General features: G+C 41.1%; 1 protein-coding gene across 1 annotated transcript; it reads right to left on the reverse strand.

The window, feature by feature from the left end:
• Nucleotides 1-17,266: 17,266 nt before the first annotated feature.
• EDARADD (EDAR associated via death domain) lies at nt 17,267-85,356 on the reverse strand. The gene is made up of 6 exons (XM_004432394.3): nt 85,206-85,356; nt 76,436-76,494; nt 66,597-66,636; nt 52,015-52,073; nt 29,742-29,787; nt 17,267-17,976 (listed from the first exon to the last, which is right to left on the reverse strand). The coding sequence occupies exons 1-6, from the start codon at nt 85,234-85,236 to the stop codon at nt 17,594-17,596; spliced, it is 618 nt and encodes a 205-aa protein (XP_004432451.1). The 5' UTR covers nt 85,237-85,356; the 3' UTR covers nt 17,267-17,593.
• Nucleotides 85,357-144,179: the final 58,823 nt, after the last annotated feature.

Genomic DNA, 144,179 nt, shown 5'->3' on the forward strand with positions numbered 1-144,179 from the left:
TAAGGCTAATTTCTTGTAGATCTTTTTTTCTGTGTGTGTCCAGTTTTTTTCCTAATCGTAAATACAAAATCTACACAAGAAAAGACGTTTCATTTTAGCCTCTGATTCACGGGGGTCTTAATAAATTTGATGGATCATGAAGAATGTGTATGTGACAGTGAAAAGCTTCGAAGGACACTGACTGCTGAGTTGTGCAAGTGCTTTCCAGCAGCAGAAACGAAACTTTTAAATCTGAATGATTAGGCAAGAAATCATCTTGGTTTGACAACCACAAACACTCAGGAACCCCGTGTCTCTCATGTTATCTGCATATCATCACTCTTTTAATCTATGGAATAAATTCATTGAAAAAACTATTAATATAGTCGTGGAAAACTGTTAATGGCCCAGGTCACACTGTGATCTAGGTGTTGGGAAAATTTTTGTGGGGCTTTTAGAAGAACGAGTCATGAAAATAATTACCCAGGTAATTTAGCACAGGAGCTGGAATTTGAGACCACCAGCTGTCTTTGCTTCTTATTCTTCCTTGTCTATTATTTAATATCCAACGTTGTTAACACACCCATTTTGTAGGCACTGGGGAAAGAGATACACTAAGAGCTATAATCACCACTCAGAATTGGAGCCATTCAAGTTGTGAATAGGGCCAAACTTCTGCCTGCCGCCGGTTTGGTCCTGAGAGCTGTACCTCATGGCAGAGTCCCAAGTAGACCCTAACTAGCACCTTCAGGGAGAAGAGGCCCTGGCCATAGGTGAACAGGAAGCTGGCCCGTTTCTAGGAACAGAGCCATCTATTTGTATAGGACCCCAGGTGAAGTTTTAAGGGCAATTTGACCTTGAGCACTTCAGGTGGTTAGTGCATTAGTTTAACCACTGCACTTACTCATAATGGTCAGACAATTCAAGATCAGGTATATCTGATCTTGAGCAACTACTAAGAGAGACAGCCCAATCCCCCTTGAGAATTCTTCAAGAATGAACCCCAAAGATTTTAGAAACAGAACTGTGTATGACCACGAGTTCAGGCATTTAAAGCTGGATTCATTTAGAAACAGTATTTTGAAAGAAGTGAAGACAATGGACCTTAATATCAAATACAACGCCAAATGCCCAGGTGTCTTCTTCCTGTAAATTTCCGCCACCCCTCATGACAAGCTGTAGGAAGATGGGAAATAGAGTGATTTTATTATACAACCCTCTGACAATGGGCAGACTGCCTGCCAGGACTGACCCCTGACAGCAGCAGAAAGGGGCAGGGAGAAGCTGAGAGACTGGGCGTATCAAGGCACCCAGCAGGTACATTTAAAGAGGGCACTTAACCAGTCCTTTGGGCCTGGAGCCAAGCAGCATGGGCCTTCTGTGTTGTTTTAGTGCAGTGAACACTGGATTTAACTATTTGGGAGTTTTCCTCTGCGAACCATCTGTGTACCACAGAGGTCAAAAGAACCCCAGCTTCCCAGTCACCCCCCTGGACCCCACCCTATAAACTCACACTCTTCTTTCTGGAATGCCACCCTGAGATGAAGTAACATATTGCTTTAAAAGACAGAAGACGGATGGCTGAATGGATAAAGAAGTTGTGGTACACACACACACACACACACACACACACACAATGGAATATTATTTAGCCTTAAAAAATGAGGAAATCCTAGGGGCCGGCCCAGTGGCACAGCGGTTCAACTCTTGCATTCCACCACTTCGGTGGCCTGGGTTTCGCTGGTTGGGATCCTGGGAGCAGACGTACTCACCGCTCATCAAGCCATGCTGAGGTGGCGTCCCACATAGAAGAGCTACAACTCTACAACTATGATACATAACTATGTACTGGGGCTTTGGGGAGAAAAAAGAGAAAGAGGAAGACTGGCAACAGATGTTAACACAGGGCCAATCTTCCTCAAAAAAAAAAAAAAAGAGGAAATCCTGCCATTTGTGACAACATGGGTGGACCTATAGGGCATTATGCTAAGTGAAATAAGTCAGAGAGAGAAAGACAAATACTGTATTATCTCACTTATATGTGGAATCTAAAAAAAAAAAACAAACACAGAAAAAGAGATCAGATTATTTGTGGTTACTAGAAGCTGGAGGATGGGGGGGACGGCAGGTAAGAGGGAGGGGGAATTGGAGGAAGGTGGTCAAACTTCCAGTTATAAGATAAATAAGTACTAGGGATGTAATGAACAACATGATGTCTATAGCTAACACTGCTCTGTGATATATAGGAGAGTCGTTAAGAAAGTAGATCCTAAAGAGTTCTCACCACAAGGAAAAAATTTTTTTCTTTTTCTTTTTCTTGTGTCTATATGAGATGATGGATGCTAACTGAATTTACTGTGGTAATCATTTCTCAATATATGTAAGTCAAACCATTATGCTGTACACCTTAAACTTCCACAGTGTTGAATGTCAATTATATCTCAATAAAACTGGAAAAAAAATTTTTAAAAAGAGACGGTTAAACTCAGCTAATACTTCAAATTTATGTGCCCTTCCAACTTCCTTTGGGAATGCATATTTAAAGTTAAGACACATTTGTTTGAGATCTTAGCCCTTCAGAGATGATTTGTATTTGGAGGTGTTTGGGTGAAAATTGTAATTTGGGGTTTTTTACTATTCCTAGTAATCCATCTCTGCTAGAAGACAAAGCTGCACAGTTCATAAAATTAATCAAGGAATCTTCCTCTGTAGGTAAACTAGTTTTTTCCCAAGTTAGTGCAGCATGTGTTCCTCATAGCTACACACTTACCATTTCTTTTTGGTCTATCTAAACATGTTGGCAAGATTATACAATGAGTGTATATGCATAGTAAGATAATTATTTACCCAGTCCCAAAACAGAGTACTATGGCACAGAGGCCTTAACAACTAGGGAGGCAGTCATTTAATTCTCTATCACAGCAGACCCATATTCTAGCCAGTCTATTGGGGGGATATCATGTCCAAATATTTAAGATCATTTCTGGCTGTTTAGTTTAGAATTATTGGCTTTGCCAGCTGAGTACCTTGCCAAGAGATATACTAGTAAGCCTAGCAAAATGACTGGCTCCATCCTACACGCTAGTGCAGCTGTGGAGCTCCACGGCATCCTCTAAAAGGCACTGTATTCCTCTCCCACCTTCATTCATCTCTGCTAATCTTGAAATGAATGTTTTTATTTCATCAAAGGAAAATTCAGTGCCCGGCCTGAGGATCTTGATTTTTTACATCAATTTGCAGTTGATTTTTGTGTGGCTCATGCCTGCTCCTCTCTTTAAATGAGCGAGGTAAGCCTGTGGCCTCTCCGCTCATTAACGCGCACACTTTCCTGGGGAATTTGGTTGGGTGCCATCGATGCAAAGACATTTAATCACAATTGTGCATTTAATTGGATGTACAATTCTTGTTCTGCCCATGAGGCCTGAGGGAGCCTTCAGACATTTTTAACCTTGGATAAGCTTCTTGTTTCATTCAAGTAGCAAGTCCAAGGGCTACTGTCTGTTGTAAGGGAGTTTTTGTAGTTATTGCTTTTTTTTTTCCCCCAAAGCCCCAGTAGATAGTTGTATGTCATAGTTGCACAGCCTTCTAGTTGCTGTATGTGGGACGCAGCCTCAGCATGGCCGGAGAAGCGGTGCCTCGGTGTGCGCTCGGGATCCGAACCCGGGCCGCCAGCAGCGGAGCGCGCGCACTTAACCGCTAAGCCATGGGGCCGGCCCTATTGCTTTGTTTTTAATGAAATCATTTTTAGCGTGCATGTTTAGTACAAAGTCAGTGCACTGTCATCATAGAAACAATAACAAACAAAAAAAACACTAAAAATACCTATCATCCCACATACCCAGGGCCACCACAAAGAATGAACATCTTCATATGCCAATAAAGATACTGTACTTTTTCTGCTACATCATTTTTTTATTTGTAGAATTCTATGAATGAATACAACTTTGCAGAGTTTTTTAAAAATCATCTTTTCTAATAATCTAGGTCTTGTAAATATTTAATCTGAACTTTTTAATATGTGTAATGTAGGACTAATCTGGTCTTAGAAAAATCAAATAATCAGGTCAGTATTTAAGGGTCCTTAAAAGCAATTCCAGATGTCCACCACAGAAGTACTACAGCCCTAGTTGGTGGAGGTATGTGTGAAAAATACATGATTTGTTCTTTAAAATTTCTGTTTCAATGGATAATTTGATTATATAAAATTTACATTATATAAATTCATTATCAATGCAGTTTTTTTATTTTTAGAAGCAACTCCTCTCTTCAAAACAACTGTATGAAATCGAGTACCTGTTTAAGAACTTTTTTTTTTTTGTGAGGAAGATCAGCCCTGAGCTAACATCCATGCCAATCCTCCTCTTTTTGCTGAGGAAGACTGGCCCTGAGCTAACAACTATTGCCAATCCTCCTCCTTTTTTTCCCTTTTTCTCCCCAAAGCCCCAGTAGATAGTTGTATGTCATAGCTGCCCATCCTTCTAGTTGCTGTATGTGGGACGGGGCCTCAGCATGGCCGGAGAAGCGGTGCGTCAGCGCGCACTCGGGATCTGAACCTGGGCTGCCAGCAGCGGAGCGTGTGCACTCAACCGCTAAGCCACGGGCCGGCCCCTGTTTAAGAACTTTTAATGTGACTGGCCAGGCAACAAAAATTTCAGACCATGTCCATGGGCAACTCTAACTCCTGAAGGCCCCCTTGACTCCCAGTGTCTTCGTCCCCACACGGCTGTTGTGCTTGGCACTTTTGCTGTTCCTGCTCTGGGATTTTGCTAAGTGTTGTGGGAGTGCAGGGGGTCGGGGCTGGCCCTGAGGAGCTGGCTGCGTGAAAGGAAACCCCAATCAAAGCAAACCATTCCTTTGACCTGAAGATTCTGCCATAAAGCAGTCTGGCTAAAGTGATCTCAGGATATAAGGGATTAACACGTGCTAACGGATCGTATCTGGGTATTCAGCGAGTCTTCTCCCTGGTAAGCTAGGGTCCACTGTTCACCTCCTTTTTTTCCCTCAAAGCCCCAAAGGCTGAACCTGTTTTCTTTGCTTTCCTAAATCGGCTGCCATCTACACCACCTACACCACAATCCCCTTGGACACAGTGGAACGGAATGCGACTGGTCCTGTCCTGCCCCTAGCTTTCCTGCCACCCCACACTCCCACCTACCTGTCTCTCCTTCCGTCTCCCCTCCCTCCCTCCCTCCTTCCTTACTACCCTCCTTCCTTCCTTCCCTTCTAGATTTTACAGATTTCACTCTGGGGAAACAGGGCTTTTGAAAAATAACAAGAGTGAAATTATAGAAGTTCCAGGAATCTTATGACTTCTTCATGATAGTCATTTCTGAACATCCAGAAATGAAACTGTGTTTCTTCACTTTCTGTCCTTAGGTTGTTTTGAAAGCACGGCAGGGGTTCAGCACAGAGCCTCTGGAACCAGATGCGTGGGTTGGGATCCTGATTCCACCACCTACTAGTTGCATGACCTTAGGCAAGCAACTTAACCATTCTGGGCCTCAGTTTTTTCATCTATAAAAGGGGGATAAGAAGAGTACTTACCTCATAGGGCTGTGAGGACTAAATGAGTTAACACATGTAACATATATAAACATGTAGTAAATGCTATCTAAGTACATTAGCTATTATTACTTTTAAAATTCTGGAAATCTCACATCCTTTTTGGTTTGAGGAATTATTTAAGTGCCACAGTACTTAGATCTCAGAGGTATTCCAGGATATCTCCACAGTAACAGAAAATAAGAATAGGTTACAACTTGACTTAATATTTACCATATTCTATCTAGGTCTTTCCTTGCAAAATAAAATAGCCTAAGAGAGCAATACCAATGGGGGTGGCAGGAAGTGGAAATATGTTTTCTGACTCAATTCATACAACACAGGTAGCTGCTAACCCGACCCGTTATGGAGACTTGGGAGGAGTGGTTAGGCCAGCTCCAGGAACAGACCCTAGATTCTCCCAGTAAAAGAAGGTCTTATACTTTAAATAGTCTTGGCATTTAACCTCTAGTGATGTTCCGAATAAGTATTTTTTCATCCTTGTGCCAGTCATTCTATATTGTGATATGGCGAATGAAAAAAAAGAACTTCACGTGAGAGGGTCTTAGAACCAGTTTGTTATCTAACTAACAAACAGGTAGCGCACTCTCAAAAGATTATTGAAATTCAGCTCTATAGATCTACCATTTGGGTTTCTGACTCGGCAGAGCTAAGAAGAGTATTCCTGCTCTCATTCAACCTTGTAAAGTGTTCTTTTTCTGATTAAGGCATCTTTATTGTAGACACTTGCGAGTTATAGCTTTGATGATTCCCTGGGTGATTCTCTGCCCTAAGCCCTCGATAATTTGTTTACTGTGGTAGAGTTGATATTTCCTAAAAGTATTCTGGGTTCAGTCAAACATGTTGACATGCTTTGATGGTTAACTTTATGTGGCAACTTGACTGGGCCAAGGGGTGCTCAAACATTATTCTGAGTGTGTCTGTAACCGTGTTTTTGGATGAGATTAACATTTGAATTGGTAGACTGAGTAAGCAGATTGTTCTCCCTAATGTGGGTGGGCCTCATACAATCAGTTGAAGATCTGAATAGACCTAAAGGCTGACCCTCCCACAAATGAAAGGGAACTCTTGCTGCCTGACAACCTTGAGCTGGGACATTGGTCTTTTCTTGCCTTCAGACTCGAACTGAAACATCAGCTCTTCTTGGGTATTGAGACTGCTGGCTTTCAAACTGGAATTTAATACCATCAACTCTCCTGGGTCTCCAGCTGGCAGATTCACCCAGCAGATCTTGAGATGTGTCAGTCTCCATAATTGTATGAGCCAATTCCTTATAATAAATCTCTTTCTATAGGTATATACACATTCTGTTGGTTCTATTTCTCTGAAGAACCCTAACTAAAACACATGCATTTTGAAAATTGACTCTTTGTTAGCTATGATGGGAAAAATCTGGCCCAGTAGGCCAGAAGCTCCTTGATCCAGCACTTAGGGGGAAGAGATGGGCCTGAGAGGGCCAGCAGTGCTGGCGTGGGCTGCCCTGGACCCTGGGCACACTGGTTAGAAGGCAGGGCCGTGTCTCACTAGTTTCTCAGGGCCTGGCACAGTGCTTGCACAATAGCATTATTTGTTCAATGAAGAAGCTTTCAGAAACCTTCCAGTGAATACCTCCCCCCATGAGAAAGCTTTCTAATTCAATATTTAAGTGTTAACTTGGAGCAAAATATCATCTGCATAGTCACCCTGTTTGTTAAGAGCTAAATTGTCTTTGCCAAGAACAGGTAAGACAATGTCCATTATGTATTTTTCTGACTGGTGTGTAAAGGACTTTTGTTTTCATGAATGGAAGTAAAATTAGACCCCTCAAGGACCTGAACAGAATATTGCTTCCAGCTACCAAGAGTGTGTTTGACTTGGACCGAGTTTTTAAATTAAGTTTTAAGCTGAGTTTTTAAATTGTAATTAGGCTAGAGTGACAATGAGGCTTCATCACTATGGCGTGAATAAAGTCACTATATGTGTGTTCAGGACAAACATATATCACGCCCCTGGAAAGAGTGACAACAGTCTCCTTCACTTATAGGGACACTCACTCTATTTGGCTACACGTGGGAGGGTGGGGGAGCGCAGGGGAAGCATATCAAGGAATTGAAGCAAGGTAGTAACTTGACTTGATTTTGACTTTGGATCGCTGTAGCAGATGTACGAGGGATGACGTGTGAAGGGGGTGGTGAGGCGTAAAAGGAAACAGGGGGTGGGAGGCCAATTATGATCATGGCAATGGACTAGGCAAGAGAAGATGAGGCCCTAGGCTGGCCTGGGCAGTAGGGACTGAGGCAGTGTCAACAGGACTGATCAATAGAATGGGGTCATGAACGAGAGCAACGCAAAGCTTGAATTCCCAGTTTCTTACTGGAGTAAAAGGAACTCTTCACTGAGATGAGTAATTTAGGGGGAAGAGCAGATATTGGGCAGGATCTGCTGTCTGCTGTTTTTGATGTATTGTGTTTGAAGCACCTGGACCTTGTTCAATGGAAGGTTGCATATACGTATAGGAGGCGGAAGAGGGGATCAGGGCTAAGAAATAAAACCATGGGTCCCCAGCACAGAGGTGGAAATTGAAGCCAGGGAGATTGCGTATAACATGAGAAGGACAGGGAACGAAAAAGACAATGCTGAGGGCTGCCAACATTTAATGAGACAGGTGAGGAGGAGGCTATAAAGGAGATGAAAAATAAAAAATCAGAGAAGTAGAAAAGAACCAAGAGAGAATGGAGTCTCAGAAGCCAAGGGAGGGATGAGTTTTAATATGAAATGTAGCAGAAAGAAAATTTTCCCTGGCTCCTCGCTTTCAACTGCACACAGGAGGCCCTCAGCACTCCCTGAGTCCTCTCCAGCCAGAAATGGTTTCCTGGGAGTCCTTGGGGGCATCACACCTGTGCTTTTCTCCCATGGAATTCCCAGGCCTCTCTGGATAAGGCATTTCTCCCCTGAGCATGGTGGACTCTTCCAGCCACATGGTGGTGGCTCCACGGTACCTGGGGGTCAAGGGCACTGCTCTTTCCCACTCTGCCATTTGTGGCCCTTTTCTGCCACTGGCCATCCTGAGCAGCCAGGGTGCCACAGCTTCATGGAGATGTGTGACAGAGTGAGTGAGCATGGTTCTCTCTCCTTTGGGTCTCAGTTTGTTAGAAGCGTGTTATTTCTCGGAAGGATATCAAAGTTTGGGGCATCCATCGGGGGAAGATTCAAGAAACACCCACCACAGTGTGCTTAAAATCCCTACTTCCTTCCGAGGAGTATGTGTTGGTTCCTTAAGAGTTTGTTTTGCCTGGTTCCTTTGCTCAGAATGTGCTCTCTCTTAGGAGGCCCATGCAAATGTGACTTCTGTGGGAGGACCTATCCAGTTCCCCTGACACACCTCCATCCACCTACAGTAGCCATGGTTTGAGTTCAGTCTCAGTAGCTCCTTGGATCCCGAGCAACCATTCTCTGTTGGGTCTATCATGCCATTTTGTCAACCAATTTGAACCTCACCAGTGGACACTAGAGGCCATGCGTGGAGAAAGGTGAGCTCTCTTCTACATAAGGGATATGGATGGGTTATGGATAAGGGGATGGCAGCAGTAATTAGAAGGTCATTCTTCACCTCTGCCAGACACTTTCCTTGGAGTCAGACTTCAGCAAGTCACAGGATACATTGGGAAATTAAGAGTTCCAGACAGAAAGGGCAGACAACTCTTTCAAGAAGCTAGGCAGTGAAGGAAAAGAGAAAGATAAGACGGTAGGTAGCCATAGACAATCATAAAGTTGAACTTTGGGGCCTTTTTTAAGGTGGGAGAAATTTGAATGGAAGACAAATATCATCATAATTTATTTTTTGCCTTCAATTTATGCTCCCTCTGTTTACACGGTCCAGTTGGTTCTCTTATGTTTTTATTTATTGAATCCACACCAAACATATAATGATTTTCAGTAACTTGTACAAATCCAACAGCTACAGCCCTGATCACTTTGGCCTTGTCAGTGTTTTGTCCTGTCCTGGGAGGGGGAAGGACCGAGGGACCAGCAGGAGAAGGTGTTTGGATGGATGGTGGCATTGCGAGCAGGGTCCTCAGCTTTACAGAACTTCTAAGGAAGAGGATCTTCAGCCCTGAGTAAAGACAAGGAGAGAGAAGTGGAGAAGAGGGCTCCAGAGTGCTTTCATCATCTTAGCTGTTACCAAAGAGAAGGATGACATATCAGAGCGCTTTCATCATCTTAGCTGTTACCAAGGAGATGGGTGACACATTGGCTAGTCGGGCTCACAGAGCACAGTCTTCACTGGCTGACAGGGCTAGCCTCTCTCTCACCTTCCCCCTTTCTGCCTTCTCCTCCACTCCCCGCAGCTGCCGACTCCTGTCTCTAAGCTGGGAGCTGCTGTTTCTGCCTCACTTTCTCCTGTGGGGACAGCTTTGATTATTTTTTAAGCTGTTTTTTTTCCAGTTGGGATACAAGTCACATAACATAAATTTCACCATATTAACCATTTTAAAGTGTCCGATTCAGTCGCTTTTAGTATACTCACAATGTTGTGCAACCATCACCCCATCTAATTCCAGAACATTTTTGCTTTGATGTTTTAAGCCTAGAAGATGAAGGGAAGGGGATGAACTTCATCAAAATAAACAAGAGTTCCCAGTGTACCAGAGGCATTCATGGTTGGGTAAACAAATCCTTTCATTTTTTATTTTCTATTTATAAACTTTTTCCTCCTCAAGGGCCATGCAATTATAAAGAAAGGCTTTGCTTTACTTAGAGTCTTTCTTCACTAGCTCCATTTCATTCATTCAAGCATACTTAGAATCTCTTCTATCCAGTTAGTGCTGATGATGCAGAGATGAATAACCGAACAAGGCCCCTGTCCTCCAGGGTTTGCAGCCTGGCAGGGATGACATAAGTTATTACTATTGTGATTAGTGCTGTGGGGGTAAATAATAGGAAGACAACCAAATCTGGGAGGCAGGTGCAATTTCTCTGAGAAGGGTATTCAGGGGGAGACCTGGGGGCTGCATAGGATGAGCTAGGGAAGGCCAGTGTGTCCAGGTCTGAGTGTAGCTGGGCTGTGGACAGGGGCAGAGGAAGCAGCACGTGGTGAAGCCTTGGGCAGGAAAGAGAATGATGGCCATGGGGATCTAGAAGTCCAGTGTGGCTGAAGCATCAGGAGCTGTGGGAGAGTGGAGCAAGATGATGCTAAGTGGGGGGTGGAGGCAAGTCACACAGGGCCTTGTAGGCCATATTGAGGATTTGGGACTTTATCTTCAAAATGGGAACCCATTTAAGGGGTTAATGTGGGGATGACAGGATCCACCAGCTATATGGAGACCAGCTGGGAGGCCATTCTAGGGTGAGAAAGGGTGGCTGCTTGGGTTAGGATGGTGGTCACGAGAATGGAGAGGAGGAAAGAGATTTAAGTGACATTTGGGAGATAGAATAGAAGGAGAGGAAGGTCTTAAGGATGACTTCAGCAACAAGGTGGATGGTAAGGTAGGAAACTCTGGTGAGAAACAAGTTTGGGAGGAAGGATCATGGATTCAGTTTAGGACAGGTTGAGTTTGAGGTGTCTGTGAAGCATCCATGTGGAGACGTCAAGTTGATAATTTGGGATGTCTGGCAGAAGCCTGGACCAGAGATACAAAGTTAGGAGAGGTGGAAAGTAACCATGAAATCTCCCTTTGTGTACAGATATTACAGCATCTGAAGCACTTTATTAGATTGATTATTAATCCATCTTTCTTCCTACTTCAGTGATTCTCAATTTTGTTCTGCCCATTCCTGGACAGTGATTCTCCCTAGTCTATAGGCTCCTTGAGGGTAGGAAGGTGTTGCTTATTTTTGCATCCCCGTTGTCCAGGACACATTTTAGAAACTCACTAGGTTTCTGATTGATGACTGACCAACAGAACACATGAATCAATGATTGTGTTGGAATCTACATAAAAGCACCAATTAGAGATAGTGGTTGACAAAAATCTTTAATTTTTAAGCACCTATTATTATAGTTAAAAATAATCTTTATTTATTTATAAGAAAAATATAAAGTCATACAGGAGATCAAAATGAAGACAGCTTAAAAAGTACAGCACAAAGATATATAAACATAGAATATCACAAAAACTCAGTCATTTAAGAGCATTGCCTTGGGGCTGGCCTGGTGGCATGGTTAAGTACATGCGCTCTGCTTCGGCAGCCTGGGGTTCATGGGTTCGGATCCCGGGCGTGGACCTATGTACTGCTTATCAAGCCATGCTGTGGCAGGCGTCCCACATATAAAGTAGAGGAAGATAGGCACAGATGTTAGCCCAGGGCCAATCTTCCTCAGCAAAAAGAGAAGGATTGGCAACAGATGTTAGCTCAGGGCTAATCTTCCTCACCAAAAAAAAAAAAAAAAAAAGTATTGCCTTCATCAGCTGAAGAAATGTCCTCCATGAAGCTTCCGAGGACCTGCCTCAAAGGAAAATGGTCACTGGCTGTCACATAAAACAGAAGAGCATGGCTCAGTTCTGCAAGTCATGAGAAGCTACCCTGATACATTTCCAAGAGGGCTGATAAACTCAATCATTTCGAGTTGCACTGTCGGCTGCTTTGATCTCTTCAATTCAACTGTGGAGTTGATTTCTAGGAGGCATCCTCAGCTAAACACGGCCACAGGAAGAAAGAGAACAGGCTTTCCTCTGCTGTGAGTTTTCCTCTAGGTGGTGAGGACCACCAGGGGTGGTACCCACTCGCCCAGAGGCTCCAGCAGGCCAAGCACCTGGCTTAGCATCATGGCCATGATCCTCTCTAAACACAAGGGAAGCAAGACTTGCCCCTGTCCATTTATGACCAAGTGCGCGGGGTTCAGAAGGTGGAGTTTGAATTCCCAAGTAGGAAATCATGGAGCAAACAGGGTGAACGTTTCTCATCATTTCCTTGGCGTATGTAGTTATGTATGTTTCAGTTACAAGGGCAGAAAACAGTGTTAACATTATCAGGGCCAAAGTGTCATTAAATATGAAAGACAATCCAACAAATTGCTTCTGCATGTGTAAGTGAAAATAGAAGCAGGATGTCAGCCCACAGCTGGGAGAGAGAAGGCCATGGGCATACAGAGGAAATCTGATTTGAGAAATGAGTGAATGGCTCTAAAATAAGCAACACAGAGCAGAAACATGAACCCAAAGGAGAGGAGAATTACAGAACAGGGAGGGCAGAATTAGAAAAGTGTTATAAGGAGGATAGTCTTGGCTCAAAACTAAAGGAAACAGATTTATCCATCTAAAAAAGAAAGGAAAGGGAAAGAAAATCTGCCAGACTTTAGTTATTAATATTGTATTTAAAAGAACATGTGTTTATATTACATATTTTAGAGGAAGAGGACAGTCTAGTGCTTCTGGCTGCTGTCCACATAACGAGGGAGCTCAGTCCCTCTGCCTTTTTACGTGAAAGCCACTGTTCCTCACGATGGTGAAGACGGAACATCACTACACTGAAAGGGAGAGAGACCAAATGTCCACAAATGGCTCACCCTAACTCTACATGGAGGAAAAGTCCTACCGAGTGTTAAAAATAATTCCCAGAGTATGGAACTCTGAATGACGGGGTGAGGTAATGAGGGGCACCTTCAGGGGACTGGCATCCTCATCTCAATTATGCTGGCCTCATTCTGCTAGTCTTTGTCAATTTGTAAAAGAACTGCACTCTTCCTATCTTTTAGCGGGACTACGTGTTCTAACGTAGGGTTCTAACACACAACCAATAATTAATAGAAGGTTGGTCCTACGCTGCTCTTAGCTAAGCCATGAAGGATGTGTGTGTAGATTTTATACTCCAGCAGAGGGCAGTACCACATAAAAATTACCATTAAGGAAAAACTGAGGTCCAATTACCCCAAATTTTCTATAGTATTGAATAATTATTTAGTGCCCACAAAAATGGGTGACTCGTTCACATGGGTTATCTTGAATATCAATGAGCAATCCTGGCAATCAATCTAAGCTCTAACAATTTTATTTTATTTTATTTCTCACTGAGGAAGATTCATCTTGAGCTAACATCTGCTGCCAATCTTCCTCTATTTTGTATGTGGGTGGCTGCCATAGCATGGCCACTGATGAGTGGTGTAGGTCTGTGCCCAGGAACTGAACCTGGGCCACCAAAGCAGAGTGCACTGAACTTAACGACTAGGCCACTGGGGCTGGCCCAAGCCCTAACTATTTTAAATAAGGTGTGCTTTATTTGAGTCTCCCTCCTCTTACATGAGTCTTTCTCCGTGTAGGTGTGTGTGTCCTGGGTGTGTGGGGTGGCTAATGCAGCTTTACTTCCCATTCTCTTTAGTCTAGTAATTTTTTACTGCAAGCAGATAAAATGCATCTTACGTAGAGCCTCATCATGTAACATTGCAGGTGAGAGTTTTGTTTAAAAGAGTATGTCGTGGAACTTAGCTAAAGAGATTTCCTCCTTCTAATTGCAAAAGGCCCTCATCATAAGCAGTTTAGTTCATTGTGTGGTTAATTTAACTCGGATCCCTACAGACTGCATAATGAGCAAAGCTCTTACGTATTAATGAATTTAAATTTTAACAATTATTTGATCAATTAGTCATAAAGTAAGTTCCTTCCTTTCCACTCTCCCCTTTGTAAAGTATCAGCATATTTATTCTATTATGGTATTTATCTGCTACAGATTAACTTTAAAGATAATTATTTTGGGTTATTACACAATGAAGTTATAGTTCTATTTCAGTTGAGAATTACACTTTGATATTTCTGTATGTAACACAGATAAAAGCCATCCTACAATTAGTCATTAGAATCTGAATGAACTTTAATTAAAAAAACTTTTGGTTAAATTTCTCTCTGCTAATATTATACTCCTAATAATTAAAACTTTTCACAAGGTAAATGCCAATAGATACAGATGTCAATATGTGCAAATAATGGTAGAGTCAAATTAAAACAGCACATTTATATCAACTCTCTATTTTAAAAAATCCCTTCCCCTCTGGCACTTCCCTCATGCAATTACAATAGGAATCCTAAGCTTTCACAGCCAGTGGTGAAAATTATTAGCAATCATGACTTTGGAAATAATGATGCCAAATGGAGAGATGAGTGGGCGGTGCTCTGTGATCACAAGGTTTTCCTGTAATTCCTGAATTTAAACATAAAGGAGGACACTTGGCCCTGCCCATATCTGAGCCACCTGAATTCTGTCTTAACCTTTTGGATCCAACTCAAAGGTAACTTCAGCTAACACTTATGAACAATGGCCATGTTCAAGATATATATGATGATAACTTCAGTTTAAAGTCAGTTTTGAGATCAAAATTTTGGGTTTGGAATTTTGGAAACATGTCCCATAGCAGCAGTGCCAATAGGAAGCAGTGTGCCCAAGCCAGCCCACAAAAAGCTTTTAATTCAGAAATTTGTGAAGTATCTGACAGCTCTATAGACCCTAATCACCATGTTTAACAGTATTTCCATGAGAAAATTTTCATCACATTTTCCAGATTTTAAATCTGGGATATTAGGAACTTGGTTTTACTTTTCATTTGCAGCTGTGGCCCTACTGGAGGGAGTTAGAGGCCCACCTCCCTCAGCTGCTGTTCCAAGCCACGGAGAGTGGCCTGTGGCCTGCTGTGGCTTTCAATCGAGCAGGGCCTTCACTGAGCCGGGAACTAGGGGGAAGACCAGGGAAGTGCGTGGGGCAGCAGGGGAGGGAGGGGAGGGCAGTGGGGTGGGTGTTATTTCCATCCCCTCCTCCCTCAGCTTGCCCTTTCTTTTTGCTGCTCCTCTGCCCCTTGTCAATCAGAGGTGGAGGGAGTCTCAGGAAATAAGGGAAACCTTCCCAACCTCCCTCGGTGGGAATGATGGCTGGGAGTAGGGGTGGAGGTACCACCTGTTCTTTCCTGACCCTGTTTGGGGAGGTCGAGGCCTAGAGGTGGTGGGAGGAAGGAGCAGGCTGAGGAAGGGGAGCAGACAGGGGTTTCCCCCTCCCCCACCTCCGTCTCCCCTCTCCTACTTCCTCTGCGTGGTCACAGACCCTGAAGGCTGCTGTTGAGTTGAGGTGACAAGTCTGCCTGGGTGGAGATGAGAGAGGGGACTGTGAAAGGAAAGGAGTGGAGGGAGTTCCCCAGCAGCATGGGGAGGGAAGGGACTTTCTGGTGACACCTGGCCAGGCAGCAGTTGGTGGACATCTGTCAGGCTGGGACCCATTCCTTATATCCAAGGGGGTGCAGGATACAAGCAGTGATGAGCATCCAACTGCTGGGGGTCTGGGACCACAAAACACCCAATAATCACACCCCTTAGTTCCATTTCCCTAAAACGTCAACAATCAATGCCAGAAGCTCGTCTATATTTTCCCACAGTAAATTTGGGACAACATATGAGGACGTGCCCCATGTCATTTAATGAGAACATGGTACATAAAATCAAATTACTAGAAGATTAGAGCCCCCTGACAAGGGCCTGGAATGTGGCTGACAATAAATATTTAACAACCACCTCATTCAACATCAATTTGCAAAAGAATCTATTTTTTAAAATCTCTACATTTTATTACTGCCTGTTACTTTAAATAAATCTTGTGATAAACCTGACATTTATCTGATAAATCTGACAAGGGAAGATGAGCTGGGTGTGATTAACACTGAATCAGAAGTGTGAATAAGTCTCTACAGTAGACTGTGCTAGTTTAGAGTTTACTTTTGCTGGTGAAGCTGACTTTATATATTAGCAACCCCAGAAAATCCACTGTAACCATTAGTGGAAAAAAATGGTGGTGTTTTAGAAAATAATTTTGAGTTGATCCTAATCTTTCTTGTACTCCAATCAATACTGTTCACCATTTTTGCTTGTTTTAATCAGGGATTTATACAGAATTCTCCCAAATTGAACAAAGTGCCCTAACCTTCTAAACCCATAGCCAAAACCAAATAGCACTTTTATGAAATTGTCAAGCAAACCAAGGCTCTGCCTTCTATCTCTTTTTTCCCCCCAAAAAACTAGAAAAATATGATCTCTCCAATAACCAACTCTCCTATCGCCACACTCTTCCTCCCCCTAAACCATCAAATAAGAACATTACATATTCTTCGGATCCAATTTTTCACTTGGTTTAAAAATTTTTTTAAATTTGGATTTTAGTGCATATCTTCCCTCCCAGCATCACCCTTAAAGATTCCCCCTTCTTGGCTAACCTGCTGTATAATGTTATTGGGCCCTGATTTAAGCTGGGACAATAGGTACTAGAGGTGGTCACACTGCACCTTTGGGCCAGCTGATTTTTATCTATTTCGTAACCGAGCTTCATCTCAGGGGCAAAACCCTCAGCCTTGTACAAAATATGTCAAAGTAAATTTTAAATTAACTTTTAAAAAGTCATGGGTAACACAGGGCATTTTGAGCACTCTTTGTCAAACACCTTACCCATGGTCCTTATCACTCTACTAATTCCTGTCCTCCCAATATCCATCGGTTTATTTCTTTCAAAAATACTTCAGCAAATGACATTTTTGATAGTGCAGTTTATAACGTATTTGAATTAAAAAGATGGCACATATGTTCTGAAGGGTATCACCACATAATACCAGTATCCTCTAATTCACCTAACAAAAAAAGTAACAAACAGACCAAACAGGGTTAACTTCTCCCTATCGTTTTCTTCTAAGCTGTGGGAGTGCTGTTGATCTTGAAGGGTCTTAGGGATGATGATTGTCTGGGGCCATCAACAATCTTAGTTCCTATTTCAGTCTTCAGCAGTATTTAAGGAAGAAGATAATTTTATTTTCATCATGGCACGAATCCATTCTGATGATAGGCTTTGGCCCTGGTCTTTATACGAGCCTACAAAACATGTTTCCCAGTTCTAGATTCAAATATTAAATTAAAACAGATGTGCAAAACTAAACAAATGAATATCCACCACCAAAACATAACCTACCCCTCCACAAAACCACCAGCTTTGGGGAAAACCAATGTCCACTGTTCCATATCCTTATCCTAAACTCTTAAAAAAGAACAGATTCACATTCCTCCTTAACCTGTGGTTGTTTCCATGTCTGAAGAGGCCAACAAGAAGGAGCAGAGGTCTAGAAGTTCCTGGCGTGGTCTCCACGGCCCCTCTTGGGCCACTCCTCGTCCACCCACCTGCGCAGGACCCTCTCCACGTCGGCCCTGTGGTAGAGCCTGCAGAGCTCCATCAGCTGGCCCACCGACCTCTGACTGTTCCGGAGCAAGAACTCCAAGGTGGGGCTCTGGGGCCTCTGCTCCAGGAAACACAGTTCATCATAGGGCATGCCCCATTTGCTTGCAAAATTCCTCCAGTTTTTGACTGTTGGGTGACATGGATCCAGCTTTATTCTGATCACATCTAGTAAGTCCTGATCATTGAGCAAGTCACTTATGGTGGGGGCCCGGAGCGAGCAGGAGGAACAAGGACAGTTCTCCTTGCAGGACTTGTCCTTGCCTATATCTGCAGGAACAAACAGTACAATCCACATGTCAGCAAAAGGCCTAAGACACACGTTCATCTCTTCCGTCCTTTATTTTCCTGCTGCATCGTCAATAGCATCAGTGTAAGCATAACACAGAGTACCTTATGGAGGAAGATTTCAGGATCGTCATTTCTATATACTCACACAATAATGTGTTGTTCTTGATAGCCAAAGACGGTTGCTTAGCTGGAAGCAGCAGCAAGATTTTATAAGACCAGTTTCTCTCTCTTTCTGAGACTCTCTCTGTCTTACAAATGTGCATTTGTGAGACTGCTGGCCAGAAGGAGGGCTCCGAGGAGCAGAGCTCTCTCTGTGGGCAGACCACCAGTCCAGTGGGGGTCAGACTCGGCTGACCCACGAGTAAACCAGCCCATACTTGCCTGCACCTCAACCCTTACCCCTTCCAAGTTACAAGTCAGCCCCGACAGCTTTTTAATGCCAAACATAGCATGTTAGGGTATAAAGGATTGCACAACTCTTTAAAAGGTCTTAAAAAAAACATACTAAAAACTGGAATATCCACTCCATACACATATTTGAAAATGAGTGATAATTGATAATGCCAGAAAACTTACTTTTTAAATTTACAGCCATCTTATCATTCCTTTGCCTTTATCTGTGTTTTCTTCACTCATGGGGCTGCCTTTGAAGTGAAGCCAACACCCTGAGGTGTGTACAGTGGGATGGATGAGTGGGAGGCTTTTGAGCTGAGCCTCACCAAGAAGAGCAGCCACAGCCCAGAGGAAGGGCAGCATTCTTACAACCCGCTTAGTACCGGGAAGCGTGTTAGCAGGAGGATGAATTTAGCAGCTAAGAGGTTTTGTCAGTCATTTATAATAGAATTGTAAGCAGTATCTACACAGCATGACAACCTCAGTGACTTAGATTCCACAACAGCACTGGGTCTCCTGATCCCTCTGACTAGGGATTTTAACAGTCAAAGGCTACGCTAGACATCACTGGCTTAGAAAATTCTGGGAGGTTGTGATGGCCTTTATTACACTAAGCTGTGGACTTTCCAATTAGGAAAGTAAAGAATTTGGAAAAAGGGAGTCACTTTGGTGATTGTAAGGTTGAGAACCAGCAATTTTGAGGCAAGTACAAATGATGACAAGAGCCATGGAAATTATGTCCATACTCTTTGACCTACTAATATAGCTCCTGGGAATCCAGCCAAAGGAGAGAATCTAAAAATGTACATACATGAAAATTATTAGTCTTTTTTATATTATCCATATTTTAAACACCTTAAGTGTCAAAATTATGGGACTAGTGAAATAAATTATGGTACTACTTGATGGAATATTGTTTAAATAATTTTGAAGGCTAGGTAGCAACCTAGAAAATGCTTATTCCATAGGGTTAAGTCAAAAATGCAAGATAAAAGGAATGTATGTACTCTACGATTAGAACTATGTGAAAACTCTAAACATTACTACAGAAGGAAATGCACAAAAATAATAACAGCTATTGTGTTAATATGGTAGGACTATGTTTCTATTTTCCAAATTTTCTCTATTGCTGTTATATTTCTGTGATAACTAAAACAATGTATTACATTAACAAATATATTGTTTAGCTTAACACAGAGAAGACTTATCAAAAACCATCCCTCCTCTTTGCCAAGCTTCACTTATGCCTTTGAGCCTACCCCTTCCTACCTTCTCTGTGATTTGTTTCATCAAACATCTCCTTTCTTTCCCCTCATCTCCACCACCCATCTCTTTGATTCTCTTTCCTTTATCTACAAAAATATGTCTAGGGCTCCTCGATCATAAAAAATAAGAACCTCCTCTGGTTTCATAACTTGCCGAAGCCATTTTTCTCTTACACTTCTTTTATCCACTGTTAAAATTTTAGAAGGAGAATTCAAAACCTGCTGTCTCCAATCCCTCACCATGTTCTTAATCTTCATCTTTGGCTTCAAGCAGCATGTGACCCAGCCTAGTTCCTGCCAAACCTTGTGGAGACTGGACCCAGTTCCCTGCACCCCAACTGCTGGCCAGAGTCCAGCTCTGCTTGAGCAGGAAAATCCAGATCAGAGAAGCAGATCCCCACCTGACTTTGAGGATCACCAGGACCTCCTATTGCTGCTAATGCCCCCATCACACTAGCTCCCCTTGGATACGGCTGCCTCCAGAACTGGACCCAAGACTCTTTTGCCCTTTGGACACTGTATATAGCATTGCAGGCTGTGTCCTCTCTGAAGGTTCCTTCTGACAGCCAAACCCCATATCAACAGAACATCCCACCATGTCTCAGCCACATCCCTTCCCTTGTCTGCCTGACATGCTGAGATCCCAGCCTGTCTCATCGCTGAGTCCTTGGGAGTTATAAGAAGGTGCTCCAGTTCTGTTCTTAGCCCTAAACTTTCCCCTTCCACATTCTCTCCCTTTGGTCATCTCCTCCACTCCCAACAACCTCTACAAGGCTCTCCCACTAGAATGGAAGGCCCTTTCTTACTGCATCCGCAGGACCCAGCACTGCCCTTTCCTACATACTAAGCATACAGTAAATGCTTAGCCAGTGTTTATTGAATGAGTGAGTGAATAAATGAATGATTAAACCTGCCCATTCTCCTGTGTTCCAGAACCGACTACTGGAAAGCTCCTCTTGATGTCCAGGTGACATCTCCAACTCAGTGGACCTAAAACAGGACTTAAATTTCTCCCCCTATGCACCAAAAGCACCTCAACTCCCCTATTGACACTTGCAGTTCCCTGGCGTCCTTACAGACTTTTTCACCACGTCCATCCAGTTACAATGTCGCAGCCTCCACTGGAAGCTCTCTGTGTTACTACTCCTGTCTCGTTCCCCATGACTTCCTTAATATAACCTGTGCTCCAGACAATCTAGACTATTCCATTCCCTGAATAGACAACCTGAATTTTCGTTTTTTTAAGCTTAATTAAATTAAAAGAAAAACTAATATAAGCTCAGTGTAGAAAATTTAGAAATTATATATGATTATGGATTTTGTATAAACTATTGAACATTTAGGATTTTCCCAAATTTTCATGATTATGAGTAACAATTCCATGCAGACCCTTGCATGTGTATTTGGCCCCATCTTTAATCATCTCACCAATAATGGGATTATTAGGCCCAGGTATGAGCATTCTAAGGCTATCAATGCATATGCCCAAAATTGCTTTCCAGAAATAAAGGCTGTACCAATTGATACTCCAACCAGAGTGTGTCGTGATGGTGCTTATCCCACTTCACCTTTTGTCAGTGCCAAGTATTAGTTTTAAAAAATCCTTGTCAATTTCATAGGTGGAGAAAGTATACCTTCTATTTTTCTACCTCCGTGCTTTTTCTGGTGTTTTCTCTCTGATCAGTTTTCTCTCTTCTTTCCTTCTCCCTCTTCCTGAACTTCCTCTATTAAAATTCCCTTCCTCTACCAAATTTCATCCATCCTATAAAACCCGCCTCAGAGCCACCTCTTCCATGAAGTCTTCCAGGCTCCTGCCTGGAATGTCGTCTCACTTGGAACCCCATCATTTTGTTTGCATCTCCTGACTCTGCCCAGCAGTGAGACATTCTGTATGGTTTTCTTGCTCCTCATTATACCTCAAATGCCCTGAGAACAGACTCATATCCTTCTGCAGTGTGTTCCATATCTTAGAGTTTTAAAATGTTGAATTACATTTCTATGTAATATAGGGGAAGTTATTCTTCAGCAACAGTAACAATGGTGTATAAAGAAGACTTTAGCTGCACGGTGGGACAGAAGTTGATTTATCTAAAAAAAGAACTTTCTAATGGTGAAGGTGGTTTCTCACTAAAAGAGGGGTATAAGGGAAATTTTGCAATTTTCTTTGCCCTGATTTAAAGATAGGGTCAAATTAACAATATTCTGCCAAGTGGAAAAGAAAGCAGGTCACCAAAGAATAGGCATAATTCAGTTTTTGTAAAAACAAATAATACAGTCATTCATATCCATGTAAAGTATATTATATACACATTCATAGGCATAGAGAAAAATCTGGAATTATGTATAACAAAAATGTTAACAATAGATATTTCCTAATTTTCTATAATTATTGTGTTTATTAGGATACTTAAAAAATTTTTAAATATCACAGAAATATAAAGTAGGCCATAACCTCTAAGTCCAGAATTAAACGTCTGAAGGTCCTCTCTATGTTACTTCTGTAAGATTCAGTATTGGCAATGTTTTCTCCTTTAGTGTCAAGAAGAAGAATAAAAAGATCAGTAAGGTTTCTGTGAAGCTCCTTGAAACCTTCTAGTGTATGAGAAGGTTTTATTTCTTTGAACAATTACATTGACCATTTACCAGTTTGTTTTAAAAATAAATGATGTGCCAAAAACCTATTGATGTGTTCCTTTGTATTTGCAATGACACAAATGACAAACCATTTACTGAAGTGGAATCTACACGAACTGCCAACACTAGTGAATTTAAAGCTGCCTTTTAGAATCATAAACTATAATTAGCTCTCTGGGGGACTTAAGCAGGAAAATATGTTTTTTTCCTATCAGATACATTTTGTCCTGCCATCCTTTAAACACCTGTCACGCAACAGTACACATAAAGGATGGACTGTGCCATGCCTTGGGGAAGAAACAATTGTGGGGAGAGAGAGACTTAGGACCAAAGAAATTTTCATCAGAAATGGGGGAAAAATGGGATTATTATTTGATGCCTTTCAAATGACAAGCACAACCTTGCTGTACAGTAGAAACTCAAAAATTGTTTGCTAAATGAATGAATGAATGAGAACTGTGCTTTGTCCTCAGGACAAATCGGGGTAGATTTGTTATTATTGTTTAATGAATTTTAGAACCTGAAGAGAGAATTAATAGTAAAGGAAAGAGAATGTTGCTGGTGTCTGCTGGCAGTAAACAGATTTTGGTGGAAAACAGTATAGAATTGGTCTTAAAATACAAAAAGATGGATCAATTCTAGATTTGGGGAAGAAAGGAGAGGGTTATTGAAAACAAAGAAGGTAATTATGAATGAAAATTCACTTAGATTCTCTAATAATTAGGGTCCCCACTTGCCATATTTTGACACTTGACCTGTATATTTTCCACTGATGCAAAGCAAGAATGGAACCCACCGTTAATTTATGATGACTTCTTATTTTAGAGGCCAAAACTCTGGAAGGACTTGCTCTCTGTAACTTTAGTTTGAGTGGTCACATGAACTAAGGAAGAATTTATCAGAGGAGGAAGGGCCAGATTTCTCAGTGGGTTTTCATCCTCACAATAACTCATTTATCAAGTGCCTAGTGTGTAACCAGCCCTGCACTGAATCCTTTACACGCATAATCCTGAATCATGCCGATTCTGGATCTGTATCAGATGGGCCTCATAAAATCCCAGTGCTCCAACTTCCTAGAGCTTGACTTCTCAAGGCATTTAACATCTATGGACTTCAGATTCCTCATCTATAAGATGGAGATGATAATAATTCCTATAGCTCATGAGTTAAATGAGATAAGTGATGTGAAAGCATTTTTGTCAAATCTTATGTAAATGCTATTTAAAGATGTTAGGCTTTACATTTATTTTTTTAAGGAGACAGGAAGAAAGAATCTCCACATAGTCTGGTCTCTGCTGACATCTCCCAGCTCACCTCCTTCTCTACTGCTCTTCGCTGCCCACACTTGTCCCTAGAACACTAAGCTCAGCCCTGCCTCAGGACATTTGCACCAGCTAGTTCTTCTCCCTGCAGTCCCCTTTCCTCAGATCTCCACATGGCTGGCTCCTTTGCATTACTTAGGTCTTGGTGCACCTTCTTAGCTAATGCAGCGCCCTCCCTCTGCCAGGCAAAATCCCATTACCCTCATTTATTTTCCTCAAGGCACCTACCACCCTATGTACTTACTTATTTATGTTTATTGCCTGTCACTCCCAACTAGTATATAAGCTCCTAGAAGAAACGGACTTTGATGTCTGATGTCACCACTTCATTCCAGGCATGCAGTAGGCATTCGAGAATATTTGTTGAGTAAATCAAATCAATGAAGAGTGTGACATAGAGAAATAGTCAAATTAGAAACCTCTGGGCAGCCTATGAAGAGGTATGTAGACATTTTCAAATCAACTGAAACATTTTTAGTGCTGAATATATACAAGGCAGAAGAAAGATTACTGAAGATTACCAGTTGCTATGGAGAAGGAGTACCCTGTGTATCACAGAAATTAACGACAAGAGCTTTAGAGGCATGCCAACTGACTGTCAATCCCGGTTAACACTGTGCAGGTGTGCAGCTTGGCAGGTTCTCGAGCTTGCTAAGCCCGTGTCCTCACTCCCAGTGCAGGCAGAGCAATACCTATCTCATAAGGCTGTTGAGAGGATTAAATGAGACCGTCCGTTAAAGCCTCCTCCTAGCACGTGGTAAACACGCAACAAAGAATTAGTAGCTGTAGCTGAGGGATCATAACCAACAGCCTTTTTTAAAGCAGTGGTTCTCAACTTGAGCCACACCCAAGAGGTGCGGGAGAGATGAAACTCTTCCCACGTCCCCTGCAGAAGATTTACAAAATCCTCATGTCTGGTCCTACCCAAAATCCTTATTTAATTGGTCTGGGGTGCAGGCAGGACGTGGGAATTTTTAAAAGCTCTCCTGGGAATTCTAATGTGCAGCCATGGGTGAAAACCATTGCCTTAAAGACATCTACAGAGTCAGTTCTTAGTCAGAAGGGCCTGCGAAAGTTAGATTCTGGAATTACAGCTGCTTGTCTTTGAGAGATAGCATGTCTGTTTGGTGATAAAGAGTCTGTGGATAGATAATAATATTTCCCCACACTCACAAGCTGATGAATGGATCTTTCTGTGGGGAGTTTTCTGCCCCTCACCCCTACTCTTCATCCTCTCTCACACACATTTTACATTATACTTTAAGGAAGAGTTCAGGAAGCAAGCATTTCATCAACAAAGTATGTCTATGTCATTTAAAAGAATTGTAAGAAACAGTTCATGTCCAATGGTGCAGTGTCTAATCCTTAAATTCGGGGCTGGCAGTTTATAAAACACTCAATTTACAGTTAATTAATTAACAGTTAATTGTAAACTGGAACAAGATTCAGAATTCACAAAGGTCATGATTAGCTAAGCCTAGAAGATGGCTCCAGTCAGGATGTTGGCAGTGGATCACAGATTGACTTAATGTGTCTCCCTGCAGGGGAGGTGCCGTCTTAGCCACTTTATCTCCCGCACTCCGGTTTCGAGAGCTATAAGCACAGGGTCTTTCCCTCCAATGCGCTCGGTGCCACTGTTAGCCCTCAGATTGTTTATAATAATGCTCCCAGATAACTGGGGCTTGAGTTAGTTCAAATAACTAAATAGTAAACATTTTCTTTTTTTTTTTATAATTTTATTTATTTATTTTTTTCCCCCAAAGCCCCAGTAGATAGTTGTATGTCATAGCTGCACATCCTTCTAGTTGCTTATGTGAGACGCGGCCTCAGCATGGCCGGAGCAGTGCGTCGGTGCGTGCCTGGGATCCGAACCCAGGCCGCCAGCAGCGGAGCGCGTGCACCCAACCGCTAAGCCACGGGGCCGGCCCTAAATAGTAAACATTTTCATCGGCAACTTTGCAGATAGCAAAATATTGTGGTTCTGAAATAAAATAACTCTATCCAGGTGTCTATAAATTATCAGATTTGGAGCCTGCAAAACACCAACAAGTGTCGATGTAGAGTCAAATACTTCTGCAGTTATGTTTATTAAGGGTATAAATTCATGCTTTTTTCTGTGTGTGGTTTCCAGTGTGGTTGGAAAGAAATATATTTAAAATGCCAGTTTATGGCTTTGATAAATCACTGGGGTGCGCACATACCACATTATTCGTCAGAGGTAGGTAGTGATATGCTATGAGCTGGAAAGTGATGAAGACTTATTTTTATCTACTAAAAACTGACCCAAGGGCTTTTGGTGGGCGTTTGATCTCTTAACCAAAGGGAAAAACAATATGATTTCATTTTCTCTCTCTAAAATACCCTTCGATCCAGGAGACATGGAGTTGGCGGCAGCACCGGGGAGTCTCACTGACAAATTGGATGGATCTAGTAAATCACACTGGGCTTCAATTTTGTCATCAAACAATATTGGAGTGTGGAAGGCATGTGAAAAAATGAAATAAACTCTTACGTAAGAAAGGACTCAGATTAAAATTCAGCATAGAATTTTATGTGAATTTGAATTCTGAAATTATGTGACAATATATTAACAAAGTATCATTTTATGGACCTAATTCGAGAAAAATGAAAATCCTATTTTACATTCATTTCTATGGGGAAATTAGATTTAGATTAGGCAAGTGCTGAATTATTCGAGGTCGTCAGAAAGTCATCCTTGAAAAACCGGCAACTGCTGAGAACAGGTGCAGAAAGTGTCACGGTCCGTGTGATATCTACCACCACTAGAAGCAAATACAAGAGGTTTTTATTTTCCAATTTGGGGAATTTTCTTTCTTATAACTGAGCCTTATTTCTTTAACGCCCAAAAGTCTTCATTTTGAAAATTTGTATAAAAACACTGTAAAACTTCAATGTCTCCTTTAACAGGGTAAACTGAACGTCGTTTGTTGTTGTTTTAATCCAGGGCATCACTATGAAGATCTTCTTCTTTCTCGTGCTCTGCCCCAGGGCTGTTTGCTTCTGTGTGCAACGGTTCCACAAAGGGGGCATTGCTTTTTCAGTGGTAGCTGACTTTGAATTGTATTCTTTTTCTTTCCTTGATTACAAACTGTCAGCTGTCACTTCTCACTCCTGTCTCGTGCCTCCTTTTATCGCAGTACCCTCCACCCTCCTATTTTAACCAGCTATAAACTGGATCACAGATAACTAAGGTTTTCAAATTATGAGAATTAAATAAAAAGCCAGGCTCTGAGTTAAGGTCAGAAGGCCTTATCCAGGGAAAGTAGCAAGCTTTTGTGATAGGTATTTCAGCGGCTCAGAGACTGACTTTTGTGGGAGTGGGGCTGACTGATTTTTGGCTTTGTTTCAGCTTAAGACACTGAGAGAAGTCTGACCTTCGCCTCCTTGTAGGACACCCAAGCATTCAATGGGTGTACTACAGAGGTGATGCATTTGACCAGTAAAGAGGCAGCCTGGTGTGGCGGTTGGCAGTGAGCTCGGGGCCAGGCCAGGGGCTTGAACCCCACTTAGGGCCTGTGTGACAGAGCACCAGCCTTGAGACCCAGCACTGCTTCCATCACATCTACCTGGGGAAGAAAATAATTGGACCTATGCATAGAGTTGTCATGAACACTTTACGTTTGTAAAGTACTTGGAAGCAGGCCTGGTATTCACAGTAAATGCTAAATTAGTGTTTGTAAATAAAACAATAAAATAAATCTTTCTTAAATTGCTACTCTCATTCAAAGACCAACTATGCAGATCTGCTTTTGCCAGTTCATCCAAGAGCAAAGCCATCAAGTCTATGCCTCTCATTTACTTATTAAAAAAAAAACCCTAAAAACTCAACCAACCAAACACCTGAACACTCCTGCATGCAGAGCACCATGCTAGCGCTGAAGATGCCAACTTCAACAGCACAGTCCCTGCTCTCAATAACATTACCGCTATCACTGTGAAAAGTTTTCTCTTTGAGAGTCTTCCATTTTATTTTGACATAGGTAAAATTTTTAGAGATAATCCAAAACTTGAAGAAAGTTAATCTATTAATAATGACCTTAACACTTAAGAATCCCTGAACGGTTTATAGATATTCCTAAACAACTTCCTTTTTTTTTTTTTTTTAGGAGGAAGATCAGCTCTGAGCTAACATCCATGCCAATCCTCCCCTTTTTGCTGAGGAAGACCAGCCCTGAGCTAACATCTATTGTCAATCCTCCTGTTTTTTTTTTTCCCCTTTTCTCCCCAAAGCCCCAGTAGACAGTTGTACCACATAGTTGCACATCCTTCTAGTTGCTGTACGTGGGATGCCACCTCAGCATGGCCGGACAAGCGGTGCGTCGGTGCGCGCCCGGGATCCAAACCCGGGCCACCAGTAGCGGAGCGCAGCGCACTCAACCACTAAGCCACGGGGCCGGCCCCGCTAACCAACTTACTTTATTCATTTTCATTTTAGCTGCCATTTCACATTAGTGTGTGGGGTGTCAGTCTTTAAAAAGTTCAAATATAGGTTTTTTTTTCCCTATTAAAAAGAAATACGTGCTTGTCACAGAAAATCTGAAAATTCAGATGAGCATATGCAAGAAAAAATTCATGCTCTTACCACCCAGGTCAATCACAGTTAGCCTTTCAGAGATTCTTTTGCTTATTTTACTATGCATTGTATGTATCTGCCTATATCTGATCATTTGTTATATATACATTTGTATATACAGATTAAAGTTTTGGGCATGGGGGAGATTTTTCTGATACCTAATCATGTTTTAAAATTTTTAAATTTTAGAAAATTTATTTCTCAATTTAAAATTTTTTTAAATTTTGAAATTTTTAAAATATAGGAGAGTGGAAAGAAAATAAAAATTGCCTCTGCTTGTTGCCAATATGCTTTCCCTCCTCCATGTCACCCAGCTAGGTGCTTCTAATTTGAGCCTGGGTCCACTGCAGCATTTGTGGACAAGGGATAATTATCAGCCTCTGGTAGGAGTGGTGTGTGGTCCAAGGAAGGTGAGTTCCAAAGGGGTGTCCGGATGGGACCCTGGACATTGGGCCTGTCCCACGAAACCTGGTGGGAAGGCTCCACTGGAAGTTCATCTCACCAAATCTCTCTAATCACAGCAAGGTGGTGGCTGAGCTGGAACCAGAATCCCAACTTCTGTCTCCCAGAGCTGCACTTCTGCCACATGGCCTCCTTAAAGAGCCTGGCACACAGTGCGTCCTTCATTAATCAAAACATGTTGAACGAAAAAAATTACCTAGAATCTACCACCCAGAGATAACTGTTGCTAGCATCATGTTTCTAAGGGAAAAAAAGAGTTGGTTATGCACTGCATGTTCTGATTTTCAGAATGCTTACCTGGGCACAGTCTGGGAGTGATGACAGATTATCCCAAGGGTCTTATGGGTCCCCCCACCCCACTCCTTTAAGAAGAAAGAAAGAAAGAAACCCTGATGACTCAGTGCATTCAATATATGTTTTAAAAGATGTAGAAAATGTTGGTGAGGTTTTTTGTTTTTTAATTATTATTTTGGTAACTTATTTTAATGCTCATTCCATATTTTCCCCATGATTGATTAATAAGAAATCTAAACATTGCCAAAGGTTCTGTCTCACAATAAAAAAAGGGGAGGGGGAGACAAACTTTAATGTTTCTTTGGTTAAACACACTAAAAGCAGAAAAGGGTGGGGAATAGCACATGGCTAATGTCAGGAGGGGCACAGAGAGGGAGTGGAGGCAGTGGACGGCTGAGCTGGCCCTCCCCACGCTCTTGGGTTTGCCTAAGTCCCACTGCTCTCTTCCACCTGGCGGAGTTCTCCACCAACCCTGTGGCTCCCAGAACTCAGAGAGAGGTGGGGTGTGCTCGGTTCTGACCAAGCCTAAACCTGCCCAATTCAGGACTCTGCTGTGCCCCTCACAGGTAGAGAAGGGTTAACTCAGAGACAATGCTCTTTGAAGGCTTTCGTGAAATCTTGTAAGATTTCCTTGCAGTTCACCACGGCATGTGGTTGGGAAGTTTCTCTAGTTGTAATATACATTTTGAAAGTTAATGATAAACACATTCTCCAATTACCTTTAATTTAGCCACACTAGCTATCACTGCAGCCCAGAAATCGTTAGAGTCAATCATTTACCTGAAAGGGGATCTCCAGTACTGTCTGGAAAGCCATTTTCTTCTCCCTAAAAACCAAAAAGCAACCGTCATTAAAATCATACCCATTAGCGAACAGAGATAGTATCAATTTTCCAATTTAGTTAAATTTCCACCCAAATCTGGGCGGGGCAATGGATCTTAAGAATGGTATTTTAATGGGTAGTGAACTATACAGCTCCCTCTAGAAGGGCAGGAGCTTTGTCCATTTGTTCCCTGTGCTGGGTCCTCAGCACCCGGCACACGGAAAACACTCAACAAAAGTCTATTAAATGAATTACTGTCCCTATTTTTTAAAAAAATGTATCAATGCACACTACAATGTGCTATTGTTTTATTTTTATTTCACATTATGGATTATTTTCCTTATTTTATTCCCATGGATTATTCCTTATTTTATACTTTTTGTTGGGCTTGTTGTTTGTCTGTCTAGGTTACAATTCTTTCCTTTATCTACTATACTTTTTAAGTATATACTACAAAGCAGCAAAGAGAAACTGTTAAAAAAGCAGTGTCCAAATCTCTTGAGAGGTAATCGTGTTTCAGCACATCTGACTAGGGTTCTATTTTTACAGCCAAGACCATGCTATGGGATATGCCACGTGGAGGGATTTACTCTGATCTTCTTGGAGGGTGTGTGTGCGTGTGCGTGCGTGTGCGTGCGTGTGCGTGCGTGTGGGCGAGCATTTTCAATAAAGTCAGCAGAAGAGACTAGCCCCAGGATATGTTTGTTTATATTCCCTCCATCTTTATACAACTAAAACCTCTCTCTAGCTCACATCACCCGCTCCATCCACAGAACTGCAGAAGCAGCGCTGGAGTTCAGGGTCGAGCTGCACTCATAATCCCGGGCGCCTCACTTCCCAGTGCTGGTCTCTGATTCCTCGTTTGTACATGGAGGTGCTGAGAGATTAGCTTACCTCTAAGGTGCTCTACATCCTCAGATCTCTGAGAGTTTCACCCTTAAAGACGTGCTAACTCCCTGGTGTCAAACATTTTAAACAGTCTTTTTCTCTTCATCTTCTAGAAGCCTTTCTCCTTGCTCCTGGCTCATAAATCCCCATGTCTCAGCAGTGTACACACATTTGTCTAATTACAAGCCTCATTTTTTTTTCCACACAAGAAGCATTCCTATGTCTTACCAGCTAGATTTTTCCTCCTCACTAGTCTAAATATTTCTAGCTTCTGTTTGAGTCTCGTTCCTCACCGCTGTCCTTACCGGAACAAAAGCAACTTGCACACCATATGTATACATAGTTTGTAAGAGTTACAGGAAGTCTCTGAAAGGACACAAATTCTTCTACGCAACTTTGTACTTTTACAAGGCTAAACCCAGAAGCTCCGGGATGTTAGGGCCACTATGCACTAGTCGCCAGGTCATGCAGGGACCTGCCTTTTTACATCTGCATGACTCCAGCAGGATCGGATAGGCCTGCTCTTTTATCAACATGGTCACGGTTCTGCTCACTGAATTGGAAACTTGCCGGAGGAAACAGAAACAGGACCTTCAGGCAGGGTTAAGAGACATGAATGTTAAAACTTGACAGATTTTGTGGTTCAATTGAGGTCCCTGCTAAATCACGAACTTTCCTTTAAGTAAGGACTACATTACACAGCATATTTGACTTGATTTCTCATAATCTGGAGAAAATTTGACCAAAGTCAATATCTGGCCAGAATCAGCCCCCTGATGTGGACAAGGGACAGGACTCAGAATCACTTGTGAAGGGGGATGAAGATAGAATTTAGCTTAATATCTATGACCTTTTGTTCTTGCTCTGATTATTATATTATGCTACTTTTTAGGTTAGTTTTCTGAGTGAAATGAGAAAAGACTCATTTTTGTGTTTTTTAGGGTCTTACTGAAACCACATTCATGTCTACATTCAACACCTCTTTATTGAGCAAGCTAATACATCAAGACCCCATGTTGGAACCTATATACAAAAATAAAAGGACCTGACCCCTGATCTCAAGGCCTGCCTGCCGATATGCTGGGGAAATAGACAGGCACACGAATAATTAAAATACAAGGCAGAAGATGGTGAGTCCGTTAGGGAGGCAGAGATAAAGTCAGAGGGGAGAAGTTTCTCCCAACAGAAAAACCAGTGGAGGTTTCTTTGAATCAGAGACATTTGGGATGAGCCTTGCTGAGGATTTGGAGAGTGGGGACTTAGGGGGAAAGGGCATTTAGCCAGAGTTCCACGTGAGTTGGCAAGGAAATGGAAAATCATGGGGCCCCTGTAGGGTATTTTGTCTTAAGCAAAGGCAATGAAAGGGGAACTAGAGGGAGATGAGACGGGAAAAAAGAACTGAGGCGGATTGAGGCCTGAAAGCTTGTCTAAGGAGCTGGACTTCATATTGTAGATCATGGAGAGTCATTAAAGGACTCTCCTCAGAAGCAGGGCACTCTCAGAGCTGTCTAGGATTAGAGCAGCTGGAGTGTAGGTATCCGCGGTGGTCAGGGAGGGCGTGGAGGCCAGGTGACTGGCGTGGGGGAGCATGACTGACTCGTGGGCAAGGATCAAGGAGACCCCAAACCACTTGCCTAGGAGAGGAAGGGATAAAGCTGGAGCCACTGCAGAGATACAGCCATTAGGGGGATGAGTGAAAGGAGGCGAAATGAAGAGCAAGTTGTGAGGAGGTGACGGATAAGACGATGCGACGTCCGTGGCAGTTGAACACATGGTACTAGTCCTTGGAGAGGCCAGGGCCGGAGAGGGAAATATGGACGTTGAAGTGATTATAGAAGAAGAGAGAGGCTGTGGAGAGCAAGATGTGAGGTCACAACCTTGAGGAGTATCCGAACACCTGCGATTCGGTGGCAAGGGAGAAAATGAGAAAAGGAAGCAGAGAAGGGGGCTTGGAGAGGAGGGGAGAGAAGCAGGAGGTGACAGCACCAAGAGTTGCAGAATGGTCAGGGGCTCTGAGGGCCACGTGGAGACAAGATTTGGTGAGGAGATAAGTGGTGATTTCTGAAAGGACTTCTAGCAGAGTGGTGGAAGCCAAAGCTAGCTTCTACCAGGTGGGCAGTGAGGACATGGAGGTGGCCAGAGCACACATGTGCGGCTGTGTCCGCTTGAAATGCTCCCCTCACCCAGCCCTTCTATCTGCTTACTCTTTTTTATCTTTGAGGCCTCGGCGGAGACCCCACTTCCTCTAGGAAGGCTTCTGCAAACTCCCAGTCTGGAGTAAGTGCCCTGGGGGCTCCCATGGCATCCTCTATGTGCCACCCGACAGGGCGCTTGTTACATTGAGCGTAGAGGTTTGAAGAATCTCTCTTCTGCACGAGACACCAGACTACGAGGCAAAGGGTCTCGCCCATGTTGCACCATGGTGATTAGCACATCTGAGACAGATAACACCTAATATCTGCAGAGGGGAGGCCAAGTGGGAGGTAGGGAGGAAAGAAGACTGAAATATAGCATGGAGTCAATGTTTTCCAGATAAGGGGAAGGACTGCATTCTTCACAATGCTTTCCTTACCCCTCCCTCATTCCCTCTGACCCTGCTCTTTGGCCTCATCTCCTTGGTAACCAGTTGTGTGGCCTCCACCTCCATTCCATCCTTCGGGTCTCACCCGGATTCCTGTCCACTTAGTCATTGTCAAGCATCTTAGTGATATGTTTAAAAACACCCTAGGTTTGTCCATCAGCTGTGGGCCCCTTGCCAGTCCTTAGCTCTGCATGAACTCCACTCTACCAGTCTTGCTCTAAACCGCTGAGTGTTGCTGGGGAAAAAGAAGTGACAGACCTCACACATTCATGAGATTTGATCTCAGCTGGGCCCAGCAGCAACGTGGTCACTCTTGGTTTCCCTTCTAATTGTCCTACTTAAGGCCCTATTGGGTCCTACTCCAAACCTTTTCCACTCTGCTGAAGGCCTCATACCCATTCATGCCCCTTATCCCCTGAGACATAGGTAGGACCAACATATTTGCCCCCATTCTTCCCCTTCATTCCCATCTCCAAAGAGATGGTGTCTTTCCATCTTCAAGGCTGATCTTTTATCCTTGAATTATGGTTCTGTGCAGATTTTTTTTTGTTTTTTTTTGCTGAGGAAGATTTGCCCTGAGCTAACATCTGTGCCAATCCTCCTCTATTTTTTTGTATGTGGGACACCACCACAGCATGGCTGGTGAGTGGAGTAGGTCTGCACCTGGGATCCAAATCTGCGAACCCAGGCCACCGAAGCAGAACGTGAACTTTAACCACTCGGCCACAGGGCCGGGCCCTCTGTGCAGATATTTTTAATGGCACTTACTGCAAAGGGTGGGGCATGTCTTATTAGTCTTTATATCACTAGCAGTGAGCTCAGATGCTCTGTTCAAAAAATGTTAATGGGGGCCGGCCCAGTGGCGCAAGCGGTTAAGTGCGCGCGCTCTGCTGCGGTGGCCCGGGGTTTGCTGGTTCGGAACCCCGGGCACGCACCGATGCACCACTTGTCAGGCCATGCTGTGGTGGCGTCCCATATAAAGTGGAGGAAGATGGATGTTAGCCCAGGGCCAGTCATCCTCAGCAAAAAAGGGGAGGATTGGCAGATGTTAGCTCAGGGCTGATCTTCCTCACAAAAAAAAAAAAAAAAACAAATGTTAATGGAGGTTCAATGAACTCAGAATCCCCGCAAGGTGGCCTCTTGCTACAACATGAGATTTGCCTCCAGGACCAGATCAGCCCTGAGGAGTGGTCTGACATGGGCAAGGGAGCAGAGGCCCAGCTCATGGACAAGACACGGGATACAAAGGATGAGGCAAGTTCTCTGATGGTTCTGGAAGCAGTTGGTGTGGGAATTTCCAAGAGAAAGATGTGGGCTCCACTCAGATATCAGAGGGCTGAGACACACCAGTAGGGAATGCGGGCAGATGACACCCAGGGCCAGTACCCATCCTCAGGAGGGAAGCTGGTAGTGGGAATCTAACATAAGCACAGTTCTAGGAACTGGAGTCCAGGGGCCTGGGGGAGCTGTGACTTGGGCATGGAGGCCCAGCCCTGTGACGTCCCTACGACACTGGGTCCGGGTCTGAGGGAATGAATGGTGTTCAGCCTCACAAGCCACAGCTTGATCACTCGCTGCTCCATTAAAACTGACCCAGGAACACAGAGGACAGCGTTGGGGGGCTCAGAGCATCAGTGGGCTTAGCTGTCAGCAACCTAGGAGAGCAGGAGAAATGAGACAGGGGCTTAAAATGATCCCCTTCCAGCCCCTCCCTCGAACGTCTGTCCCTCTCCCTCCAGGGGATCCTATCCCTGGGCCTTGAAGCACATACAGGTCTCCCTTATTCTAAGCCAACTCTTGAAACCAACCCCGCCATCTGCCCCCTTCTTTTTTCCCTTATTCCTTCCCGATTTCCCAATGACTGACTTCTGCTGAGTGCACACTATGTGCCAGGCAAATGACCCTGTATTGGGTTAGCTCATTTACTCCTCCAAATGCTGAGGAGCTAAGAACTATCATCGTAGAAATGAGAAACACTGCAGATATCTGTTCAAAGGCCTTGTTTTAATTTTGAATGAAGTTCAAGTATAAAGTGTTGGTTTTGTGGAAGAGAATAGTTTCTGTGTATGGTTGAGTCTGTATGCCAAAAGAGACAGCTGTAGATAAGAAAAAAGATGGAAACAACCCACATGTCCATTGACAGATGAATGAATTAACAAAACGTGGAATACTACTCAGCCTTAAAAAGGAAGGAAATTCTGATACTTGCTACAACTTGGACGAACCTTGAGGACATTATGCTTAGTGAAATAAGTGAGACACAAAAAGACAAATATTGCATGATTCAATTTATATGAGGTACCTAAAGGAGTCAAATTAAAGAGACAGAAAGTAAAATCCTGATTGGGTACAGTGAGTGGGGTGAGGGGAGAAAGTGGAGTTAGTGTTTAATGGGTACAGAGTTTCAGTTAGGGAAGATGAAAAAGTTCTGGAGATGGATAACAGTGACCGTTGCACAACAATGTGTATATACTTAATGCCACTGACCTGTACAGTTAAAAACGGTCAAGATGGTAAATATTATTATATGTGTTTTACCACAATAAAAAAATTTTTTTAATCTCCTTAGAAAATGTGAAGGTACTGCAAAATTGAGCACCAATATTTCATATATTCAAGTAGGCTAAAGAAAACTCCCATTTTGTAAAACCTTCTCATTGTAAATACGAGGGAATTACCTGATATTTGGACAAATGTATTAACTGTTGGCAAGAATTCTTTGAGCAGAAAGAACGTTGGCTGGGTTACCCTAATTTTGCTCTTTGGTTAGTTTATTAACTGGTAGTCAGGCCCCATTTCTGCTTCGGCAGCTGCAAGCACTGGGTGCTGAAGAAGAGCTATCTCGGGAGATTTGTACCTGGTGATTTCACACCAAGCTCCGAGCACCAGAGACCCTGGGGCCAGGAAAACACCCCAGGGAAAGTTCCCAACTCAGAGATGAATGTGTCTCCACATGCAGTCCATACGGGGACGGACTGAAGGGCCCAAGACGCTGACAGATTGACGAGGAATGTTCTAACCAGTACCTAGAGGCTAGTTTTCTGTGAAACACACTCTTCTGGACTATCTAGTTCCATATAAGGGGAGGATAACTCAGTGGGAAAGCACACGATAGGTTGGTTAACCTGATTATAGCCTAAGTCTGACTGGAAACCACCATGAAGATCAAAACCAAGTTATCCTTGCTTATCTGGTGACAGCAACCTAAACTACAGGCAAAGAGCCTGAGAAGAAATGCCTCCCATGCAAATGACTTACACACTTGAGGTACCAGTTTGTCAAATTACTTAAATAGCTTCTTCAGGAGAACAACCAATGCTAAAGCTCAATCTCTCTGCTTTCAGAAAATATTTTAGTAATTGGTTTGAAAATATGATTTTAAATGCTTAAGTGTGCAACAGTCATAGGGCTTAAATAGCATGGATTTAGCTATTATAGCATAGATGTTCCAAACTCTCTCCCATCACATGGCAAGTGAAGCTCGAGTAGCTTTTAGTGGTGTGAATTCCCAAGACAGATCCCGCATGTGCATCACTCTTCTGAATGCGTTCATCAATTGTCCACTTCTAAACTTTAGGACTAGACTATGAGTCTCCTGTTGGATTTTCCTAAAGCAATTTACACTCAGTTCTTTTTCTGAAAATTAATTACTATTATTGTAATAACTATTTACACTTACTTTTACTTTTTATTGACGTATAATATACATATGGAAAACTGGACATATCTATTTGTTTGAAAGTATATTCCAGAAACTGGCTTTTAGAAATTCATTTAATTTAGGATACATTTATCAAGCACCTATGCAGTGTAAGGGACCATTCTAGGCCTGGAATATGGAGACAAAGGAGACATGCCCCTGCTGCCTTGAGGTACAAAGATGTGTGTAATACTGACACCACAAGGAATAACGTGTTAGAAAGGCACAGACAGAGGCCAAGGGAGCACAAAGTTGGGCAAGAATTCAAATGAGACCTCAGGAAACAGGGCAAGTTTCATGGAGGATGAAAGAACTAAATATGGAAGCACGGAAATTTGAAATAAATGTTACGGTGCTTTGCTAGGATTAGAACGAACCTGTGGGTTTATGTACATTTAGTTCTTTCTTCTCTTCAATGAGTTTTCTATCCAATTACAAGAAGACCTGCTACTTCTGGAGTTGAAGTGGGGGTCAAGGACGATAGTAGCTGTTCCATGACTTCGAGGCCAGGCAGGTTGAGGTGTAATTTCATACCTTTGCTATGGTTTCAAAGATGAAAGAGGGAGGGATTTTCCCTTTGTGTGTGAAGTAGAGTTGATTCTTGTTCAGAATATCATGAGGTGTTTGACAGGAGATTATGGTTTGCATGTGCAAATGCAAGTAGACCACGAGGCTTTGGATATTAGAGAGAGGCAGGGAGGTTTTGCCTGTATTCCTTACATTCACAAATCCTAGGCTGTGGGATACAAGTGACGCCGGGGCACGGACCAATCGAAGGCTGTGAGATGAGGAAGTGCATTCATAAACTCCTCATTTCAGTCTATAACTTTCCTGTGGTGCATAATTATGTGTGGGCTAAAGAAAGACCACTCGGTTTCAAGTGCCAATATATGAAAAGTTTGTCGAGCCTAAATACCATCTAAATGTTTGAATGATTTATTCCACTAGTTTTTTTTTTTAATTTGAAAAAACACCAAAAACACACAGAAAATAAAAAGTATTCAAAATCATACTGTTTTTTAAAAAGCAACAAGAGATGATGTAAAAATCTTTTTCTCTCAATATCTCATCCCATCTCCCTTCCCAGAGGTTACTGGTTATAATCTGGTGCACATCCTTCCTGATTCCTTAGTCATAGCCACATTTACAACCTATACAGACAGAGAGATTTTAAGCTCTAAACCATATTAGTCTACAACTTGCTTTATTTGTTTAATAATATATTATGGATATCTTTTAAGGTCATTTGTCTCTTCTCTTTTTAATGGTTTAATTGTATTACACCGTGTCAAAGTACCAAAATTGATTCAACCAGTTCCTACTCATAGGCGTGAAAGTTATCTGCAACTCTTTTCTATTTCAAACACACTCTGCTATGATTTCTGTAGTATCAAGTGCTTAAAGTGGGATTGCTGGATCAATGAGTAACAGCAGCTGCCAAACCATTTCCTGAAAGCTGTATCGACTCACACTCTGAACTGTGAGTGAGGGCGGCTGCACCCTGACACCCACACCAACTGGAAGTTTAAGTGAAATTCTAACCCACTTATGAAGTTCAAAGGCATTACAGTTAATAGGGCACTGAATGATAATGAGAATAGAAGCCCTTAAGTCAAACAATTAGAGCAGATAAAATAAAGGACTGTACAATTTAATGATTAATAAACAAACCTCTTATGCTGTTCTTAGGGAAGTAATTCCCGAGTGCTAGAAAGCAGGCATTTTTGCCCTTTGGCTTGTACATGTGTTACCATAGACATTTTGACTTATCCCAAAGTAGAAATAAGTCAAACATATAGACGTTAATAGGCAACATCAAATTAGACTACTATGATTTTTCTCTTAAAATTTCATTTCTGGGAAGTTCATCATAAAAAAAGTACTCAAATCTCTGAAATGATGTCTGTGGTTGAATTTATAGTGGGAACAGGGAAATTACATTTCATCATTTTCTTCAGCAGTCAAAAACAGAGAATGCAGGTGGTCCTGATTTACCCACACCCAGGGCTTGGCAAGGCAGGTTCCACCAAAAATCAGCAAGAGTATCACGGGAATGCCTGATGAGTGGGGGCTGTTGAGAACTAAGCTTACGGGCAGAGGAAGTTAGGAAGGGGAAGAAAGAAGAGACAAGGTTGGATCCGAGAGGGCAACTTCAGAATCTGAGGGGGAGGGGGTTTGTGCCCAGTGATAATGTGCTACGAGATGTGACTGTTCCCCTGGATGGCATGAGCACAGAAGGAAGAGGGTCATTGGAAGATCATCATCCAGGATAAATAAATTTATTCTAGAAAAAGTAAGATGACACAACTTAAGGAAGTTAAGTAGAATCAGACTGTTATCTGTTTTAGGCAAAATTGTCTAGGGTATCAAAAACAGAAAGAAAAGATCTATGGCTTTTAAAGACCCTAATCAAATTCACCTGGTATTACTCACTTATTTTTAACTTTCTAATGGTTAGTGTATCCATCCATCTATTCTAATGTGGCACCCTCCATCACCCTACTAGAGGTGAGATGGTCAATGCTACAGACTGATGGGAAGGTGGACAAATGAGGAAGAACAGAGGGAGCAGGGAGAGGGAGGAGCACAAGACCAAGGGAGATTAGTGATACTTAAATTCACGGAATGGAACAGGTGACTTCCATTCTAATGAAACCAACCCCTTGTAATCCCTTCTCCCTCCTTTAAATGCCCAGACAGCTCTGTATCAGAACCCTCTCACAGCCTGTTTCAAGGAAGAGCAGTCTGTGATGACTGATAGATAGTGACTGCAAGGCTGAAGTGAGTCCCTCTCACCAGAGTTAAAATTACCAAGTAAAGGCTCTAGGCAAAGTTTTCTAGTTCTACCTGGTAGCACTGGTTCCTCATTCTTTAAACTTCATCTCAGGGATGAAGTAAGGAACTACCAAGTATTTCCTAGAAGCAGAACTATCTGATTTTCCCTTAGAGAAAAAACTAAAGGACTCACCAATCTATTAAACAGATCTTGTTGGAGCTTGAAAAGATTGTTGCATGTCAAGCAGGGCAGGTAGGGGCCTGCTGGGCTGACTCACACAGATATCATCTACAGCAAGTGCTGGTTGGGTCCATTCCCTGTTATTATAAGGCATGTAATTGCTTCGGGTGTGTAGATAGTCTGCTGGGCCGGCTGCTCTGCCAAGGCAAGGAGGCTGTTGGATGGGATTTGCCGACTACCTCTGAGTCCAATTTAAAGAAAAGAGCAACCCCTCCATTTAGCAATTTTACTCAGGTAGCTTTTACCCACGCTAGTCTGCCAGACTGGTCTCATTTAGAACTGTGGACAAGCCTTAAATCTCTCGAGATTAGGTAGGGCAAGAGGCCCAGCAGCACCTGGTAATACCAACCGCTACTCACTCAGAATGCTGGGCACTGGGGGTGGGGAGGGGGAGTGGTGCTGGACAACAAACACCCAGTTGTTGTCCCAGCTCAGCCACTCCTCTACTGTCTCAGGTCCCCTCTGGGAAACAAGGGGCTGACCAACATGATTTCTACAGTCCCCTTAAGCTCTAAAGATGCCAAGTTGTCAACCTGGGCATCTGGGCCCAGACCTGCTTTCTAAATTGTCAGGATTAGCAATGCCAAGCCACCTCTTTGATTTAGCGCCGACTGGCACCGAGATAAGGCGTGACAGACAGGGACCAGTGTATGCCAGAATGGCAGGGCATGCAGGGGAGCTGGGAGGAAGGTGAGAATCCAGAGATCTGAAAGGAAGGCACAGACAGTATGTGAGGGATCAAGGCCACAGGGGAGAGACCCCCCTAAGATACAAAATATGTGTCCATGGAAATAAAAGACTCCTGTTTCTTTGGTGAATAAACAAGATACAAAATTAGACACAATTTCTTGGGCTGCTACTTTAGCATCAATCATTAACTAAGAGAGTTGTCTGGCTTACAGTGGACTGAGAACTTTAGCCCTGGCCACGATACTGTACTTTGTGTAAACTATCAACAGACCAGCATGCTTGGAGTTCCATGGCTTAAAAACTGAGTGTGTGCCCCTTGCCCACCATTTACTTTGAGTAACATAATGTAGAGCTTTATTTTTGAAAGACTTGTTTAATTTCAAAGAAATCAATTCACTGTTGATAGGCTTTCAACAAATAAAACTGCATATTCTTTTTATTTGGTAGCATTTATCACCAGGAATTGACTTTGAGCTCTTAGAGCTTGCTGAGTGGAAGAACCCTCTGGCAGTCTGGCCTCTTAGGTCTAGTCTGTAAATACAGATGTAAACGCAGTCTAAGGAAATATATAACCTTACACGGGGGAAGGGAGAGGTGTGGAGTGACACTCAGACGTTCACCACAGCAGTATTTAGAACAGCCAAATAGTTGAAACAATCTCCAACTCCCGTAATAGGGAAGCTCTTAAGTAACTCTATGGCATAGAATATTATAGGATATGAGATGGGATGTTTTCCTAGTGTCTTAAGAGTTTTGACTGGGGCCCCAAGCTGAGGACAATGGTATGCACACATTCCACAGAGAGCTGCCAGGTAAACCACAAAGGACCAGCTAAGAGTGGCCCAAAATAGTGGTATGAGCCCACCTTCAGCTTATACAAGAAGGAGAGATTTCTTCGAAAGAATTGGTGGAAGAAGTGAGAGCTGTGGCTGCTTCCCTTCCTCTGCCCATAAGGAGGAAGGGGCGGCTCTCTGTCCCACCCAAGCCAAGTAAGGGGGGCTTGAAGATCACCACTTGTTGGGGGTGCTTGCCAGAAGGGAGAGACCAGCCTCTCACTCCTCAGCCGGATGCCTGTTGATCTGTAGGTACCCACAGCCCCAACCCTTCTGCCACTAGGAGACCCTAACCTGTGTGTATGAGGAAGCTAGAAGCTAGCTGGGGCTGTCCCTCAAGGTGGGACAGTGGGGCAAGTTTTCCATGGCCAAGTGGACCAAAGCCATTGTCAAAGGACCCTGCCCAAGGTAAGAGGTACATGATGTACCACTAGGGGAGAAGGAGCTGGGTTAGCCGTTGGGGGCAGATGTAAACACTTAGCTGGGAGCGCTCTGCCCAGATCAGGTAACTGCACAGTGTTGAATTCACTAGCTGGGGAAGGGGAGGAAACCAGGTCCACATGGTCCTCTTCTGGGGCTCAACATTTCAGACCAGGCCTCAGTTGGAGGTGAAGAGAGGAGCTTTGAACTGGATGAGAGATTTAAGTACTGTATGGAGTTCATTTCATTTAAATATAATACTAACCAGGTATTTACTGAGCATCTATTGTGTACTAGGAGACTGGTATTATTACACCTGTTTTACAGAGGTGGAAACTGACTGGGAGAGGTTAGGTAACTAGTTCAAGGTGACACAGCTAGATGGCAGAGCTAGGGGCCTAGTAGGTCTGTCTAGCTTCAAAGCCCCTGGTGAGGCTGGTATCAGCTAGAAGCATGGATTCTGGAGTCAGACTGCCTGGGTGGTTCAAATCTTGGCTCTACTACTCAATAGCTGTGTGATCTTAAACAAAGGATTTAACCTCTCTGTGCCTCAGTGTGCATCTGTAAAATGGGCATAATAATAGTACATCTTGCATAGAGTCATTTTGAAAATTAAAGGAACTCATACAGGTAAGTGCTTGGAACAAAACTTTGCCTTAAAAATGTGAACTATAATTATTATTCTTTTGATTACATCAAATTAACTCCTTCTACAAAATGCTTATGATACTATATTAAGTGAAAAGGAAAACATTACATTGTCTATACAGTATGATTATAACTATATAAAAAATGATTACACTCATGCAAAGCAAAAAAAAGAGGAAATAATACTTCCTGCCTCTTCTTTTAATAAGCACATTACTTTTACTATGGAAAAGTAATCATTTAACAGAAATAATTTTTTATTCCTAGCTCAACAGTTACATTTAACATTTTAAAATAAATAATCAATGCCTATCATATCTAAGGCATTGTGATTTGGCAAAGGGTGAGTAAACATACAGCCATATGCCAGACAGGGGGGTAGAACCAAAGAAAATGCATAGGAAGAGACGTAAGTGTAACCTATACAGACAGAATGAATGGCAAAACGAAATCATAACAGCTGAGGTTGGTTAGTTGGGAAAGCTCTGGCATTCTGCTTAGAGGAGAATGTAAACAATCTGGTGTGTGTTTTCTGACACAGATTAACTGCCACACACACAATACCCCGGATGCCAGGGGTTATGGATCCATCTATCCACTCATTAAATGCTGACTAGGTGTTACCTTCCAAGATAAACAATGCAATATAACCAACACCAAATCATCGCATGCTGTTATGGGTTGAATTGTGTCCCCCTAAAATTCATATGTTGGAGTCCTAACCTCAGTACCTCAGAAGGTGACCTCATTGGGAAATAAGGTCTTCAAAGAGGTAATCAAGTTAAAAGGAGGTCATCAGGGTGCACCCAATCCAATATGACTGGCGTCCTTATAAAAAGGGGAAATCTGGACACAGATACCCACACAGGGAAAAAGCCATATGAAGAGGCAGAGATCAGGGTGATGCTTCTATAAGCCAAGCAATGCCAAATAGTGCCAGCAAACCGCCACAAGCTGGCGTAGAGGCATGGAGCAGATTCTGCTTCACAACCCTTAAAAGGAGCCAACTCGGACAACACCTTGATCTTGGACTTCTGGCCTCCAGACTGCGAGACCATAAATTTCTGTTTAAGCCACTCAGTCTGTGGTACTTTGTCACGGCAGCCCTAGGAAACTAATACACATGTGATATGTTCATTACCTCTGAGAAGGAAAAAAATCTCTCTGGGCCTCTGTTTTCATACCTACAAAGTGAGAAATGGACCAAATGGATGGACCAAATGACACAGCCTCTTCCACCTCTAACGTCCTGAAAGTCTGCATAATCTCTGTATCAGAACGCACATTAGTTAAGCGAAGAACAAATCTAAAATCGCCCAAACTCTTACTCAGAAATACACTGCATTTCCCAATGTGTGTTCCTTGGATTACTGGGCCTAAGAGATGAAGAATGGGTTTTGGGTGTCAAAGAATCCTCTCTCCCGTGCTCTTTACCAGCAGCTGGGACTGTCCCCTTGTGCCTGCTCTGACCATGCGGGGAAGGGAATGACTCCAGGATTGGGCCCACCCAGGCTGCCCCAATTCTACTTCAGCTAACTGGTCCACAGCTAGCAGCAGGCAGGAGCAGCCTGCAGGTGTGCCAAATGAAGAGTTAATGCTGTGGACATGTCCGGATTCCTCTACCCTGTGGACTCATGGTGTAACCCAGCCTTCTTCTCTCTGGCGGCACAGTAAGTCCTGGGACATTTACTAAATACCAATGCTTGGAGCCTACCCCAGACCACTTCAGCTAGAATCTCTGGGGAATGGGACCCAGGCATTGGTATTTTATAAAAGTTGTCCAAATGATTCTAATGTGCAGTCAGGGCCCAGAACCATTGTTCTAATCAGATCACAGGCGGACACTCATAACTTTTAGTAAGAAAATTTAAATTTGTTTTCTGTGGGTCACTAATAGCTGCTTTCTATGTTTTTTTTTTTTTTCCTGAGGAAGATTAGCCCTGAGCTAACATGTGTGCCAATCCTCCTCTATTTCACGTGTGGGTCGCTGCCACAGCATGGCTGACGAGCGGTGTAGATCCAAGCCAGGGATTCGAACCTGTGAACCCGGGCTGCGGAAGCAGAATGTGCCAAACTTAACCACTAGGCCATGGGGCTGGCCCCTCCATGTTTTTAAAATCTGTCCTCAAAGATTCTCATTACTGCGTACAGTGCCAGATCATATAGCAGCCACCTGATGAGTGCAGGACCCCTGTCCCTTTCCAGGGCCGACGTCTGAAGCACCTTCTATGTGCAAAGTGATGTGCCAGGCTCATGGATTACCCAAAAACGGTCCAGAAGGGTAGGGTGGTGAGAGGATTATGGCAGATGAAGGACAAGAGGTACATTTGTGACTAATCCCACAATAACTTCCACTGTAGATTTATGTTAACATAGACTAAAATGATTCATACATAAACCTTGCTGTGCAATAGGTGAATTTAACCCACGGCCAGACACTTTATCCCTCCTATACAACGATTTTATTTAGGGGGAGGGAGTAGGATGTGTCAGAATCACCTGTGAGGCTTTTAGAAACTTCTCCTGGGTTTGGGAAGGTTCTGGTCTTCCTCTTGCTGTTCTGGAAGCTCAGAGCTCCTGCAACCTGCTCCCATTTCCTTCCTTCTACCTCGCCGGCCTCTCTTCTCAATGATGACCAGCAGGATGGTCTCACTAATGAATCTCCACTCTCTCTCCTCCCCTACAAATAACAGGACTAACCCAGTGCAGGAGAGAGTCCTGGAGAATCCCTGGGAGCCCAGTCTTGGGGCTCGTGTGCCTGGTTGAGTCCCACAGTCAGTGCCTTGAGCTGTTTCTGTTCCCTGTATGTGTGTCTTGCCAGCTCAGCTCCTCTGTGGGTTTCAGGAGGGAGGAACCTGGCCTTGTGTCCTCTGCAAACCACACGGACACACCACAGCCTGTGCAGCGGAAGAGGCAAGGCTGTTTGAAGCTGAATTAGCACAAGCTCTTCATTTCTGGGGACTCTCCACATCTACCACTTTTACTGCTTTCTTCAACACTTTCCAAAAACACATCATGTGCTCTGATACCCTGAACACCACATGGTTTGTTTCCAATTCCCTATTACAAATGGCAGCTCCCACCAGTCTTGGCTCTCCCCATTCCCCCCACCCCCGTTTTATTTCTCTCCACAGCACTATTACCATCAGAAACGCTCTATATTGTATACATTTGTTCATGGTTAGTCTTATTTATTCGCTACACACCCACAAAGCATTTATGATGTACTTCATGACATTTTAAGAGCTTAAAAAAGATTAACTCACTTTTTTTCCCCACTGCCTAGATAAGCTATTTTCCTATTTGTGACAGTGGCCCCACCATGCACCACTGGTCACCAGTTGGGATTCTCTGAAGCAGATCTTCAACCTTTCCCTCCTTTTCAGTCCCAAATCCTGTCAGACACTGAATCGTTTTCATGTGTCCTTCAAATATGTTGTTATTGTTTGGTTCTTGTTTTGTTTTGTTTTCAAACATTGTTAGAGGTTGAATTGTGTCCCCCAAAAGAGATACGTTGGAGTCCTAACCTCTAGTACCTCAGAATATGGCTGTATTTGGAGACAGACTCTTTACAGAGGTAACCAAGTTAAAATGAGGTCATGAGGTGGGTCCTAATCCAAAATGAATGGTGTCCTTATGAAAAGGGGAAATTTGGAGACAGACAGGCACACACAGAGAGAAGATGATAAAAAGAGACACAGGGAGATGACAGCCATCTACAAGCCAAGGAGTGAGGCCTGGAACAGACTCTATCTCACAGCCCTCAGAAGGAACCAACTCTGCCGACACCTTGATCTCAGACTTCCAGGCTCCAGAACTGGGAGACGATAAATTTCTGCTGCTTCAGCCACCCCATTTGTGGTGCTTTGCTACAACAGCCCTAGCAAACAAATACAAATGTTTTTGAATTGCACTCTCTCCTCTTCAGTTCTCCCTTCCCCAACCTGCATCTAAGCCCTTGGGATTGTGTTCCTGGACGATCGCAATAGCCACTTGGGGTCTCCCGGCCTCAATCTTTCTTCCTACCCATCCCCTGGACAAGCCACTGCTAGGATAACCTTTCTCAAACTCTGTTTTTATTTCATCATTCCTCGGGAAGATTCTTTCAGGAATCTTCTGAAAGGAAACTTCCCAGGGCCTGGGAGATCAAGTCCATACTTCCATCCTAGCACTCAAGACTTCCACTGGAGCAGCACTTCCCAAAGTCATGTTTAGAGGTAACACTGGATGCAGGGGCATTAACAGGTATGCCAGATGGTTGGAGAAACAAGTCTTTCTCTGTTCAGAGAAGTTTGTTTACCCATTGAATGAACTCAATCGGGTGTCTTCTCTCCCTCTTTTCCCTTTCTGCACGTGTGCTGAGATTATCTAAGAATCTAAGGGAGAGGTTCTTAGCTTACTTGCATATGGAGCCTCTGTTCTGGGAGCATCCATTGAGTTCATTCCATGAACTCAATTTTCCTGGCCAGAGATTTTAAATGCTAAATTTGACTGTAAGCTCTAAGTATTCACCATTGTATCCCCAGCATCTAAGAGAACGGTGGTAATACATTCTTGGCGCTCAAATACTTGATAGATGAATGGATGAATAGACGTTTCATCATCTATCCTCTTGCAATCTATTTCTAATTCATCAGATGCTATCATACCACTGCCTATTTCACAAAAGCCTATGGCCACTCTGCTGTATGAACAGAACAAACTCTTTTCAGCCCCTAATATCTTCACTGGATTTCCTCTCTTCCTGCCCCATTCAAGCGTCATCATTTAAGGCACAACTCAAATTTGACATCAACTAACTCAACTACTTGTCTTTACGTCTAAAAAAATGTTTATATCTTTATCCATCCAGCCTTCTATTAATCCTGCCTCTGAAAAAGAATTGAGGGTGTTTTAAAATGCTAACTCATCTTTCTGTGCCTTTGATAACTTTATTTATCTAACATATGTGTACATACATCTTATCTTCCCCGCCGGATTACAAATTCCTTGAGGGAAATCCATGTGCTGTATTTCTCCACAAAACACTGCTAAGTATGTTATCAATAAATATTTGCTAACAAAATTAATTCTCTTTACCTTCCAGGGGGAAAAACAAATCCCATTAATTATTCCACTTTTCTCTCTTAGTTTTTAATCTCTCCACTCCTGGTGATACCTAATCTTTTAAACTTTGATGTTTCCCATTCTAAAAAAAGAAGCTTTTTCTGCATTTTCCAACACTGTCAAATAAGAGTTTAATATTTTCCCTTGCGACCTTAATGAATCTGCCAGAACTGCATACACTTTCTTCTCACCCACGCACTGCTTAAGCCTTGCCGTTATGTTTTTGTCCCTATGACCGATTTCCTTCCTGAAAGGTCCCAGTAACATCTGACTAATAAGTCCAATGGTGTCTTTGTACGCCTTACCCTTGGCCACACTGTGCTCCCAGATGATGCTGACAGTTGTTTCCTTGGCACTTGAGGCAATGCCTAATCCCGGCCTTTTTCTCTCTTTATTCAACATATATTTATTGAGACTTACTATGTACTAGGCATTGAGGATACAATTATGAGCAAAAAGACACAGTGGTCCCTGCCCTCATGGGGCATGGTCTAACCACTGGAAGAGACGATGAAGTCATCAGAAACATATAACTATAAACTGGGGGTGTGCTACGAAGGAAAGTACAGTAGCCCTGACCACAGATAGCTTTCTTCTCTAGCTACTCCTCTGTCTGCTTCTGAGCTCCTTTTCTTTCTCTGGCCTCTAAAATGAGATGTTTCTCAAGGTTCCATCCTTGGCTCTCCTCCTTGCTTTTCTACGAGGACTCTCTCCTTGACAGTCTCATCCACTCCTAGGGCTTCAACTGTAACCTCCTGATGCATGAATCCTAAGCCAATACCTAGTGCTACAGTTTCTACCTTACTGAGCACTGCCACAAATTTCACAGACCCCAAACTCTACAAACTTTTATCTCCTCTTTCGCAGCCCATAAACAAACAAAACTCAATCCTAACAACACACAAATCTGATCTTCTTCCTGAATTCTCTATTTATATTGTTAGTAGCAACCATCTCCCAGTCACAGGCTTAAAATCTAGTCTCATCTTCTCTCCTGTCCCCCCAGGGTCCCAGATATGGTCATGGGACCATCACTTAAAACCCCCAATACCTTCCATCTACCCCTCTCTGGCCTTCAAGGCTCTCAGGCCCTGGCTCCAACTTATCTTTCAGCCTCATCGCCTGATCTCCCAATACTTCAGCTCCAGGCCAAGTTCACTCTTTGTCACTGCGTCTCTTCAGAGCCCTTGCTTATACCATTCCTTCTAGAAGGATTGTTCTCACCCTACCCTCAGACACACATACTAGAATCCATTTCTGTGTCAGAAATGACAATATCAGGCAGGAGTCAAACTGACGGTAAGGCCATGCAGCAAACTGGATAAAATGTTTGTGAGATAATGTTACATAACAAAAGCAAGATATACAATTATTTACAAACAGTTTTTATAATTATGCATATAAAATGTATAAGGGATTACATCAGAATAACAAAAATAGTTTTATTAGAGTGGTGGAATTGTGGATGAGTTTTATCATTTTTCTAGATTCTAAATTTTATTATTGTGTTTTTTAAAATAAATTTTTATTTTAGAACAGTTTTAGATTTACAGAAAATTTGAAAAGATAGTATAGAGAGTGCCTGTATATCCAACACCCAGTTTCCTTTAACAACATCTTACATTAGTAGGATACTTTTGTCACAACTAAATAAGCCAGTAATTTAATGTGGTTTTTTAAAACTTAAAAAAAAACTTGAGTGTGGTAAAACCAAATAATCAACATAAATAGAGGAAAATGTCATTCTTTCCATAACTCCAACTTAGCATCCTAATATTTACTATTCTTCTTATTTTTATTATTACCTCAGTCTCCTCTTGGCATGGATTCTTGGCTACAATCTGGAACAAATTTTGCTTTACAATCATCTGCCATATACTTGTGCATGTATTTTAAAGTAGTTAAAACTTTATTGTTTGATAAAGGCTCTGGGAAATGTTTTCTTTAACATAAAGTACCATAGGAATTTTTTAAACATATGAACCATATTGACGTGTAGAATCTAACGTGTGTGCTGCTTCTCCAAGTCTGTAAGCTCTGCCGGGGGTCTTATCTCCTCTCTGCCCCTCCCGCTTTTTTTAGGTCCAAGAACACCCAGTCCAGATCTGGTCTCAGAGCTCAATAAATACCGGCTGTAATAAACTGTAGGAGTTGGATAGCCCTGGTAGAGGCACTATTGATTTTAAATTACTAAAAGTAAATGGTCCTTTATGTGATTTTGTCTGTCAGACTTTAATTTTTGACACCAAGACATCACAATGTTTTTCCTTTGCATCATTCAAAAAAGCCAACTAAAATTAAATCTCAGTAGAAGTGGATTTTAGTGTTTAAATTATAAAAATCACTAAAACAGCAAATATTAAACATTCTAAAGAACATATTTTCAGCTTGCATTAATGTCTGAGCTAAAGAAAACGGAGTGTGGGGGTTTTTGTTTGTTTTTTTCCAACGATTCTCCTCTAGTGAGTTTTCTTTGTTCTAACTGCCAAGTTGGTTTCAAAGTATCTTTCTGGATATCTAGCAGTTAGAAAAAACCCTATGGATTATACAGAGAAACCACCAACTGAAGTAGCTAGGTACAGTCTACTTTTATAGGAATATAAGACATTCTGTTCTAAAACAGAACAGAAAAATCTCAAATCAGTTTTTTCCCCCTTTTTTTAGTTTATAAATATATTTTCCTCTTTCAGGATAGTCTTTACTTGATGAAGCCAGAATATAACACTAAAATTAGAAAAAATACTGAACAGTGTCCCAATGTATATTCTGTACCTAATCTTAAATGGTTTTGGAAAATGCCTACAAGCAAACTAAACAAACAAGGCAGCATTCTTCTATCTTCAAGGGAATCCATATCATGTCACAATAAATGTAAGAAGCAAAACTTTGTCAAAAAAATAAGGACTGCAAGAAAGAAAAAATTTTCACTTTAGGTTTACTAAAATAGTTTAAATTCAGTCAGTGCCAAAGTCAATAATTAGATTGTAATTTGAAAGAAAATGCTAAGTATCAGGATTAACAAATAAGAATATGATAGTCACAGTAGGTGACTGAAGACCCTCAAGTCAAAGTTAAAAGTAGCACCATTGACAATTTTCAAGAGAGCTGTTTTTATAATTAAAATTGCTTATTTTATCAACGGTTGTATAACTTTGCTTTATTGCAGAAGTGATTTGACTATCCAAGAATATCACTATTTATGATTTATTACAGACTGATGTTTTAAAAGCAAGCCGAAACAAAACTTCAAATTTGTCTTGTTAAAAATTAACTTGGGGACTGGCCCCGTGGCGTAGACGTTAAGTGCGTGTGCTCCGCTACTGGCGGCCCGGGTTCGGATCCCGGGCGCGCACCAACGCACTGTTTCTCCAGCCATGCTGAGGCCGTGTCCCACATACAGCAACTAGAAGGATGTGCAACTATGACATACAACTATCTACTGGGGCTTTGGGGGGAAAAAAAGGAGGAGGATTGGCAATAGATGTTAGCTCAGAGCCGGTCTTCCTCAGCAAAAAAGAGGAGGATTAGCACGGATGTTAGCTCAGGGCGAATCTTCCTCAAAAAAAAAAAAAAAGAAAAGAAAAATTAACTTGGTGTTATGGAAGGAACAGGACCAACCAGCCCATCTTGAGGCAAGACATGCTTTTTGAGATATTTAATGCTCTAAATATAGTTTAGCAGATATGAAGTATCATGCAATTTTGCTAATGAGCTTTGAGTGAGTGAAAAGAGATGTATTGGGCAGTACAAGAAGTAACTGAAGCACACAGTCACCCAAGGAAGCTTCTGGAAGGATGTACCTCAAAAGCTGAACAGCAGAATGACAGGCAATTCTCAATTTTTTTGGTACATTTTTGTCCTGTCTGAAATTTAAAATAACAACCATTCTTTTATAATCAGGAAACAATAAATGTATTTGCTTTTAGGAAAAATAAAAATATGTTAAAAGTTTGACTTCTGATAGCTGAAAGAAGCAAAAGTTTTATAAAAACATTACAAAAATGTTATTAGTATCCAGTTTTGTTGTGGCTTAAAAAAACATTCCTATCCACAGCATATCAAATACATCTGAAAGAAAGCAACCCTCCTTTCTAACTCACTAACACTGATGGTCTGTCTTTGGCATATAGATAAATATTTATTTCAAAGAATGGATTAAAGCTACCATAGTTACTAGAAGTAACTATAGATATGCTACATTACTGGGATGCTTAAAGATCATTCCCAAACTTAATTTATTATCTAAAAATCCTCTTCTTTATTTTTAAAACTCTAGAAGATAATTCTAAAAAATTATAGTTGGATTAGCATGTACTAAGGGTAAAAATATAATTGAAATTATTCTTACCTGATGCTGCACATCAGCATTTGTTGGGCAGTTCAAAGTAATTGGATCACACTCCTCAGCTGGGAGGGGGGAAAAAGACACAAAGCTTGATAAAGAAAGCACACACTCTGTGGTGTAAGGCCTAAAACAAAGATTCAGTATTATGTGCTGCCTTGACATCTGGTAAAATCAGGAGGGCCTCGAATTGTCTAACTGCAAGTTCCCCTCCCCACTCTGCTCCATGGATAAGGCCCCCAGCTAAACAATGTTTCTTATTAAGGGGACCAGGCACAGTTCCTGCTTATTCCTGAGTAGATAGTGGGTTTCAGTTCCCTGCCAGCCCACAGAATTATTCAGACAAGCCAATCACATCCTACCTCAGGAACCAGGAGGCACTACACCCTCTTGACACTACAATGCTTGTCTCCCACAGTGCCTTGCTGTTCACTCTGTTCCTGAGTGCAACCCCCCTGTGACCCAGCATGGCAGCATGGCACATCCTCCCCCAGGCTGTGAGTATATGTGACTCATAAACTGCTGTCGATCTCATCTGTCCCATGTTGGGTGTTGTATGATTGGTCACCCCCATAGCGCCAGGGCAGGATCCCTCCCTCACCAACAGGGTGAATAGAAGGTAGTCAAAACAAATGGCATAATGAACAGGATGGCCCAAACACGACAGAGGACATGTGGTCATATTTAACTAACTTCACTGATGTGGCGAAGGCTGCCTGGGACAGAATTGCCAGTTGCTGGCAGACTTGCACTTTGGCCTGTGAATTGTTGTGTTATCTTTGTTGGGTGTTTGTCCTCTCTTCCCACCTAAAATGTTCTCATCCCCAAGATGAAGACTGTTGTTAACTGATTATACCCCAGTGTGATGTGTTGTCAGGTTTGATCACTGTTTGGCAGGTGCCCCTGAGGATCCCACCTATAAGGATAGTACAGTGCCCTAACTGTTGGGCTAGAGCTCTCTGGGCACTGTGTCTCGCCTGGTGACCATCGCTGGCTAATTGGGGGCTTGGGGGCAACCACATAGACACTGTGCTTTTACATCACTGTGCATTTGTGGGGTTTGCAGGAAAGAAGGAGATCACCACCCCAGGGAGAATTAAGCATGGCGTCCTGGTGGTTGTTGTTGTTTAGGCAAGGGCAGCCACCTTGCCTGTCCCTTGTGCTGTTGCTTCCCTTCCTGCTGTTGCTTCCCTTGCTGCTGTTGCATGTGCTCTCCTGACCCCCAAGGGTATCACGGTGCACATCCATGGCAGCCCGTGGCCCAGGAGCTCACGAAGAAAGAGAAGGGGAGGGAGCATTTGGTACTTGACTGCTCTCCCAATGTCAAACCCCTAGCCAGCACACCTGAGCTGAGTGCAACTGCTTACCAGCACGCCAAAGGTCTAATCTTGCAATCATGGGCTTCATGGCCCCCACCCGGGCCATAAACAAAATGCCCTTCCTGGATGTGCACCCTGACTGGCATTCCCCGAAGGAAGAGGTGGTTGCCTACAAAGTGGGCCACCAGCCTTGCAAACCTCTCTCAGTAACTACCCAGAAAGTCTGCACCATGGATGATCAGACAGAGACAGAAACTGAAAGCTGTGACTTTATGCAGCTAGAAATCCAAAATGTTCTGAGGGACTTTGTGCAGAGAAGGAAAAAAACCCAAAAACCTCGTGTGGCAGAAAAGGCAGGGCTGCAGCAAAGCTCGGTTTCAGTCTATCGACCTCTGGGTTCCAGGCCCAGCGCCATCCCACTGTGCCACTCTGCTGCCTCTGCCTGGGTGCAACAAAGACCCTAATCTCAGAGTTATAGGGCAAAAAGCCATGGTACCCCTGCAGCACAGTGAAAGGGTTAATTCAAACCTGACGTGAGCCTAGGGTTCTAAACCATATGAAAGCAACCATTGCCATAGGGAGGGCCCCCGACCCCGATGGTACTGAGCTGAGGCTCTCTGGAGGAGGAAATTTATAAATATGAGCAGAGTGAGAGGATCCCATCCTTCCCCCCACCACCTGCACCCAAAGTATATCCAGTGACAAAAAAAAAAGGGAGAGAGAATGAAAGAAAGATAGATAGAAACCTGGATACAGAGGAGGAGACAAAAGGAAAAAAAAAGAACCGAAACGAGGTCCACCGTTGGACCCAACTGGAAATCCAAAACTTACAAAATAATTTATACAGTCAACAGATAAAAGAGTGCTGACTGGCTTTGTGCCCTACAACATAGGTTCTGAATTAACTTTAATATCTGCTGAAATGTGTGAACTGGCAAACCCTCATGGACTTAATCAGTCCTGGGGCTCAAATTACAGTTGTACCTGGAGATGCCGCTAAATATAAACATGGTAGCCCCCATCATCTTAGGGGAGTTCCTAAATATAAAATAGAGGACAAACAGGCACGCCTCACCCTAACCATCAGAACTACTGTTTTGCCTAAATTTCCCATGGTCATAGAACCCATTGCGTTAGAGTCTCCCATAGTGGGCATGGTTGCTCTGACCTGATAAATGAAGATTAAATTAAATCTTTAGCAGTTAGAAGTTGACTTGACAAAATGGGACCCTATGGACCCCCCAGTTAAAATAATTAATATGGCCTAATGTAAATAAAACAGGACCTTCAAAGATCGAAACTTATTATATAAGACCTAATGAGTGAAAGGGTGATTATCTCTACTGCTTCTCCATTTAACAGCTTAATTTGGCCTGTTCTTAAACCTGAAAGAAAATGAATGGTGCCTCACAGTGCATTACTGTGACCATAATACTGTGGTCCCATCCATTTAGGCCCCCACACCCAATACCCAATATTATTGAAATTACTGACTTATCCAATCAGCAACTAGTAAATATTTGGCTATTACAGATTTGGCTAATATGTTCTGTTCAGCACCTACTTCAACAGCCTCTCAGTCGCAGTTTGCCTTTATCTCCAAAAGCCACACAATACATCATGACCAGGCTACCCACAGGGTACCTAACAGTCGTGTCATAGCACACAGTCTCTGCAGGCAAGATCTTCACTGACATCCAACTTTCTCCGGGACCACGGGTATGACATACATGAATGACACCCTCCTCTGAGGACATTCATTTGACATACCCCTCCAGGCCATACAAATATCCATAAAAGAGCTCCCATAAAGGGGATGGGCCATTGCCCCACACATAGTGCACGGCCCTGCCACCTTGGTTAAATTCCTAAAAATCGTTTGGTAACTTAAGGGCTCCTCCATTCCTGACACTGTCAATACAGAGCTACTGACCCTCTCAGCACCCCCAAGTCCAACATCTTTTAGTCCTTTTTGGGTTCTGGAAGCAACATATTCCTCATTTACATTTTTTACTTAATTTCATTGATACTGTTACTTGCAAATCAGCCCACCATAAATTTGGCCTTCTCCAACAAAAGTCTACAAAAGGCACTCACATTAGTACCCCTAGAGACTCCTTCACTGTAGGGGTTTTAGCCACCTCTTCATATTCCTCCTCAAGTCTCTGGATCGCCTAGGACAGCTATAAGTTGTCCATATGCTTCTGATGCAAGAAACTACCCTTCTAGGCCCTTCTCTATACACCATTAGAGCAGCAACTGCTGGCCACATCCTGGGCTCTCCTGGAAACAGAAGCTCTCACTGACCCCAAGCTTGTGAGCCTCCATACCCTGCTACCCGTTATGCTTTGGATCATGGAAGCAGTACCATACAAACCCGACATGGCTACTGAGGCCTTCTTGCTACTGGATGGAGCTATACCCAGGCCTTCTGGCATATTCCACCTGCAGGAGGGGGTGGCCTCCTCTATCCTCAGTCCCTTGCCAGACGCCATGGTGCTAGAAGAGGTCACCTCTCTCCCAGATTCCTAGGTTACCTCGGGAGCCCTGTCAGATCAACTGAGTGAACAGCAATAGGAGTTTGTAGACTTTACAGATGATATCACCACCATACACGATGGAGCTCAGTGGATTGCTGCTGCTTTCCATCTGTTCACCAGGATGTCCCTGATAGAGGATGGCACCCAAGGGTCAGCACAACTGGCCCATCATCTTAGTGCTGGATGGCCTGGCCAACAAATGGCCGCATCTGCATATTTTTTTTAATAAACTCTTGGACCATTGCCTAAGAGTTGCCCACTTTGGGGTAAAGAACTCTGGGAATCTCTTGCCTCACAGATGAACAAAATATAAATCAAGGCAATAGATGTCTCTACATACAGTACAGCCACAATATAAGGCCTCACTAGAACACTCTCTATCCCCTTTGGAGTTCCAGACATTACTGATAGTGACCAAGACATCCATTTCACTTCTCAGAATACACAATCCTGGGCTCTAAAAGAAGACATTCAATGGAACTTCCACCTACTCTATAGGAAGCAGGTTTAACCAAGAGGTATAACAGGCTCCTCACAGAATTCCTATTTAAGTTACAAAGTGCAAATAGACCCCTTGCCTGGTGTCACTCTTGCCATAGGCATTGAGTAATCTAAATTCATGCTGTCTGGGGACATGCACTCCCTACACCATGCCACACAGGTTCCTTAATTGCCTTTATTGGCCATAAACGGGGACACCTCTACAGTTCATGTTTTTGATGACCACCTCACCACATGGCCCTCTCTCTCCTGGTCAAGTGTCTATTTTGCTTTTTTGGGAGCCTCTTCTTCTACTTCGTGGAAGTTTCAATTATCACTAAGATTTAAATTGATCCCAAGGCATCATGGAGTCAAAAAATGAAGACTCAATATTATGTGCTGCCTTGACACCTGGTAAAATCAGGAGGGCCTTGAATGGCCTAACTGCACGCTCCCCTGTCCACTCTGCTCCGCGGATAAGTCCCCCAGCTAAACAACGCTCCTTATCAAGGGGACCAGGCACACTTCCTGCTTATCCCTGAGTAGTGGGTTTCAGTTCCCAGGAAGCCCACAGAATTAGTCAGACAAGCCAATAACATCCTACCTCGAGAACCAGGAGGCACCACATCCTCTTGATACAACACTTGTCATCCACAGCGCCTAGTTGCTCACTCTGTTCCCGAGCACAACCCCCAGGTGACCCTGCATAGCGTGCAGTGTCCTCCTCCCCCAGGCTGTGAGTACATGTGACTCATAAACTGCTGTCGATCTCATCTGTCCCTAGTCGGGTATTGTGTCATTGGCCATCCCCATAAACCCAGGGCAGGATCCCTCCCTCACCAATGGGGTGAACAAGAGGCACTCAAAGCACATTCCCCTCTGATCACCATTACCTCAAATTCCATGTGTTCATTCATCTGACATTTTACCAAACCTTTTAGATAGAAGAGAGTAGGATTATACTTGTCTTGATAGCTCATCCTTCTGAAAGTCAAACCAAAACCATTTCAGTTCTGCTGTTAAAGTGGTGATTGCCAGTAAAAGTCAAAGGAACATGATATGCACGTGAAATGTTTAACCCCTTTCAAAATGAACTATTAGGAAGGAACTTCCATTCTTAGGTTTTCTTACATATATATGTGTTAACCTCACAGTTCTCCAACTTGTGGTGAAGATTGTACAAATATGTTAAAAACTGATTTTGTTCCATCAGATTTTAATCTTTAACCACAGAATTCAACATCACACTTTAAACTTGGAAGTTGACACAAATATAGTATATAAAAGAAATGTTTAGTGTCATGTGAATTTTTAGAGTTATAAAGCCTTAAATAGAGAATAATTTAACTCAAGGTTCAAAAGTTAGATTGAATGAGAGATTGATTCATCTATTTATTTTTTACATTCACTCACCATTATGTGCTAGGCTGCTAGAATTGTTCAAATAAGGGGCTATATTCATTGCTTCCTATACAATTGTGATTAAAGGACTTTTTTTCCTATCTGAGAAATGTAAACGCAGAAATTTAAACTCAGTAAAAGACCATGATTTTACATGGTCTTTACAAGATTCTTTACAAGAATCTCTTTTACTGAGATTCTATATGATATCTTTCTAAGCTAGAGCAGTAGAGATCTTGCCTAGGCTTGTGTTTCTCAAGACATGGTCCCTACTTTCTTGCATCTGAATCTCCTGGGCTGCTTGTTAACAATGCAGGTTTCTGGGCTCCAGTCCAGACCGCCTTAATGAGAATCTCAGGGGCCCGAGAAATCTGTCAACTAACAAGCATCCCACTGATTTCTGATGCACACTAAAGTGTGATTCTTCACAGCAAAAAGTAATGGACATGTGATTTCAGTCATACTAATTCTCACAATGGCTACTGTCATAATTGTTAACCCAGCATTTTTGTAAAAGTGGGTTTTTTCCCCCAATACAATGATAACTTCAATTTAAATAGCAACTTTTCTTAGGTGGTACCCTAAACACTCCTGTGGTCCTACCTCTCCCTCCGCTCTGCCCTCCACAAAAGAAAAAAAAATTTTTTCAGAATGGTCACCTTTGTATTTGTGTCATAATTTTGGGGAGAGGGTTTTTTTTTTTTTTTTGGTTCATTGTAACAGGAGAGTCCCAAGAGAGTCTTGGTCAAGGTTGGGTGGGAGGGAGTGTACTTATGGAAGGAGCAGCATCAGGATACACAGCTAATCATGCAGGTGTTGGGGTGTTTAGTTTCCTGTTAGAACAAGGAAACCCATTAACAAAATACTGTCCATCTGGGAGGTGAGAAATCATATGAAATACAACATATTGGCTTTCTAGTTTGAGGGCAGACATTTTTACTTCTGAATTATTTTAGTGATTTCTCTAGTACTTGCCTATTTTCTCCTTTCAAATTGAACTACTGCTTCTACATTTAGTTAATGAATTGTTCTAAAAGGCCCCCCAAATATCATCTATGTTTAACGTTCCAATTCCTCAAAATTATTAACAATAGAATCAGTCGACTTTACTTCTCTTTAACTCTAAATTCACTATAAAATTTTTTGAACAATAAAAGAGCAGTAACAGCAAAGAAAACAAAGATGATAAAATCTTGATGGCTTCATGATGTATTTATGTACAATTTCCCCTCACTATGAATAATGGCTCAAAAATCAGAATTCTTTTTCCAAAGACATTTTTCTCTCAAAATGTGAAGAGTCACATTCTCTTCAGAACTCAAGCCAGCAGTTTCTATGAGATATCAGGAATTCTGCGATACAAAATAAACACCAATCTTAAAGTAGTCCTCAGTTTAGTGCCTGCAGACTCATAGAACACGGATCATAAAAGAGGCCTGATCCCCTGAAACCTCTAAAATCAGAGGTTGGCTGACTGAGGCGGAAGCTATGCATTTGTACCTGATGAGAAAACAGGTATAATAACATGTGTCACCTCAAAAACATGCTGATCACTGAAATTACACTAGATTTCCACAGTTGATTGAAACCACATTATTCAGAACCACTCCTGTTTGGACTGTGTTAAGGAAGAGCTTTATACTGTCCACAAAGAAAGTAGGAATTAACTAGAAGATAATCAAGATTTTGTGAAATCTGTTTAATCTGCTTAAGAAAATAAAGTTTGGGGTCTTTTTAACCATATGGAAATTGTTCAAGCTAATTACAAATGACTCTTCTATTAAATAAAGTAGGCCCCCCCTAAAATGCACTTAAATGTTAGAGTCTGAATTTGTACATAATATAACTAGATTACATTTAATTTTAAATCTATGAATTAGTCTCTTCACTAATTCATATGGGTTTTCTCTTCCTAAAAACAACTTCAATGAGAAAATTACTATAAATGTTTAATGATGATACTGGCCCCATTGGTATGTTAAAAAAAATACTAGCAGACATTATTTTTTTTTTTTTTATCTTTTGAAAAAATTTATTTTTAATTACCAAAAATGAGTGCTGAATTTTATCAAGCACTTTTCTTTTTTTTTTTTTTTTTTTTTTTTTATTGCAGTAACATTGGTTTATAACATTGCAAAAATTTCAGGTGTACATCATTGTACTTCTATTTCTGCATGGACTACATCATGTTCACCACCAAAATACTAATTACAACCCATCACCACACACATGTACCGAATTATCCCTTTCACCCTCCACCCCCCCCCCTTCCCCTCTGGTAACCACCAATCCAATCTCTGTCCCTATGTGTTTGTTTATTGTTGTTATTATCTACTACTTAATGAAGGAAATCATACGGTATTTGGCCTTCTCCCTCTGACTTATTTCACTTTGCATTATACCCTCAATGTCCATCCATGTTGTCACAAATGGCTGGATTTCACAAGTTTCTTATGGCTGAGTAGTATTCCATTGTGTATATATACCACAGCTTCTTTATCCATTCGTCCCTTGATGGGCACTTAGGTTGCTTCCAAGTCTTGGCTATTGTGAATAAGGCTGCAATGAACACAGGGTGCATGTACCTTTGCAAATTGGTGTTTTCAAGTTCTTTGGATAAATACCCAACAGTGGAATAGCTGGATCATATGGTAGTTCTATCGTTGATTTTTGAGGAATCTCCATACTGTTTTCCATAGTGGCTGCACCAGTTTGCACTCCCACCAGCAGTGTATGAGAGTTCCCTTCTCTCCACATCCTCTCCAACACATGTTGTTTCCTGTCTTGTTAATTATAGCCATTCTGACAGGCGTGAGGTGATATCTCATTGTAGTTTTGATTTGCATTTCCCTGATAGTTAGTGATTTTGAACATCTTTTCATGTGTCTGTTGGCCATCTGTATATCTTCTTTGGAGAAATGTCTGTTCAGGTCTTTTGCCCATTTTTTAATTGGGTTGGTAGTTTTTTGTTGTTGAGATGCATGAGTTCTTTATATATTTTGGAGATTAAGCCCTTATCAGATATATGGTTTGCAAATATCTTCTCCCAATTGTTAGGTTGTCTTTTCGTTTTGTTGATGGTTTCCTTTGCTGTGCAGAAGCTTTTAGTTTGATGTAGTCCCATTTGTTTATTTTTTCTATTGTTTCTCTTGCCCGGTCAGATGTGGTGTTTGAAAAGATGTTGCTAAGACCGATGTCGAAGAGCGTACTGCCTATGTTTTCTTCTAGAACTTTCACAGTTTCAGGTCTTACATTCAAGTCTTTAATCCATTTGGAGTTAATTTTTGTGTATGGTGTAAGGTAAGGATCTACTTTCATTTTTTTGCATATGGCTATCCAGTTTTCCCAACACCATTTGTTGAAGAGACTTTCTTTTCCCCATTGTATGTTCTTGGCTCCTTTGTCAAAGATTAGCTGTCCATAGATGTGTGGGTTTTTCTCTGGGCTTTCGATTCTATTCCATTGATCTGTGTGTCTGTTTTTGTGCCAGTACCATGCTGTTTTGGTTACTATAGCTTTGTAGTATATTTTGATATCAGGGAGTGTGATACCTCCAGCTTTGTTCTTTTTCTCAGGATTCCTTTAGCTATTCGGGTCTTTTGTTGTTCCATATGAATTTTAGGATTCTTTGTTCTATTTCTGTGAAAAATGTTGTTGGAACTTTGATAGGGATTGCATTGAATCTATAGATGGCTTTAGGAAGTATGGACATCTTAACTATGTTAATTCTTCCAATCCAAGAGCACGGAATATCTTTCCATTTCTTTGTGTCTTCTTCAATTTCTTTCAGAAATGTTTTATAGTTTTCGTGTACAGATCTTTCACCTCTTTGGTTAAATTTATTCCTAGGTATTTTATTCTTTTTGTTGCAATTGTAAATGGGATGGTATTCTTAATTTCTCTTTCTGCTACTTCGTTGTTAGTGTACAGAAATGCAACTGATTTTTGTATGTTGATTTTGTATCCTGCAACTTTACCATATTCATTTATTACTTCTAAAAGTTTTCTGGTGGATTCTTTAGGGTTTTCTATATATAAAATCATGTCATCTGCAAATAGTGACAGTTTCACTTCTTCCTTTCCAATTTGGATCCCTTTTATTTCTTTCTCTTGCCTGATTGCTCTGGCTAGGACTTCCAATACTATGTTAAATAGGAGTGGTGACAGTGGGCATCCTTGTCTGGTTCCTGTTCTTAGAGGGATAGCTTTCAGTTTTTCACCATTGAGGATGATATTAGCTGTGGGTTTCTCATATATGGTCTTTATTATGTTGAGGTACTTTCCTTCTATACCCATTTTATTCAGAGTTTTTATCATAAATGGATGCTGTATCTTGTCAAATGCTTTCTCTGCATCTATTGAGATGATCATGTGATTTTTGTTCTTCATTTTATTACTGTGGTGTATTACGTTGATTGATTTGCGAATGTTAAACCATCCCTGCATCCCTGGAATAAATCCCACTTGATCATGGTGTATAATCTTTTTAACGTATTGTTGTATGCGATTTGCTAGTATTTTGTTGAGGATTTTCGCATCGATGTTCATCAGTGATATTGGCCTGTAATTTTCTTTTTTTGTGTTGTCCTTGTCTGGTTTTGGTATCAGGGTAATGTCAGCTTCAGAGAATGAGTTAGGAGCTTCCCTCCCTCCTCAATTTTTGGAAGAGTTTGAGAAGGATAGGTATTAAGTCTTCTTTGAATGTTTGGTAGAATTCCCCAGGGAAGCCGTCTGGTCCTGGACTTTTATTTTTGGGGAGGTTTTTGATTACTGTTTCGATCTCCTTACTGGTGATTGGTCTATTCAAATTCTCCACTTCTTCTTGATCCAGTTTTGGAAGGTTGTATGATTCTAAGAATTTATCCATTTCTTCCAGATTGTCTAATTGGTTGGCATATAGTTTTTCATAGTATTCTCTTATAATCTTTTGTATTTCTGAGGTGTCTGTTGTAACCTCTCCTCTTTCATTTCTGATTTTACTTATTTGTGCCTTCTCTCTTTTTTCTTGGTGAGTCTAGCTAAAGGTTTGTCTATTTTGTTGATCTTTTCAAAGAACCAGCTCTTGGTTTTATTAATTTTTTCTATTGTTTTTTTGGTCTCTATTTCATTTATTTCTGCTCTGATTTTTATTATTTCCCTTCTTCTACTGATTTTGGGCTTTGTTTGTTCTTCTTTTTCCAGTTCCTTTAGGTGCATTTTTAGATTGTTTATTTGAGATTTTTCTTGTTTGTTGAGATAGGCCTGTATCGCTATAAACTTCCCTCTTAGAACCGCTTTTGCTGTATCCCATAAATTCTGGCATGTCACATTTTCATTTTCATTTGTCTCCAGGTATTTTTTGATTTCTTCTTTGATTTCTTCGTTAACCCAGTCGTTGTTCAGTAGCATTTTGTTTAATCTCCATGTATTTGTGGCTTTTCTGATTTTCTTCCTATAGTTGATTTCTAGTTTCATACCGTTGTGGTCAGAAAAGATGCTTGGTATTATTTCAATCTTCTTAAATTTATGGAGACTTGTTTTGTGGCCTAATATGTGATCAATCTTGGAGAATGTTCCATGTGCATTTGAAAAGAACGTGTATTCTTCGGTTTTTGGATGGAATGCTCTGTATATATCTACTAGGTCCATCTGTTCTAAGGTGTCGTTTAAGGCCAATGTTTCCTTATTGATCTTCTGTTTGGATGATCTATCTGTTGGTGTAAGTGGAGTGTTAAAGTCCCCTACTATTATTGTGTTACTGTCTATTTCTGTTTTTATGTCTGTTAATAATTGCTTTATATATTTAGGTGCACCTACATTGGGTGCGTAGATATTTACAAGTGTTATATCCTCTTGTTGGATTGTTCCCTTGATCATTATGTAATGCCCTTCTTTGTCTCTTTTTACAGTTTTTGTTTTAAAGTCTATTTTGTCTGATATGAGTACTGCTACCCCAGCTTTCTTTTCATTGCCATTTGCGTGGAGTATCTTTTTCCATCCCTTCACTTTCAGTTTGTGAGTGTCTTTAGGTCTGAAGTGTGTCTCTTGTATGCAGCATATATATGGGTCTTGTTTTTTTATCCAGTCAGCCACCCTATGCCTTTTAATTGGGGCATTTAGTCCATTGACGTTTAAAGTAGCTATTGATAAGTATGTACTTACTGCCATTTTTTAACTTTTTTATTTTTTTTTCCTCAGTGTTTAAGTAGTCCTTCTCTGTTCCTTACTTCTTCTATATAGCAGACATTAAATTGTTAATATTATTGAATGCAAATGTTGGAGGAAGTTTTTAAACTTCTGGACATGGTTCATTACATATAAGACAATGTATTTCTCTGGAGATAAGAAATTATATGCACAGAATTTGTGCACAAAATCACAGTTGTGTTACCTAGAAACTCTTCACCATTTTAATTAAGGTTTTGTAAAACTCAAATTCGAGGAGAAACCCAATAGTGCAGGTGCTGTAGTATCAGGTTGCTAAGCAGCAATCTTTTTCTTTCACAACAGGAAATCACATTCAAGGGTGATAAAAAGATCTTCAGACAGATCAAACCATGACACTGCACTCTCAGAGTCACCGCGGCTCAGTCTTTGTCTAAAACAGGTCCACTTTTGCCACTCTGCTATGAAAGCTTTCGACAGACCTTGACCCTGACTTTTTACAGTTTTGCCAGATTTCCCTCCACCCCTGCTGATGCTCCATGTGCCAGGCATTGTTCCAGACTCATTTCATTGAATCTCACAAGCACCCTGGGAGGTAGATGCTAACATTGTCCTCCCTACGCTGCAGGCAGGAAATGGAGACCCTGAGACGTGAAGTCACTTGCTGAGGCCACTCAGAGCTAGGCAGGGTGGTGTGGCTGAAGTTTGGTTCCTTCTTCTATATGCCTCACTGACAGGCACACCAAATCCTTGAAGCTTCTTAGGCAGGCTCTTAAAGTGAGGTCTGCGTCCTAACCACTTCAGTACGTGATAAAACACAGCCTCCTGGGCCTGACCTCAGACCCACCACATCATTATTTCAGAGCAGCAGGGCCCAGAATCTGTATTTTACACACACTCCCCAGATGATTCTTCACTACACACTGACGACTAAGGAGCACCACCCAAGACTGCCTCCCATCTCTCCCTGGTTGCCTGGCTTGTACCTTCCACTTTCTTGCTGAACTAGAGAATCACAGATTCGGGGATTCAGGACACTTAGAAGTCACTAATGGAGAGGGGAAAGAAGGAAGTGAGCTTCCAGAAGCCTCCCCTAGTACAGCCACGATTTGGGCTCAAACCTGGCCTTCAGTCTCTTTTCCTTACACCATTGCCACTCTCAGGACATGCAAGGGAGGCAAAAGAAATGAAACTCTAATGGTGTAACTTCAGGGAGCAGGGAGAAGAGCCTCGTGAATAGGGAATGGAGGGGAGGGACGACTTTGCAGAACACCAGGCTTAATCACAGTTGGTCCTGACAGGGAGTTCCCAACCCTCCAGTCCAGCGACCCTATGATTACCCATACCGCAAGAACTGCCAGGAAACCCACATTAGCTGTGCTAGGAAGTCCTACTTCTCCGGGGGGGGCGGTGGGAGGGCATCTCTGAAGCTGGTCAGATCTGACTGTTCTCCACCCCCATCCCATCCAAACTCTCCTCTCTATGTTGTCAGCAGAGCACAAGGTAAACGCTCCAGTGTGACAACTAGCAGCTTGGCCTCCATAATGGACACAGCCTGGCAGACTGCCCCAAAGAGGAAATTAGAAAAGGCTAAGGCCTAGCTACCTTTATGGTCTGCACCATGCCTAAAACATTAGTCTATGGGTTATAAAAGACAGATTTTTTTGCTTTGGTGCCTGAGAAGCATCCCTTGACCCTTTGTCTAGTAACAGAACCCTCTTTCCTGTGGTTTGGGTAGAACTGACTCCATACCCTACCCCGCCCAACCTCAAGGCTCAGACCTGGCCAAAGTCCCCCATCCTCCTGACGACACAATTGATTTCAGGGATGGCCACGTGACCAAACTGGTCATATCACAACTGTCCTTAAAATTGTGCTAAGGGTGCTGGGGGAAAGGCTCCCTCTTTCTCTGCCATCTTGAGCAACACCAAGTAAAGCTGGAGGTGTTGGTGACCATCTTTCCCACCATGTGGGCAAAGCCTGCCCAAGAATGGAGCCAACACATATGACAGAGCCATGAGAGAGAGACTAAGCCTGAGACATCATTTAAATGCTTGCACCTGGCAGCGCCCAAAGACCCTAAGCCAATAAGTCCCACTCCCCTTTCTTTAAACTAATTTGAGAGCCGGCCCTGTGGCTTAGCGGTTAAGTGCGCGTGCTCCGCTACTGGCGGCCCGGGTTCAGATCCTGGGCGCGCACCGTCGCACCGCTTCTCCAGCCATGCTGAGGCTGCGTCCCACATACGGCAACTAGAAGGATGTGCAACTATGACATACAACTATCTACTGGGGCTTTGGGGGGGGGGGAAGGAGGAGGATTGGCAATAGATGTTAGCTCAGAGCTGGTCTTCCTCAGCAAAAAGAGGAGGATTAGCGTGGATGTTAGCTCAGGGCTAATCTTCCTCACAAAAAAAAAAAAACTAATTTGAGTGAGGTTTCTGTCACTTGCAACCCAGAGTCCTGGTTATCTTCATTTTATTCATGTTAAAAACACCACAGGAATTTCATGTATAATTTGTGATAAAATAACTTATAGATTTTAATAAGAAAATTCATACCTGAGATAATCATTAACAAGTCATGAACTAAATTATTGGTATATTTCTGTTTTACAATTTTAAATAATGCAAAATTACTTTGACTAGTACTTTGTTCAAGATATTAAAATAATCACAAGTTCAAGTAGTTATATTAACTGTACATACCTTTAGGGAGTCCCGTATCTTGAATGGGATATTTGTCTGACTGTAGAAACCAATAAAAGAGAGAGTTATTTTTAAACACCATAGTCAATTATAAGATCTCAGTGAAAAGAAAGCTTTGTCTTGGGAAAGTCATGGTTTTAATCTAAAACCTTGCAAGTTTTCAGCCTTGCACTTAATAGGCCTGACCCATTGCTTGTTTTTATTCTCAATTTATAGAAATGAAATCAAGGTCGATGAGAAGTTAATTTTAGAACATGAAATAGAATAAGCCTTCCTCATTTCCTCAGCTCTGACCACTAAACCACACTTCCTCTCTTTTCTGCAGTGCTATTCTCCCTATCTATTTCCTGCAGTTTAAAATTAAGGAGCATTTGTCTTCGTGAATTACGGGATAGACCCATTTCTTGTCACCGTTTCTGCGACATTCCTTGGGGTCAACAGCAAGTCTTCTGGGCAGTACTCACTATTGTAGCGCCCTGTCCTGGGTTGAACAGGACAGGATTCAAAAGGTAACTATCCTACTGATTGCACAAAGCTCTACAAATTGGTTACTCATTATGCACAATTATGTACAGTTCCTCAATGCATTAGTTGAGGGCAGTACTGCTACAGGGAATTCAAAATAGCAAATGCTCTTACAATCACCTATTTCTTCGTTGGTACTTACATGCAGGTATCTAATATTCTGGAAAGTTTTACTTCAGATTAAACAATGTAGTCATTCTCTGGAGACTTACATGAGAGGAGTGAAAATGTGCCCAATTTCCCTATCCCATTCCCTAACCCCGGCTCAGCTCCCACATCTGCTCCATCTGGGGTTTGGTTCCACTGTTCTCCAACCTGAAAAACATTGCACCTTCCAACTTTCCTGTAGGTTTCACCCATATCTTCCTTTGACAGAGGATAAAAACAAACAAATTTGGAACCAAAGATTTTGTTTTAAATGCCTTTCCTTGGAGTTTCTTTGGAGCTGGGCTATAAAGTTTCAGACCTCTAGAAGCCTCCAACCCCTTTCCACAAAAGAAATCATTCATCAATCACAGAGAACTTAAAAGTCAAATAGTTTTCCTCCCAGCTAAATCCTTCTCCATACTCTGCTCCCCTGAGCTTGGAAAACACACCTGTACTATAACACTCATCAGGCTCTTTTTAAAGTACTTGTCTATTTCCTCAGATAGACTGAGTGTTTCAAGGGACTATGATCTTTGCATCCTCAGATTTTGATGCAGTGTTAATTAAACATCTACCAAAAGTCTGCATGAATGAATGACCAGGCTGGAGAAAGTGCAAGTTTCCTGGAGAGACTGACATTTGAGCTAGGCCTAAAGGATGCCCAGGACTCGGATGACTGAGGGGAAGGAGGCCGGTAATTGCAGATGGCGAACACACGGGAGCAAGGCCAAATGGTTCAAAGAATGGGAGGTGTAGAGGACCGGTCAGCCTGGAGCAGAGATGCATGTTGGAGGAGGAAAGAGGAAGACAGGGTTGGATATGAAAGATGGAGCCAGTTTACATAGAAGACCCTGGAAGTGAGGCTAAGGGATTTAGGTGGGGTGCCATTGTTGGTTCTCAAGAAGTTTGGCTGCCTCATCAAACATCTACTGCTGCCTGCCTTGTACCCAGCTCTGCATATGGGAAGATGGTCGACACAGTCTTGTGGGAAAACAGACAAGCAAACAATACCAGTACAGTGTGAAAAAAAGTAAGGATTGGGTTGTGAAGAAGGGAGCACCTGAAGGTCCCAGGGCAAGGCACAGAAGGATTCCTAGATCAGGGAATGCTTAAACTGAGAGGAGAGGATTGATGGGAGTTCATTAGGTGAGGAAGGAGGGAGATTTTCCTCACTGGAAGGAAGAGCATTATCAGTATCTTAGGAAGGTGAGAAGGCATTGGGGATTCGAGGAGCAGCAAATAGCTACACACTCGGGGGGATACTGAGATAAGGTGGAGGACCTCATCTGCCATGTGAAAGAGTATATATTTAACCCTGGAAGTAGCAGCAACATTATGGGTTGAATTGTGCCCCCTAAAAAAGATATGTTGAAGTCTTAACCCCCAGTACCTCACAATACGACCTCACTTGGAAATAGGGTTGTTAAAGATGTAATTAGTTAAGATGAGGTCATAGGGGAATAGACTAGGCCCTTAATCCAATACGACTGGTGTCTTTATAAGAGGAGAAGAGACACCAAGACGCAGACACACAGGGAGAAGACAACCACGTGCCAATGAAGTGAGAGAATGGAGTGATGCAGCAACAAGCCACAGAACACCAAGGATTGCCGACAACCAGCAGAGGCTAGAAGAGAAAAGAAAGCATCCTTCCCTGCAGGTTTCAGAGGGAGCAAGGCCTGCCGATGTCTTGATTTCTGACTTTTGGCCTCCAGAACTGTGAGACAATACATTTCTGTTGTTTGAAGCCACTCAGTTTGTGGTACTTTGTTATGGTAGTCCTACCAAACTAATACAAGTAAGCTTCAGAAAAATCACTTTGTCCCCAGAGTAGAAAAGTGATTAAAGATAGCCTAACTCAAGGTGAGCAGTAAGGAGCATGGCTCGGAGGGAGGGAGAGCCTGGTGCCCGGGAATTGAGAGGGAGACCAGAAAATCACAGATGGGGCAGCAGGAAGGTAAACTGAGTAACACTTTATAGAAACCAAGGCCTTAGTAACAGACTACACCCGAGGGGATCATAAGAAATGACCACAGGGTCACTCTGCGTTCTGTTTTTATGAAAGTTGAGAGATGGAATTTTTCATATTAATTTCCACTGTGTGTTAAAGCTTGATCCCCCACACTGTCCCCACTTAACCAACCTGTGCAGTGGTAACTAAAGGACATGAAACAAACGTCTCAGGTCTTCAAGACACTGAGGGGCCTTGTGAATCACCAGACTTAAAGACATTTAATTTAATTGTATCGTTAAGTGTATTTTATGTCATTCTAACTCAATTAGTTAATCAGAATTTTTCATGACTCAGTAGATCCTATCCTCCAAACATTCTGAAAAAAAGGAACGTGTCTCACACTATCTGCATAGTGACCCATGTGATTTTGTCAAAGGCGCTTATTTGGTCATAAGTAAGAGCAGAGCAGGGCTCCAGTTTGGGTGACTTTATACAAATGAGTCAACGTCCATTTCCTCATCTCTAGAATGGGGATAAAAGCACCTGCCCTACCATCTCAGAAGTTATTCAGAGGATGAGAAACCATGTATGTGAAATCTTTGGTAAACCTAAAAGCAGCAGAACATGCCCCAGAGTGGTTCTGGGAGGATGGGGCAGGGATCTGAAGTCAGCTACTGGGTTTGAATCCCACCTAGGCTGCTTCAAAGTTGGGCAACTTACCTCAACCCCTGGGCCTGAGTTCCTCATCTGTAAAATGGGCAACAACTGCCATGTGGGGTGGCTGCAGGGACTGAACCTTGTAAAGGAGGTAAATCAATAGTGTGCCCATCTGGCATGTCAGTAGCACTCAGTCACTGTAAGGTAGTCCTATTTTTCCCTTCAACCTCAAGTTAGATATTTTCAATTTTGAAGAAGGGGTGATTAAAAATAGACAGATAGAGTGATATCAGCATCATGGCAGAGTAAGCTTTCTCCATAGACTCTCTCCCACTAAGATACAACAAAAAGCACATTCAAATATCAACAGAGGACATTCACACAACACAAAAGATGTATGAGAGACTCACACAGCCAAACGTCTGAAGGTGGAGGTGCTGGAACCCCCAGAGGAACTGGAAGGAGGTTAGGAGAACTGCTATCCTTCCTGAACAACAGTAACCTGGGACTGGGTCTGTGCGTGGATCTCTCAGAGACAGAGGGGAGAGGGGTAGTCCTCTGTGGGAAAACCATCTCTCTCCAAGTTCTCTCACAGCCTGTGGGAAAGTCCCATATGGAGGGGACTGAACTGTTGCAGGGGTGCCTCCATCTAGCTAGCACCCCAGGAGAGCAGATAGCAAGGGAAGCATGAGAAGCCCCTGGCATCGGGCAGGCAAAAGAAAGAGCCCCTCCCCCTGCCTGACCAGCACAACCAGTCAGCCAGTGCACCCACAGAGCTCAGCGAGCTCAAAATACACAGTTCTTGACCCCCACCTACTGGTGGCAGGTGGAAGCTGTGACCAGATATTTTCAGAATGAGAAAAAAAAAGCCCACGCCCTCAAGCAGTATGCAAAAATATATTAAATCTCTAGACCAGAAGGAAAATGACAAACACCCAGAAATAAATCCTGAAGGCACAGAAATTTATAACCTAAATGACAGAGAATTCACAATAGCTATCATAAAAAAGCTCAACGAATTACAAGAAAACACAGATAGACAATTCAATGAAATCAGGAACTTCTTCACAAAAGAGATTGAAACTATAAAGAAAAACCAATCAGAAATATTAGAGATGAAAAACACAATGGAGGAGATCAAGAAAAACCTGGAATCTTTAAAAAACAGAGCTGACAATATGGAGGAAAGAATTAGCATTATTGAGGATAGGAACGTAGAAATGCTCCAGATGGAGGAGGAGAGAGAACTAAGACTAAAAAGAAATGAAGAAATTTTCTGAGAAATATCCGACTCAATTAGGAAATGCGACATAAGGATTATAGGTATTCCAGAGGGAGAAGACAGGGAAAAAGGAGCAGAGAGCTTGTTCAAGGAAATAATAGCTAAGAACTTCCCAAACCTAGTGAAGGAGCTGGAAATACAAGTGAATGAAGTCAACAGATCTCCTAAATATATCAACATAAAAAGACCCACTCCAAGGCCTATAGTAGTAAAGCTGGCAAAAGTCAATGACAAAGAAAAGATATCAAGGGTAGCAAGAGAAAAAAAAATAACAAACAAAGGAATCCCAATCAGGCTCTCAGCCAATTTCTGGGCAGACACTTTACAGGCAAGGAGAAAGTGGAATGACACATTCAAAATTCTGAAAGGCAAAAATTTTTAGCCAAGAATACTCTATCCAGTGAAAACATCCTTCAGATATGATGGAGAAATAATAACTATCCCAGATAAACAAAAGCTAAGGGAGTTCATTGCCACAAGACCCCCACTACAAGAAATGCTCAAGAAGACCCAAATGCCTGAAAAAAAAAAAAAAAAAAACAAAAAAGAGAAAGGGGATACAAAGTTTGAGCAAGGAGAAAAATAGGTAGAGAAAATCAGAAAAATTGCAGCTCTCTATCAGTACAGGTTAGCAAACACTTATAACATCAAAGATTAGGGGAAGGAGAACAGCAAAAATAAATATAACCTCACGACTTTAAACACAAACTCACAACGCAAGATGGAATAAATTGTGACAATAATAACTTAGAAGGGGAAGAGGAAAGGGATGGAATAGACTTAGTTTAAGGAAATAAGAGACCATCAGAAAATGGACTATACCATCTATGAGATTTTTTTATACAAACCTCACGGTAACCACTAAACAAATAAACAGAACAGAGACACATACAATAAAGAGAAAGCTAAGAAACCCATCATACAGAACTACCAAACTGAACTGTTAGTCTGAAACACATGGGATGAGAAACAAAGAAAATGCAGAAGAACTGGAAAATGAGTGATAAAATAGCAACATTAAGGCCTCAATATCAATAATCACTCTAAATGTAACTGTATTGAATTCTCCAATCAAAACACACAGAGTGGCGGGATGGATTAAAAAACAAGATCCAACAATATGCTGCCTCCAGGAAACACATCTCAGCTCTAAAGACAAACACAGGCTGAGAGTGAAAGGATGGAAGACAATACTCCAAGCTAATGGCAAACAAAAGAAAGCAGGTGTTGCCATACTTATATCGGACAAAGTAGACTTCAAGATAAAACAGGTAATAAGAGACAAAGAGGGGCAACATATAACGATAAAAGAGATACTCCACCAAGAAGATATATCACTTATATATACGCATCCAACACAGGTGCACGAAAGGATATAAAGCAACTATTAACAAACCTAAAAGGAGATATTAACAACAATACAATAATAGTAGGAGATCTTAACACCACACTTACATCAATGGATAGATCATCCAGATAGAAAGTCAATAAGGAAATAGTGGACTTAAACGAAAAACTAGACGAGATGGACTTAATAGATATATACAGAGCACTCCATCCAAACACAGCAGATCACACATTCTTCTCAAGCACACATGGAACATTCTCAAGGATAGAACATATGTTGGGAAACAAGGCAAGCCTCTATATATTTAAGAAGATTGAAATCATAACAAACAATGTTTCCGACCATAATGCTATGAAACAGAAATCAACTACAAGAAAACAACCGGGAAAGTGACAAAGACCTGGAGACTAAACAACATGCTACTGAACAACTAACAGATCATTGAAGAAATTAAAGGAGAAATCAAAAAACATCTGGAGACAAATGAAAATGAAAATACACCATATCAACTCATATGGGACGCAGCTAAAGTGGTCCTGGGAGGGAAACTCATAGCAATACAGTGCCCCCTTAACAAACAAGAAAAATCCCAAATAACCAACCTTAAACTACACCTAACAGAATTAGAAAAAGAAGAACAAACAAAGCCCAAATTCAGCAGAAGGAGGGAAATAATAAAAATTACAGCAGAAATAAATGAAATTGAAACCAAAAAAACAGTAGAAAGGATCAATGAAACTAAGAGCTGGTTCTTTGAGAAGATAAACAAAATTGACAAACCCTTAGCCACATTCACTAAGGAAAAAAAAGAGAAAGCTCAAATAAATAAAATTAGAAATGAAAGAGGAGAAATTACAATGGACACTACAGAAATACAAAGGATTATAAGAGAATACTATGAAAAACTATATGCCAACAAATTGGACCATCTAGAAGAAATGGATAAATTCTTAGACTCATACAACCTCCCAAAACTGAATCAAGAAGAAATAGAGAATCTGAACAGACCAATCACAAGTAAAGAGATTGAAACAGTAACCAAAAACCTCCCAAAAGATAAAAGTCCAGGACCAGATGGCTTCTCTGGAGAATTTTACCAAACATCCAAAGAAGATTTAATACCTATCCTTCTCAAACTATTCCAAAAAACAGAGGAAGATGGAAGATTTCCTAACACATTCTAGGAGGCCAATATCACCCTGATACCAAAATCAGACAAGGACAACAAAAGAAGGAAAATTACAGGCCAATATCCCTGATGAACATAGATGCAAAAATCCTCAACAAAGTATTGGCAAACCGAATACTGCAATACATTAAAAGGATCACACACCATGATCAAGTGGGATTTATACCAGGGACCCAGGGATGGTTCAACACCCGCAAATTAATCAATGTGATACACCATATTAACAAAATGAGGAATAAAAACCACATGATCATCTCAATAGATGCAGAGAAGGCATCTGACAAGATCCAACATCCATTTATGATAAAAATTCTCAACAAAATGGGTATAGAAGGAAAGTACATCAATGTAATAAAGGTCATGTATCAGCCAACATCATACTCAACAGGGAAAAACTGAAAGCCATTCCTATGAGAATAGGAACAAAACAAGGGTGCCCACTCTCACCACTCTTATTCAACGTAATACTGGAGATTTTGGCAATTAGAGCAATTAGGCAAGAAAAAGGAATAAAAGGCATCCAAATAGGCAACGAAGAAGTGAAACTCTCGCCGTTTGCAGATAACATGATTTTATAAATAGAAAACCCTAAAGAATCCATCAGAAAACTATCATAAACAATCAACAACTACAGCAAAGGTGCAGGGTACAAAATCAACTTATAAAAATCAGTTGCATTTCTATACTCTAATAACAAACTAACAGAAAAAGAACTCAAGAAGACAATCCCATTTACAATTGCAACAAAAAGAATAAAATATCTAGGAATATATTTAACCAAGGAGATGAAAGACCTATACAATGAAAACTATAAAACACTATTGAAAGAAATTGATGATGACATAAAGGAATGGAAAGACATCCCATGCACATGGATAGGAAGAATAAACATAGTTAAAATGTCCATACTACCTAAAGCAATCTACAGATTCAATACAATCCCAATCAGAATCTCAATGACAGTCTTCACAGAAATAGAACAAAGAATACTAAAATTCATAGGGGGCAATAAAAGACCCCAAATAGCCAAAGCAATCCTGAGAAAAAAGAACAAAGCTGGAGGCATCACAATCCCTGACTTCAAAATATACTACAAAGCTATAATAATTAAAACAGCATGGTACTGGTACAAAAAACAGACCCACAGATCAATGGAACAGAATTGAAAGCCCAGAAATACAACCAAACATCTATGGACAGCTAATCTTTGACAAAGGAGCTAAGGACATACAACGGAAAAAGGAAAGTCTCTTCAATAAATGGTATTGGGAAAACTGGACAGCCACACGCAAAAGAATGAAAGTAGACCATCTTCTTTCACCCTACACAAAAATTAACTCAAAATGGATCAAAGACTTGAAGGTAAGACCTGAAACTATAAAACTCCTGGAAGAAAATATAGGCAGTACAGTCTTTGACATTGGTCACAGAGGGATCTTTTCAAGTTCCACGTCTACATGGACAAGGGAAACAAAAGAAAAAATAAACAAGTGGGACTTCATCAAACTAAAGAGCTTCTGCAAGGCAGATGAAACCAGAATCAAAATGAGAAGACAACCCACCAGCTGGGAGAAAGTATTTGCAAAGCATATATCCAACAAGGGGTTAATCTCCATAATATATAAGGAACTCACACAACTGAACAACAAAAAAACAACCCGATCAAAAAATGGGCAGAGGATATGAACAGACATTTTTCCAAGAAAGATATACAGATGGCCAATAGGCACAAGAAAAGATGTTCAACATCACTAAGTATCAGGGAAATGCAAATCAAAACACTAACATATCACCTTACACCCGTTAGAATGGCTATAATCACCAAGAGAAAAAATAACAAATGTTGGAAAGGTTATGGAGAAAAGAAAACCCTCATTCACTGCTGGTGGGAATGCAAACTGGTGCAGCCACTATGGAAAACAGTATGGAGATTTCTCAAAAAATTAAAAATAGAAATACCTTATGATCCAGCTATCCCACTACTGGGTATCTATCCAAAGAACCTGAAATCAACAATCCAAAGAGGCTTATGCACCCCTACGTTCACTGCAGCATTATTCACTGTAGCCAAGAAGTGGAAGCAACCTAAGCGTCCCTCAACTGATGATTGGATAAAGAAGATGTGGCACATATATACAATGGAATACTACTCAGCCACAAAAAAAGAAAAAATCGCTCCATTTGCAACAACATGGATGGACCTGGAGGGTGTTATGTTAAGCAAAATAAGCCAGACAGAGAAAGACAAACACCACATGATTTCCCTCATATGTGGAAAATAAACTAACACACAGACAGAGAGAACAGTTTGGTGGTTACCAGGGGGACAGGGGTTGGGGGGTGGGCACAAGGGGTAAAAGGACGCATTTATATGGTGACTGACAAACAATAATGTACACCTAAAAGTTCACAATGTTATAAACTATTATGACATCAATAATAAATAAATAAATAAATAAATAAAAATAGACAGTATAAAGTAGACAAAACCTCACATAATCTAAGAAGAACACTTCTGATATGTGCAAAACAAGAACAGAGTCTAACACCATTTTTAGCCTGGAGAAACACAAAATTTATTGTGTCACAGATAATACCATGATAAAGAAATTTATCTTGGGAAAATCTTATTTGGGGGTTTCTGATTTTCATGTAAATACTGAGTAATAAAATTGTAGAGAAATAACAAACGGAAAAAAGGAAAAACAAGAGTCATCACCATTCCTGTAAAACCTACCATGTTAAAGGATAAAGTGCTAGGGTCTGTGTCCTCCACTGGCTCCTTTGACATATGATCTGTGAAAAAATAAAAAGGAGAGTATTTTCTTTAATTTAAGAGCACAAAGGTGTCCTTTGATAACGGTCTTCATATAGAGGCAAGCTACCCTAGTCAGTTGGAGAAAAATCCACTTTCAATCATTAGTGCAGACAAAATAAGAAGAAAAGTGTTTAGACTTCATCAAGAAAGAGATGAAGACATAAATTTTATTTTAAAAAAACACCATTTTGGAACAGTTTATTCATAAATATCTACAAATACTCATAGTTACAAATAACCACGAATTATGCAGACATGATATTAACAACTCGTTTGCATAATGGATTTGATTATAACTTTGAGCAGGAATGATTTAATTCTGACTTCTGCTTCTGTCCTTATTTCCTACTCTTCTGCAATTCATTTTCATCATTTTAAAATATTAAGCTTCTGAATGTGGTTCATGTGAATTAATAAAGTCAAAAATATCTCACAGTATCTTTATCAAACAAAAAGTAGTTTTGATTTCTCAATATTTTGCTCATGTTTTACCATTTGTTGCATTTAAGGAATTTAATGAGGAAATATAAAAACAGGTACAGGCCACCACTAGATCTTAAGAATTTGTACAAATTAGAAAAAAGCTTCCCCTTTCCGAGACACTCCACAAAATATCTCTCAGAAAACTATCTTAATAAATAACCAGATCTGTTGGAATGGGATCCTCCAGATTTGTGCAGTGCATGACCTGCAAAACCCTTGAGCCAGCCAAGATTCAACTTTCATTTTTTTCCCAAATCCTCATTAAAGACATGCTGTCAACCAGGCACTAGGTTCTGGGAATGCCTTTGGGGATCCAAACAAGCACAGCAGGACAATTTATTGAGACAATTTGTTTGTTCTCCCTAGACGTTTCACATCCGAAAATGGGCTTTCCACATTTCTTTGCCCGGGTGATGTTGCCAACACCCAAAGGAGAAACAGTATGAAGGGAATATCTCTTTCTTTGTTTTATGACAGCCTACAGTCACTGGAGAGATTAAAGGAGGTGGCCTTTCCCATGGAGCAGAGGATTAGACATCTGCAGCTTCATCAGTGGGGACTGTGTCCTGGTCACTGGCAGAGCCCAGAGGTGGCAAGACCGCACTGGAGAATGGACAAACGGGGCTAACCTGTGGTTCCCCGGGTTCCCAGCCCCAGCAAAGAATTTGTGTCTGGCACAGAAACAGAGGGCTGGTGGATCTCAAGGGTCATCTTGAGCTTGGACAATGAGAACATCGATGCCTACTAACAGTGTGACCTTGGATAAGCCCAGCAGTGTGACCCTGGCGAGCCTAGCAGTATGACCTTAGATGACTCGTGTAAGCGTTCGCAGCCTCAGGCTCTTCCTCTGTAACATGAGGGGGCCATAGGTCGCTGGTTCCCACACTCAGCTGATCCTCGTTACTCTGGTCAGGCCAGGTTTGGGAACCACCAGGACCGATGAACTTCCACTCCCCCTCAGAATCTGATAGAGCTCTGTGATATAAGTGAGCATGTCTCAGAGGGTTATGAGGTGAACAGGAAGATGCAGGAAGGTGATAACAGGGTTTGGAGGCCCAAAGTCTCTTGCTTTGGTCTGAAATCTCTGAGAATAAATGGAACTTAAGATGGGAAGAGCATGCAGAATTTAGGTTTTTTGTTTTCTGAAGCATGACGGCAAAGTGAGAGGGCAATCAGGAAAGGCAACATGTTTAGAACCAGGATTAGAGGCACCTCCAGGTCTTTTTTTATTTTCATTCGAATGGATGAAGTTCTTCCTTGCATGTTATCATCAATACGCTCACGGACCCAGGCCCATGTGGTGCCCCATGTGCTCTATCGGATCCCGCCTCCTCCCTGGCAGTCACTGTGGTTCATGCGGAGCTGTCTTTGTTCTCACAGGCCTGGGCTGTTGTGTACCAAAGAGATTATTCGGAGGAGGGCCGATCCTGGTTGAGACTGGTCTAGAAGTAGGAAGTTGTCCTCAGGTATGTCTGAGGGCTCTTGCAGCTGCATGTTTACAATATTAAGTCAAATAGTTTATTTAGAAGCTTTAAAATGTTTACTTTTACACGCCCCAGGTAACGGCAGGCTGAGCCCCCAGGTGAGGCTCTGATCTCAGATGGGACATGGGAGCTTAAACAGAAGGGGGACCATGTGAGCTCTGAGGTGGCAAAACCAGCAGCTGCACCAGGGCTGGGTGGGGACTTCCTCCTGCTCCTGCTGCAGCGCTAGCGTCTTGGGCAACGCTTTTCTCCCTAAACTGTCTCGACTCTCTCGGATTGGTCACTCTAAACAAGGCACAGATCACCCCAAATTCACTGGCAAGTGACAAAAGAGGATCTCACTGATGGTAGTGAGAATGATGTTTAATTCATGTGAGCAGGTGAGAAGGTGGCTGGCCGGGCTCTCAGGGGCCTCAGGTGAGAGCAAGCTAGGCGGGCTGCGCAATCACTTGTTTCTCTGGGCCTCAAGTCCCGGACTCACAATATTCAGGGGTGAACAGAGAGCCTCCACGTGCCCTTCCAGCTTTAAAAATCCACGAGTGGTGAGAAGTAGTGGTTCCACAGGTAAAAGGGCATCTTCAGGCTGAAAGTTACTATGACAAAGGAAGCCCAGGTCCACAGCACTTTCATCTTCAACGACAATTAGAGCTCTTGCTTACCTAGTGCCCCCCCACCCCCGTGCTGCATGGTTTACACACAGTCTCAGCTCATCCTTACAGTAACCTTGAGAAAGGTATGTGTCCCTCTTTTTACATATTGAGTGTTTAAGGTCACAGGGTAAAGGAAGACCCAGAATTTGCATCTGGGACTGTCTGGCTTCAAAATCTACCTGTTTTCCATGACCTCCACGGTTCTAAAAGTGGTTCATCCACTGACCACCTGACAGACTCTCCTCGGGGAGTCTCTGTGTCCAAATTTCCCCTTTTTATAAGGGTACTAGCCATGGACTAGAGCCCATTCTAATGACTTCATTTTAACTTGATTACGTCTGGAAAGACTCTATTTCCAAGTAAGGTCACATTCCCAGGTACTAGGAGTTAGGATGCCACCATAATTTTTAGAGGGGACACAGTTCAACCCCTAAGAGTCCACTCTCTGGCCCCCCAAATTCATGTCATTCCCATGTGCAAAATACCTTCACCCAACATCCCCAAAGCCTCAATCATTCCAGCATCAACTCTAAATCTAAAATCTCATCTACTCATCATCCACTGAAAGACCCAAATCTCATCAGCTACTGACTCACAATTTCTTCAGGAGCACCTGGGAACCAGGTACTGCAGCCAGCAGCCTCTCCAGAAGGAATAATCACATATGGTCCAACACAGACAGTGGTGAGCTGCCCAAGAGCTGTCCTGTCACATTCTGACATCTCCCTTTATTAGTCACATTAAATAAGGGCCAATAGTTCCTAGAGACAGTTTCTCAAAGGAAGATAAAAGATCTCCTAGAAAGATGTCCTTTCAGAGAAAACAAAGAGGGAAGCTTGTCAGAGCTTCCCGGCTTTCCCAAGCATCCTGAGCCAAAAGAGTGGGGCCGTTTGTACTTTCTGGTGAAGAATTGAAGGCAATTCTTTGAACTTGTGATTTCAGAGTTAATTTACTTTCATTTGTTATTATTATTATTTCTTGTTTCATAGTTTTTCTTTTGACCTACAGCTATTTTCATTAGTGATTATAAAGAAGCCCTATAGCCCTAAACACATTCAAGATTACAAAAGCTCTCAGAGCAGCAGAAATGCCGTGTGGCAGTGCTGACACACTGTCCAATTTATCTTCTTCTCCGTCTTTTGCAACAACCCCACTCTGTCATCCTCTGACCTCAGAGCAGGAGCTGAACCAGTTGAGAAATGACCAGGGATCAAGAAGGTGCCCTCCTAGAGTGACTTCTCTGGAGGGTGGGGGAGCATTAATTTAACTAAGTGTGTCAGTCAGGGGCTGGCGCCTACAGAGGGGATCAGATTGAAGAAGGGCAAGGGCAGGGGAGGAGGAGGGAAGAGACAAAGGGATGAAAGAAGAAAACTTGGAAAACAGAGACATTATAAGAAAGGAAAAGAGGGGCCAGCCCGCGGCGTAGCGGTTAAGTGCACGCGCTCTGCTGCGGCGGCCCGGGTTCAGATCCGGGCACGCACCGATGTACCGCTTGTCAGGCCATGCTGTGGCGGCGTCCCACACAAAGTGGAGGAAGATCAGCACGGCTGTTAGCTCAGGGATGATCTTCCTCACAAAAAAAATAAAAAAATAAAAAAGAAAGGAAAAGAAATGAAGTGGGCATTGGAAAACCCCACAGGGAGGGGAAGAAAAGAGGGAAGGAGGAGGGGAGAAAGGAAAACCAGATTGCCATCACTCTGGTGAATTTGGAGAAAGAACTGGCTGGTCCAGCTTTTCAAATAAGGGTGCTCCTTGAAGTGGTTCCCCCTTTAGTCCTGGTTTCTGCCTCCAGTGCTACTGGAGTTTGCAAGGAGGGCAGGTTGCCACCTCGGACCAATCTACAACCTCGGACCGATCTAAACACTCAGGAGGGCCCAGAGGGGCAGGTGAGAGAGGACATGCCACCTAAAGGGCTGTCCTGAGCCGGTCGCTAGGGCCAGGACTCCCAGGGAGCAGCCTCGCTGTGCAGGGCAAACGAGTCTCCGAGAACAAAGAGAGAACAGACGTCGATGTGCTCCATGGCCGTGGGCACCTAGCTCATCACAATGAAGCAACGAATTGTACCACCTCCCCAACCCAGACTTTCAAAGCCTCTTTCTTTGCTTTGCTTTTAATATCTATATGAACACATACCAGATTTTATTCACATTTGACAGACAATTCCAACTTATTCCGTGTTAGATTGTTTATCAGTGGCAGAGATAGAGTGAGACAGCTACTCTGTAGCCAGCATGACTATTTTCCTTGCATGTGACCTCAATAGTCTTGTAAATTTTCTTAGCGTAAAAAGTTGTTTTTTAAATTAAGCTCATATCAGTATAATATATATATATATATACACTTTTGTTATATGCATGTAGATATACAAACATCTTTTTTTTCTAACTTTACCAGGTAAATTCAGTTAACATATCTAACTTGAATAAGTTCCTAAGATGCCAATATGGGAAGAGTTTTTCTGCCACAGTTTGAAGCATATGTGGTTAAAATTCCTATCTTTCCTTCACTCACTGAGGTGACAGTATTTAGCCAGGGCTCACTGTGTGCTGGTTACTGTGTCAGGTGCTCAAAATAAGCTGCCAACCTAAACAGACGTGCACTCTGTCCAAGAGCTTACAGTCTCATGGGGGAGAGAGAGTGGTGAAATAATCACAGCTAGAAACAGTGATGAGTGCTAGGAAGGAGAGGTACAGGGTGCACGAGAGTGTATAACGTGGGGCTTGATCCACATCCCTTTTGAGCTGAAATCTGAAGGATAAGGAGGAGGTAACTGAAGTGGGGGGAGGTGAAGGGAGCTTTCCAGGCAGTGAGAACAACCTGTGCAAAGGCTGGGAGGCAGGAGGTACAAGGGCTCTCAAGGAAACACAAGGAGGCAGTATGGCTGCAGTGCAGAGAGCTGGGGACAGAACAGGCACCAATCCATTGAAGGGACAGGTAGAGATCGGTGTACAGAGTATGGAAACCACTTAAGGACTGAGGATTTGTTGGAAAGTCAGTGCAGGTTTCTAAGCAGAGGAAGGACAGGATCTGATTTTTTTTTTTTTTGGTGAGGAAGATTAGCCCTGAGCTAACATCTATTGCCAATCCTCCTCTTTTTGCTGAGGAAGATTGGCCCTGAGCTAACATCCGTGCCCATTTCCCTCTATTTTATGTGGCACGCCTGCCAGAGCATGGCCTCATAAGCAGCGCATAGGTCCGCGACCCGGATCCAAACCTGCGAACCCGGCCGCCGAAGCGGAGCGTGTGAACTTAACCACTATGCCACCGGGCAGGCCCTCGATTTGTTTTTAAAAGGTCACTCTGGCCACCTTTTGGTGAACGGGTTGGTAGAAGGTAAGAGTGGGTGTGAAAATACCAGCTGGGAGGTGAGTGTAGGAAATCCAGCTAGAGAGTATGGTAACTTGGTCTGGGGTGGAGAAGTGAAAATTCCATTTAACAAGTTCCACATGTTGGCACCATCTACGGCTTCATTACAGAAATGGAAGGGCTACGTGAGTGTGTCCTGGAGGTCGCAGAAACTGAGATGTTAGAAAAGGAAAGTGGTTTTCAAATCTTTTTTTAAATGGAGGAACCCTCATCTTATTGATAGAATTCCAGAGTGGCAATGGACAGGAGGACACCTTTTAGAGGCCTGAATATGTTCTTCAACATCTCTGTAAGTGACAACATCTCTACCTTGGGGGGCCTCTAGCCTCTTTGTAGACGCCAAAAAGATTTCACCTACAGGTGTGTTTTCTATCTCTTAAAGTCAAGTAGACAGATTCCTTCCAAATGACACCCTCCTATCATCATATCCTCAGTTCTCACATCATGCCACATGTGCTAGGATTTCCAAGTCCCTTTGTTCCAGGTTGACCATTTGTTCCAGGTTGTAAGCATCCACTTTGGCTGGGCCAAGCAGACTAAGAGTACCATCACGAGAATTCTAGATCCTGTAGTGTTATTACAGTCATCTGAGATTATATTAGCTGCCCTGGTGGCCTCACCACACTATTGACTCACTGAGGCTTTTTATACATTGTGTTACTGTTAAACTGTGTTTCCCAGGCCCCCTCTGATGCCATTGATTTTGGGGGGCCCAAGCAGATTTTACATTTATCCCCATTCAATGGATCCCTATCAAGATCTTTTTGAGTCCCCCTCACCATCATCACTTACTGAGATCTGAAACCACTGTTAGTAAAATCTGTCCTAACACCTCTTGGCACCTTGTCAATTAGGTTCTCAGAAGAGGAAGTGGATGTGGAGATGAGAGTGGGGATGAGGAGTGGGAGGATTTCTCTCTTTATTTCCCCTTCTGTTTTTCCAAACAATGGGTATGGGGGAAGGGGAAGGATATCCAGACAATTTATTTTCCATCTCCGATCCATAAAATGTTTACCATCCCCCAGTTACAGAAGAATTTACATCTTTCTTTAAATAAAATCTCCAGGAAACTCTTCCAAACCCAGCACATCACAATGCCAATTTAGCTGTCTTCTGATCTACCTGCTGATCCTTACTGTCTCCTTCTCCTAACTGCTCAAGCCACAAATTAAGGATGGAACATTCAAACTCTGTCCCTGCCGGATCCCAGGAAATAAAACGGAATAACACAAAAATAAAATAGGGGTCGCCGCGTGGCGCAGCGGTTAAGTGCGCGCGCTCCGCCGCTGGTGGCCCCGGGGTTCGGATCCCCGGCGCGCACAGATGCACCACTTCTCAGGCCATGTTGTGGTTGCGTCCCATATAAAGTGGAGGAAGATAGGCACAGATGTTAGCCCAGTCTTCCTCAGCAAAAAGAGGAGGATTGGCATGCATGTTAGCTCAGGGCTGATCCTCACACACACACACAAAAATAATAAAATAAATAAATAAAAATAAAACGGAAACACGTTTATTTAAGCAGTTATACCCAGTTCTGTATCTGTATACGTGGTTCTCTCCCTAGCCTTTCCAACCTCAACAAAACTAAAAGCTCCAGTGTGCTGTGGGGGATATATCATTCATTCATTTGTGTGTTCAACAAACATTTACTGAGGATTGGGCCTAGGTAACGGGAGAACAAGGATAGAGAATTCTTGGAAGGTAAAGTCTGAGGTGGATTGTAAATTGAAGTGAGAGATTAAAGAAAAATCTATATTCAGGCACAAACACAATATTTTAAAATAAGGACAGAACTAGAGGCCATTCTTTTTTTTTTTTTTTTGGAGGAAGAGTGACCCTGCAGGAACATTTGTTGCCAATCTTCCACTTTTTTTTTTTCTCCCCAAAGCCCCAGTACACGGTGTGTATCACAGTTGTAGAGTTGTGGCTCTTCTATGTGGGACGCCGCCTCAGCATGGCTTGATGAGCGGTGAGTAGGTCCGCGACCAGGATCCGAACTGGGGGTCCCGGCCACGGAAGCAGAAGGCACGAACTTAACCGCTGTGCCACTGGGCTGGCCCTAGGGGCCATTCTAATCAAAGGCACTACAGCTGGGATCCCACAGGTGGGATCCCATAGGCGGGATCAGCCACTTGGTTTTGTGGATACTAGTTCTTGAAATAGCTCGGAGGGCCAATATTTAGAATAAAACCATTTGATAGAAGTGAAATGAGGAGAGGAAGAGTGAAAGGTGAGGCAGGGCACGTGAGTAGGGAGAAAGGGAGAGCCTGGAAGGAATAAACGAAATACCCCCCTTGCGCTCTTTTCTGCCAGAGGGACTTGTTTCAACCTGGCATCCGAAGACCAGAACAAAGGGGCTAAGTCCACCGAGTGGGAAGAGAGAAGGAGCGTCTTAGGCACGCGTGGGGGAGACGAGGGACAGGGGTCCTTGGAGGGCGCAGGCGGCCAGCGCGCCCCGCGGTGATAGCAGCCTCTCGCAGGGGGGACCTAGCGCCGTGCCCTCGGGGGCCCAGGCGCCGCCGCTGTCCCCTGCCCGGCCCCGCGCGGACCCGGGTCGGGCGCAGGGGTCCAGAGTCGTCCCAGGGCGCCCCTCGGAGGTCCGAGGGAGGCTCGGCCCCAACAGCCCCGCCGCAACCGCGGACGCCTCGCGAGCTCCCGGCCCGCGGTGCCCGCTCCAGGTGAGGGCGCGGCGCGGTGTCACTTTACCTGCGCGCAGAGGGTCGTCCGGAGAAGCCATGGGGGCGGGCTGGGGCCAACGAGCGCCCGAGCCGCGCTGGGCGCCCTCCGGGACAGGGGAGGAGAGCGGGACTGCAGGGATGGAAAGTCGTGCCGTTCCGACGCACCCGGAGCACACCTCCCCGGCTCTGCGCGCCCCTCCTCCTCCTCCACCTCCTCTTCCTCCCCGGCTCTCCGCCGCGTCTTCCTCGCGCTCACTTCCTGCTTTGGCAATTAGCAAAATCCCTTCTCCGCGTGTCGCTCCGTCCCTCCCTCCAGAGGCGCTGGGCGGGAGCCGGGGTGCCGTGGGCCGGGGCTGGGGCACAGGGACGACCCCCGGGTGCCCGGGGCGTCCTCAGCGCCCGCTGCGGCCGTCTTTCCTGCCCCGCGCCCAGGTCCCCCTTGGGCAGGTCTCACCGCGGAGCCCACGCGATTGCTGCCCAAGACAGACCGCGAAGGAATTATTAGCCTTAAAACCCGGCTGCAGTCGCGGGTCGCTTTCCTGACTCCCTAAACACGCCCTCAGCCAAGACACAACTCTCCGCACACAGGTCTGGGCTGAGATGCCTGCCGGCGATCTGATATTTAAACAATTTCCTGATCTTCAGGCAGAGTATGCCGCTGCATGACGGCACACGCTAATAATTTCTATTTTGATTTTTCTTTGGCAATAGTTACTGCATGACCTCCAGGGTAAGTGCTACACAAAGCAGCGAAGAGAGAGCGCCTGATACTCGCACAGCCTCTTTAGAAAAAGAGCTTGGGGTTCTCTCGGAAATGCTGACTTGGTCCTTAAAAAAACTGCGGTTTATTAAAAGGGATTTTATACCAATTGCTTACGTGAGCACAGATTGGAATCGTTTACTAAGAATATGTTTAAGATGGTTATACTCTAATTAAATCTATCATCAATCATGAATTATACAAAGGTTACAGGCAAGTTAAAATCAATAGGAATCTCTTCAGGGTTTGAAATAAACTATGTCTGCTTTCACACATAAAAACAGAAAGATAGGGATTGGTTTGAAAGAGACAATGTAATGGCTTTTAGTGTACAATATGAGCAATTTATCATAAAGGAGCAGCCTCTGGCTAAAAACTCAGCTCTGAAAGATGCAGGAAAGCAGCAAATGTCTACAGACCCTCTTGGTCACCAGGAGCTTGCTTTGTGCTCTCCCCATCTGTTTGGTAGTCCTGAGGCCCATGGCACCCTCCAGATTAGCGTTTTGTTCTCTGGAATATGCCGTGGCCCCCCTGTGTGTCTAAAGAGAGCAAAACTTTCCAGATAAAAGCTTTCTGGGGAATTTGTGGGTGGGAGGATAAATTTCTTTTTGGTCTGCCTTTTGATAGCAAGGGAACTTTTTTTAAAGGTATTTTCTCTTAGAATCCATTCTGATGTTTGGTTTGTGGTTCTTTCTGTACTTATGAATTACTTCTGAGGTAGGTTGTCAGGAACCACATATCAAGTTGGGCTACCTTGTTAGCAACACAACCTCAAGAATTGCTCTAAAGCTAGTTTGCTTTTTAAAACCCTGAACTATAATTCATCTTTTTATCATCCCCATTGTTTATTATATCAAATAGAAGATGGATGGCAGAAATGCATTTTAAGGTTAGTTTTTTTTTTATTTTATAATTTTATTTATTTATTTTTTCCCCCAAAGCCCCAGTAGACAGTTGTATGTCATAGTTGCACATCCTTCTAGTTGCTGTATGTGGGACGCGGCCTCAGCATGGCCAGAGAAGCGGTGCGTCGGTGTGCGCCCGGGATCCGAACCCGGGCCGCCAGCAGCGGAGCGCGCGCACTTAACCGTCAAGCCACGGGGCCGGCCCTACGGTTAGTTTTTTTAAAGCGAGACGACCATGTATGTGGGTTATTATTGCCTTTCATTCCATTTCCTTGTACCTCCTTTCCTATGAATTGTAACCATACATAATCGTTATCTTTATTTTTCCCATACACTTTGTGAATTATAAAGTGTAATGCAAATGGGAGCTATTGTTTTATAATTTACAAAAGAAGTAATTTAAAAACATTCTCATCCACTGGAGTTCCCAAAGAGAACTTTTTTTTCAGCATTTCTTAATAGCACCTAAATTCTTCAGAATCTCGGACTCACAATAAATGGGGATAGCGAACTTGGTAATCAAGGAGTCAGACATGCTGGATTTGACTCATGGGCTTGTCACCATGAGTTTGTATTACTTTAGCAAACTCCAAGTCTGTAAGAATTTGCAGGATTGTAAAAGTTCAAGGAAATAATATATATGTAAAAATACCTGCACCAGTACCTGTCACATAATAGGTACAAATAAATCAGCTACTGTCCTGCTTTCATTCTTTCCTTGGAATAGACTTACTGAGAGACGCTCCTACTGCCTTTGTTACAAGAAATAGAACAATATTTGTTATAGTGTTTGTTCATAGCATGGATCAATGGATCGACTGGTAGCATCCATTAATGTAGTTTTTAAACTGCCCCTCTGCCCACCCCCTGCAAACAAAATGCCATGTCCTGGGGAAACCAAAGTGAGAAGGCCCTGACTCTTAGGAGTTTATGATCAAGAGAGATTTGCAAATATTGTTTCACTACAGAACTGTGGTAATGGTCATACAGAGAGAGTGGAGATAATTCTCAATCTTAGAGAAAAAGTGTTCATCGTCAAAAAGTTAAAAGGCACTGGTTATCACCTTTATACCATCCTAGTGACTTTACTTTTTCAATGAATGGATAATGATGTACAGTTTTTACTACGTGGCCACTGGTTTAAAAAAATGCTGACTTTGTTTTTTCATTCAGTTTTGTGGGAAAGAGTTGACTGACTTGGACGTAAAGTTGGTTCCTGCGCCTCCAGAATCACACTAAATGTGGCTAACAGTGTAGGTACAGAACTGTAGTTAGTTGTACATTTGTGATTTTATCACTCTCTTGTTTGTGTATGTGTGTGAGTGTGTGTGGAAGAAAGGCACTGAAGATGTATGGAAGCCAAGTGGCTTGGCGGTGACTACCCACAGACTGACAGTTTGCCATAGAAGCTTTCAGGCAATTTCTGAGACCTTCATTCATGACATGGCTACCACCTTAAGTGGGGAGAAAACTGTTGGTCTTGTGTCTTTTCACAGATAATGACAATTATCAGAAATGTTATCTTCAAATGGGGAAAATAGCAACTCAAAATATATTTTATTTGATTCATCATGGAATATGTTGTTTTTGTTCATTTTACACCATTTTGGGTTAGTGTTATTTAAATTTATGCAACCTAAGATGAAAAGTTATATTATTGAACCACATACTTCCTTATTTCAAAGAGTATGTACATTGTGTACAGATGAACCCAGCTAACTGGGCTCCCCAAAAGGGTCTGATCTATATAACAGTGGCTAGAACTGCAATGGTAGTGTACAGATTCGGGACTAAAGGAGACTCCTTAGGTTCCAGAATGGGACAGTCACTCAGTTGAATTTGCTTGATATACCCATGTGGAATTGTATATAGTGGAAGAGGCCCAAGTAAGAGTTAATAAGTTTATCTCCTCCTTTTTGGAACAGATATTTGTTAAATTTTGTCCAGAGTGTGTTAAGGCAATTGTAGTTGATTTCTGTTGTTTTGCCATCTAACTTTTCATATAATGCCCAGTTTTCTTTTGGAGAACCACTGTTCCCACCCTCAGACCATGCAATTTGGTGGTAGCAACATCACCCGTGACTCCTGATTCCAGGGCTTGGCATGGGACCCAGTAATAGCCATTCAGAACATTGCTGAATGAGCCAGTGAGCCTAGGAGATGCGTGGGAACTTTGCTGGGACAGTTGGGAGATGAGTCTTTAAATAACTAGCCCGAGATCACACAGCTGGTACATGGTGGAAGAAATGAGCAGGAGTGAAATGTTTAGGAGGACCACATCATAGAGAGCCTTGAATGCCAGACAAAAGCATTTGAAACTATTTTTCAGGCAACAGGAAGCTAAGAAGCTAGTTTTTGAAAAGTGGCATATGAAAATTGGTGTTTTTGGAGGATTAGTCTGGCAGCTGTGTGTAGAATAGAATGGAGCAAGGAGAGAATGCAGGCCAAGAGACCATTTAATCTTTACAATACACTATAATTTATTACAGAGCTGAATTCACATCCTTGTCCAAATGTGAGGGAAACTTATATCTGAAAATTTAAAATGTTCTTTTGTTGCCTTTTTAAGCATTCATTGTCTCAGACAAATTGATTGCCTTGTAGATTTGCATATATGCATAAAAAGGATATATTCCAAAATGATAACAGAGGGACTAAAAAACTTAAGTAAAATATCATTTTTGCTGATTTGAATCCTGTTTGACAGGGACACAGCATTCTGGTGCATATACTTACGTATGAATAGTTCTTAAAGGCTCCTCTACTTCTCGCTTAAGCAATGCCGTTCTATGTACCAGAGATTAAATCTCTTTTGCCTACTGCTACTACCAGCTTATTTTGAATTATTTACCCATTAAGTTGCATGAACTAGAAAACCACAGTTTTTGTGCTGTTTGGTTTCCCACAAAGAGAATGGCACAGTGTGGGTGATTCTCAGTATGGTACATTGCTAAAAACACTTAGAATGCCAGGGGTCGGGAGTGGGAGATGCGAAGAAAGTAGAGACAGGGAGAAAAGGTGTGGCTGAGCAGCGAGCACTTTTATTCTAGAAATCTTCCTCCAGCCTCCAGATCCTCATTCACCACTCACACTTGTGTCCTGATGCCTTGATCTTAGATGCTCTTATACTGAGCATCATTTCCAGCTGCTTTCTCAGTGGATATCTTTATATATAACAATTTATTTCTTGCTCCAGATTTTGAGAGAAAATCTATTCAAACAGATGAACTTTATATATTAAAACCTGAAACCCAACTAAATAAAGTCAGCTAGAGGAGATTTTGTTTTGTTTTTGTTGTTAGGAGAAAAGGGCAAATGAGAAGAAAACCCAGTGTTATCATAGACCAACTAAAAATTGCATAGTTGGCACAAGAGCTCCATTTCCTGTGCTTTGTACCCGCAGAATGTAGACAAAGGCTCAGGTTGGTGACTCAGGAATCGAGAAAATCATCAATCATTAAAAAATTAATTTAACAAGTTGTCATTTAGAATTTATTCTGAGCTAAGACAAGATGGTGGACTTACATCCAAGTGAGTCAACTGAGAAACTATTAGAACTAATAAGTGAATTGAGCTTAGAGGAGAGATAAAGCTCTACATGTCAGACACCAACAGCTTTCCTATATGCCAACAAAAACCAACTGGGAAAAAAATGATCCCATTAACAGCAGCAAATAAATCTATAAGGTAACTAGAAATAAGTTCCATAAAACTACAAAGCTTTGCTGAAAAACATAAAAATAAGTCTGACTAAATAGAGCGCTATACCAAGTTAATAGATAAGAAGCCTCAATATTGTAAAAATAGTCATGATTTCCTAGTTAATCTATAGAGTCAGTACAACCCAATCAAACTAACAGGATTTTCTTGGAACATGAAACTGATTACAAATTCATATGGAAGGGTAAATTCAAGATAACTTTGGAAAAGAATAACAAAGAGAGGATTTGCCCTACTAGATAGCAAGATAGTCTAAAGCAACAGTAATTAAAACAGTGAGTATTGGTGCAAGAAAAGTAAAAAAGGATTAATGGAACAGAAAAAAAATTCAAGACCCAGACTTGTGTATCCTTTTGGAACTTGCTACATGATAGAGGCAGTTAAATGATGAAAAGCTGGATAGTTCAAAAAATAGTATTGGGATATTTTTCTAAATATTTGAATAATGCAATTTATATCCCTACCTTACCCTATACACGGATGTAAGCTTCAAGTAGATTAAATATCTAACTGCAAAACATTTAACTTTAAAATTATTAAGAGAGAATGTGAGAGAATCTCTTAATAACTTCAGTAACAAGAAAGGCTTTCATAAGGCAAAATATCAAAAGACATGGAAAAAAATCTGATAAACCTAACCAGATAAAAATTTTATTTCTAAGCCATAAGACAATAGAAAATTATAAAACAGAGGATAAACTTAGATAAATTAATTATACATGCAATATTCTATCTTATAATTATAAAATATAAAATAAATGTAATTATAAAATAGTTGTATTTATAATTAGAAAATAGAATATTATGTAATATATAATTTATATATAAAACACAAGATTAGTATCTACATTTTTAAGCATTTATTTAAGTAAATTAAAATATGATAAAAAATAATTCAATATAAGGTTAGGCAAAGACTAAACAGAAAATTGCTGGAAGAAACAAAAATGACCAATAAAAATATTAAAATGTACTCAACCTCACTAAAAATAAGAGAAATGCAAATTAAAACAATAATGAGCTAGCGGATTGCCAAAAACCTAAAAGCTTGCCAATATCAAATATGGGCAAGATTGTGGAGAAACAGGTCCTCATACACTGTAGGAGTATAAATTGATATGGTCACATTGGAGAGCAATCTGAACTATGTATCTTCCCTAAAGGAACTCTTACACATGGTACAAGGAGTCACGCATAAGAATATTGGTTGCAGCATTGTTTGTAATAGCAAAGATCAGAAACAAACCTAATGTCCATCAATAGGAGAATGGATAAATGTGATATAATATAATCATGCAATGGAATATCTTATAGAAAGTTATAAAAAAATAAGCTCAAAAACATTTTAAATGGAAAAACAAGTTGCAGAATGATATGAGGGGCAGACACAAACCAATCTATATATTCTCTATTACTACATGTAAAACGTTTTAAAATGGATATGTGTCAACTTTGCCTTGCAGCCAAGATAGAGTAAAAGGAGCCAGATTTACTCTGCTGCCTGAAACAATAACAACAAAAAACTGAGACAAAATATGTGAAACAACAGTTTTTAAGGCAGTGCACATCAGGCAAAGAAGGACAGTGCCCTTAGAGCTAGGATATAAACAAGGTGATTGCCATGATTGCCCCAGTTTACTGCCTTGAGAGAATTTCCAGTTAGCGCAGAGAAAGGGAACCAGGCAGAGCCTGATGGACTCCCTTTATTTGAAGAGATGTAGCTGAAAGTCAGAGGAGACCAAGCCAGCTAAAAGTCACAGGTCAGAGTGCTGTAAAGACTTCACAGACAGGTCCCTAGGGATCCATAGAATGTCCCCCTTGACTACTAAGCATAACACTTACTGATGGGTGCTTTCATACTGGAAATTATCCAAGGCTGGGGAAAGGAGGATTAGAGGTAATATGTGAGAGGGTTAGAGGGTGCTCACTCAGGGCAGTAATAGTGCTTGTTCCTATCAACCAGACTGGGAAAAAACCTTATAATTCATGGGCATTTGATAGAGTACACAGAAGGGTCTTACCTCAGTGGTGGGGAATAATTTGCCCTAGACTGAGCAAGCACTGCCCCAGTTCCACCTAACAAAACTTAAAAACAAGACACGAAAGAATCAAACTCTTTTCAAGTAACTTAGCTGCATCTCAAGAAGCTCAAAAAGATTTATAGGAATACAAAAATAACCAGTACTCAACAAGCTCTAAATGCACAACGTCTGGGATACAAAGATTACCAGGCTTGCAAGAAGTAGGAAAATAGAGGCTCATAATGAGGAGAAAAAGTGGTCAGTTGAAACTGACCCAGAATTAACAGAGAAGGACATTAAAACTTTTATTATAACTGTATTCCATAGGTTCAACAAGCTAAGTAGAGACTTGGAAAATATTAAAAAAAACAAAATAGAACTTTCAGAGATTAAAACTATACTGAGATAAAAAATGGATTAATAGCAGATAATATTTTGCAGAAGAAAAGATTGACTTGAAGATATAGCAATCGAAAGTATCAAACATGAAACTCAGAGAGAGAAATTTTTTTTGTGTGTGTGAGGATGATCAGCCCTGAACTAACATCCATGCCAATACTCCTCTTTTTGCTGAGGAAGACTGGCCCTGGGCTAACATCTGTGCCTATCTTCCTCCACTTTATATGGGATGCCGCCACAGCATGGCCTGACAAGCAGTGCCTCGGTGCGCACCCAGGATCTGAACCCGGGTCGCCAGCAGTGGAGTGTGCGCACTTAACCACTATGCCGCAGGGCTGGCCCCAGAAAAACTTTTTTTTAATAAAAAATAAAAAGAACTGTGAGACAACTTCAAGTCCCCTAATACACATATAACTGAAATCCCTGGAATGGAAAAAGGGAGGGGGACCAAAAAATGTTTGAAGAAATAATGGCTGAAAGCTTTCCAAATTTGATGAAAGGCTTAAACCCACAGATTCAAAAAGCTCAATGAACCCCAAGCACCAGAAACATGAAAACAACTTCACCAAAGCACAGCATAATCAATATGCTCAAAGCCATGAATAAAGACAAAATCTTAAAACAGCCACAGGAGAAAAGACGCAATACAGAGGGACAAAAATAAGGATGACAACAGATTTCTTATCTGGGTTAAGCAAAGATTTCTTAGGTACAATACCAAAAATACTATAAGAAAAAAATTGAAAAACTGGACTTCATCAAATTTCAAAACTCTTAACGTTTCTAGAGAAACTGTTAGAATAGTGGAAAGACCAACCACTACTGGGAGAAAATATTTGCAAAGCTTGTATTTGACAAAGGACTTTTATCCAAAATATAAAAGGAACTCTCAACGCTTAATTATAAGGGAAAATCCAATAAAAAAATGGACAAAACATTCAAAGAAACAATTCATCAAAGAAGATGGCAAATCAGCATTTGAACAGATGCCCACATCAGTTGTCTTTTGGAAACTCTAATTAAAACCATAAAGAGATATTACTTAACACCTGTTAGAATGGCTAAAATTTAAAGGACTGACCATATTGAGAGTTGGCAAGGATATGGAGGAACTGGAACTCTCATACCTTGGTGGTTGCAATGTTAAGAGGTACAACATCTTCGGAAAACCATTTGGCAGTTTCTTAAAAATTTAAATATGCATCTACCACATGATCTTGCTATTCTATGTATTTACCCAAGTTTTTGAAAAGCACATGTCCATACAAAGGCTTGTACACAAATGTTCACTGCAGCTTTATTTATAGCTTCAAACTAGAAACAACCAAAATTTCCATCAACAGGTAAATGGGTAAAAACATTGTGGTATATCTTTACAATGGAATATGACTCAGCAATAAAAAGAATGACCTATTGATACACATAACAACACAGATGAATCTCAAAATACAGACACACCTTGGAGATATTGCAGGTTGTGTTCCAGAGTACCACAATAAAGTGAGTGTCACAATACAGCGAGTCACCTGAATTTTTTGCTTTCCCGGTACATATAAAAGTTATGTTTACACTATACTGTACTCTATTAAGTGTGCAATAGCATTACATCTAAAAAATGTACACACCTTAATTAAAAAAATACTTTATTGCTAAAAGATGCTAACCATCATCTGAGCCTTCAGTGAGTAGGAGTCTTTTTGCTGGTGGAGGGTCTTGTCTCGATGTTGATGGCTGCTGACTGATCAAGGTGGTGGTCACTGAAGGCTAGAGCGGCTGTGGCAATTTCTTAAAATAAGACGACAATGTAGTTTGCTACATCGATTGACTCTTCCTTTCACAAATGATTTCTCTGTAGCATGCGATGTTGTTTGATAGCACTTTACCTACAGCAGAACTTCTTTCAAAATTGGAGTCCATCATCTCAAACCCTGCTGCTGCTTTATCAACTAGTTTATGTAATATTCTAAATTCTTTGTTATTTCAACAATCTTCATAGCATCTTCACCAAGAGTAGATGCCATCTCAAGAAACCACTTTCTTTGCTCATCCATAAGAAGCAACTCCTCATCCATTAAAATTTTGTCATGATACTGTAGCAATTCAGTCACATCTTCATGCTCTACTTCTAAATTCTAGTTCTCTTGCTATTTCCACCACATCTGTCGTTACTTCTTCTACGGAAGTCTTGAACCCCTCAAAGTCATCCATGAGGGCTAGAATCAACTTCTTCCAAACTCCTGTTAATGTTGATATTTTGACCTCTTTCCATGAATCATGAATGTTCTTAATGGCATCTAGAATGGTGAATGCTTTCCAGAAGGTTTTCAATTTACTTTGCACAAATCCATCAGAGGAATCACTATCTATGGCAGCCACAGCTGCCATACATTATACATTATAAAATGTATTTCTTAAGTAACAAGGCTTAAAAGTCAAAATTGCTCCTTGATCCATGGGCTGCAGAATGGATGTTGTGTTAACAGGCATGAAAACAACATTAATCTCATTGTACATCTCTATTAGAGCTCTTGGGTGACCAGGTACATTGTCAATGAGCAGTAATATTTTGAAAGGACTCTTTTTTTCTAAGCGTTGGTCTCAACAGTGGGCTTAAAAATTCTTAAGGGCCCTAGGATTTTTGGAATGGTAAATGGGCATTGGCTTCAAATCCAAGTCACCATCTGCGTTAGCCCCTAACAAGAGAGTCCGCCTGTCCTTTGAAGCTTTGAAGCCAGGCATTGACTTCTCCTCTCTAGCTATGAAAGTCCTAGATGGCATCTTCCAATATAACGCTGTTTCATTTACACTGAAAATCTGTTGTTTGGTGTAGCCACCTTCATTAATATCTTAGCAGATCTTCTGGATAACTTGCTGCAGCTTCTATATCAGCACTTGCTGCTTCATCTTGCACTCTTATGTTAAGGAGATGGCTTCTTTCCTTAAACCTCATGAACCAACCTCTGCTAGCTTCGAACTCTCCTTCTGCAGCTTCCTCACCTCTCTCAGCTTTCAAAGAATTGAAGAGAGTTACAGCCTTGCTCTGGATGAGGCTTTGGCTTGAGAGAATGCTGTGACTGGTTTGATCTTCTATACAGACCACTAAAACTTTCCCCGTATCAGCAATAAGGAGTAGCACTTTTAACTTCCTTCAAGAACTTTTCCTTTGCACTCACAACTTGGCTAACTGTTTGGCTCAAGAGGCCTAGTTTTCAGCCTATCTTGGCTTTCTACATGCCTTCCTCACTAAGCTTAATCACTTCTAGCTTTTGATTTAAAATGAGAGACATGTGACTATTTCTTTCACTTGACTACTTAGAGGCCATTGTAGGGTTATTAATTGGCCTAACTCAATATTGTTGTGTCTCAGAGAATAAGGAAGCCCAAGAAGAGGGAGACAGATGGGGGAACACTGATCAGTGGAGCAGTCAGAATACGCACAACGTTTATAGATTAAGTTCACCATCTTATATGGGCATGGTTCATGGTGCCCAAAAACAATTACAAGACTAATGTCAAAGATCACTGATCACAGATCACAATAACAAATATAATAATAATAATGAGAAAGTTTGAAATATTGCGAGAGTTATCAAAATGTGACACAGAGACATGAAGTGAGCAAATGCTGTTGGAAAAATGGCACCGATAGACTTGATTGATGCAGGGTTGGCACAAACCTTAACTTTGTAAAAAACACAATATCTGCGAAGTGCAATAAAGCGAAGCACAACACAACAAGGTATGCCTGTAGTTACACTGAGAGAGGCCAGGTAAAAAAAAAGAGTACATATTGTATGACTCTATTTATAAAAACCTATTGAAATGCAAACTAATCTATAGGGACAGAAAGCTGACCAATGGGTGCCTGGGATCAAAGACGGGGAGGGAAGAAAGACTACAAAGGGAAATGAGTAAACTTTTGGGGATAATGGAGATGTTCACCATGTAGAGCTTGTGGTGATGGTTTCAGAGGTATATACATATGTCAAAACTTATCAAATTGTACACTTTAAATATGTGTAGTTGTTTTTATGACAATTATACCTCAATAAAGCTGTTTTTTTTTTAAAGAATGGACACATACCAAACTCATAACAACGGCTAATAATGGCTATCTCTGGGCAATGGTGGAAGGACCAGGATTGGGAAAGAGTAATGTTTAAAGGAGACTAGGTTTATCCGTGATGTTCTAACTTTGTACGTGAATATTTATTTATGTATATCTTATTTAATTTAAAAAATTTAAATAAAAATTTAGAAGTGATTTTCAGAAAGGTCTCTGTTTAACAAAAATCAGTCTTGACCTGCCCCCTCCACAAACACTGTTTCGCAGACTAATCTGTTTGCAAAGATTTAGTCACTTGAAAAATTTTCCTTCACTCTCCTCATTTTCCAGACTATGAAATGTTCAAATAAATACAGAGGTAATAATTGACTTTTTTTCCATTTTAAGAATAACTGGAGGTTAGCATATGTGAAATGATTTGAGACTTTTCCTATCTGAGATTACACCATTAGCATTTCACTCCTTTGTGTCACACTATTTTCATCCCTTTTAAAATGCAAATTATTCTATTTATGCTATTTTCAATGATTTTTATCCAGTCAGGTTTTCTCTGGGGAACATGGGAACATTATGAAGGGAGGAAATGATGAAGAGGAGCAAGGAGATGGAAGTGCACGGGGAGGGAAAGTGGGGGGCACCAAAGGCAAGCAAGAGTGCAGAGGACCTGTGCATGAACAACATCAAAGCAACAAGGCACATCTGTAACATAGCAGTTTTAGTGGAAGACACTTGTAAATTTTTATCACTAAGTTACACTTGGCACCGTTAGCATGGAGAGAAGTTTAATTCAGGTGAAACAAAGGGGAAATTTAAGTTGCACAGTGTAGAATATAATTTCTTATAGGTTAACAGAAGTTAATTGACCTTTCTCTTTCTGTCATTAAGAACTTGCATTTTAGAAATGCCCATCACCAGTGTTTCAGGAAAAGCCCTCCCAGTCTCAGGACTACTTATTTCTTTTGTAGAGAGAGAGGATTGTGACTTTAGTTACTTCAACAGGCAACTTCCTACGATACTCAGAAATTTTCCATTTCAATCGGCGCAATGACTTGAAGCTGTGGAAAGACGACTAATCCCCATCTCTCCCCGCCCCCCGCCACCCTGCCTCCCCACCAAAAGATCCAATCCGTTATGACTACTATAGACATTTTTAAAATAGAGTTTGGGATTGAGGATTATGGATGTAAATTTTGGATAGAAGAAGAAAATAATCCAAAAGAAGAATAATTTTAAGTACACAAAGAATAATTTTAAGTACTTAAGTATAAATAAAAAGTAAGGGAAAAGTCATAGCACCTAAATGTTCAATGATAGTAGAGTGATTGAATTATGGTACATAAATGATGATCACAAAAGTATATCAATACAACAATAAAATAGTTATTTTTCTTTCAAATACTGAAAACTTATAATGGCCAGTATGTAAGGAGCTTGGAAGTCATCACTCCTTCCTTACAACAAGTAAAAAGCTCAACAAACTGAAAAATCAAGAGTTCTTCTTAGATCCATCAGAGAAGTGATGTCGGAGGGCAAACTGCTGTCCTCAAAATTGGAGAGATCAACAAGCAGATACAGAGAATCACACCTTACCAAAACAGAAACCCACAAGCAGAAACTCCCACGGGAACCAGTGCCAGGGGAGAAAAACCTGAAGTGTAACTGATGAATTGCTGAGGGCTCAGCATGGACAAGTCTAAGAGATAAAAATCCCACGGGGGCTGACAAACTTTTGTGTTTTACCTCCAGGAGTTTAACCAGGTTCTCACAGTGACTACCAGCAGGGGGAGGAGAAAAGGAACCATTTTGAAATACCCAGAGCATTCTGTTCTTAACAAGGCCTGCCCTCCAGAGAAACTATTTTTACCAAAGCCTAAACTATTGGGATTTTATCAGAGCCTAACCAAGCTGGAGGAAGGAAATGCCCAACTCCAGCTAGCTCTAGCCTTCCACATGGGGGAAAGGAAATAGCCAACTCCAACACATTCTAGCAGTCCTCTCCCATCTAAGGGGGATTGGGGACTGAGAAGCACTTGTGAAGTTAGTTTACAGTTCAGCGGCACAGGCTCACTAAAAGACTGAGACCAAATCATAGGACAAAAGAAGGCTTCTCCTCCACTCATACCTCACCACCACTTTACCAAAGGCCTATTTACTGCAGTTCCTTTTACCCAATACATCATGTCTGGCTATCAAGAAAAAATTAAAAGGCATACTACATGCAAACAACACAGTTTGAAGAGACAGAACAAGCATCAGAACCAGTCTCAGATACAGCAAGGATGTTGGAATTACCAGACAGGGAATTGAAAACAACTATGATTAATATACTAAGGGCTCTAATGGATGAAGTAGACAGCAGGCAAGAACAGAAGGGCGATGTAAGCAGAGAGATGGAAATTCTCAGAAAGAATCAAAAAGAAATGCTAGAAAAAAAACATTGTAACACAAGTGAAGAATGCCTTTGATCGGCTCATTAGTGTGGTGAACATGGCTGAGGAAAAAATCTCAGAGTTTGAGGATATGTCAATAGAAACTTCCAAAATAGAAAAGCAAAGGGAAAGGAAAAAAAAAAAAGGAACAAAATATCCAAGAACTGTGGAACAATTAAAAAAGGCTTAACACACATGTAGTGAGAATATCAGAAGGAGAAGAAAAAAAGGAAAAGAAGAAATATTTTAGGCGATAATGACTGAGAATTTTCCCAAATCAATGTCAGACACCACAGGTCCAGGAAGCTCAGAGAACACCAAACAGGATAAAGCACCCCCACTTCCACCCCCCTAAAAAAACTACAAACAAACCTATACCTAGGCATATCATATTTAAACTTCAAAAAAAAAATAAAGAAAAGAATCTTTAAATAAGCCAGAGAATAAAAACACCTTACCTATAGAAGTGTAAAGATAAGAATTACATCCAACTTCTGCTCAGAAACCATACAAGCAAGAAGGAAGTGGATATTTAAAGTGTTGAGAGAAACAAACTCACCAAACTAGAATTCTGCACCCTGTGAAATTATCCTTCAAAAATGAAGCAGAAATAAAGACTTTCTCAAACCAACAAAAATTGAGAGAATTTGTTGCCAGACCTGCCTTAAAAGAAATGTTAAAAGGGGCTGGCCCTGTGGCATAGCAGTTGAGTGCGCACACTCCGCTGCTGGCGGCCCGGGTTCGGATCCTGGGTGCACACCGAGGCACTGCTTGTCAAGCCATGCTGTGGCAGCGTCCCATATAAAGTGGAGGAAGATGGGCACAGATGTGAGCCCAGGGCCAGTCTTCCTCAGCAAAAAGAGGAGGATTGGCATGGATGTTAGCTCAGGGCTGATCTTACACACACACACACACACACACACACACACACACAAAAGAAATGTTAAAAGAAGTTCTTTAGAGAAAAGGAAAATAATATAGGTCAGAAACTCAGATCTACATAAAGAAAGGAAGAGCAGCAAAGAAGCAATAAGTGAAGGTAAAATAAAAACTTTTATTTTTATTATTTTTGATCTAACAGGAGTTGTTCAAATAATAATAGCAACAATGTATTCAATTATGTATGCTTACATACATAAATATGTTTATGTATGCTTGACATGTATAAGTGAAATGAATGACAGCAATGATACAAGGAATGGGAGGGAGGAATTAGGATTGTTATTCCAAAGTATCTGCACTACCCATGAACTGGTATAGTGTTATTTGAAAGTGGATCTGTATTAGTTATAAATGTTTATTGCAAACTCTAGAACTACTAAAAAAAGTAAAAGAAAAAAAGTAGTATAACTGATATGCTAAGAAAGAAGAGAAAATGGAATCATATAAAATGCTCAATTAAAACTACAAAAGGCAGAAGAATAGTAAAAGATAAAAATAGGAAAAAAGAAGGGCAATAAATAGAAAACAGTAAAAAATGTAGTAGATATTAATCCAACTATATGAATAATCACTTTAAATGTTAATGGTATAGATACACCAACTAAAAGACAGAGATTGTCAGACAGAGTAGATCAAAAAACAAAACCCAACTATATGTTGTCTACAAGAAACCTACTTTAAACATAAAGACACATATAGATTAAAAGTAAAGGGATGGAGAGATATATACCATGTTAACACTAATCAAAAGAAAGCAGAAGTAGCTATATTAATTTCTGACAGAGCAGACTTCAGAGCAAGGAAAGTTATCAGAGATAGAGGGGCATTACATAATGATAAAGGGGTCAGTTCTCCAAGAAGACATAACAGTCTTTAACTTGTATGTGCCTAACAGAGCATCAAAATGCATGAGGCAAAAACTGACTGAACTACAAGGAGAAATAGATAAATCCATTATTATAGTTGGAGAGTTCAACACCTCTCTATTAGAAATGGACAGATCCAGTAGAAAATCAGTAAGGATATAATTGAACTCAACAGCACCATCAATCAACTGTATATAATCTACATCTATCAACTACTTCACTCAACTACAGCAGAATACACGTTCCTGATAAAGAACATCTATAAAAAACATACAGGGCCGGCCCCGTGGCTTGGTGGTTAAGTGAGCGCGCTCCGCTGCTGGCGACCCGGGTTCGGATCCCGGGCTCGCACCGACGCGCTGCTTCTCCGGCCATGCTGAGGCCGCGTCCCACATGCAGCAACTAGAAGGCTGTGCAGCTATGACACACAACTATCTACTGGGGCTTTGGGGGGAAAAAATAAATAAATAAAATCTTTAAAAAAAAAAAAAAACATACAACTAGCATTATACTTAATGGCGAGAAACTAGAAGCTTTCTTGCTAAGATCAGAAACAAGGCAAGGATGTCCCTTCTCACCACTCCTTTTCAACATCATATTGGAAGTCCTAGCTGATGCAATAAGACAAGAAAAGGAAGAGATAAAACTCTTTGCAAATGACATGATCATGTATGTAGAAAATCTGAAGGATTCAACAGAAAAGCCCCTGGAACTAAGTGATTGTTGCAAGATTGCAGGATATAAGGTTAATATACAAAAGTCAATCACTTTCCTATACTCCAGCAATGAACAAGTGGAATTTGAAATTAAAAATACAATACCATTTACATCGGCACTCCCAAAAATGAGATACTTAGGTATAAATCTAACAAAATATGTATAAGACCCACATGAGGAAAACTATAAAACCCAGATGAAAGAAATCAGAGAAGAGCTAATTAAATGGAGATATATTCCATGTTTGTGGATAAGAAGATTTAATATTTTCAAGATGTCAGTTGTTCCCAACCTCACCTATGAATTCAATGCAATATCCATCAAAATCCCAGGAAGGTATTTTATGGATATCAACAAATTGATTCTATAGTTTATATGGAGAGGTCAAAGACTCAGAATAGCCAACACAATATTGAAGGAGAAGAACAAAGTCATACTGATACTACTCAACTTCAAGACTTACTACTATAAAGCTATACTAATCAAGACAGTGTGGTATAGGCAAAAGAAGAGACAAATAGATCAATGAAACAGAATAGAGAGCCCAGAAATAGACCCACATAAATATAGCCAACTGATCTTGGACAAAGGAGCAAAGGCAACACAATGGATCAAAGACAGTCTTTTCAACAAATGGTGCTGGAACAACTGGACATCCACATGCAAAAAGAATGAATCTAGACTCAGACCTCACACCTTTCACAAAAATTAACTCAAAATGGATCATAGACCTAAATGTAAAATGCAAAACTATAAAACTCCTAGAAGATAACATAGGCGAAAACCTAGATGATCTTGGTGTTATGAGAGGTTTGGGGATTTGATCGGAGACGTAAAAGAAACTTTCCACTCCAAACAAATGGACTGAAGGTATATTTTATTATATAGAGGATAGTAAAGGCGATAGTCTGCAAACAGATCCGAATAGGTCAAATAATAAGAGGGAAAAAACACCAGCTCGACTGGAAAGGGAAAACATCCACATCGGCTGAGATAGCAGCAGATCCGAATAGGTCATATAATAAGAGGGAAAAACATCGGATCGATCGGAAAGGGAAATACCAGATTGATTGAAGGGAAATGACACAAATCAACCAGAAAGAGAAACACCAGTTTGACCGAAAAGAGAACATATTAGATCAATTACTTTACATCAAATCAATTATTTTATATTAAATTAATCATTCACAATATCCACGCCCCACTGCCGGGAGAGTCCTGTCAATCGACGAGGCTGGGCAAGGATCATACGTCCTGGGCAAGGTGTCCCTTCCACAGGTGGAATTCTCACCGGGTCTCAGTCTCCAGCAGTTTATATAAGCAGTTACAGAGTTAGAGAGCAAGCATCTAGTGTTGCCATGCACAAAATGGTTATCAGTGGCGACAAAATGGTTATCAGTGGCATACGTGCACTGAGCCCCTTGGCTAACGTCCCAGCCCAGTAGTTGTGTACGTGCATTGTTTTCTTTGGTTATCGTCCTAGCCCGGCACAGAAGGCCAGTCCATCCCGTGCTACGACGCTCCAAGAGCCTTGAAATGTTACAACTTGCAACTCTCTCCGTGGGAGAAGGGCCAGTTTCCACCACGCAGAAAGCAGCTTTTATATTTCTTTTTGTGCTGGTGGCTGTAGGTCAATGGAGCGGCCAAACATGGCTGTACTCATGTCAAGACATATTCGGCCGTGGCCATCTCCATTAACCGTAAGACACCATATGCACAGATAATGAACTTTATACACAAGTACATAAGGCATATTCAAGAATTCAAAATCCAATGACTATAATAATTATAAAACTATCTCACAATAAAGGACCCAAACCCCAAGGTAACCAAATAATCCCTTAGAATATGAAATGTTATTAACTTGATCTTGCAAATCATGTACAGCATCAAAGATAACATTAGATAAGGTAACACTTAGGCCTAACAAACTAGCTTGTAGAAGTCCAGATTAGCCCCCATCACGGAGGGTAGCAGAAGGCAGGGTAATACAGAAATTATCTTATATTGAGAAGTTGCTTGATGTTTCTGAGACCAAATTTCTCGGCCATTTACAGTCCAGGTTATAGGTCCCACTGGTGCAGAGCAGTTGGTCCAGCAGTGCAGGGTCAAAGGTTGTCCTACAGAGGCATTAGTTGGTGTAGGTCTGCAGCAGACATGGAAGTGCAGGATAGCATAGCGAACACAGCAGGAATATCTATTCACGCAAAGAAACAGAATTTTTAGGAACATGATATAATTGTTTATTTCTTGGATACATAACTATGAGTGTTGCAGTGGGCCCTTGGGCCAGTACTTCTGCGGCACTGGGAGCCGCACTGGGCGGATGTGTCACCCACACTTTTGCTCCAGGTTTCCATCCATCTGTAGACCCAAATCCTTGCATTTCTCTTTTAGTTAATTCACTTGGAGGTTGTCCTTGTGACACATTTGGAGTCAGGAGGGGAAGCACCAATAATTGTCCCATTTGTTTCCCAGACTCTATAGTTAGTATTGCGTCACTACCATTATATGATATAAATTTTATTTTTTCTTGGTAATCTGAATTAATGACTCCTCCTAGTACATCAATACCTTTTGTTGTTAGTCCAGAGCGTCCTTTTAATAAACCAAAGGTGTTTTTGGGAAATTGTATCCTTATCCCAGTAGGGACTATAGACTGCTTCTTAGGGGGCAATTGAATAGAATAAACAGTAGATAAGTCCAATCCAGCCACTTCGGCTGTGGCACAAAAAGGCAGTTTAGCAGATTGAGTCAAGGGCCAATAAGTTAAGGTCATAAACTCATGGGTGGCAGTTGTCACTTCTGTAATCTTTGTTGGTAATAACCTTGACAGAGGAGCAGTACTTAGATGGTTGTGCCACCCCTTTAATGAGCCATGACTGAGTTTTCTCAATTGTTATTTAAGCAATCCATTCATTCGTTTTATGAGGCCTGCAGCTTGGGGGTAATAAGGTATATGATTAATACATTTTATATGATTTTCCTTTGTATAAGTTTGAATCAACTTACCTGTAAAGTGGGAACCGTTGTCACTCTAAACTTGTTTTGGTGTTTTATAATATAACTTAATTGTATCTAATAATTTTATGGCATTTTGTTGGGTGGCCACTTTAGCTGGCATAGCCAATAAATAACCAGAATATGTATCAACAGCAGTGTAGGCATAAGTATATCCACAAGAATTTGGCAATGGTCCAATAAAATGTATTTGCCGTGTATGGGCGGGAAATAATTCCTTTTGGATATGACCTTGGTAGGGGTGTGGAACTCCCCGTTTATTTAACTGTTGGCATAACTGACATTGTTGTACTGTAGTGGCAATATCATCATGGGTGACAAGGATTCCCCTTTGTTGTGCCCACCTGTATGAAGTTTGTTTTCCGAAGTGTCCACTCTTTTCGTGGACCCATCGTGCTAAGCCTGGGTTGTGTGTTGCATGACTTTGTACCAGCTGATCAGCATAAGAGTTATACTTTTGTTTTGTAGAAATTAAAGAACTGTGAGCATCAACATGAAATACAGTAACAATTGTATTTTGGCATCATAATCATATGTCTTTTTATAATTTTTCTTAAAGTTAAAAAAACTTTAATTTTGGCAGAAGTTTATCAAAAATATCAAACGATTTTAAAACACTTGGTCAAATAGGAAATAATGCCTAGTTATTTATTTAATCAAGTTGATAAAAATAGTGAAAGGCAAACAGAGAGTTAAAACAGTCAAAAAACAAAAACAAAAACCTTAATAGAGAGACTTCAGTCTTTTTGAACATAGGAAATTACTTTAACAAAACATAGGTGTTTTGTCTTTTATATAGACTTATTCAAAAGAACATCTTTTAATCTCTATATGAAGAGCAGACTAAAAGTTTAAGAAAATTATCTTTATAAGAGAGAAAGTCAAATTTTAATTTTTTATCAGCTTACTTTAGCCAACTTGATTATATGTAAAATTCCTCAGGGCTTTACTTTTACAAACCTTTTGTCATTTACTTTTTACATTTAGAATTTGTCTTATGTCTTTTTTTTTTTTTAGTATTTTAGGACAAATTTATCTTTTTTAATAAAACAAAAATATCTCTATTTTTTATATCTTTTTTATAGATAACATATATTTTGCTTTTTGTATACAGACTCTTCAGAAACGTGTATTTTTTCATAGAAAATTCCTCAACATGTACATAACACGTTTATCAATAAACGCAAGCATCTTTCAGTTTCTCTGAGATAAGAAACCAAAGGCAGACAAATCTATGCTTAGTAACCAATTTTTAATGTTTTATCTTATGTGGAAATGACCCAGAGACTCAATAAATTTTTATCAACTTAATTTAGCAAAATTTTAAAGCTTCAAGTTACCAAAAAGATTTTGGAAGCTGTTTTTGAAATACCTCTTTTAGAAGTCTCTGTGTGTTAATTAAAGATTGCATTTCATCGTGAGAGGTTTTGAATCCTCTCTTTTAAGGGTAACCCTTAAGGTGAACTCATCTGAAACAGATTCTCCAGAATAGTCATCCCAATTTTAAATTACTTTAAAAGTTTGCTTATTTTCACTTGCTTAATTTTAGATCAGGAATCCGGGGGAGTTGAAGCGGGGAAGCTCAGCAAGAGAGGGGAGAGGAGCAGCAGATTCAGCTTCGGATGCCGGCATGTTTAATTACTTAATTATTTTCTCTTAAAGAGGCAGTATAGTATTCCTGATTTTATTTAAAAACCTCTAAGGATTAAAATAGGCTTCCTACTAGTTGTTTAACTTTTTAGTTGGCTTTTTCCAATTGCATAAGCAAATACATCAGTTTTGGTAAATTGAAATTGCCCCATTTTGGCCACTTTTTCTCTCTGGAGTCTATGGAATATTGTGGCCATGTGGTGCTACAAGAAAAAAAACTATCTTCTTCTTGGACATGGGCTCCTAGCTGAATATAGCCCATTTAGCCAAGAGGTGGCCCAGAGGGCTCTCCTTGGGGACAGATGGAACTTCCCCCCTTCAAAATTACAAACATACAGAACAGACAGTCAAATGGGATCCCAAACAGAACAGATAGATGCATCTAACAGATTCCGGGTAAAAGTCCTACAATTATTCCCACTCCAGTAGGGATAGCCCTGCCTCTTAAAGAGACAGGACTCCAGATGGAGGGGAAGGGAGTTTTTGGTGTAAGCAAAAACAAACAAACAAATAGACAAACAAATAATTCTAGAGCCTGTTTCCCTGTCATAAAAAAAATATGCCCAGGGTCAGCGGTGCCGGGTCAGATGGAAAGCACTGGGAGCAGGCCCTAGGGCAAATCACCCAGGCAGCTGCTGGACTGTTTCTCAGGACATCCCACCCAGCCCAGGGCCACCGAGCCACAGACAAAGAGCCTCCCGGCTGGCTCGCCAAATTATTATTGGATACATATTCAGGCTCTCTATTTGTCACTTAAGAGGGGCCAACTAAAACTAGAATGCCAGGCTCACGGCAAGGAAAGAGTTTCTATTTTGGGTGACATCAGCCGGGACTGTAAATCTGAAACTTCTTTTTCCAAGAGTACCTTCTCCCTTGTATTTTATCCCTATCTTCTATAGCCCGGCAATAAGCAGTCAATAAACACCAACCTCGCCGTGCCAGAAAAGAAACATCATCTCTTTTTTTCTACTGTCTGCAAAGTTTTGGTCACATCCAATGATTCATATCTCGCAGATGAACATCCCAAGATTCACATAATCCTGACCTATAAATCCACACCCCAGCCACAGTGCAAAAGGGAGGGTCCTCCCATCCTGGGATCTCTTCCACCTTGGCTTCAGTTACCTTTTGTTTGAACAGGAAAGCCATCTCCTTAATCGAATCCTGCTCACAGCGCCAATTATGTTATGAGAGGTTTGGGGATTCGATCGGAGACGTAAAAGAAACTTTCCACTCAAAACAAATGGACTGAAGGTATATTTTATTATATAGAGGATAGTAAAGGCGATAGTCCGCAAACAGATCCGAATAGGTCAAATAATAAGAGGGAAAAAACACCAGCTCGACTGGAAAGGGAAAACATCCACATCGGCTGAGATAGCAGCAGATCCGAATAGGTCATATAATAAGAGGGAAAAACATCAGATCGATCGGAAAGGGAAACACCAGATCGACTGAAGGGAAATGACACAAATCAACCGGAAAGAGAAACACCAGGTTGACCGAAAAGAGAACACATCAGATCAATTACTTCATATCAAATCAATTACTTCACATCAAATCAATTACTCACAATATCCACGCCCCACTGCCGGGAGAGTCCTGTCAATCGACGCGGCTGGGCAAGGATCATACGTCCTGGGCAAGGTGTCCCTTCCACAGGTGGAACTCTCACCGGGTCTCAGTCTCCAGCAGTTTATATAAGCAGTTACAGAGTTAGAGAGCAAGCATCTAGGGTTCCCATGCACAAAATGGTTATCAGTGGTGTACGTGCACTGAGCCCCTTGGCTAACGTCCCAGCCCAGTAGTTGTGTACGTGCATTGTTCTCTTTGGTTATCGTCCTAGCCCAGCACAGATGGCCAGTCCATCCCGTGCTACGACGCTCCAAGAGCCTTGAAATGTTACAACTTGCAACTCTCTCCATGGGAGAAGGGCCAGTTCCCACCACGCAGAAAGCAGCTTTTATATTTCTTTTTGTGCTGGTGGCTGTAGGTCAATGGAGTGGCCAAACATGGCTGTACTCATGTCAAGACACTTGGGTATGGCAATGCATTTTTAGATACATAAAAGACATGATTCATGAAACAAATAATTGATAAGCTGAATCTCATTAAAGTTAAAAACTTCTGCTCTGCAAAAGACACTGTCAAGAGAATGAGAAGACAAGCCGCAGACTGGGAGAAAATATTTGTAAAAGACATATCTGATAAAGGACTGTTATCCAAAATGTACAAAGAACTATTAAAACTCAACAACAAGAAAACAAACAACTTGATTTAAAAATGGGCAAAAGATCTGAACAGACACCTTGCCAAAGAAGATATACAGACAGAAAATAAGCATATGAAAATATGCTCCACATCATATATCACTAGGGAATTCAAATTAAAACAACAATGAGATATTACTATACATTTATTAGAATGGCTAAAATCTAAAGCACTGACAACATCAAATGCTGACAACGATGTGGAGCAACAAGAACTCATTCATTGCTGCTGGGAATGCAAAATGGTACAGCCACTTTGGAAGACAGTTTGGCAGTTTCTTATAAAACTAAACAAACTCTTACCATATGATCTAGCAATGATGCTCCTTGGTATTTACCCCAATGAGCTGAAAACATGTCCACACAAAAACCTGCACGCACATGCGTATAGCAGCTTCATTCATAATTGCCAAAACTTGGAAGCAACCAAGATGTCCTTTGGTAAGTGAATGGATAAATAAACTATGGTATATACAGAGAATGTAATATTATTCAGCAATAAAAAGAAATAGCCATCAAGCCATGAAAAGATATGGAGGAACCTTAAATGCATGTTGGTAAGTGAAAGAAATCAATCTGAAAAGGCTACATACTATATGACTCCAACGATATGACATTCTGGAAAAGGCAAAACTATGGAGACAGTAAAAAGATCAGTGGTTCTAGGAGTTAGGGAGAAGGGTGGGATAAAAGGGCAGAACATGGAGGATTTTTAGGCAGGTGAAACTATTCTGTATGATACCATAATGGTAGATACATATCATTATACATTTGTCAAAACACATAGAATGTACGGTCATGAGTCACTTAACGCCGGAGATACATTCTGAGAAACGTGTCGTTAGGTGGTTTCGTCATTGTGCAAATATCATAGAATTACTTATACAAACCTAGATGGTATAGCCTACTACACACCTAGGCTATATGGTACTAATCTTATGGGACCACAGTTGTATATGCCGTCCATCATTGACCAAAATGTCATTATACGGTGCATGACTGTACAGTACTAAGAGTGAACCCTAATGTAAACTATGGACTTTAGGTGATGATAATGTGTCATTGTAGGTTCAGTGAATGTAACAAATGTACCATTGTGGTGCAGGATGTTGATAGTGGGGGAGGCTGTGTATATGTGAGAAAAGGGAGTAAATGAGAAATACCTGTACCTTCTGCTCAATTTTACTGTGAACCTAAAACTGCTCTAAAAAATAAAATCTATTTAAAAAAAAACTTTCTAATGCAAGACAATACAAAACAAGAATGCATATCAAGAGAGGAATAATGTTTACAAATAGGGACAAAGAGCTTGAGCAAGGCATACCTAGGGATTTTTGGTTGTACATTTGTAGGAAGTTCAGACTGTCATTAGCAATTGTTTATCTGTCCAAAGCAGAGGTAACATAAATAAATAATAATGAAAATTCAAAAATAAAACATTTAAAATGAGAATGCCATCTATGGGCTCTTAAGAAACGGAACAAAGTTGGTTTCCATCCAATGCTTCTTGGCTTTACAAAGGCTGTGGGAAATGAAGGGATAGAATTTAAATTCAGCTTTATGATTTCCAAAGATCAGATAATATGTCCTTCTACATAGAAAGACCCTCCGAGTAATGAAGAAATGAATATGGTAGCAGAAGATGGAAAATGCTCCTTTCCCTTCAGCTCATACTCTGGGGCCCTGGCATTTGGCACAGCGACTCAATAACTATTTGATGAGTGGCAAATGGTACTCTTTTAGATTCCTGAGCTTTTCACTAAGGAGTCTTGGTATTCCAGTAATAAATGAAGTTTGTGACCTGATTTTTTTAATATGTGAAAAATGTTTACACTGAAAATACTTGCAAAGAACTGTTTAAAGCTTTTGGAGAGAATTTTTTAATCAGCAGAGAGGGTCAAAGTGACCAAGTTCCCAGATGGGAGCAACTACATGTGTAAATATACGGGATTTAAAAAACTGTTTAAATCCCTTTAAAAGATAGTTGACTGTTTAAACAAAAATTATAACTCAGAGAATCACTACATTATTTATTTGGGTGGAAGGGACTTGGGGGCCTATTTTGCAGAGGAGGAAATGGAATCACTATAAGCCCTCATGCCTTATTCAGTGAGAGTCTAGAATTCAGGCCTCTTGCCTCTTGTCTATGCTGGAATGCCTCTAGAACCATATTACTCTGCTTTCTGGTATGCCAACAAGTGCTTAACCGGTTAAGAGTACGTTAATAATGAGTTATGTAAAGTTGTAATAATTATCAGTGTCTTAAAACACCCTGTAAATTTCCTTTTTGAATAACCCCCACCTCACAGTTAGAGAAATTTATGTGTGTAAACCTCTACTGAAATGTGAAAAGTCTCACTACTTTTACAAATTTACGGGAGCAAAAAAAAAAAAAAAAATTTATCTATTAATGAAGTGTCCAGAAGGGGGAGCCACTGACAACAACAATGAAAGTTTTTGGAGAAGGGACAATTTTGTTGCAAAAACAGATGAACACAGGTAAGACAGAGCCAAGTGCTGGAGGAATTTCTAAAGTTACCAAAAAACAATAACCAAGAATTCAAGTTTCCTGTTAAAGGTATGACATGGTTGTAAGAAGACAGTGACATGATCAAAATTATATTTGAAGAAGATAAAACTATTTGATACAGTAAATCCACATAGATTGTAATTACTAGGTATAGAATTTACAGAGGTTACAGGAAGGAAAAAAGTTTCACCTGATCTGATCAGAAAATTATTTAAGCCTGAATTAAAATAATGTAGAAAGAGGAAAGATCTGGGAAATATATGGAAAAAAATCTCTAGAACTTAACAATGACAATAATAATAGCTACTATTTATTGATCCTGCGCTAAGCTGACTTATTAATGAACTACCTATGGTGGGCAAAGAAGAGCCCATTGGAGTCAGAGGAGAACCGCCATTTGTTTACTCAGGATCTAGTATTTCCTGGGAGCCAGGCACGGGGTTCAGCACTGGGCTGAAAATGCTCAGTGTCCTCAATGCTCCTTCCCTCCTCACAGAACAGGGGGAAGACCATGTCCACAGTGCACAGTGTGACAAGCTCTATAACAGAGGGAGATAAAGGTCACCAAAGGTTGGAGGTGGGAGGGAGCCACTAAAATAACAACAGATTTCTAGGGGAGGTGATGCTTAAGTGCAGCCTTGAAGAATGAGTATAAATGTGCCAGGTTTTCAAAGTGGCAAGAGGCAGCACTGTGCATTTGGGAAACTACAAGTTCAGGACAACTGCAGCGTCTGGTGTGAGGGCGATGGATTGGAGGATGAGGCTGGTGATGGAGGCTGAGCCCAGAACATGGAATGGGGCTGAGATGGTTTATATACACCATGCTGAGGAGTTGGGATACTACACTGTGGGGCACAGGGAGCCACTGGAGGATTTAAAGTAGCAGAGTCATAATCATAATATTTAATTGAATCTAAGCTTCCATCAATGGCAAGATACACCATAATGTATGTACTGCTAAGAAGGAGAAACACTGTCAGTTAAACTATGATATGTCAGTGAGTATAAGATGCATGCCACTTTAAGAGATATTAAAATTAGGAGAAAAAAAGTAAATCTTAGAACCAATAAATTATGGTAATAGAATAATTAAGAAAGAGCAAATGTTTGAATCAATAAAAAAGTGATTATTGTTTACTATGTGTCCCAAACTATGTTAAGTCTTGGAGAGAACAAGGGACATGCCAGGCATCCTTCCCTTCCTAAAGCTCCACGTTAGAGCCAAGGTTCAGGGAGCAGCCAGGTACCATCAGGCACCACATGGTGTGGTACAGACTCTATGAGCAACGGCCTTTCAGAGAGGAAAGGATTACATGGGGTGAGGTTAAAAGTAGGGCTTTCTAAGTAGAGAATTACTAACTGGGGGGACTAGGATAATTGACAAAGCCAGAACTAGGTTGATGTTTATAAACGACACCATATGATAGACTCTATGAAATTTCACTTCTCAGACATCTTGAAGCCTCCCCAGAAATGCAAATATTTTTCACTTTGGACAGAACATTCAGGATAAATGTGATCTAGTGGAGTTATTGGTTCACTCATCAGAAATGTTTCTTAGGTTTTATTGGCACAAGAAAAAGGTTTTGATAGTCCAAAAGATAAGTCCTGAGAGCAGGGCACAGCATTTATGACAAACTATCTACTGGGAGGAGGATAAATAAGCCAGACTAGCCCAACCATGCAGGATAGATAAGGGTTGGTCTGGCAACCTCCTAGGGAGGAGGAGCTGATGGGAAGTGCCCATCTCTTGCTAGAAGGGCTAGAAAAGATGAGAAGACCCCTCCTGGAGAGACCACCGGAAGAGGAGGGCAGGGGGCGCTGCGAGGCACTCAGCCTTTGCCTGGGGGACTAGGCAAAGGAACTAGTTGCTTGAGGCTGGCACCAGGGAGCTGCATGGCAGCTGAGCAACCCTGCAGACCCTCATTCCTTCCTCAGGCCTTTCTGGCTGAGTCAGTACCTGTCCTTCATTCTCGTCAGCTGAGGCCCTTGCCCCCCTCTGCCTACTCATTGTTGTTGATGACCAATGGAAATGATGCTGGTCAGCACCCTCTGGCTTTGCCTGGCCTAACTCCTTGAGGGCCAAGTATGTACTGGGAAACAGCTCAATACAATTTAAAGCCCTGAAATAGAGTGTGACCTTTGACTCTTGAGAATTGGGTTCAGGGGAGTAGGGGGGAAAGAGGAAGATCCAAAGCTTGTATAGGAGAGAGAACTAAAGCAGTTGGGTCAGTGGTGAAATTTGGTCTCTTACAAGAATGAGTTCTTTTCCCGTTTGAAACTTGACAGAGCATGAGGAACCATCGTCAGGCATTTCACCTCCAGAATGACCTCATAATTGTTGTTGCCCATCAAAGGCAGTGCATCTTCTTGAGGAACGGGGAGCCATGACATAGATTTGAGCAGCTGGAAGAGTCATCAACTCACACCCAGCAGGGACTGGCCTTCCGGAAAACACTTTCCAGGCCTTTTCCGTTGCCCTCATTGCTTCTCGTTCCTCTTTGGGGTGTTGTTCTTCCCCGTGGGCCCTCAGGCCTCATCTGACTGCCCAGAGCACTCCACTGTGGTTTCCCAAATGTAACTCAGCTTATTTCCCATAATCAAAATTGACTACTGCTCCTTCTTATTTACAAACCTTAATTAACAATGGAAGGCCATATGTTATGGTGTCTGGGGTTGTAATGTGTTGGCCTTCTCTAAGAATACAGTATTTTAAATTAGAACATTTTATGCCTAAAATAATTAATTAGCAAATCTTTTTGTAATGTGAATGATAGATAATTTCATAATTTAATTATCATTTCATTAAAAAAGCATATCCCTTACTTCAAAAAACTTACGTATTCTTGGGAAGACACTTACAGATGTGAAATAAAAAAAATGTATAGCTGGATAATGGAATCACCTACATGTTATAAAAAGTTTACAAGAGACAGAAATATGAGAGAAAGAGATCCTTTTGAGTTGTAAAGTTCATAAAACTAACAAGAGCTAAAAGTGTTGTTGGCCTTTGAATGATTGGATGGGAGCTGGGGCGAGGGGCAGTGCGAACAAAGATTATGCAGACAGTGTGGTTAGTCATACAGTGAAAAATCAAACAATAGTGAGAGAACATTTGGTTAAAATAAAGAGTCTTATGGGAAATAAGTTTGGAAAGAGGTGGAAGGGCCCAACTGAAGAAGACCTTAAATGCCACCCAGAAATTTGTTTGTGCTGTTGAAGGTGGTAAATATTATGGGTTATATGATGAAAATATTGTGACAAATTTTTAGAGTTACAGAAATTAATTTTATTTGGATTATGAATGTTTTATAGTAGGTATTGGGATTGGAAATTAAAGACTAGAAAAATCTGTTTCATCTTGTTCCTTGTGGAGAGCACATCTATTTTTCAGCATTATTTCTTCAGTCATAATATAATCTGCTTTTATAGGATAAACTTTTTTTTTTTGTAGAATATGTGCTTCAGTGATACAAAAGTAATCTGACTCTGTAGTGAATGATTAATGATGAGACAGGATTTTAAAAAGAGAATACCATCTTGGTATAATATCTAATTTTAAGACCAATGGACCATCAATTTTTATAGTAGGAGTCTTATCTCTTTGATTAAGTTTTTTTCTATTTATTTTCTATCAGTCAGCTATTAAATGTATATCTACAGTAGCCTGTGCCCACGTAGGCCTCTTTTTATGAATTAATAAACCAAAAAATCTTAGCCGACATGTCCCAATTTGGAATTTGAAAAATATTGTCACTGTGTCTGTGCAGAATTTGGTATTACACACAAACTTAGATATTATCAGCCCCAATCAGAAGAATATAGCAAACAGTTAAATGGATCATTTCTTCAGTAGGCAGCAGGCATGAATTTTGGTGCACTCTGTTTTTCTGGGATCTTGATTTGTTGATTTCATAAAATGTTTAAGATAATACCTAAAAGAAACATCTTTAGTTTCTTCTTTCAGCCAAGATGGAGTAATAGGGACTCGATTTATTGTCAGCCTGAAACAACTCAAAAAACAGACAAGATATATGAAACAATGGTTTTCCAGACCCTCCACATTAGACAAAGAACAATGATCTCTGAGAGACAAAAAACAACGATAATGAGCCCCGTGATTGCGCCAGCTTACTGCCTTGAGAAAGTTTTCAGGCCATGGTGCAGGGATGAGGAACTGAGGCAGAATCCAGCAAACTCCCTGCACTGAAGAAATGGAGCTAAGAGTTTGGGGAAACCAAGGCAGCTAGTGTTCATAGGTTAGAGTACCAGAGAGGAGAGGGCTACACAGAGAGACAAATCTGGAGATTGTCAGAGGGTCCCCCTCAGTACTCAGTTAAGCACTAATCAGCACATGTGTGTTAGGAATTCACACAAGGCCATGGAAAGAACCATCAGAAAGGATTAGAGGAAACAGTGCCTGGTGTCCACAGAGGGCAAAGAACAGTGCCTGTTCCCACCAGCCACACTCATAATTCACAGGGCACTATAGGTAGCATGCTCAGAAAGGTCTTATCTTAGTAGTGAGGAATAATTAGCCCCTGTCATAGCACTGCTCCAGACCTGCCTAACAAATCTTAAACACAAGAACTGAAAGATCCAACTATTTCCAAGAACAACACACAGAAGATTTAAAGGAATACAAAAATATCCGCACTCAAGAAGGTAAAATCACCGTCTGACATCCAATCAAAGATTGCCAGGCATGCAAAAAGGCAGGAAATATATGATCCGTAAAGAGAGCATAATCAATCATAACTATTACAGAATTGATACAAATGTTAGAATTATATCCATTACATTTAGAATTATATTTTTAGGGGCTGGCCCGGTGGCGCAAGCAGTTAAGTGCTCGGGCTCCGCTGCGGCGGCCCTGGGTTCGCAGGTTCGGATCCCGGGTGCACACCGTCGCACTGCTTGTCGAACCATGCTGTGGTGGCATCCCATATAAAGTAGAGGAAGATAGGCACGAATGTTAGCTCAGGGCCAATCTTCCTCAGCAAAAAAAAAAAAAAAGAGAGAGAGAGGAGGATTGGCATCAGGTGTTAGCTCAGGGCTGGTCTTCATCACCAAAAAAAAAAGAGAATTATATTTTTATGTTATTAAATTGTATTCCATGTGTCCAAAAAGTTAAAATAGAAACATGGAATATATTTTTAAAATACCTAAATCAAAATTCTAGAGAAGACAATAACAATGTCTAAGAAGAAAAATACACTAGATGGGATTAAAGGCAGAGTACACACTGCAGAAGAGATTAGTGAACTTGAAAGCACAGCAATAGACACTAAACAAAACAACATACTGTGAGAAGAAATAATAGTAACAAAGAATGAAGACATCAGTGAGCAGTGGCATACCTTCAAGCAGCCTAATATATCGATAAATAGAGTCCCCAAAGGAGGGAGGCAGATAGAAAAATATTTGAAAAAATAATGGTCAAAATTTTCATAAATTTGATTAAAATCATACATCTAAAAATCTGAGAAGCTCAATGAACTCCAAATTCAACACCCATGAAGAAAACTAAACCAAAGCACATTATAATCAAATTGCTTAAAATAAGCAATAAAGAGAAAATCTTATGCATTTGTCAAAACCCATAGAAAGGTACACACAAAGAGTGGATTCCAATATAAACTATGGACTTCAGTTAATAATAATGTATCAATATTGGTTCATCAATTGTAACAAATGGAGTGATGTCAGCATCAAGGCAAAGTGAGTTGTTCCCTTTGTCTCTCCCCTCTAAGTCACAACCAGTAGGACATCCACAGACCAACCAAGGACTCTCTGCACAGCACACCAGAACACCTGAGCAATCCATACACCTATATATCTGAAGGTGGGTGGGCTGGACCTCCTGAAGGTGGTGGAACCAGGGGAGCAGCAGTGGCAGCTCCCGACACCAGAGGTTCCAAGAACTGTGGCCACACCTGTGACCAGAGGACAGATGAACTGATGTAATGCCCACAAACGAAGGCCCCAGGAATCCAGGCAGCCCATGCTCCTGGAGGCACCAGAATCACTTTGGACTGGTGACGAGAGGCTCCAGGAACCATGATGATACATATGATCCCTCCCTTTTCCTCTCCCCTAGCAGTTAATGCCTTCAACTCCAGCCCTCCCAGCAGCAGAGGCTGTATCCAAGACCCCAATATCCTCGGCAATGGCAGCGGTGCCTGTGACCTGAGGTTCCAGGAATCATGCCAGTGCTGGAGGCCAGAAACTGCAGGAACTACAGCCACATTCAGGATTCAGCCCCTCCCCCCCAGCACTGGTGGGTGGCACCCATGACCTGAGGCTTCAGGAACTGCAGCAATGCCCACAACCCAGCCCCCAGCAGCACCCCCAACACTGGCCCTGCCAGCAGTGGGGGCTACATACAAGACCTCAGGCCCCCAGCAGCAGTGGCTGTGCCTGTGACTTGAGGTTCTAGGAACTCTGCAGGCACTGGAGACCAGAAGCTTCAGGAACATTGACAGTGCTTGTGACCCAGGTATCCCTTCCCCCCATGGCAGTGATACTCATGAACTCAATGGCCGCAGCAGTGGAATTGCCACCACCCTCAGATAACCCAGGAGCAGCAGTACAAGCAGTGCATGCGGCAGCAGTGCCCGAGCCTGCGAAGAGCCAGAGGGGAACCCATGATCCAGGACACCCTGGAAGTACAAGAGGTGCTCACCAGCCCAGTGACCCCAGTGGGAACACCCAAGACTGCAGTGACATCATAAACAGCAAGGCACCAGAAACCTTGGAGGCAGAAGAGCACAGCAAGGGCACTGACAACACCTCCAGCAGAGGCAGTGGAGGGTGAAAAACGCAGGCTCTCAAATACAGTTAGAAGCAGCTCAGAATCAAAGTAAACAAAGACTTGTGCAAATAACAAAGGTGTTTGTACCAGCAGAGGCACAACTCATCAACACCATGAAAAACTATAGTTAACACAGTAAAACAAAAAGAAAATGACAACTCTCCAGAAACCAAACTTGAAGTCATGGAAGATTGCCATCTAATTGACAGAGAATTAAAAATAGCCATCATGAAGAAACTCAGTGAGTTACAAGAGAACTCAGAAAGATAGTTGAATGAGCTCAGGAATAAAATTAATGAACAGAAGGAATACCTCAACAAAGAGATTAAAACTCTGAAAAGAAACAAACAGAAATTCTGGAGCTGAAGAACATAATAAATGAGATGAATAATAAAGTAGAAAGCACTGGAATACAGCAGACCATATAAAAGAGACAATTAGCAAGCTTAAAGATAGAAATCTAGAAATGATTCAGGTGGAAGACAGAGAGAACTAAGATTTTTAAAAAGAGAAAAAATTCTACAAAAATATCCAAGTCAATTAGGAAATGCAATATAAGGATAATGAGTATCCCAGAAGGAAAAGAGAGGGAGAGAAAAGCAGAGAGCTTCTTTAAAGAAATAATAGCTGAGAACTTCCCAAACCTGCAGAAGAAACTGGATATATAAATACATGAAGCTAATAGAACCCTTAATTATCTCAACCCCAAAAGACCTTCTCGAAGGCACATTATATTAAAACTGTCAAAAGTGAATGACAAAGAAAGAATGTTAAGGATGACCAGAGAGAAGAAAATAACTTACAAAGGAACCCCCATTAGGCTATCAGTGGATTTCTCAGCAGAAACTCAACAGGCCAGGAGAGAGTGGCATGATTTATTCAAAATATTGAAAGATAAAAACTGTAAGCAAAGAATACTCTATTCAGCAAAGTTATCTTTCAGATATGAAGGAGAAATGAAGGCTTTCACAGACAGGCAAAAGCTGAGGGAGTTCATTGCTACTGGACCTGTCTTGCAAGGAGCCCTCTTACCTGAAACAAAAAGGCAAAGGTATACAAAGCTTTGAGCAAGGTGATAAATAGACAAAATCAGAAAATTGAAACTCTATATCAGAATGGGTAGTAAATAATTACAACATAAAGGCTAAAGGGAAAGAAAGCATTAAAAATAACTATAATCACTTCAATTTGGTAACAAATTCACAATACAAAAAGGGATAATTTGTGACAAAAAAAAGAGGAAACTCTTTTTCCTCATAGAAGGGGAAGAGAAAAAGGACAGAACCTGCATAGGCAAATGGAGATAAGATGCTATCAGCAGAAAAAGGACTATGTCATCTATGAGATCTTTTATACAAACCTCACAGTAACCACAAAACAAAAAATCAGAGCAGAGTCACAAAACAAAAAAAAAAGAGGAAACTGAGAAACACATCACAGAGAACCACCAAACTGAAATGGTAGACAGAAATACAAGGGAAAAGAAACAATGGAAATATAGAACAACCAGTAAACAAAAGATAAAATGGCAGTATTAAGCCCTCATATATCAATAATCACTCTAAATATAAATGGATTGAGTTCACCAATCAAAAGGCAAAGAGTGGCTGAATGTATTAAAAAAACAAGACCCAACAATATGCTGCCTCCAGGAGACCCATTCCAGCTCTAAAGACAAACATAGGCTCAGAGTGAAGGGATGGAAGATGACACTCCCAGCAAATGACAACCAAAAGAAAGCAGGTATAGCTATACTTAATATTAGACAAAACAGACTTCAAGCCAAAAAAGAAAACAAAAGACAAAGATGGACATTAATAATGATAAAAGAGACATTCCACCAAGAAGACATAACACTTATTAATATATAAGCACTTAACATAGGAATACCAAAGTATATAAAGCAACTACTAACAGACTTAAAGGGAGAAATTGACAACAACACAATAAGAGTGGGGGACTTTAACACCCCACTTACATCAGTGGATTGATCATCCAGACAGAAAGTTAACAAGGAAACACTGGCCTTAAATGAAACACTAGACCAGATGGACTTAATAGATATATATAGAACATTGGATCCAACAGCAGCAGAATATACACTCTTCTCAAGTGCATATGGAACATTCTCAAAGATTGACAAGATGCTGGGAAACAAAACAAGTAAATTTAAATTTAAATTTACTGAAATTTCTTAAATTTAAATGTAAGAAGATTGAAATCATATCAAGCATCTTTTCTAAACACAATTGCATGAAACTAGAAATAAACTACAAGAAGAAAGCTGGAAAAGTCACAAACATGTAGAGGATGAACAACATGCTACTAACAACTGTTGGATCCATGAAGAAATTAAAGGAGATATCAAAAAATATTTGGAGACTTATGAAAATGAAAATACAACATACCAAAACTTATGGGATGCAACAAAAGCAGTACTAAGAGAGAAGTATAAAGCAATATAGGCCTACCTCAAGAAACAAGAAAAGTCTCAAATAAACAATCTAACACTATACCTGGAAGAACTAGAAAGAAGAACAAAGCCTGAAGTCTGTAGAAGAAAGGAAATAATAAAAATCAGAGCAGAAATAAGATAAATAGAGACTAAAAAGGCAATAGAAAGGATTGATGAAACAAAGAGCTGATTCTCTGAAAACAAACAAAATTGACAAACTCTTATCTAGACTCACTAAGAAAAAAAGAGAAGGCTCAAATAAAATCAGAAATGAAAGATGAGAAATTACAACAGATACCACAGAAATACAAAGGATCATAAGAGAATACTATGAAAAACTATATGCCAACAACCTGGATAACCTAGAAGAAATGGATAAAATCTTAGAATCATACAACCTCCCAAAATTGAATCAAGAAGAAATAGAGAATCTGAATAGACAAATCACAGTAAAGAGATTGAAATCGTAATCAATAACCTCCCAAAAAACAAAAGTCCAGGACTAGATGGCTTCTCTGCTGAATTCTACTAAATATTCAAAGAAGATTCAATCTCTATCCTTCTCAAACTCTTCCAAAAAAATGAAGAGGACAGGACATTTCCTAACTCATTTTATGAAGCCAACATTACCCTGATACAAAAACCAGACAAGGACAACACAAAGAAGGAAAATTACAGGCCAATATCGCTGATGAACATAGATGCAAAAATCCTCACAAAATATTAGCAAATCAAATACAACAATACATTAAAAGAATCATACACCACAATCAAGTGGGATTTATTCCAGGAAGGCAGGATGGTTTAACATCTGCAAATCAATGTGATACACCACATTAACAAAATGAAAAATAAAAATCACACAATCATCTCAATGGATGCAGAGAAAGCATGTGACAAAATCTAACATCCATTTATGATAAAAATTCTCAATAAAATGGATATAAAAGGAAAGTACCCCAACAAAATAAAGGCCATTTATGACAAACCAACAGCCAACATCAAACTCAACGGTGAAAAACTGAAAGCTATTCCTCTAAGAACAGGAACAAGAAAAGGATGCCCACTCTCATCACTCTTATTCAACATAGCATTGGAAGCCCTAGCCAGAACAATTAGGCAAGACAAAGAAAAAAAAGGGATCCAAATTGGAAAGGAAGAAATAAAACCGTCACTATTTGCATATGACATGATCCCATATATGGAAAACCCTGAAGACTTAAAAAAAGAAAAAAAAAAACTAATAGAAATAATTAACAAATACAGTAAAGTTGCAGGGTACAAAATAATCAACATACAAAAATCAGTTGCATTTCTATACACTAATAAGGAACTAGCAGAAAGAGAAATCAAGAATACAATCCCATTTACAACCACAACAAAAAGAGTAAAATACCTAGGAATAAATTTAACCAAGGAGGTGAAAGACCTGTACACTGACAACTATAAAACATTGTTGGAAGAAATTGAAGAAGACATACAGAAATGGAAAGATTCTGTGCTCATGGATTGGAAGAATTAACATAGTTAAAATGTCTATATTACCTAAAGCAATCTACAGATCCAATGCAATCCCAATCAGAACCCCAATGACATTTTTCTTGGAAATAGAAGAAAGAATCCTAAAATTTATATGAAACAACAAAAGACCCTGAATAGACAAAGTGATCCTGAGAAAAAAGAGCAAAGCTGGAGGTATCACACTCCTTATTTCAAAATATACTACAAAACTACAGTAATCAAAACAGCATGGTACTGGCAGAAAAACAGACACACAGATCAATGGAACAGAATCGAGAGCCCAGAAATAAACCCACACATCTATGGACAGCTAATCTTTGACAAAGGAGCCAAGAACATGCAATAGAGAAAGGAAAATCTCTTCAATAAATGGTGCTGGGAAAATTGGACAGCCACATGCAAAAGAATGAAAGTAGACCATTATCTTACACCATACACAAAAATTAACTCAAAATAGATTAAAAAGTTGAATATAAGACCTGAAACCATAAAACTCCTAGAACAAAACATAGGCAGTATGTTCTTTGACATGGGTCTTAGCAGTATCTTTTTGAATATCATGTCTCCTCAGGCAAGAGAAACAAAAGAAAAAATAAACAAATGGAACTACATCAAACTAAAAAGATTCTGCACAGCAAAGGAAACCATCAACAAAACAAAAAGACAACCTACCAACTGGGAGAAGATATTTGCAAGTCATATATCTGATAAGGAGTTAATATCCAAAATACAGAAAGAACTCATACAACTCAACAACAAAAAACAAACAACCCAATCAAAAAATGGGCAGAGGATATGAACAGACATTTTTCCAAAGAAGATATACAGATGGGCAACAGGCACATGAAAAGATGCTCAACATCACTAATTATTAGGGAAATACAAATCAAAGCTACAATGAGATATCACCTCACGCCTGTCAGAATGGCTATTATTAAAAAGACAAGAAATGACAAGTGTTGGAGAGGATGTAGAGAAAAAGGAACCCTCATACACTACTATTGGGAATGTAAACTGATGCAGCCACTATGGAAAACAGTATGGACATTCCTCAAAGAATTAAAAACAGAAATACCACATGATCCAGCTATCCTCTTCTGGGTATTTATCCAAAGAATACGAAAACACTAATTTGAAAAGATAAATGCACCCCTATGTTCACTGCAGCATTATTCACAATAGCAAAGACTTGGAAGCAACCTAAGTGCCCATCATGGATGAATTGATAAAGAAGATGTGGTCTATATACAATGGAATACTACTCAGCCACAAAAAAGATGAAATCTTGCCACTTGCAACAACACAGCTGGACCTTGAGGGTATTATGCTAGGCAAAATAAGTCATATGGAGAAAGACAATTACTGTATGACTTCACTCACATATGGAAGATAAACAAACACACAGATACAGAGAACAGACTGGTGGTTACCGGAGGGGAAGGGGTTGGGGGGAGTACAAAAGGAACAGATGTGTACAGTGATGGATGGCACCTAGACTTTTGGTGAACATGATGCAATCTGTACAGAAGTTGAAATATGATATACACCCGAAATTTATATAATGTTACAAACCAATGTGATGTTAACAAAATAAATAAATAAATAAAAATAAAAAACTTCTTTTGGCATTTCTTGCAAGGCAGGTCTACTGGCAGCAAATTCTTTCAATTTTTGCTTGTCTGTGAGAGTGTTTATCACACATTCAATTTTAAAGGGTAGTTTCACAGGGAGACAATTCTAGGTTGGTGCTTTTTTTCTCACAACATTTTAATATTTTACTCCACTCTCTTCTTGCTTAGAGAAGTCAGATGTACAGTCATCTGCTGCATAACAATGTTTCAGTCAACAATAGACTACATATACAATGGTGGTCCCATAAGATTATAATGGAGCTGAAAAATTCTTATCACCTAATGATGCCGTAGCTATTGTAATGTCATAGCATAAGACATTAGTCACGTGTTTGTGGTGATGCTGATGTAAACAAATTTACTGTGGTACCAGTTATATGAAAGTATAGCATATACAATTACGTACAGTACATAATACTTGATAATGATAATAAACAACTATGTTACTGGTTTAAAAAGTTGTAACAGATGTACCATACTAATGCAAGATGTTAATAAAAGAAAAAACTGTGTAGGCATGCTGGTGGGGGAAGGGAGTTTGACAGAACTCTCTGTACTTTCTGCTCAATTTTTCTGTCAACCTAAAACTGCTCTAAAAAATAAAGTCTATTAATTAGGAAAAAAAGGTAGCCAGAAAAAATAGATGTAACATACAGAGGAACAAAAATAAGGATTACATCAGATTTCTCATAGGAAACAATGCAAGCAGGAAACTGGAACAGTATCTTTCATGTACTGAAACAACAACAAGCAAAAACCTATCAACCTAGGATTCTATAGTTGGCAAAATATCTTTCAAAAATGAAGGTGAGGGCCGGCCCCGTGGCTTAGCGGTTAAGTGCGCGCGCTCCGCTACTGGCAGCCCGGATTCGGATCCCGGGCGCGCACCGATGCACTGCTTCTCTGGCCATGCTGAGGCCACGTCCCACATACAGCAACTAGAAGGATGTGCAACTATGACGTACAACAATCTACTGGGGCTTTGGGGGAAAAAAAAAGGAGGAGGATTGGCAATAGATGTTAGCTCAGAGCCAGTCTTCCTCAGCAAAAAGAGGAGGATTAGCATGGATGTTAGCTCAGGGCTGATCTTCCTCACAAAAAAAAAAAAAAAAGAGAGAGAAAAAAAAAGAAAAAAGAAAAATGAAGGTGAAATAAACATATTTTCAGTCATACAAAAAGCTGAAAGAAATCAGTAGCAGCAGACCCACACTCTGAGACATGTTAAAAGAAATCCCTTAGATCGAAGGAAAGCAATTGCCGATGGAAATCTGGATCTACACAAAGAATGAAGAGCACTGGAAATGGCAACTACATAGGTAAATATATAAGATGTTTTCTTTATGATTTAAATTCTTTTAAAAGATAATTGACTGCTTAAACAAAATTTACAACAATATATTGCAATTTATGACATATGTATGAATAAAATGCATGACAACAAGATCTCCTGGCATGCAGGTGAGGAGGAAAGAAATGGAAATATATTATTGTAAAGTTTTTATATTATACATGAAATGGTAATAATATCACTTGAAGGTAGACTGTGATAAGTTAAAGACTAATTGATAGAACAAGTAGGCAGTATGATCAGCAATGATATAGCAGACTGGAACAACACTATTAACCATCTTGACCTAACTGACATTTATAGAACTCTCCACCCAATAACAGTAGAATACAGGTTCTTCTCAAATCTGCACAGAACATTTTTCCTGATGCATCATATTGTGTACCATAAAACAAGTCTCAATAAATTTAAAAGGATTCAAGTCATTTGAAGTAGGTTCTTTGACAATAATGGAATTAAATTAGAAAGCAATAATAGAAACATCTCTGGAAAATCCCGAAATATTTAGAAACTAAATAACACACTCCCAAATAACCTAAGGGACAAAAGAGATATCCAAGGGGGGAAATTATAAAGTATTTTGAACTAAATTAAACTGAAAACACAACATATTAGAATTTTAGAATTTGTGGGATGCCATTAAAGCAGTTTTTAGGGAGAAATTTATAGCACTGATATCTATATCAGAAAAGAAGAATGTCTCAAATCAAAGACTTCATTTTCCTTAAGAACTAAAAAAAAAAGAAGCAAATAAAATGCAAAGTAAGCTGAAAAAAGGAAATAATAAAGATCAGAACGGAAATTAATGAAATGGAAGAGAAAAATAATAGAGAAAATCAAAGAAACTAAAAGCTGGTTCTTTGATAAGATCAATAAAATTGATAAACCTGTAGCCAGAATAACCAGAAAAAAATCTCTTCTCTCTGAAGACACAAATTGCCAATATCAGGAATGAGAGAGGTGACATCACTACAGATTCTATGTATATTAAAAGGAAAATATGAACAATTTTATGCCAATAATTCAACAATTTAGATGAAATGGACAAATTCTTTGAAAGATACAAATTACCAAAGCTCACTCCAGAAGAAATAGATAATGTGAAAAGCTCTATATCTATTAAAGAAATTGAATTTGTACATAAATACCTTTCCACATAGAAAACCCCAGGCCTGATGGCTTCACTGAGAGAGTGTGCCTCTCTAGAATGGCCTTCTAGAGTGATGTGCGTTTATTTTGGGGAAGAATTTTTGAGTGGTTAAAAAGGATAGTGTGTAGCCAGAGGGGACCAAGTAGCTAGAGGGGTGAGGGTGAGATGATGTCAGGAAAGAGATCCTGGTCGGATAAAAAGGTTCCAAAGGAGTGGTGGAGAATTTTAAGATCAAGTTTACCTTCTTCACAACTGTGCTTGGAGCCATGTATTAGTTCATTTAAAAATATAAAAAACATATTCCTTGCATGTTAACATAAATAATATGTATTTTATGAAAAACAACTACTTTTTCCAAAACAAAAGAAGTAGTCAGAATTGTAGCAATGTTTTACATATTTGCAAATCTCTTTGTGCCTGGCTTAAGAGAAGACAGCAGAGTTCTCATATTTGCCTCTGTATTCAATCTGTTGTGATACACCGTTTTGATTGACGTATGTGAAGAAAACCCAGCTTGACATAGGTATATGGTAGGAAAAGGAAAGGTTATTTTAACAGCATTTTCAAACAGTTGTGAATATTCTTCTTTGATACCAGACCAAAACTTGACAAGTGGTGGTTTCTTAAAGGTTAGCTGCAGTGTGACATCTGAAAACAAATCAACGAATTTTTGTGCTATGTTACATTAAGATCCATTAGTCTACATAGCACTTTGAAGCATTTTTTACCCATGCTTGATTTTGTAACATCATGCATTGGTCATTTAGAAAATATTGGAGTGCTGACTTATGCAGATCTTCCAAATCTTGACACATTTCATTAATACGATATCAAAAAATCAAATTCATTAATATCACTACCAATCTCATCAGAAAAGACTTTACAGGGTTGGGAAACTGTCAACCCTGTCAACAGTGGCAGACACAACTTTTCCAGAAGTCTAATATTTGCTTGTAAGCTCCAATTTTATAACTGGTAACAAACACTTTCAATGGTTTTCCTTGAAGTGATAGGTTTACTTCATTCCTTTTTGAGAAAATGTCTGCCAATTACCCAAGTATGTAGTTTGTCAATTGTTGTTTCAAGTAAAATTGGTGTTCCCTAAAAAAAGCTGCTAATTCAGCTCAGAACCTAATCAGACAAGTGCTTTTCATTGAGATAACTGTCATACTTGAGCATGTATAGAAGTACTTTATGCATACTTCCTATTTTGTAACACAGAGTATTAAAAAGACATGTACTCTAGGATTAAGATTTAATAAAATCAATAATTTTTATTGCTCCCTCAAAGACATTCTTAAAACTGGTATTAAAAAAACAAAAAACAAAAAACTCTGAGTATGTGGTCGTGGAAAATATGACTGCTTCTATTGTTTAAACCCACTGCTTTCATTCTTGCCATGGCCTCACCTGTTTTACTCACCATTGCTTTTGCACCATAGCACAGACGTCACCACAGTCAAAAAGACAAATAATATCTTGGTATACTATGAAAATGGTTTTGACCTCACAGACTCCCCTGAAAAAAGGCCTGGAGACCCCCCTGGGTCCATGGCTCAGACTTTGAGAACCACTGTCATAGGCTGTTCTCAGGACTAGGCCAGAGTACCCAATAAATATAATTGCTGCATGCAATGACATAAAGGGCAGTCTTGTTCTTATCAATCTATCTTCTCTTGGAGGAGGCTACTCTTTGCTGATTGGTCAAGTAAGAATTCCAAACCTCAAAGGATCTGAAAGCCAGGCTCAGGAGTCTAATGAGGAGCTACAAGTGCTGATGAGTCTTTTTATCAGCATAAAACACCATGATTTGTAAGAGTTCGGCATAACAAAAGTCCACAGACGAGAGCCTTAGCACTTTTCATTGGATTTTCTGTGATGAAGGTAGGAGCAACATTAGATGAGGTCAAGAAGAGAATAAGTGAATGGGAAGTCTAAGATAAGTGCTGACCTTGCACCAGATTCATTAGCAAAACATCTAAGAAGAGAGATTGGAGAGAACTGAGCGAGTCTAACATACACACACACATTTTTAAAGCTAGTAATGGTCTGAGCATGTCTTAATCTAGAATAAAAAAGTGGTTGAAAGGGAACAAATTGATAAAATGAGTGAAAGTGCTTTGAAAAACATAAAAGTTGATGACAACAATAAAGTAATAATAATGATAATAATAACAGCTACTTACGCAGCAGTCATTATGGGCCACCTATTTCACAAAGTGTAATACACTAAATGTGTATCGTATTGTTTTTCACTTAGTCTGTAAAATAACTCTATGAGGTATTGTAATTTTATGGATGGGGAAATTAAGGCTTAGAGAAGTTAATTAATTTGTCCAAGGTCACAAAGCCAAAAAGTGAAGATGCTGGGATTTGAACCTGAGTGTATTTGGCCTGCTATATTCTAGTCTTTTCTCTCATTTTGACATTTTCTCCTAAAAATCCCTGGGTTTCTCATGGCACTTTAATGTTTGTGAGTCATTTGTGCACAATCCAGGATTTATTTTCTGGGTTGGTGCTGCAAAACCTACTTGGCACTTGAGGTCAGAACATTATAGGAATAAACTGTTCTGTATCTAGGGTTTTAAGTATCTAAAGGATTGAGAGTTAGTCTTCAAAGGGGAAAAATAACAGCCTTGTAAAATAGGATTACCAACATCTTAGAATCTTTAAGCCTCCCAACACTGAGAGCAGAAGAGGAAAGAACGTTTCCAGTGTAGGGGAAGAAGACAATTCCTCTACCCTGACTCTAGGTCCTTCTGGCTGATCTAAGAATTAAATTGACATTAGACAGAATAACAGAAAATGAAACAAAGTTTTATAACATGTATACAGAGGAAAAACCCAGGAAAAGTGAGTAACTCGCCAGAATGGCCAAAACTGCCACCTTAAATACCACCTTCAGCTCAAGACAAAGGAGAATGTTGGAGGCAGTGGTTTGGGGCTTCAAAGAAGAGGAAGGCAATTTACACGGAGATGGAAATGCAAATGTTTGATAAACAAGTGTTTCCTGGGCCATCTATCACACCTATTTTACATCATACTGTAGTTATGGTATTAGCTCCTTCCTGGAACAGGCCTTCTATCTTAAATTCTTTTAGGCAATTAGGGAGAAGGTCAAAGTTTCCCCCAAAATAATCAAAGCAAAGAAACACATTTTGGGGTGGCCAATTCTGATCTCCCACACCAGCTACAAAAGAACCAATGATCTCCAAAGGAAAGAGCCTGACATTTTGCGAACCAACACCAAAAGCTGATCATCTGGTGCCTGTTCTCTGGGTAGAAGGCAGAAAAGCCAAGTGAGGATAAGATACCACCTCATTTAACAGGCACTTAAAGTATTACACATTTAGGTAACTTTACCAAAAATAGTCTCCATTTTCAACGCCAACCCATGAAGTCACTAATTTCTTAGTCCAACATCTCTTTGTGTCAGCAAGTGTCTCACACATACTGGGTGCTCAGTAGTCCCACAATCTCAGAGTGAGAATGGTTTTTACCACCACCTAACATAGCTGTGTGCAGACAGAGATGAGATAAGGGAGGCCAACAGATGAACAGTTGGCCCAAGGTCACAGTTTTTTTCCACAGAGCTGAAACAGATCCTAGGTCTGTGGTAGGTGGGAGGTAACAACCCTGGGCTCTGAAGTTAGACTGCCTCAATTCACAGCTCAACTCTAACATTTAGTAACAGAGTTACTAATGGACCGGCATAATTGATCATGCCTGCTTCATAGAGTTATTGTGAAGAGTCCTGTGACAATCCAAATAAAGGACTGGCCATGTGGTATGTGTGTAATCTCTGTAAATTCACTACTCTTAGTGTCATTATTACTGACCATCTTCTCTGTGAACTTCTACCATAGCAGCTGCCAGCTCTTTTATCAATGTCTTGAAGGGTATCAGAGTACCCTCACCCCAAAATATGCCTATTCGGCATAAGGGTTATGAGCTAAAGGCGACTGAGAACAAGTAGATGCAGGAAAAGTTCTCCTGCATCTGACTAAAATAGAGTATAAATTTCCCCTTTTGAAAAGGAAATTTCCATTTGTAAAGGTGTCTCAGTACCTGGAAGAAAGCTACTCCCAGAGACAGCTCTTACCATCTGAGACTCTTATCTGCATATCAAGACAACCTTTATTTATTATACATTTCCTCCCCTCCCCTTCCTCTAACTTGCCTCCTCCTCGCAGAAGCCCCAAATCTCTTTTCCTTTGTTTAGCCTAAGATGGTACATAAGCCTCAATCATTTGGCCGCCATCTTGACTATCATTTCACTGTGAAATTCCCATGCGTCTTAATGTCTTTTGTTAGTTTAATTTCCAAGGCCCTCAACTGGAGAACCTAGTTGGGTAAAAGGAAAAGGTTTTTTCCTCTCATACAGTCTGGTTAAAATCAATTATTTATTGGGCTGACACAAGAGGAACTTCCGGGCTCTTTTTTAATACACTAGCCAAAATCAGTAGAAATCTCTAGGCAACCAGCACTTGTGACTGTAATACTTTACCAGAATCCAAACTTGAAACGGGTTCATTCAGGAATTTTATCAAGAGAAGGACTGGAGAAAAGGCAGGCACCTTCCACACAGGTTAATGCGTTGCAGCTTCACTGGGCAGTAGCGTGAGCAAAGCAACTTGTGGGTCGGTCTTGGTCTTTGTGTTTGCAAATGTGGGCCACGCAGGGTGCCAGCTTTCTGAAAGCGGCCTCTGTTTATGCCAGAAACCTAAAAAGCCAAGTGTCATTTGTCAGAGCCTGTAGGTAAGAGGCTACAGAAGGACGAATGAGAGGAGGAGAGCCCTATTTTCGGAAAGTCCGGGCCAAATCCTGGGCCCTCAGGGCTGCGCAGGAACGGGCTGGGAGAATGGGTGTACTTAGAGCCTGTAAAGAAGGATGCCAAGTTCCTGGGGAGGGGGTGCAGCGATCGCGGCCGGCGGGAGGAGAGGGCTCACCGCTCCACCCGCCCGCCCTCCTCTAGTTTTGGAAGCCCGTGTGGTCCCGCCTCATTGGCCGCCGTGGATCCCGAGGCCCCGGCGAGGCGGAGCGGTCTCTGCAGCTGTAGTTCCCGGGTTCGCTCGACCGCGGTCCCCGCCTTCCGGCCGGAGGCGCCCTCTTAGCCGCGCGAGACCACAACTCCCACAAGGCCCCGCGCTCGGAGATAGGTGGCCCGGTCGAAGGGGCGTGGCCTGGATGGAGGGGCGGGGCCGTGATGCAAATAATGTCTTGGCGCTTAGCATCTCGGCCTCCCTACGCGGCTTCCAAGAGCTCGGGAGATTTCTCATCGCTGAATAGGCATCTGATCCTCTGACCCCGAAGTCACTCACCGTCCGAGAATGTCACCTCGGACCGGCGCTCGGTGGGCAGCGTGTGCCAAAGTGTTGGCTGGGGAGGGGACTGGGTTGCACTGAAGGTCTGGTGGTCCTGGGTTTCCTCAGGAGCCTGTCTCAGGCACAGGAAGTTACAGGTGCTTGTAGGGGAATACCAGGGGAGGTTGGTAACTGGGCCCAAACCAGCGCTACTAGCCGGAAGCCAACAATAACTCTGGGAAAAAGCCCAACGGCTAAGGCGCTTTAATTTTGGCTAAGAAGATAAGCAGGAAAGATGCCAGCCAAATCAATGGGATGTCTGTGGACCTGTGCTGAAACTTTTAGATCTGTCCTCCATAATTCTTTACCTGCCGTTCATAGCTTTTATCTTTTTATCCCTTGTGTTGCTTTCTGGGAGAATTCCTTGGCTTGATATTCCAGCTCTGGTTTGGTTTTCAGCAGTGCCCATTCTGCTATTCAGCCCATCTCTTGAAATGTTTCTTTTTATTTCAGTAGCTGTTTGTATTTCCAAGATCTGTGGTTAATTCTTTTCATAAGTTCTTGCTCTCATTTCAGGATGTGATAGTGTTGCTTATTCCTATGCTTATTTAAATTATACTGATTTTTAATCTCCTGATCACTTTAAAAAAAAAGTTTCCTCAGGTGCAAATTCCCTCTTAAAAAAAAGAGAAAAAAAATATTAAAGTTGTTCTTTTGTGTGTGGTTTGGCTTTCCTGAAATGTTTGTGATTATTGGTTTATGTCTCACTCATTTTTTTGGACCTGAGATTCCCTATTTTTCACTCTCTTTGCAGGGGGAAGTGAGATGAGGAGGAGGGTACTATAAGGTTTAATTAATTAAATAATTAATTTTTTAATGAAAGTGGGAAGAGACAAGATTTGTAGCCTCGTGGCTAGTTGAGGCCCCCATCCCTCCTGAGCCTGATAATCATTGGGATTTTGCTTGTTTCTCTTACCCAGGCTCCCATGCTTTCTGCTCCCAGCTGGAAGCAGAGATCCCATTTTCTTCTTCCTGAAAGGCTGGATTTTGGTGAGACTTCCTGTTCTAATATGTCAGCCAGTTACCCTTTCAGTTTCCCGTGGTCCCCTTCCTCCAGGTTCTCAACCCCCTTTCCTCAGCAAATGGGGATGGTAGGAAAGAGTGACCAAGGAGTTCTCTCAAAATTTTTTTTAGTATCTTTTTTTCAGTACTTAAAAGGGAACCAAACATCTTCCCTAGGACTCTCAAAAATGAATGAAAAACAACACCAGTAATAACTTTGCTACAGAAATGACAAACCATCTGTTCTTTGTATTGCATATAAATCAGTTTTTAAAATTAACATTATGTTAAACATAAGCATTTGCTGGAGGTAATCATTTGAAAATTGGTGTTTGTACACTTTTATATCTTAGTAGAGCAAGGCACTGTAGAGTCATGCTGATCATCCATATTCTATGTAAGAACTCTCATAATTCTGTTAACACCATCCATTAAAAAATAAAGTAAACTGGAACACTGATCAAGTGCAATTATTAGATTAACTCCTATCTGTGCCCTGAACTCCCCTGTTGTTAATGGGCATAATTTAAAATTTGAATATTTACTTTTTTAATCAAGAAATTTGAGGGTCTGTTGTTTTTAGCACATAAGCACTTCATTGATAGAGGTGTGATTTTCAGCCTTCTTTGGGCAAGTAGCAGAGTACACAAAAAATAAAGATATTGTTTGGTCTTAGGTAAAAAAAGATTAAATAATTATGACATGTAAAACCTTTGGAGTACTGGGTTCACAGACTGCATTCCAATTTTTAATTACAGCACACTCAGATTGAATAAAATCTTCATAACATATTCACCATCCTCACTCCGGATAGCTGTGCATTTGCTCTCACAACAGCAGGCAGCTCCCTAAGTTATCAAGCAAGCTCGCCAGACTCAGCTCAGTGCAGTGTAGAAGCAGACTTTATCTATTGCAAAATTTAACCTTCCTCTTGTGGTTTCCATTTTCCCCTTCTCTTTCAACAGATAAGAAAACTGCCCAGCAAAACTAGTATTTTTGGCCAGTTCATGAAAGATACAATTAAAAAAATACTACTAGCTAACTAATTAGCTATTAGTAATTAGTATTACTAACACTGATAGCTAGAAATACATAATTTCAAATGTCGGTGGACAGGTTCGTTTAGCTCTCAAACTTGACCATGGAAAATTTTTTTTACAGGCTAGTAGAGTGAGAGAGCACAAACAGCTCAGCTATGAAGAATTCACAAACACACACACACGTACACCACACACACACACTACAAACGTGATTATCCTCTGAATTACATTGGTGGTTCCTTGATACCCAAACTCACCCTTGCTTGGTAGAAGAACTTCAAGCACCTCCATAAATATCGAGTAGTTTTAAACACTGTGTTCCTTAGGGTCCCTCTTATCTTGTGATCTACAATGATAGTCTTTTCCAGAAACTGTTCTATGAAAGCCTGAGTTTAGGATTTCATCTTTGCAATTTGTTAGTACACTTCCTAGAGTGGGAGAGAAAGCACAAACGGTGAAAGAATGCCTCGTCCCTGAACAGATGGTATTCTGCTGTACAAGAGTTTGGTAATATAACCTACTGCACACACCCCTACCCACAAGCTTCCACTTCTCTATAGATATCAAGCAGAAACACTGATTTTAGATTTAATAAATCTAAATGCATTTTTATTTTACAGATACTATATCCACATTAACAGAACTCTAAAAAAGGTAAAATTCTCCTAACATTCTGCAAACAAATCAAACTCTTGTTAGGAGTAATTGCTGTTTCCTTTCTAGACTCCATGTACATATATATGATTTATGTAGTTTTAATTATGGTCGAATTTGAAAACTGCGCACTAACTTATGCTCTCTCTATTTTTTCAAAAGCTTTGTTGTTAATCTAAGAGCAGAAAAATCAAAGTACATTGTTTTGCACATGAACATTCTCTTGGAATTATGCTATTTAAACTAATTGTTAATGAACAATCATTAATGGAAAATGAAGAGAAGAGAAAATGTTATCAAATTTCCCATTCAGACGTGGAATTTCTTTGATTATTCTCTTTGATTTTTCCGTGATTATTCTCATATGAAAGTAGAACATGAAGAAAATTCACTGGAGGGAGGGGAGAGAATAAATGACCAACTTAGAATAAGTTCAAACTTAAACTGGTAAATCAAAAGCTCTTTCTAGGGGCCAGCCCGGTGGCGTAGCAGTTAAGTTCACGCATTCTGCTTCGGTGGCCTGGGTTTCCCAGGTTCGGATCCTGGGCGTGGGATCCAACACACCTCTTGTCAAGCCATGCTGTGGCAGCGTCCCATATAAAGTAGAGTAAGATGGCAGTGGTGTTAGCCCAGGGCCAATCTTCCTCAGCCAAAAAGAGGAGGATTGGCAACAGATGTTAGCTCAGGGCTAATCTTCCTCACAAACACACACAAAAAAGCTCTTTCTAAATGCCTTTCTTATAGATAATTTTATTAAAATAACAAAGCCAATAGAATACAAAATCATTTGTTTCAAAATATATATCCTTGAACTTTTGTTGTCATGTAGAAAATTACCCCTTTGCCTCTATGGGTTAGTTAGGATTTTGAGAGGAAGCTAGTGCACAGAATAGGAGGATTTTTAGCAGTGAGGGCAAGGACTAGACTTGGGCACAGTCTAGCAGCAACTTTCTGAGGTCACACTCTGATTTTGGATGGCCATCCTTTCCCTCAGGGAGGGAATGACTGTTCAGAGTGAACGTGTAGTTTGAAGAGAAGACTATCAAAGCCTCTGGAGTTGTGCATGCCTCGTTAACTGGTCAGGGGACTCACTGCTTCAGATATTTGCACAATAGACTCTAGTCAAAATCTACCTCGAGCTCCTTACAAGCTATTACAGGTGATGGACCTTCAGAGGCCTTTGCAACAAGTCAAAGCGCTGGTTGTTAAAAACAGAGAACAGGGTACTAGGTAGCATACACAGTGTGACAAATTGACATCAATATTCACTCAGCAATTCCAGTAAATTGTTGTCTACTAGATTGTAGGGGTGAGAAACATCTGGGAGTCTCCCAGGAAGTGGTGGATTTTTTTTTGGAAAGAAGACGAGGATGGGATTACTAGATTTAGGAGGTAATGAATAAAACAGGAGAGCTGGAATGGCATCATGAACTTTTGTTGTTGCCTTCCAGGAGTTGAGGTATAAGGGTGTCCTGGGACTGCACTGAGGTGGGTAGGCCACAGGGAGATGGTGAGGGACTACTCCAAAGGGGAGCCGGCATTTGGATTTGAGTATCAAGGAACCACCAATGTAATTCAGCTGGATAATCACGTTTAGGGTGTGTGTGTTTGTGTTAATTCTTCATAGCTGAGGATGCTGAGTTGGATAGTTACTGATATCTTATCCAATTCCAGCATTCCTAGTGTCTGTGACTTCTTTGGCTGAAGTATAAGGGACAGCTACAGAGACGAGGGTTAGACACCAGAAGCAGGGAGCATAGTGTGTAAAAAACAGTGCAAGTTTCTCAAAAGACTAGAAGAAGCCTTTATCAGTGTATATGTCTACCCAGGCTAACATAACAAAATACCACACACTGGGGAGCTTAAACAACAGAAATTTATTTTCTCACAGTGCTGGAGGCTGGAAGTCCAAGGTGCCAGCAGGGTTGGTTTCTGGTGAGGCCTCTCTTCCTGCTTGTAGACAGCTGTCTTTTCACTGTGTCCTTAGATGGCTTCTTCTCTGTGGGCCCTCAGAGGGGGAGGGTGGGGAGAGAGAGCTCTAGTGTCTCTTCCCTTTCTTGTAAGGACACCAGTCCTATCAGATTAGGGCCCTACCCTTATAACCTGGTTTAACCCTTATTATCTCCATATAGGCCCTATCTCAAAATATAGTCACATTGGGAATTAGGACTTCAACACATTGGGGTCCATGATTCAGTCATAACAATCAGTGAAGGAGAAAAACCATGGAGTGAATCCTGGAGTGGTCACACTGTGATGCTGGGAATGTAAGATGAGAGGGTATAAAAAAGTACCTCTGCAGTCCAAGTGGGATGTTAGTGCTAGAGGCTAAAGGGAAAGTCCCACATCTTCCACAGTTTTGAGTATGAGGCAGGGACAACCCTGAAGGGAAGATATTTGGGAGTCCTCTGCCAACCATTGCTTCCAGCCAGTGGTGATTCTGAAATGAACATCTATCATCTATCCATATTGCATAGAATCAAGAATTTAGGGTTGGAAAAGTGCCATCCCAAAGCCTGAGAAGCATGGTGCTGTCATGTGAATTAGAGTACTCTCCTGGGAGCTAGGAAATCTGGCATATCTTCTCTTCTGTTGCTAACCAGACGTGAGACCTCAGGCAATTTCTTAACCATCTAAACTCTACCCTCATGTGATGGTGTCATGTGTCCCAAGTTCCACGGTTAGTTTGTTTTATCCATAACCAGATGCAGGTCCTTTGGTTCCCAATCTGTTAATTGGGCTGATCATCACAATACACAAGGAGCATGACAACCATTAGTGAGAAGTAATGGTTTATTTCCCCTTGAGGAGAGTGGAGAAGCTCTAAGAGAGGGGAGACCACCAGGGGAAATCCAGCCAGGGCCTGAGAGTGGAGGCATGGGGAAGAGTGTGCTGCTGACAGACTTGCGGAGGGAGGGCAGAAGGTGCCATCACGGTTCTGCTTTGGTCACAGAACATGGTGGGGGTGGGGTAGGGAGTAGTGTGGTGGGGGAGCAGCAGCAGGCATAGAGAATGACTTTGTTGTGCAATTAGAGTGAGAAATGTCTTGTTACCATTTTTGATTTTGTGAATGTATGTGTGAGGGAGGGAGAGAGAGAGAGGAAGAGAGAATGCACTGAATTTTAAACAAAGGAGATGGGTAATATTAGGAAATATGACTTTTGTTTCTGATGAGATTTTTTCTGTAATACTAAGAAATTCATTATGATTGTAAATGGAGTGCTGGTGCTGGACTCCAGACATAGGTTCAAAGAGTTGAAGAGGGAGATCTGAGGAGTTATCCTCTTAATAAGAGAAGCAAACACCTAGTCACTGGTAAGACCACAGGTCCTACACACAATATGGCTGATGGAATCTTGGCCCTGTGTCTCACCATCTTTAATCTAATGGTATGATTCTTTGTTGCATTAAGTCCAGTGGGCCTTGCTGCAGCACAGTGTGAGGAAAGTACGGGCAGCTGTGACACTTGGGGCCCAACAGTCATCAGTTTTGGAGAGCGTACTCTACTCTGTTCCAGGCACTGTGCTGTGACCTGGGTTTGCAGTGGTGAGATAAAAATAGAAATAAAAATAGATGTGAGCTCTGTTCCCCTGAAGCTGAAACCCACTGTTCTCTTTCACTGTCCCATTCCTACTCTGTCTTCTTCAGGCACTGTGCAACCCCACCAAGTGCCTACAGGGTTGGAAGTGTCTGATTCTGTAAAAGGACTGCAGGGTCCTAGTGAGCTCATAAGGCTGGCCCTGAGGTGAGGGGTGGAAGACCCCTCTTCTTTCTGTTTGCTGGCTACTTTCTAATCTAGCGGTGGTTTCTGGCTGCTGAAAATTGGTGAAATTATCTGGCATGGCCAAGTTGTTAAGCATGAGGTAAGAGTGGAGGAAGCGAGCCTGAGATGGTGGAAGAAGAGCGGGTCCTGAGTGGTCCCTCCCTCTCGTGGCAACAAGCAGATTCCAAGAACGTGGTTAGTTACTGGAGGACAACAGGGTTGCTGTGTGGAGTGGTTGGGAACTTGAAAGCTACGCTAACAGCCCAGTTCTGTTCACTGATTTTCTGAATGCAATTATGGGAAGTGCCTTGTGCTGAAGAAGATGATCTTTGGAACAGAGGAGTAGAATTATGGAACAAGTTTTACCAGTCATTGATTTTATTACTTTTTCATCCTGAGCACAGCACTCATTAATCTCTAGCCTAGTCAATCTGTTGGTTATAAAAATGAGCTTTCTTCAAACTGACATTTCTCATTTTGTACTCTTTTAACAATGCAAATCATTCTAACTTTTCCCCAAATATATCTAATCCTGTCTAGTAAAGAAAACTTGAAAGTTTTATAGCTCCATAAACATTTACGAAAAACAATGGACTCATTCTAGTTACTTTTTAACCCTGTTGACTTGCCCAAGAAGGGAGAAAGTAAATATCAGAAATCTTATCACCAAGCACAAATTGCAATTTATACCTAAGTCAAGATGTAATTCAATAAATAAATCATCAGCGTCCTCAGAAGTCTTTTACCCACACCTTCTAATATCTCTATTATGCTGTAAATAAAAGCAGTTACCAGTGCCCAGCTGGCTCATTAATCACAATTTAGCTTACTCCCAGCAGTACAAACAAATTGTTTGTTACATTTTTATCCCATTACTTTGACACTAATATAGAATTGTTCATTAGCTGATTCCTAAATCAGGAGCCACAAAATTTTAACAGAACAACAATGTCCTTGATTGCATCATAGATAAGAGCCCAGTGCAATTTTCCTAATTTGTACAATTACTGAATAGTTGTACAAATATTATATATATATATATCATTATAATATATATATCAAATATATATATCATTATAATAAATGAATTAAGGCCATTGTCAAGGTCACCGTCAAGGAGAGTCATTAACTACACGAATTACCCATTGCTCTTCAGGATGTTAGCCCCTGAGCTGACAGGTCCCATTAGTGGGCCATACGCATTTGGCAGCCTTGTGGGCTTTTTGGTAGCTGAACAGCGTATCTGTGTTTAAGGCATTGTAATCCTTTTTCTTAATGCAAGAATGTCAGTTTTGTCACCTTTCATGTTACTGCCCTCTTTGGGAAAGTTCCTGCCTCAGAAAGTTGAACCAGTCCTCCAAGGGAATTCTTAGGAGAACCAACTTCAAGGTGATCACCTGAGATATCTCCAAGACAAAATTGAAATTCTAAACAACATCCATAATAAGTTTATTAATATTGACCAGGAAAGGATTTTCCTCTAAACACCATAATACTACATACATACATGCATGGAAAGATAACTAAAAAAACAGAGTAGCCCGATAAATGGAAGAAAGAGTAAGAAAATTCAGAAGAGTGAGACCACTGATATATGGGCTCCATAAGAGCAGGATCTTTGCCTATTTTGTTCACTGCTGTGTCACCAGCACCTAGAACAGTGCCTGGCACTGTAGCCAGTCAAAATTAAGGTGTTTTGAATGAATCACTTTGGCCTTTGATAATGAGGTAATTAGTTCACAGTCCTCAGGCAAGGGGTGGGATGTGTGTTGGGATTTCAAGAATGGGAGGAGCCAAACAGCAAAATTGAGAGCTAAACCATAAAAGGATGCACTTTGCTGGATTGGGGTAAGTTTGAGTACATTTCAAATATCATTAACCTATGGCTGTGGTCTGTACACATTTTGATAATTTTCCTCTGAAAATGAGAGGCACACAGATGTTGTCCACAGTGAATTCTCATTGTCCAGATACAGAATCACAAAAAACAGTCACCCTAACTGGCCTTAGCCCACTTGCTCCAGGATTATAAGTATTTCTCCCCCATGGTCTTTCTGATGTCATGAACTTTCAGGTTGATCTCTCCCATATTTGGTCTCACTCCCATCAGTTGTAGATTACTTGCCGTGTTTGTAATCTTGGAGTTGCAGTATTGTTTGATGTTTGGTCATACTTTCAAGTCTTTGAAAGCCAGTGTGTATTTTACATTTATAGCATATCTCAGTTTGGACTAGCCACATGTCAAGTGGTCAAGTGGCTACCAGCCACAGTACCGAACAGTGCACGTCTAGAAAGTCCACACATTCTTTCACTCAAAAGACGTTGTGAGTTGTGCTACATCTTAATTTCAATAACTAAGTCAAGTGATGGTAGTAACTCAATCATGGAATCATATATTCTAAACCTAATGAGGCAAATTTTTGCACTGCCAGAGTGCTTACATTTGTTCTTCTTATTGTTGTTGTCTCACTCACTTCATGTTTGATAAAAGAATGAGTGAAATATGTGACTGCAAAGAAATAGGATGGATATGACAAAGACTCTCTCCTTGACCAAACTTGAGTCAATTTTCTCTGAATCCTCTTTCTGACTAGGCCCTGACCTTGGGCTCTGTCCTTTAGTCAGTTTTAGCAAGAATCCTGCTGAGTCAGTTTATCAGAAAATCCCCCACCCTTGATAGCTAATCAAATTCTTTATCCCCCACCCTCGACATTTTGTCACCCTGGCCTGCTTTCAGCAATGATCCTGTTGATACCAAACCTCTTAATCTCAAGTTCATGTGCCCGATGTGCAGTAAACCAATCACTGAGCCTTCAGTGCTTGGAGATGGAGAAAGGTTTTATTCAAATTGGCCAAAACAAGAAGGCAAGAGGATGGGTTCTCTCAAATCTGCCTTAACAAGAGAAGAAAGCAGGAGGGTTTTATAGAGCTAAGGGGCTTGGCAGGAGGAGTTTCAGAGACACAAAGCGGTAATCTATCACTCCAGAGAAGCCACTGGGCAATCTGAATTCTGGGCATCAACAGCAGCTGGGGGCTGGTCATCTTGTGATTGAAACCTCCCCAAAGGCATTCTCTTTCTTCTGCAAAACAAGCTCACAAATCCTCATGAACCCTGAGTCACTCCTGAGGTTAAACAAGAAAAGAGTATATTGACCAGATTCATCTACGTCTGTGTTGGGAACAAGGTCAAAAGACAATCGTGTTCTTATTGAATATCTACAGTAGCCCTCAGGTGCCCAGCTTCACTGTCCAATTGGTTTAGCCCGAATCCCCCCAACCTTACTCCTGATGTTTCCTTTTAATTTTCCATCCACTGACCCCCATCCTGCTCTTTGGCTATAAAACTCCACTTGTCCTCGTTACAGTCAAAGTTGAGCCAGATCTCTCTCCCATACTACAAAACCACATTGCTGTGGCCCCCCCTTGAATAAAGTCTTCCTTATCATCTTTAACAAGTGTCATGAATAATTTTTTCCTTAACAGTCAAGAAAGTGCTAATGGAGAACCATGACAAAAAGCATAACCTCCTATAATGGACATTCACTGAGTTTGTCTGACAAACATCTTTTTCCTCTTCCTCTGAGGTACTACCATCCTCGATTCTAGGTGGTCTTGGTGGAACTGCCAACTGAGTTTTTCTGGCCCAGGGGTGGGCAAGTGAGTCCTACTAGGCCAAAATTAAAATTCTCTTGGGAAATTTGACCTTGAGGATTCAAAGCAAGGATGAAAAAAGATATGTGTTCCATTATTCTGATGGCCCATTAATTCTTGCTTTCTTGATTCCTGGATCTACCGTAGTTCCTGCCTTTCTGAAGATAATGACCACTTGTCTGAGTACACTGTTCACAGAGTTCTTCTACAGAGGCCCATGTGGGCCAAGGTGGGGGAGCATAATAGATCTCTAAGTTTTTAAAATACGTCTTTGTCCCTGTTGCTCATGGCCATTCAAGACAAAAGGTCTAGGTGGGGATAGAGAATGATTGGAAAAAGGTGAAGTTATAGCTACTCACTGATTTTGTTACTGGTGGAGAGAGAACAACACCCAGGTGCAGGGCTGGGGGCTGTGGAGGAGGAGGGGGAGGGAACATCCTTGACTCCAGGAGGTAGGGGGGAGAGAGAGACATTAATAATCTTTGTCTTTCAGAACGCCCTCTGAAGCTTTCCTTGCAAAAGTAAATGCCCTGGTGCAGCTCTCCTAAACTCTGGCAAGCTTCTTAAATTTAACTGACTGCTAGGTCTGCCATCCCCTGCCAGACCATGATTTGATGGCCATTCCTCTTAACCTGACAGAGAAGGCCACTGGAAACAGCAAGGGGTGGCCCCAACTCCTGCACCTCCCACACAAAACATCTGTCAGCACCTATGGACATCTTCCCCACCCCCATTTCTGCAGACATTGTGCAGTCGTTCCACGGGTTGGACAAATGGTGCTGGTTGGTAGTGTGGAGAAACCGGACAAGCTAGACTTGCAGCAAAACAAGGACTAGACTCAATTACTTAAACTGAACTGGTAACTCTAGGGCTTACCAGCCTGCCAGGAGGCTACATTGGAGGCACTCAATCTGTGCCCTTCCACTAATGTAGGTCTCACGTGGGGGTTTCCAACAATTGTCAACAACCCTTTCTTTCTAGAGGCACCATGTGGACCTCCTGTGTTGCACTTCTTGTGTGGAAGCCTGGTGTTAATTTGCCTCCTTTCCAAAAACACAAGGACTTGTACTTTAGGGGTAGGTCACCTATGTGGGCCACTCAAGTGTTTAAGGAAATACCACCAGGAGGTCATGTAGTCCTAAAATGATTGCAGAGATCACCTCCAAATGAGGCTATTCTTGGTTACTCAGGAGAACCTTCCAGAGGGATAAGTGACTCATTATTTATGCACACATTGCAGACAGTTTTCCCTACAATGGGACTCATCCACTTAAAAAAGGTGGTACAAAATTCGTCCCTGACTTTAATGAAGTGATCACTGATTTGGCCCAGGGATGTAGTCAGGTCAGCCTCAACTCACTGGCCAGGGTTATTATGGATGTCAGAATTGCTCTAGACTTCGTCCTTGTGGGCCAAGGCAGAGACTGTGCAATCACTACTACATCCTGCTGCACCTAGGTTAATGCCTTGCACCATGTGGAAAGATCAGTACAGAATCTTAATGACAATGATGGATTATAAGATTTGTTCAGCTGTTTGGGTCCAGCACCCTGGGGGGAATGGTTGAGGTCAATACTGCAGGCTGGCCTCATCCTGCTGCTTGGGTCCTGTCCATAGTAACTTGAAATGCTGTACGAGACAAAATGGATAGATTTTGTCCCAGCCTCTATTGGTCAGAGTCATCAGAGTGTCTCATGTATGAGAAAATTAGCAAGAAGCCAAGTGAGTGTAGAAATAAGGTGTGGATATTGTTGGGAGACAATTCTTCATAGATTTCTCCATTTCTGCACATCTTGTAAGCAGAGGCACCGAAAGCCTCTGTTCCAGACTGTCTTTTCAAGGATGTTTATGTAGTGAACATCCTTGAAATATAAGAAGAGTGTCTCTTTCCAGAGCAGAGGGCAGGTTTGTGTACTGTCCAGTACAATAAAGACAATGCAATGTCTCCCTCTAGGGAAAGGTCAGCCAGGCTTACTGTTCATTAAAAAAGATTTGAGGTCCCTATGCTCAGGGTTCCTGAGCTGTGATGCAAACCTACTGTGTGTGCAGCATCCACCTGGGCTGCTCCGTGTTACCTGCATGGCACCTGGGGAATGAAGGGAACTGACATGAACATGAAGATCATACTACTTGCTTTGCCATAGGTAATAAAATCCTTTGTTCCTGACCTAAATACCTTGTGTTTTCTGCCAACATGCATGAAACTGTGGCAGGCTACTTCTTAGCTTGCAGGTAGGGTAAAATTTCAGACCCTTCACAGTTCTTGATAAAAAGTCAAGTAGGCAGTTGAATTTACAAGTACGGAGTTAGTTCC

Source organism: Ceratotherium simum, chromosome 6 (assembly GCF_057802395.1).
Source record: "Ceratotherium simum simum isolate JZ-2026a chromosome 6, ASM5780239v1, whole genome shotgun sequence".
NCBI lineage: Eukaryota > Metazoa > Chordata > Mammalia > Perissodactyla > Rhinocerotidae > Ceratotherium > Ceratotherium simum.

Bases quoted from the DNA above. Each gene is read 5' to 3' on its own strand.
- EDARADD (XM_004432394.3), bottom strand. From the start codon at position 85,236: ATGGCTTCTCCGGACGACCCTCTGCGCGCAG. The intron at 52,074-66,596 runs GTATGTACAGTT...CCCCCCTCCCAG, and splicing joins AGATACGGGACTCCCTAAAG to CTGAGGAGTGTGATCCAATT. The intron at 17,977-29,741 runs GTAAATGATTGA...TTGTTCCTGCAG, and splicing joins TACTGGAGATCCCCTTTCAG to ATATAGGCAAGGACAAGTCC.